Here is a 132500-nt window from a genome sequence, read left to right on the forward strand (position 1 = left end):
TTATTTGCCTTTTTATTTAATGATGCTATCTATCTATCTATCTATCTATCCATCTATCTATATTGAATTATATTAAATATGTTAAGTTTTTTTTTTTTATTCTTTCAGCCCCAATACAGTTATTGTATGGCTGATTTAAACACGTTATTACCTTTTTTAATTATTTATTCATGAATTATTAATATTTATCTAAGGGCCTTTTATCATTTTTAATGGTCTTTTATTAATGTATTTGCCTTTTTATTTTATGATGCTATCTATCTATCTATCTATCTATCTATATTGAATTATATTAAATATGTTAAGTATTTTTAAACAATTCTTTCAGAACCAATACAGTTATTTTATGGCTGATTTATACACGTTATTACCTTTTTTAATTAATTATTCATGAATTATTAATATTTATCTAAGGGCCTTTTATCATATTTAATGTTATTTTATTAATGTATTCGCCATTTTATATCATGATGCAATCCATCTATCTATCTATCTATCTATCTATCTATCTATCTATCTATCTATCCATCTATCCATCTATCTATCTATCTATCTATATTGAATTATATTAAATATTTAAAGTATTTTTAAACAATTCTTTCAGAACCAATACAGTTATTTTATGGCTGATTTAAACACGTTATTACCTTTTTTAATTAATTATTCATGAATTATTAATATTTATCTAAGGGCCTTTTATCATTTTTAATGGTCTTTTATTAATTTATTTGCCTTTTTATTTTATGATGCTATCTATCTATCTATCTATCTATCTATCTATCTATCTATCTATCTTAAATAATACAATATTTCTAAAGACAATGAAATATGCATACCCAGCGGACACTGCCATCCTCTCAAGTAGTTTTTTATCAGTATCATGCAGTATCATACTTCAAACGCCGCTTCGAAAAACTGTGTACTCCAAAACCTGCTCATTGTAGTCATTAACCATGACATCATCATTTTGATAAGAAAAAGATGAAAAAAACAGCACAAATTGTTTTATTCATATTTGTTCTGTAGCCATTAACCATGACATCATCATGTTGATAAGAAAACGATTTTAAAAAAACGACATCAGCGTGTAAAGGATATCACCACATGGGCTCAGGAACACATCAGAAAACCACTTTCAGTAGCCACAGTTGGTCGCCACATGTGTAAGTGCAAGTTAAAACTCTACTATGCAAAGCGAAAGCCATTTATCAACAACACCCAGAAACACTGCCGGTTTTGCTGGGCCCGAGCTCATCTAAGATGGACTCATGCAAAGTAGAAAAGTGTTCTGTGGTCTGACGAGTCCACATTTCAAATTGTTTTTGGAAACTGTGGACGTCGTGTCTTCCGGACCAAAAAAGGAAAACAACCATCTCAATTAGTGCTTTATCAGTATCACGCTGTATCATACTTCAAACTCCGCTTAAAAACTGTGCAATCCAAAAACCTGCTCATTGTAGCCATTAATCACGACATCCTCATTTTGATAAGAAAAAGATCATAAAAAACAGCACAAATTGTTGACACAGCTTTTGTTGTCGCTATCAATATGCAGGTGTACCTAATGTTGTGGCCAGTGGGAGTTGCAGTTGCGTTGCATTGAGAAACAGCGACACCCTCAGGCCACTTTTATAACTACAGTGGGCAAAAGAATACTGGAGTCAGCCTGAATTAGAATAATAAGAATAATTAGAATAATAATTAGAATAATAAGTGTACCTTCATGTGATAGTCATGGCGCCATGACAGACAAAAACCTGTGCCTAGTTTTAAGGTGGTTCTCAGGTTATGCCGTAATGTTGATGATAAACTAAGTATGAAAGGAAAACTATTCTTTTTTTTGGTAACACTTTAGTATGGGGAACATATTCACCATTAATTAGTTGCTTATTAACATGCAAACTAGTAACATATTGGCTCTTAATTAGTCATTATTAAGTAATCATTTATGCCTTATTCTGCATGGCCTTATTATACAACCAGTAAGTCATTAATTAAGAGTCTTCCCTCAATAACCTCACAATTATTGCTTATTAGTAACCCTAACCCTAATATGTTCCCCTCGTGTCCAAATAACTCTAAATTAAGTCTTTGTTACTTAGAATATGTTCTCCAGACTTAAGAGTTACCTTTTTGTTGTTGGTTTTTTTAAATAAATACACCTTTATTTATAACATGCAACATTTACATAGAAGCAAATAAATAATAATAATCAAAACAAGTACAGGTTCTCATGTTATGACGTAATGTTGATGATAAACTACCGTAAGTATGAAAGGAAAACTATATTTTTTTATGTTTTTTTTTTTTATAAACCTTTATTTATAATATGCAACATTTACATACAAGCAAAGAAATAATAATAATCAAAACAAGTACAGGTTGTCATTTTATGCCGCAATATTGATGATAAACTAAGTATGAAAGGAAAACTATACTTTTAATTTTTTTTTTATATAAACCTTTATTTATAATATGCAACATTTACAATGAAGCAAATACATAATAATAACCAAAACAAGTACAGGTTCTCATGTTATACCGTAATGTTGATGATAACCTAATTATGAAAGGAAAACTATATTTTTTAAGGTTTTTAAAAAAAAAATTTATAAACCTTTATTTATAATATGCAACATTTACATACAAACAAATAAATAATAACAATCAAAACAAGTACAGGTTCTCATGTTATACCATAATGTTTATGATAAACTAAGTATGAAAGGAAAACTATATTTTTTAATGTTTTTTTTTATATAAACCTTTATTTATAATATGCAACATTTACATACAAACAAAGAAATAATAATAATCAAAACAAGTACAGGTTCTCATGTTATACCATAATGTTGATGATAAACTAATTATGAAAGGAAAACTATACTTTTAAGGTTTTTTAATTTTTTTTATAAACCTTTATTTATAATATGCAACATTTACATACAAACAAATAAATAATAATAATCAAAACAAGTACAGGTTCTCATGTTATACCGTAATGTTGATGATAACCTAATTATGAAAGGAAAACTATATTTTTTAAGTTTAAAAAAAAAAAAATTATAAACCTTTATTTATAATATGCAACATTTACATACAAGCAAAGAAATAATAATAATCAAAACAAGTACAGGTTCTCATGTTATGCCACAATATTGATGATAACCTAATTATGAAAGGAAAACTATATTTTTTAAGGTTTTTAAAAAAAAATTATGAACCTTTATTTATAATATGCAACATTTACATACAAACAAATAAATAATAATAATCAAAACAAGTACAGGTTCTCATGTTAAACCGTAATGTTGATGATAAACTAATTATGAAAGGAAAACTATATTTTTTAAGGTTTTTAAAAAAAATAATTATAAACCTTTATTTATAATATGCAACATTTACATACAAGCAAAGAAATAATAATAATCAAAACAAGTACAGGTTCTCATGTTATGCCACAATATTGATGATAACCTAATTATGAAAGGAAAACTATATTTTTTAAGGTTTTTAAAAAAAATGTATAAACCTTTATTTATAATATGCAACATTTACATACAAGCAAATAAATAATAATAACCAAAACAAGTACAGGTTCTCATGTTATACCTTAATGTTGATGATAAACTAATTATGAAAGGAAAACTATATTTTTTTATGTTTTTTTTTTTTTTTACAAACCTTTATTTATAATTTCCAACATTTACATACAAGCAAAGAAATAATAATAATAAAAACAAGTACAGGTTCTCATGTTATGCCGTAATGTTGATGATAAACTAAGTATGAAAGGAAAACTATACTTTTAATTTTTTTTTTTATATATATATAAACCTTTATTTATAATATGCAACATTTACAATGAAGCAAAGAAATAATAATAATCAAAACAAGTACAGGTTCTCATGTTATGCCGTAATGTTGATGATAAACTAATTATGAAAGGAAAACTATATTTTTTAAAGTTTTAAAAAAAAAATTCTAAACCTTTATTTATAATATGCAACATTTACATACAAGCAAAGAAATAATAATAATCAAAATAAGTACAGGTTCTCATGTTATGCCGCAATATTGATGATAAACTAAGTATGAAAGGAAAACTATACTTTAAAAAATATATATATTTTATTTTTATTTTTTTTTATATAAACCTTTATTTATAATATGCCACATTTACATACAAGCAAAGAAATAATAATAATCAAAATAAGTACAGGTTCTCATGTTATGCCGCAATATTGATGATAAACTAAGTATGAAAGGAAAACTATACTTTAAAAAATATATATTTTTTATTTTTATTTTTTTTTATATAAACCTTTATTTATAATATGCCACATTTACATACAAGCAAAGAAATAATAATAATCAAAACAAGTACAGAAACAGTACAAAACAGCGCCAGGGGGTTGTAAACTCAATAAAGTAACTACAATAGAATGCAAAAATATATATATGTAGCAAAGTGTAACACAAGTTCTGTAAATAATCCAAATTTGGAGCACAGCATCATAGTTTTCACAGCTTTTTGCTTGTCAGAATTACAAAGTTCTAATTCTTTTTTTAAAGGCACAAAAAAACAGGTCGGGTATTGAGAAACTATATAAAACTTAGCCAATAGTATAATGAGGTTGCAAAGGTCAAATTTAGAGATGTCCGATAATATCGGCGGGCTGATATTATCGGCCGATAAATGCTTTAAAATGAAATATCGGAAATTATCGGTATCGTTTTTGGGTTTTTTATCGGTATCGTTTTTAAAAAAATATTTTTTATTTTTTATTAAATCAAACAAACAAAAGGGTTGTTTCTTTTGGTTATTAATATTCTGATTCATAAATTATACATCAATATATATTAATACGGGACGGCGTGGCGAAGTTGGTAGAGTGGCCGTGCCAGCAATCGGAGTGTTGCTGGTTACTGGGGTTCAATCCCCACCTTCTACCATCCTAGTCACGTCCATTGTGTCCTTGGGCAAGACACTTCACCCCTTGCTCCTGATGGCTGCTGGTTAGCGCCTTGCATGGCAGCTCCCGCCATCAGAATCAGAATCAGAATCAGCTTTATTGTCATTACGCAAGGTAACGAGATTGAGGCCATTCCATACAGTGCGATGTGTGCATGCTAGAAAAACAATGTGCAAATATATAAAAATATAAAAAATGTAGAAGTGCAATGAATATGGTGTGAAATGAATATATACATGAAAAAAACAAAAACAAAAACAGGGTGGTTGGTGGAATGGGTTATTGCACCGAAGAGAAGGCAGTTATGAGGGACAATGGGGCAGTCCGTTCAGGATGGTTATGGCCCTGGGGAAGAAGCTGTTTTGGTTTTAATGCACCTGTAGCGCTTCCCAGAGGGCAGGGGGTGAATGTGTGTGTGAATGGGTAAATGTGAAAATACTGTCAGAGCGCTTTGAGTACCTTGAAGGTAGAAAAGCGCTATATAAGTATAACCCGTTTATCATTTATCATTTATTTAATACAGTCTGCAAGGGATACAGTCCGTAAGCACACATGATTGTGCGTGCTGCTGGTCCACTAATAGTACTAACCTTTAACAGTTAATTTTACTCATTTGCATTAATTATTAGTTTCTATGTAACTGTTTTATATTGTTTTACTTTCTTTTTTATTCAAGAAAATGTTTTTAATTTATTTATCTTATTTTATTTTATTCTTTTTTTTTTTAAAGGACCTTATCTTCACCATACCTGGTTGTCCAAATTAGGCATAATAATGTGTTAATTCCACGACTGTATATATCGGTATCGGTTGATATCGGTATCGGTAATTAAGAGTTGGTCAATATCGGAATATCGGATATCGGCAAAAAAAAAAAGCCATTATCGGACATCCCGAGTAAAATTATTTTCCAATTTTTTTTTTCATACAGTGTAAATCTAAACGGTACATCTTTAAAACAAAGCACAAATTTGTCTTGAATATTGTCCCAAAAAAACACAACTATAAAAGACCCACGTTGGGACAAAAAAAGACTTGTGTTTTTTTTGTCCCAACGTGTTTTTTTTGTCCCAACGACGTTTTTCGTCGCCCAAACAGATTCTTTGGAAGTGATAAATGCCGAAGTTTTATTTACGGAGGCAATAATTGAGCATGCCACAAAAAGGTAATGACACCAATGTTATCTATTGGAATTGTTTAGTACTGTTATACTGTTAAACAGAGGTGTGGACTCGAGTCACATGACTTGGACTCGAGTCAGACTCGAGTCATGAATTTGATGACTTTAGACTCGACTTGACAAAATGTAAAAAGACTTGCAACTCGACTTAGACTTTAACATCAATGACTTGTGACTTCACTTGGACTTGAGCCTTTTGAATTGACATGACTTGACATGACTTGCTACTTTCCCCAAAACCCAACGCTTAAAAAGTTATTTGGGAGCGCCCCGTATTTTTCATTTTCTTCGTCTGTCTATCAGCGTGTTATTCCTGTCAGCTGGTGTGCTGTCAGTACAACAGCCAATCAAATTAGATCTACGTTGTTTTCATCACGCAGCATTCATCCAATCAAATTGCAGTACAACCACCGAACAAGTTGTCAAACAACGCAACAATTATGCCAAAGTTGGTTTCGTTCGGGTATAAAAACTACGACTTGGTCAACAAAAAACGAATTGCCGTATGGAAATCACGCAGTTCGAATATTACAGACGGAGACGCAACAACGTTCAACATTTGAAGTTGCACAAAGAAGGGTAAGTTTTGAATGTAAGATAACGTTTATTGGCTAAGTAACGTGACTTGTATTTGCTGTGTAGTTAAATCAGTGAGGCTGCAAACTCACTGCTAACGTTATAACCATAGACATCTTATAAGTAGACGCAGCATGGAGCGCTACTGCCTACTGGCGCAGACGAGGCGCGGGGCCGCCATCTTGGAGTGGTGATCCGCTCCACTCAGTGCAATTCATTTGGCAGGAACAATGAACTGTCAGCGCATTTAATTCATTTTACCTCACTGAATACCACTGATTTTCACCCCCCTTTTTTGTCATACGTGTAGCTATGATAACAGACACATGTTTTGGCGTGTTTTAGTATTCATAGTTTGCTTAACAGTAATATAATATTCTTATATGCTATAAGTGACCAGACGTCCGAGATCAAAACTGGGATTATAATCCTAGAGAAGGGGAAAAAACGGTAAACTATTTTTAAGTTGAAGAAACAATATGATTAGGTTATATATACATGCGTATATCCTACATAAACAATGTATGAATACATTAGATATCTATATATCTTAGGGACCAACAGACTGTATCTCTGTTGCTGCAGCAGCAGAGAGTTTATTCTGTCTTGACACTTTGTATTCATATTTTCTATTACATTCTTCCCTTAAATGATAATGTTTGCAGTGATTGTTTTATATGTATTATTTTATGTAAGTTGCTTTGGATAAAAGCGTCTGCCAAATACTTCAACATAAACACATATAAACACCTGAAAGTCTTAATATCAGCTAAAACCACCAATCTGTTTCACTGGATTCAGAATAAAACCAAATTCTGTTTTACCCAACAATGTTAGTATTTGAATATTGTTACTTGAAGACTTATTCCTGGTTACAATTATACTGTTAAGAAAGTATTGTCTTATACTTTGCCTAAAATGAGAATGCATCATAATCAGTGGCGGCTGGTGAATTTTGTTTTAGGTGGGGCTGAAAGTTTGTAAACCAAACCCCTGTAGGGGCGTCATCCTCCCCCAGAAGATTTATTTGTGATTTTCACATACAAATATTGAAGATCTTTGATCCTTCTCAACTCTGTGGTAATATTATTTTCATAAGATACAACCAATAGTACGTTAATGTTAAATCTTACTTGTGAAAAGTAATCCCCCGATTCCTATTTTCAACAGTCCGCTCATTTGAGCAGGAAAACGCTGAACACCATCTTTGTTTTCTACCTGTCAACTGTCAGTTTAGGCTGCTCGCCGGCTCCTCATCACCACTTCAAGATGGCGGCCAAATTGCTCACGTCACAGCAACCTGCGTCTACTTATAAGATGTCTATGGTTACAACGTCATTGCAAACACGGCAATCTGTTGCGTCCACTGCAGTTTGCTACCTTATTCATACTTTTTGTCAAGTGATTTTTTTTTAAGCAGGGTTGCATGAGGTATCTACACATAACGTTACGTTATACAATGTATCACACACAGTAATGTAACGTTAGTCAATGTATCACACACAGTAATGTAACGTTAGTCAATGTATCACACACAGTAACGTAACGTTAGTCAATGTATCACACACAGTAACATTACGTTAGTCAATGTATCACACACAGTAACGTAAAGTTAGACGGTGGTCAGCAGCACCGCGTATTTTAGCCACCTACAAAAAGACAAACATAGTCAAATAAAGGTCAGTTAAAATGTATACTATATTAAGAATATGTGTACATATTGCATAGGGTCCTGACATCTAAAAAGTACAACTCTGTTCATTGTTATGTTCATATATTTGTTATGTTTTTCATGTGTACGCACACATAAACACACATACAGTATGAGATGAGATCAATGAGATAAGGTAAGAACAGGATAGAAACTGCTGTGGAACTAGTTACAATGCAATATGCCATGGAAATACAATGTTAACACTTTTGTGCAAATAAGTACAGTTGCACTTGTTTTTTTCAAATGTATTTATTCTGTAAAGGAATGAGTTACATGTTTAAAATGACTGGTTAATAGTGCTATTTTGAAGTGCAATGTCAGCACTATCTTTTTCCCTGCAATTTCAAATGCACTTGTTTTAATAGATAAATACAGCATTTTAAATGGGTTGTACTTGTACTTGTATAGCGCTTTTCTACCTTCAAGGTACTCAAAGCGCTTTGACACTACTTCCACATTTACCCATTCACACACACATTCACACACTGATGGAGGGAGCTGCCATGCAAGGCGCTAACCAGCACCCATCAGGAGCAAGGGTGAAGTGTCTTGCTCAGGACACAACGGACATGACGAGGTTGGTACTAGGTGGGGATTGAACCAGTGACCCTCGGGTTGCGCACGGCCACTCTTCCACTGCGCCACGCCGTGCATACACAATCTGTGTAAATATATTAGTCTGTGGTTAAACGACTTGAAAGGACTCGAAACTCAAAATGCAGGACTTGGGACTTGACTTGAGACTTTCCAGTCTTGACTTTGGACTTGACTCGGACTTGCTCTGTCTTGACTCGGGACTTGACTCGGACTTGAGGGCAAAGACTTGAGACTTACTTGTGACTTGCAAAGCAATGACTTGGTCCCACCTCTGCTGTTAAAAGTGTTTATACTAATTATGCTTTCAAGTCCAAGTTGAAGAAATCTTGTTAAATGTTGACAGCATAACTACCAAAATACAGAAGTATGTCCTTAATATTTTTGCAGTGCTATTTCTGTTGAAAAGTTCAAATGATTACATTAGAGATGTGATGTGCCACTTTTCAAGTGTCTGATGGCTTAAATTAATTTTCATTAATTTTTCATATTTTGAATTCTTTTGAAAGGCTTACAAAAAAAACTACATTTGAATTGTAATTCCATGCTATTGACAGGACTATTAATTTTAATGAAGTTAGCTTACCATGTTTACAGTATGATAATTGTGATAGAAATGTGAATTTTAGGCACAGAATATTTTTTTACAATTGAACAAGGCAGTAGATTATACAAGCTTGGACAGAAAGTTAATAATGACACCAATTTTTTTTATTTTTATGGAATTGTTTAGTACTGTTTTACCATTTGTTTACTGTAAAAAGTGTTTATACTTTCAATTAACAAATTGAAGTCTTGTGAAAGGTTGACAGGATAACTGGCATTAACTGTCAAAATAATTTCAAACTATTGAATATTAAAGTTTGGTGATTTGGTAAAATTGCAAACAGCTAAAATGATGTACAAAGCAAACTATAACCTGCTACCAAAGAATGTACAACAATTCTTCTCAACTAAAGAGGAGAAATATAACCTTAGAGGAAAAAATAATTTAAAACATTTATATGCACACTTAAAACTTTTAGCATATCAGTATGTGGAATTAAATTATGGAATGGATTAAGTAAAGACGTTAAAAATTGTACTGATATGATCCAGTTTAAGAGGTTGTTCAAAATAATAGTGCTTACAGAGTACAAAAAAGAAGAATTATGAGAAATACTTTCAACCTTATTGAAAATAAGATATTCTTCATCTCAGTATGTTAATAATGACTGAATTAATTAATTAATTACATATTACAAAACTGTTGTATACTAATTCATAGATGTTATTTTATTATATAAAAAGGTTAGTAAATGATTCTATATATTTGTAAACGCTTTGAAGTGGGAAAGGGGTAGGATTAAATAAGCTTTGCTTCTTCCTACTCCTTTTCGGGCATGATGTCAAATGAAATGATATGAAATTGTGTGCTGTATTATGATGTAAGTGTGTTCGTGTTCGAAATAAACTAAAGAAAGAAAGAAAGAAAAAGTACAGGTTCTCATGTTATACCGTAATGTTGATGATAAACTAATTATGAAAGGAAAACTATATTTTTTAAGGTTTTGAATTTTTTTTTATAAACCTTTATTTATAATATGCAACATTTACATACAAGCAAATAAATAATAATAATCAAAACAAGTACAGGTTCTCATGTTATACCGTAATGTTGATGATAAACTAATTATGAAAGGAAAACTATATTTTTTAAGGTTTTTAAATTTTTTTTTATAAATCTTTATTTATAATATGCTACATTTACATACAAGCAAAGAAATAATAATAATCAAAACCAGTACAGGTTCTCATGTTATGCCGCAATATTGATGATAAACTAATTATGAAAGGAACAATATATTTTTTAAGATTTTTAAAAAATTGCTATAAACTTTTATTTATAATATGCAACATTTACATACAAGCAAATAAATAATAATAATCAAAACAAGTACAGGTTCTCATGTTATACCATAATGCTGATGATAAACTAATTATGAAAGGAAAACTCGGTTTTTAAAATTTTTTTATAAACCTTTATTCATAATATGCAACATTTACATACAAGCAAAGAAATAATAATAATCAAAATAAGTACAGGTTCTCATGTTATACCGTAATATTGATGATAAACTAAGTATGAAAGGAAAACTATACTTATTCTTTTTTTTTTTTTAAAGGACATTATCTTCACCATACCTGGTTGTTTAAATTAGGCATAATAATGTGTTAATGCCACGACTATATCGGTATCGGTTGATATCGGTATCGGTAATTAAAGAGTTGGACAATATCGGAATATCGGATATCGGCAAAAAAAAAAAAGCCATTATCGGACATCCCTAGTCAAATTATTTTCCAAATTTTTTTTTTCATACAGTGTACATCTAAATGTCACATATTTAAAACAAAGCACACATTCGTCTTGAATATTGTCCACAAAAAAAAATAACTATACTTCTGAAAAGTATCTCAGCAAACTTCCTCACTCGGCTCACCTCGGCATGGACCAGTCCGAGCACGAAGGCACCCGAGTCCGTCAGCCAATAGGAAGGCGCGCAGGATTTCGGCTCCATGCGCCATTTTAGCGCGTCCACCGCCATCCGCCAAGATGGTCTCCCTGCTTTGTCTCCGCTGACTGGAGTTGTTACGCTCATTCTCACACTTCTCTCCCTTTTTTTTTTTTTACCTCGCCGCCGTGTCCGACAGAGCTGGACCGCACTCGCCGTGGACAACCTCCCGTCTCTACCGTTTCGAGAAATGACGAGCACGAAGAGCAGGTACTGCTTTTTTTTTAAATGTGTTTACACATTGATTGGTGTTAGCAGGCTAGGCTAACTAGCTGCGCAGCCGGCAACGTTCGACTTTTTTTTTTTAATCTTTTTTTATTTTTATTAAACGATTCTTCCGGTATTCACGCGCGTGTCTCGGGATAATTTCCACGAGTGGGGTGTACTTAAACCGAATTAATGGAATGAACCCTATCTGCTTTGTGTGCTAAATAATTCCGCTATCACAGCGTCGGTGTAGTTGGAGCCGGTGAGTGGTTTAGAGCCCCGGTTCCTGCCGTGGCATCGGTGGAGGCAGAGAAGGCCCATTTTCCTCGGTGCATGCCCATGCATTGGCGCTGCCATGCACTACCGGTGGGCTGCAAGGTTGCTCCAGCAACACCGGATGGAGGGAATAAAGTGGCGCTGCATGCACCGGCGGTGACTACTGAACCTGTTGGGTAGTGTCAACTTGCCATCAAGTTGGTTTGTTTTCAAAACACGCGGAAATGAGAGTTAAAAAGGCACCAGTTGTGACACCGTGTTAACTAACCGTGGCCTTGTCCGTGCTAGTGGGACCCCAGCCATGGCCGGGAAGGGTGTAATTGACTAGTAAAGTTAAAGTACCAATGATAGTCACACAAACACACACACTAGGTGTGGTGAAATGTGTCCTCTGCATTTGACCCATCTAGGGCTGCAGCTAACGATTATTTTTCTATCGATTAATCTATAGATTATTTTTTTCGATTAATCGGTTAATCTATAGATTATTTTTTCGATTGATCTATAGATTATTTTTCCTTTTACCGATTTTTTTTTTAATTTAAAATGAAGAGGAAAAAATAAATGTAGGCCAGTTTTTTCAAAAGGCATGGCTTTTATTTACAAAAAAAAAACATTGACAACAACATGACAAAATATTCTGTAACAATGTAAACATTTAAAACTTTTAACATTTAACAAAATTAAAAGTAGCTTATTTGCTTTTTAATGTGCAAATATAAAAGTAAACATCCAGTGCAAATCTTAATATTCTGGAATAGTATAAGCATTTCAAAAGTAAAAGTATTGCTTATTTTGCTTTAAAATGTGCAAAAATAAAGATAAACATCCAATACAAAAAAGTGCAAAACGGAAATATTCTGTAACAAGTGTAAACATTTCAACAAAAGTAAAAGTATTGCTTATTTGCTAAAATGTGCAAAAATAAAGCTAAACATCCAATACAAAAAAGTGTACAGTGTAAACATTTCAACAAAAGTAAAAGTATTGCTTATTTTGCTTAATAACACAACAATGATAGTATGATTAAAGTGAAAGTTAATTGTTGGTTGCTTTACATAGTATATGTAACTGTTAATGTTGTAAAAGGTATTTGCACAACTAATTAACGTTAGCGTTTGTGACACGTCTTGTGCCGTGGGGTTCTTTCAGGACCGACAGACTGAACGCCAGACGGCTTTGCCAGGTTTACAATCTTTTAATTTTACACAAAGTCTTTTCTCTTCCAACTCTTTTCTCTTTCTTTCCTCGCTTTTCAGCTCCTCTTCCTCGCTCGCTCGTCGTCCCCTGTCTCTTGCGGCGTCGCTCCCGGCGCGCCCCGCCTCGCCGCTCGCTCGCCGCCGCCGCCTCTCCACAGCGTTAAAGAGGAGCGCGTCTTTGTAAACACTGAACAGGCACGCCAAACGCGCCTCTCAGAGCAAACGGTGCTTTAGTTTATGAATTTACAACGCAGATACAAATGACACATTCATGTTTTTGTGTAATAATGACAACGTATACGCACGCGGACGATTGACTTGTTGATGGTGATGGCAAGAACGCTGTCGGGGGTTTTCTTTTCAAATGTTCGTTCATAGCCGTTGTGCTGCTATGATAGGCCATTTCCGCTCGACACAGTGTGCATACAACAACATTATTAGGCCGTTTATTGAAATACTCCGACACTTTTGACGACTTTTGGCGTAATTTTTCCCCTCGCTCGTATCGTCTGCTTTGCGCTCCGCCATGACAGTAGTGTGACGTAAATATGCGACGCGCCGACGCACAAAAACGGCGTCGACATATTTACGTAACCGATGACGTCGACGCGACGTTTCAGCCTTAGACCCATCCCCTTGTTCACCCCCTGGGAGGTGAGGGGAGCAGTGAGCAGCAGTGGTGGCCACGCTCGGGAATCATTTTGGCGCTTTAACGCCCTATAGGGCAGGGCCGACATCCGGGCAACTGAGCTACATACGGGTTCTTCGAGCCATAGCAACCTGACTGGCGTTGAAAACAAACCGTCGCCATTACCGTATTTTCCGCACCATAAGCCGCCCTGGGTTATAAGCCGCGCCTTCAATGAACGGCATATTTCAAAACTTTGTCCACCTATAAGCCGCCCCGTGTTATAAGCCGCATCTAACTGCGCTAAAGGCAATGTAAAAAAAACAGTCAGATAGGTCAGTCAAACTTTAATAATATATTAAAAACCAGCGTTCTAACAACTCTGTTCACTCCCAAAATGTACGGTAATGTGCAAATGTGCAATCACAAACATAGTAAAATTCAAAATAGTGCAGAGCAATAGCAACATAATGTTGCTCGAACGTTAATGTCACAACACACAAAATAAACATAACGCTCACTTTCTGAAGTTATTCTTCATTCATAAATCCCTCGAATTCTTCTCCTTCGGTGTCCGAATTAAAAAGTTGGGCGAATACGGGATCCAAAATGGCCGGCTCCGTCTCGTCGAAGTCATTGCCTTCCGGAAAGCTCGGACCACAGTTGTGATCGAAATATCCGCCCAGGCATTTACGATCCACTGGCAGATGTTGGCGTATGTCGTCCGGCGCTGTCTCCCTGTCTTAGTGAAGGTGTGTTCGCCTTCGGTCATCCATTGTTCCCACGCCGTTCGCAGTCGTGCTTTAAATGCCCTGTTGACACCAATATCGAGCGGTTGGAGTTCTTTGGTTAATCCACCCGGAATGACGGCGAGTGTTGTATTTGTGTGCTTCACTTGTTTTTTGACACCATCTGTGATGTAAGTTTAAATTCTGCGTTGTACGCGTGTCGCTTAGTAGGAGCCATGTTGTGGTCTTTACAGATGTAAACACACAAATGAAATGAAACGCAATATCCGGGGACTCCTTCTTCTACGGGGGCGGGTGGTTGCTTACAGTAGAAGAAGAAGCGCTTCCTCTTCTATGGGGGCGGGTGCTTACCTTGGCGGTTGCTTACCATAGAAGAAGAAGCGCTTCCTCTTCTACGGGGAAAAAAGATGGCGGCTGTTTACCGTAGTTGCGAGACCGAAACTTTATGAAAATAAATATTTATATTAATCCATATATAAGGCGCACCGGGTTATAAGCCGCACTGTCAGCTTTTGTGAAAATTTGTGGTTTTTAGGTGCGGCTTATAGTGCGGAAAATACGGTACTCTAACCTGTCGACCTGCGCTGATTAAACCCGTCATTCTGCCTCCAAAATGCCAAAAAAACTGTGTTGTTTTTGGTTGTGCAAACCACAACTGGAAACAGGGAAAACAAAGGTCGTATTTTGTTCTGCCAAAGCGTGCTAAAAGCCAGAGACGAGACAAATGGCTCGCAGCTTTACACCGGGAAAACGAGGACGGTTCTCACCGGAGTCCCCCAAAATCCCGGGTCGTGTGTTCGGATCACTTCGTTTCTGGTAAATATAAGGAACAAAAATCCACCTTCTTAACCACAACTTGGCTATACCGTCCATGCTAATGTTGAACCCGTTGAATTTTTACTGAATAACGTTCGAAAGCTGAAGTTGTTGTTGTTGCACAACAATAACATACGGTATAAAGGCTATTTCCAGTAATTCAGCAAATAATAAATCATAATACTGAACTGAATTTGAATGAGCTCTCTACAGATATAATAAATATACAGATACTGGTAGCCACCGTGTCATCCTTATTATCATTTATCAACATACCTTGGGTGATTTAACCATTTTTATGTGATTTATTCGTTATATAACAACCGAAGCTAACAACCGACCTGGTGCGCTTGTGAGGTAGACATAAAAATGTCCAAATTGTGTAGGATTATCAGTCCACGCATCTCCTGGAAGGCGGTAAGGGCAGTCGTTTAATCCAACTACAGAACATTTTAACTCTTATCTTAACCTAGCCTCACTGGAAAGACTATTTACATAATCATACGCCATTTAGAACAGTTTAAAATGCCGTGAAACCTCGTTAAATGCCTTTTCTGTCAATGCTGTGTTCGCTGTGAGCTGGTTTGTTTTCAACGAATTCAATATGGCGACCGCGTTGCTAGGGGATTGGCAGGCGGAAGTGACGTAGGTCCGCCCTCGCCTATTCCAACCCTTGATGCGGAGTGCCAAGCAAGGAGGTAATGGGTCCCATTTTTATAGTCTTTGGTAGGGCTGTGCAATATGGCCTTTTTTTAATATCTCAATATTTTTAGGCCATATCGCAAAATATCGCTACGCCGGATAGTCGAACCTCGGATTCAGGAGGAACAGTGTGGTTTTCGTCCTGGTCGTGGAACTGTGGACCAGCTCTATACTCTTGGCAGGGTCCTTGAGGGTGCATGGGAGTTTGCCCAACCAGTCTACATGTGCTTTGTGGACTTGGAGAAGGCATTCGACCGTGTCCCTCGGGAAGTCCTGTGGGGAGTGCTCAGAGAGTATGGGGTATCGGACTGTCTGATTGTGGCTGTCCGCTCCCTGTACGATCAGTGTCAGAGCTTGGTCCGCATTGCCGGCAGTAAGTCGGACACGTTTCCAGTGAGGGTTGGACTCCGCCAAGGCTGCCCTTTGTCACCGATTCTGTTCATAACTTTTATGGACAGAATTTCTAGGCGCAGTCAAGGCGTTGAGGGGTTCTGGTTTGGTGGCTGCAGAATTAGGTCTCTGCTTTTTGCAGATGATGTGGTCCTGATGGCTTCATCTGGCCAGGATCTTCAGCTCTCACTGGATCGGTTCGCAGCCGAGTGTGAAGCGACTGGGATGAGAATCAGCACCTCCAAGTCCGAGTCCATGGTTCTCGCCCGGAAAAGGGTGGAGTGCCATCTCCGGGTTGGGGAGGAGACCCTGCCCCAAGTGGAGGAGTTCAAGTACCTAGGAGTCTTGTTCACGAGTGAGGGAAAAGTGGATCGTGAGATCGACAGGTGGATCGGTGCGGCATCTTCAGTAATGTGGACGCTGTATCGATCCGTTGTGGTGAAGAAGGAGCTGAGCCGGAAGGCAAAGCTCTCAATTTACCGGTCGATCTACGTTCCCATCCTCACCTATGGTCATGAGCTTTGGGTTATGACCGAAAGGACAAGATCACGGGTACAGGCGGCCGAAATGAGTTTCCTCCGCCGGGTGGCGGAGGAAACTCTCCCTTAGAGATAGGGTGAGAAGCTCTGTCATCCGGGGGGAGCTCAAAGTAAAGCCGCTGCTCCTCCACATCGAGAGGAGCCAGATGAGGTGGTTCGGGCATCTGGTCAGGATGCCACCCGAACGCCTCCCTCGGGAGGTGTTTAGGGCACGTCCAACCGGTAGGAGGCCACGGGGAAGACCCAGGACACGTTGGGAAGACTATGTCTCCTGGCTGGCCTGGGTACGCCTCGGGATCCCCCGGGAGGAGCTGGACGAAGTGGCTGGGGAGAGGAAAGTCTGGGCTTCCCTGATTAAGCTGCTGCCCCCGCGACCCGACCTCGGATAAGCGGAAGAAGATGGATGGATCGAAAACAAGATATATATCTCGATATTTTTGCCTTAGCCTTGAATGAACACTTGATGCATATAATCACAGCAGTATGATGATTCTATGTGTCTACATTAAAACATTCTTCTTCATACTGCATTAATATATGCTACTTTTAAACTTTCATGCAGAGAGGGAAATCACAACTAAGTCAATTTAGCAAAAGTGTATTTATTAAACAGTTATTAAGCAGTGGCACAAACATTCATGTCATTTTCAAAACAAAGTGCAAGATTGTCAGAGACATTTTAAAACAAGCTATTAGTGCACTTTTGTGCATGATGTCACTGACATGACATATCAAAACAACACTAAAATAAAGTGCACTTTTTGTACAGAACGCCACTACAATAGTTTAAAACATGATTTCACACAAGATATCTCAATAAGTGTCAAATAAAAATGAGCTGCATAATAGGAAATCAAATAGTGTTCGTCTTTCGCTATGTGGTCGGTTCCTGCGGACAATGATTGATTGAAACTTTTATTAGTAGATTGCACAGTACAGTACATATTCCGTACAATTGACCACTAAATGGTAACACCCCAATAAGTTTTTCAACTTGTTTAAGTCGGGGTCCACGTAACCAATTCATGGTAGTTAACTTTTTTTTTCCATACGGTGTTGATGTGGAAATGTTTGCTTCGGCATTTTGATGTTGTGGCACCGAACGGGGATGTTGACATGCGGAGTAAGCACTCTTCATTCTCTAGCAGGTGACTTTTCAAATGATGCTACATATTAGCAGTAATGCTACTTTTTGTAGAAACACTTTTGCCCCACACTTGACAAATTACGGTTGTCTTTTCGACATATTCCCACTTGAAGCCAAACTACCGCCAGACGATGGACCCCCCTGCTGTTTTTTTGGGGAATTAATTATTCCTTCATTTGTTACCAAATTCGCACCTTCTTTCTCTCGTATTACCACTAGCATCACAGCTAACGTAAGAGCCTGTAGTGTAATGCCAGCAGCTAAAAGCAACTGCGTGAGAACGCTTACTCGAGTATCACGATATAGTCATTTTCTATATCGCACAGAGACAAAACCGCGATATATCGCGCATATCGATATATCGCCCAGCCCTAGTGCCAAGCAGGGAGGTAATGGGTCCCATTTTTATAGTCTTTGGTACGTCTCGGCTGTGGTTTGAACTCATGGCGGACACTCTAACCCAGTGTTTTTCAACCACTGTGCCGTGGGAGATTATCTACCATATTTTTCGGACTATAAGTCGCCCCGGAGTATACGTCGCACCGGCCGAAAATGCACAATAAAGAAGGGAAAAAACATATCCCGTATTTTTCGGACTATAAGTCAGGTTTTTTTTGCGACTTATACTCAGGAGCAACGTTCCCTCTAAGGTACGCAATTGCGCACTACTCACGTGTCATCTGCGCACAGCAAATCTATGCCGCGCAAAAAATCAAATCCCGCTCTAAATAAAATAAACAAATCGTTTCTTTTGTATGATTTTGCAATGCAATTGTGAGTAACAGGAGACGAAAGGCGGCCACAACAGATAAAACAATGTTTGTCAACACTTAAATTATTGTAACGTCTGTGGAGACACTTAAAGGAGGACAGGAATTCCATCGGTCCCTTTATTTAGCAAAATTGTTTGTCGGCCATAACCACACCAAAACAATGTGTAAAATACTTTTATCTAGCAAAACTAATCATTGTCTACCGTACAAATCAAGCCAAAAGCAACTCTTTGTCATCACCTGCACCAACACATACACTATGGCAATTAGCCACTGGTGCGTTTATGGCCACACAAAAAGTTGGACAACTCCAACACTACACAAGAAGTGTAAATTTCAGGTGGTTTTACTATGACTCCTCAATCAGTGTGCTTATTCTACTGTCATTTGTTAAGAATGTTATTTTTTGGATATTAATCATGAAATGATGTTACAGGACTACATAATTGCTAATAAAAATATTTATTTGACGGACAGAAAGTTAATAAACACTTCATCCCATGCAACATGTGAATGTTTTAAGGGGAACTAAATGTGATCTCTGAAAGGGGTACACAATCTTTCCAAAGCAGGACCCCCACCCAGGCATAAAATACTATAGTGCATAGCTGATTAAAAAAAAAAAACAATATCTAAGTGGGCCAAATCACATATATTAGAAAATAATCTCTTGAAATTGACTAGTCACTTGATTATAATAATAATAAGACATTTAAATTGTTATGTCAGGTTTGAGACAAATGTGTTGCTGGTATGACCACAGTGTGCACGTCTGTATCCCACTGAATACTCAGGGAATTTGTGCGTTTGCTCACACACATGAAGAATTAGAGGGAACATTGCTCATGAGCGACTTGTGTGAAATTATTAACACATTACCGTAAAATATCAAATAATATTATTTAGCTCATTAACGTAAGAGACTAGACGTATAAGATTTCATGGGATTTAGCGATTTGGAGTGACAGATTGTTCGGTAAACGTATAGCATGTTCTATATGTTATAGTTATTTGAATGACTCTTACCATAATATGTTACGTTAACATACCAGTTGGTTATTTATGCCTCATATAACATACACTTATTCAGCCTGTTGTTCACTATTCTTTATTTATTTTAAATTGCCTTTCAAATGTCTATTCTTGGTGTTGGCTTTTATCAAATAAATTTTCCCCAAAAATGCAACTTATACTCCAGTGTGACTTATGTTTTTTTCCTTCTTTATTTTGCATTATCGGCCGGTGCGACTTATACTCCGAAAAATGCGGTATTTGGGTAAAAAATGTTTTTTGCAAACCAGTAATTATATTCCACAAATAATGTGCCATTGTTGAGTGTCTGTACTGTCTGGAGATTGTCAGACTTACCACGTTATACTCTTCCATATCAGCAGGTGTCAGCCGGGAGCTAATTGCTTTGTAGATGTCGGAAACAGCGGGAGGCAGCGTGCAGGTAAAAAGTGTCTAATGCTTAAACCAAAAATAAACAAAAAGTGAGTGCCCCTAAGAAAAGGCATTGACGCTTAGGGAAGGCTTTGCAGAACGAAACTAAAACTGAACTGGCTACAAAGTAAACAAAAACAGAACGCTGGACGACAGCAAAGACTTACTGTGGAGCAAAGACAGCGTCCACAAAGTGCATCCGAACATGACATGACAATCAATGTCAACATGAAAGTTTAAAATGAGCATATATTAATGCAGTATGAACAAGAATGTTTTAATGTAGACACATAGAATCATCATACTGCTGTGATTATATGCATCAAGTGTTCATTCAAGGTTAAGGCAAAATATCGAGATATATATCGTGTATCGTGACATGGCCTAAAAATATCGAGATATTAAAAAAAGGCCGTATCGCCCAGCCCTAGTTGCAACTTATTTATTTTTGGCTTCCTCCCGGTCAGCTTCCTTTGTTTTCACTTTATCGAAGTGCGCATACAAGTGACGTTGAGGCCACATTGGAGCCTGTGCGCGTTTACACTGGAGTCTGATAAAGATCACATTTTACTTGCAGTGTAAACAGCCAGCTGGAAAAATTCAGATCTCAAAAAATCCAATTTGGGCCACTTTGGCCTGCAGTGTAAAACGTAGTCACTGTCAGTGAGGTCGCAGTTCAACAGTTAATTATAGTGGTTGTAGTTAGCTGTGGTGTAGCAAATAATCATAGCATCATGTTTTTCCAATGAAAAGTAATAATTACAAAATTAGTAGATCCACTACATATTTGATAGTGTAATTGAAAACTAAAAAAATAGCTTTGTAAAGGCAGATATTTGATTTTGCATTGGAACTCTAGGTTGGTGCAGCCCTGGTTAGCACATCAACCTTGCAGTCAGGAGGTCCAATGTCTGTTGCCACTGCTTTAAGTGGAGTTTGCTTGTTTACTCCCAGAACCCAAAGTCGTGACTAAATTGTCCATAGAGGTTTATCTATATGTGCCCTGCCATAGACTGGTGGCTTGTCAATGTTTTACCCGTCCTACTGCCAACTGGGATACTGACCCTAATTAGGGATGTCCCGATCCGATATTTGGATCGGATCGGCCGCCGATATTTGCAAAAAATGCGTATCGGCAAGGCATGGGAAAATGCCGATCCAGTTTAAAAAAAACTCCGGTCCGTGTTTTCCAACGCACCGATTTAAATAATACATTCCACTTTTCTGCTGCTCCCTGATTTCTGTTCCGCATTTTCCAGCACACCTTCAACACATCCACAGGTCTGTGGATTCTCACGCAGTTGCTTTTAGCTGCTGGCATTACACGACAGGCTCTTCTCACTCTTTCCTGTGTCTCCCTCTTACGGACAGCGAGTGCACCTTCTTACACACGTCACATACTGTCACGTCAAACGTCACATACGTATACGCCCTCTCCCAGCAGAGACGTAGCAGCATGGCTAACGTTAGCTGTGATGCTAGCGCAGCCGCTAAGGTGCGCGCCTGCTCAAGCGTCCTCTGCGCACGGCAAATCCATGCCACGCACAAAATCAAAAAAAAAAAAATAAGCGCAAAACAATTTTCGACACACGGACACGACAGAGAAAACAGTTTTCGTCATCATTGTTCAAATATTGTAACGTCTGTCGAGACGCTTATCTCCATTCGGTGCCACACGTCCACACCATCAAAATGCCGAGGCAAACATTTCCACATCAACACCGTATGAAAAAAATAGTGATTTTTTTTTAGTTGTGATTTCCCTCTCTGCATGAAAGTTTAAAAGTAGCATATATTAATGCTGTATGAAGAAGAATGTTTTAATGTAGACACATAGAATCATCATACTGCTGTGATTATATGCATCAAGTGTTCATTCAAGGCTAAGGCAAAATATCGAGATATATATCGTGTATCGCAATATGGCCTTAAAATGTCGCAATATTAAAAAAAGGCCATATCGCCCAGCCCTAGTTCAATGATGCCATTTCTGTTTGTCATGTATAATTTTGTCTATTTTGTGTTTATCCTTGAATAAACAGGTCAGCTTTTTGTTACCAACCATTGTGTATTATTCAAACTCCCCTAATTCAGCTGACTAGTTGTTATCAAGAGTACTAAAACCCTTTTCAACATGATTCTGACAACTAAGTAGGCTAAATAACTTTAAACTTTAATACATGCTCGGATAGGCCAGTATCGGTCGGTATCGGATCGGAAGTGCAAAAACAATATCCGTATCGGATCGGAAGTGCAAAAACCTGGATCGGGACTTCCCTAACCCTAATGCTAAAATGTTTCTTTAAATGTTTTGTTCTAATTAAAAAAACAATGACAACATTGTCTCGGTATGACGTCCCTTGGTCTTATTTTATACCTACTTTAGCCGTACTGTCAGTATGAAAAGTTTGTTTATATTTTAACGGAAATATATACGAAGGCATCTTTTCATTTTGGACTCTTTCTTCAGGTAAAATGAGTCTGCCTGTTCCTGAATCCAGCCCAGACCAAATGGCAGAAAATACAGAGGAGGTAAGTCTACCATTTTTTTGTTGTCCATTAGGCGCGTGTGTGTGTGTTTGTGTGCGTGCGTACGTGCACATAATAGGATAGCTGTTGCTGTTCATTCCGTCCATTCCTTGATGAGCAATTTAGAAAAATTGCACCGTCGATGCCTACCTGTTTGTGTTCTTTTCCCTTGCAGCCCAGCAGCTCAGCAGAGACAACAAATCCATCATATTCTCATAAGAAGTGAGCACTTTATTTCTATACTTTCCACTCTCATTTGAATATTATCCAACCAACTCTTCTTTCATACACTTCATATTCTGTGCTTCCATATTATAGAAAGGCCAGTACAGTAGCTAAGCACACTGGAAAGAATAACTCGGACACCTCAGACAGTGAATCCGAAGGGGCGGCTTCTGACAGTCCTTCAGACAGCCATGCAGGCAACACATCCAAAGGTTATTTCTCATTGTAATATCTGAATGCTATTGCTGCATTCAATGCTGATATTGTTGTGATATTTTATTGTGGTCTTGCCCAAAGGTACTCTGGTGCTGCGGCCTGCAGGGAGTGAAAATAAAGGAACTGTGAAGTTCAGAGTGGATTACAAGCAGAAACCTACAGGTGATTTTTAGGGAATTGTTGCACATGTTTATATTAGGGATAGACAATTAATACAATTTTGATTTCGATTTTGGTTTCTCACAATCATAAAAATATAATTGGAAAAAAAAAAAGATAGATGGGCTGCGCAAAATGCATGCAAATTCCTGCGCTTGTAACGGTAAAAACAGACGAGTGGAAAAAAGATTGCGTCTACTCGAAGTTTGGGATCTCACCATTGTTACTACTTTTAATTTGACAGAGCGCTAGTTTGCCTTATCAGTAATCACTAAATAAATACAAAAGGCCATATGATTTCCACATCAACTACGGGCCGAATCACAGAATTGGCCAATAAAACAGAATCAGCTGGTAAAAGCAGAATATCTCAGAGATTCACGGAAAAGAAGTAACACTTGTTCGGCGGAAAAATTTTGTCCTGGACTGCTCATTTAAAAACACTCAACTGCCCTGTCCCGAACTAAACAATGTGGAGACAACCACTTAAAAGGCAGACTAAATCACCTATAAAGCTAGCGAGAACAATCCATACACCCACAACGCATCTCATCGGATTGGGTTGTTGTGAGCGATACCATCGATGAAAGACAGTGTTAATCAACTACCGTATTTTCCGCACCATAAGGCGCCCTGGGTTATAAGCCGCGCCTTCAATGAACGGCATATTTCAAAACTTTGTCCACCTATAAGCCGCCCCGTGTTGTAAGCCGCATCTAACTGCGCTAAAGGAATGTCAAAAAAACAGTCAGATAGGTCAGTCAAACTTTAATAATATATTAAAAACCAGCGTTCTAACAACTCTGTTCACTCCCAAAATGTACGCAAATGTGCAATCACAAACATACGTATATCAACATGGACAGAGCTGCGTGAAAAAAGCCACCCGGCCTCTTCGCGTAAACTTAAACTTACCTTAACCACTCGCTCATCTTTTCTTCATCCATCCCTTCGAGTTAGCTTTTATGATGACGCCGGCTGGAAAGGTCTCTTTTGGCAAGGTCTTCCTTTTGAATATCACCATGGGTGGAAGTTTCTGGCCATTAGCATGGCAAGCTAGAACCACAGTGAAGGATGACTTCTCATTCCCTGTGGTGCGAATATTCACCGTACGTGCTCCCGTTGTATCCACAGTGCGGTTCACAGGAATATCAGTTGCTGTGAAATAGTAATCCGTGTGCGGATGGAGAGATTGCGTCTTTTCATGAACCGGATACCTGTCGCTTAGTAGGAGCCATTTTGTGGTCTTTACAGATGTAAACACACAAAGGAAATGAAACGTACGGTGATATCCGCGCGCTTTTTCTTCTTCTACGCGGGCGGGTGGTTGCTTACAGTAGAAGAAGAAGCGCTTCCTGTTCTATGGGGGCGGGTGCTTACCTTGGCGGTTGCTTGCGTAGAAGAAGAAGCGCTTCCTGTTCTACCGGGAAAAAAGATGGCGGCTGTTTACCGAAGTTGCGAGACCGAAACTTTATGAAAATGAATCTTAATATTTATCCATATATAAAGCGCACCGGGTTATAAGGCGCACTGTCAGCTTTTGAGAAAATTTGTGGTTTTTAGGTGCGCCTTATAGTGCGGAAAATACGGTACATAATAAAGAGGGCCCCATTTTCAAAAGCCCAAGGGGCTTGGAATGTGAATGTTTTGTCAGAAAGTTCCTCCGCAGGTTATATCCATTTGAGATTGCGTTTACTTAATTGCAAAGTAAACACATCGGCTTTCACACTGCAATGTCAAAAAATTCATTGTTTGCCCTCACCACCCATTTCCAGGTTGTGCAGTTAGTTAACAGCATGAAGAAACAGAAGCTCCAGAAGTCTTGTTGGATTGATGTTTCTTCATTTGAATTATTTTCCTTCCTCAATTTTAATTTTTTTCACACTTCTTTATTAATTTGGGCTTGTAGGACTGAAAAAATATATACATACAATAAACATTATGTAATAATGTCCATTGTGTATTTTACATAAATAAAATGGAAGGTTTAGTGTTAATACATTCACACAATATACTACATGTGTGAATGTGAGTGTGAATGGTGTCTATTTGTGTTGGCCCTGCGATGAGGTGGCGACTTGTCCAGGGTGTACCCCGCCTTCCCCCCGAATGCAGCTGAGATAAGCTCCAGCGACCCCGAAAGGGACGGTACAAAGTGTGTGTGTGTGTGTCAGTGTCACAAATAAATCTAAGATGTAGTGTTATTGCCCTCTTCTGGTCGAATTTAGCTTTGTAAGTATTTGCTCGCCAGAGAGTTAACAAATTTTGAAAAAGTAGCATGACCACAAATACCAAAGCCATCACAAAGTCAGCAATTTCAATTAAAAAAAAATTAAATCTCCATGCACAATATCTACTTTAAAGTTTTGACCAAGTTTCGGGATGATGCTTATACGTATGAATCTCTAGCGTTGTTGCTGGTCTGGAACAGTGTGTCCGCCACTTAAAATGTCTGACAGAAATCAACGACTCAAGGCAGAACATTCATACTTTATTCTCCAATTTCTGTTAAAAGTCAGATTTTCGCAATTCATTTAGATTTTTTCAGGGTCGATAGAGTGCCATTTTTTGCTTAGTCTTCTTCTACTCACCCGACTGCTGCTTCATTGTGACACATTTGCCTCAGTGTTGCCCCCTGCGGGGTGGCAGAGTGCTGCAATTAGTCGTGAGTCACACGAGTTTGAATGGTTTTATCAAGCCTATTTGGGTGATGTTCGGCTGGCCAAATGAAAAGCTTTGGCAGGCGGGATGTGGCCCACGGGTCGCCAGTTGAACAGGCCTGGCATAAGAACTTGTTTTTTTTGGTTGGTTTTTTTTGCATCTGTGATATGGGAACATATAAAGCAGAGGCATGATGTCACGCGTCCATAGGAGTCCGCTGCCATATGGGTACTGTTCCGCAGCCATTCCGCATCCAGTGGAAATTTGGTGTTTCAGTATAGCTAAATCTAAATTAATAAATCTTTTTTTTTAGTTAGCACATGCCAAAAACATTAAGATGTATTTAAATGCAGATTGCTAAATTATAGCCACTGAATGGTTGGCTTGGTTTATGCTTTATGCTTCTTAATCCGATTGGTCAACTAACCGTTAAGATAACAGATGACTAGTCGCAGCCCTGCTGCAAAGTAGTAAGAATCCAGCGTCACTTTAAGCATTGGTACTTGCTATGGACATTAGTTACACTTGTGTGACAAGTGAAAATATTAAAGTGACTTGTGTGAGTTGCAGTCCTTGAAGTAATACCATTTTTTTTAGTTTTGTATGTTTTACTTTTACTTAATTGAGCATGCAACTGATTATTTCTTTTTCGATTATTTCTTATGGGAGAAAAATGAAAATTCTCCAAAAATGTGTCGCCCGGGGCAGATTCTGTTTGACTTTAGAGGTTTCACTGTTGATGTTGTGAACCAAAGCATGTTCTGAGTAAAGCAAGTCATATCTGATTGTGTTGCTTACAGATGATACCCTGCAAAAGAAGATCAACTGCACAGCTTGTGGAAAGCAAGTGAACCAGTTTCAGCGCAGCTCTGTATACGAGCACCCTGCTCTTAAAGTGCTTATTTGCAAGGTAAATCCTTTGCACGTATTTCAAACATTTTCTTACAGATTACACCACAGTATCCACAGCATGCATGATCTTGCCTTTCTCTAGTCATGCTACAATTATTACACCAGTGATGACATCAGTAGAGACTCTGATGGGATGGACGAGCAGTGCAGGTAAGACAAATCCACTTAGCTCCAGCAATGTAGGACTTTTTTTGCATCAGTTCAAGCCTTTCCTCCCCAGGTGGTGTGCTGAGGGCGGCAAGCTCATCTGCTGCGACTACTGCAGCAACGCTTTCTGCAAGAAGTGCATCCTGCGAAACCTGGGAAGAAGAGAGTTGTCATCCATCACTGACGAGAACTCTAAATGGCACTGCTACGTGTGCAAGGAAGAACCCCTCCAGGACCTGGCGTCTAAGTGCCACAACATCATTGCAAAGATCGACCACGAGAAAAGCAAGCAAAAAAAACACAGCAAGAGCGAGGAACGTGACAAGAAACACAAGAGCCGTGTGGTCAAAGACCACAAGGCGGTTGTTAATGGGAAGGAACATGCCGGCGACTCAGGGACTTTAACTTTCTCTTACAGAAGACTGCAGATTCCCAAAGAACTTTTAAAGAGAACAAAAAAACTGGTTGAAACCACAACTGGTTTGAACAATACATTCATCCAGTTTATACAGCACGCTGCTACGAAGCATGATGATAAGTCTGTCAGGTACAGGCAATTGAAAGCATTCAAGGCAGTACTTGCTGATTTGAAAAAAGCCCACACTGATTTGGAGATGGCTCTGGAACCTGAGTTCAAAAGTATGGAGTTACAAAATGGTGACAAAGGGCAGCAACAAGTCAGAAAAAGGATGAATGCCGCACAGCCTGTTGTGGCTGAGGTGGATGAGGACGAGGCAGATGCACCTGAGGTGGATGAGGACGAGGCAGATGCACCTGAGGTGGATGAGGACGAGGCAGATGCAGCTGAGGTGGACGAGGCAGATGCAGCTGAGGTGGACGAGGCAGATGCAGCTGAGGTGGACGAGGCAGATGCAGCTGAGGTGGACGAGGCAGATGCACCTGAGGTGGACGAGGCAGATGCAGCTGAGGTGGACGAGGCAGATGCAGCTGAGGTGGACGAGGCAGATGCAGCTGAGGTGGACGAGGCAGATGCACCCGCGGAGGACGAGGCAGATGCAGATGATGCAGCTGAGGAGTCCGATGAGATGCAAGATCTGAATAAGAAGCCAGTAGTGGAACACAGTAAACCTCATAAAGAGCAGCAGAAGAAACGCACCAAGAATCTGGAGAAAGCACATGATAAAAAACAGCATGTTGACCGAAAAGAAAAAAAAGGCAAGAAGGTGGAACATACACAACCAGATGAACCAGTTAATAAAAATAGCCAAACTGCAGACTTGACCAAAAATACATTAAAAACAGAAGACGAAGAGATGCCCCTCGATCACGACATTATGTCGGTCCCTCCTTCAGTCCCAGAGGAGCTTTTTCAGATGGTGGAGAGTCTGGCCGATCCATCGCTGCGTACAAAGACTGATTCCAGTTTGGTCGCAGACACTGATGCAAAGTCAAACGGAACCGTGGCGCGTTCCCATCGCTCTCGACCAAAAGTGAAGAACCTCATTGTCAAACTGACCCCAGTACCAGTTGTGACGACAAGCCGGTCCAAAAACAAAGAACGAGAGGAAGAAGACGGTATTTCTGATGCAGAAGATGAACCGGCCAGCCCGCCCCCAGGACAAAACTCCTGTAGAGAAAAGACCACTCCCCTGAGGAAGCAGTCCGAAAATAAGAGTCAAGAAGACTCCTCTGAGGAAGAGCAGGAGTCTGACAAAGAAAGTGGGGGCAAGTCTGACTCTTCTAAGAAACCCAGCAGATCCAAGAAAGGTGATCAGAAGCAGAGCAGTACTTTGTCGGCAGGCAAGGAAGAAGACTCCGACTCAGATGAGGTTCCTGACATATTGCTACAAAAAGTGGCACAATGCAAGAGCAGTGATGAGGAGAAAGAAAGTGCCAGTTCAAAAAAAACCGCAGACAAAACATCCAAACGCAAGAGGAAGTCCGAAGGATCTGATTCAGACGTAGAAAGTCAAGACAAAAAGCTTTCCAAGAAGAAAAAAGCGAAAGCTTCGAACTCTTCCGACTCGGATCAAGACAAAGCCAGCTCTGGAAGGAGACGGTCGAGTCGTGTGACGAAACAAGTTAAAGCAAAGAAAGAAGAGAAATCCGAGAAGATGGCTTCTGCCAAGAAAAGATCTTACGAGAAGAAACGCAAAGGAAGAAGTTCCAAAGTGACCCCCAAGCTGCAGTTGTCCTCCAGCGAAGAAGATGATGAAGAGCAGCAGGCTGACGAGGACTCAGGAGAGGACACCGATCAGCAGAAGATCAAACCTCTGGTGGAGGACAGTGTGCTGCAAGGGGGTGGAAACTTCCATCAGTCATCAGGTAAAAAGTTTATAAAACAAAATAAGTCAGTCAAACTAATAATGAGCAATGACTTCTAAATGTGTACATTGTTGTCAAGGAGATGAAATGCCTGGCAAAGAAGAAGCCTCTCAAATGGAGGATGATTACGACGATGACCCTGAGAACAGGTACTAGCATCCCACTCTACACTACCACAGCTGCCAGTTATTAACGATTCTGCAGGAGACCCCTGGAAATTGCCCTTGTCTACCATCATCGAGGGTTGCGCTTTATAGACTCTATACAATATAAATGATACAAATTTGTCCGACGATAGAGCTTTTAATGCTATTGCTCTATCGTGATAATACATGTTGATGAGACATTCTAGCTGTGTCCCAGAAATCAACAAGCAAACCAAAGTGTCCTCACAGAAATGTAGCATTATTGCTTGTGGCTTACATTTCTTCATGTTGCAAAGCCATTCGGTGTTGGTGCTAGGAATTTTCAAATTAGGGTCCCAAGGACCCCATCAAGTCATAAAAATGCGGTCCCACAGTAAATTTATGGGGTCCCACTTTTTTGTAACCGTTTTGAAAACAAATGATAGATGTATGCATTATCCTGTTATATCTCATATTCTATATTGTGTTTTGGAAAAAGGTTGTCATAAACGTTACTTAATTCATTTAAAAAATAATACAAAAGAAAACACATTTTTATGCATATGTAAATGTATTCAGTTATAAACATTCATTCACTTTCTTCTTTCCTTCATGGATCTATGGATCTAAACTTTACAGCTGCCGGTATTTTTTTCTATACTTTCATTTAATAAATTGTAGGTGTATTTATTTCAGTATAAAAGTGTAAAGTTTTTTGCTTCGGTCATGAAATTATGATAATCGTGTGCCAGGGCATACATGCATATGACAAATTTAATTGATTATTCTCACCTGTATGTAGATCATCAGTCGTTTAAAAACCGCCGCATCTACACTTTCATGGCACAGAATGCCATAAAGCTTTGAATTTTGCAAGTTAGTTTCAATGTAATTTAATACAGTGGCACTCAATACCTATAGCATTACATCTCTGGCTTCGTGATGGCCATAAGCTGTGTTCCCCTTTAAGAATGGCAATATGTGGGGTGAGTGACGTGTGTAAGGAGAGGGAGCGCTAGCATGTTCAGGAGTTTTAATAGCATGGTGGATGTCCGGTTGGCTTTGTGGAAAACATAAATAAAGAGTTGTAAAAAATCGACGGCCTCGTCATTCCCACCAAAGAGCAGAACTGTAGGTATCCACTGCCGGGTAAAGTGGAGGGTGTTACCCTACTCCCGACAATGTATCGGCCCTGGAGGGAACGTCTCCCCTGCGCTCCTCGACCACGGTCTGGCAGCCGAAAAGCAGGAAAGGTGTAACATGATGTTTCTTGGTGCCTGGTGAGGCTGGATCTTTGAAAATCAGTGCTCCCGGTCGTAAAGGTGTTCTTTTTATTAGCCCGTTTACATGGCGTGCAAAACATCTTTCCATCTTCATAAGTGAGCCATTTGCTGAAAAGTGGCTCATGAAGCCATTTTTCATTGAAGCTTCGCTTCTTGGGTTTATTGTTCGCCATGGCGAAAACTAACACGCGGGAGTCCTAATACCGGAAATCCAGTATTTGTGATTGATAAAACGTTCGGCATATCAAAATTTAAGAAATTGTCCCGGAAAGTGCATTACTTTGAAGTCGACCAATAAAAAGGCAATTAACGGGGACGGAAATTTGACTTGGCAAATATAAACAAAACAAAACACCAGCGGAAAGCGATAATCGATAAATAAACAAGTTAGCCGCAGTTTTGACCCGCAGAAGGCAGGGTCGATAAAATAAAAAAAAATCTGCGTCCCGGGGACGCGCGGACTTCCGGAAATGCGCATCCTTCCAACACTGCCACTTCCAAGTCAGCTATCCACTTCTTCATAGCGGCAAATATACTGCGTTTCTGACAAGTATTATCCATGGAGCACGAGGAATAGATCATTAATGAGCTAACCGAAAGCGAGCGCTATTGAATTTAAAAAAAGGTGGGCAAATTGATCCGATATCGACAGTAATGATAGCAAGTATATAATATCATGTCGATACTACAGAGGTTTGATTGATATTTTTTTACATCATAAATATATTTTGTTGTTTACAAACTCAGGAAATAAGTCTCTGAACACACCAAAGGATTTAAATCAGAGCCAGTTGTGGGTAATAATTTCAATATTTATTTTATATGTTACACCACCCGCTCGCGTTTGTCTAATTCTAATTCTGATCACAAATGTAAAGTCTCAGTATCTTTATTGGTATGACCAATACTGCTCCTAGAAGTACTTGCTACCTAAAATTATTATATCAAACAACAAAAGAATAAGTGCCTATTACATTTTAACAAAAGTGTAGATAGAAACATGTTATGACAGAAAGTAACTAAATACTAACAGTAAATTAGTAAGAATAATAATAGTTTTGACAAAATACTAACAGAAATGATGCAATGTTACAGCGTACTTCGGAACCTTTGTAACCTATTTTGAAATGCTTCTATTATCATTTATATACCAAAAATATTTTGTGAGGAACCTTTGTAACCTATTTTGAAAGGCTTCTATTATCATTTATATACCAAAAATATTTGGTGATACACAGTATATAGCGTTATTGCAAAAGGCTGCAATATATATTGCAATAAAAATGTTATCCCACATGGCCGAACCCTACTGACACCTCAACTGAAGGTAAATCTTCCAGATTGTAATGTTTGTTAGTGGATATAAAATCCTTACACTTTTGCCATAACATTGAGGACGATGAGCTGGTTGATCATCTTTTTTTAAATCCATATAAAAACCCACTCACCGGCTGTCATGCGCATTTATCATACCGGTAAGCCTGAAAAAGCTAAAAGAGCTGACTTTTGTTGTGCATTATATCGCCTCTGTTAATTAATGTAGTGGTATATTAGATGCACAATAACATTTACATGATCTTTTTAATAATCTCACGCTTACACAGAGCCCAGAAGAAACATCATGAATATTTCTTAATCGCACAAAATGGAACCAACCTATTATGTTCTGTTGTTAAATAGGGTTTAAAAAAAAAGAAGACAATCAATCCCTCCTGGATTTCGCAGGCTTTTTTTGTGACTATGGGTGCGGTGGAGTCATGGGCTATATGACCTCATCATATAATTTACATAATATGCGATGATAGATAGGTAGGTAGTAGAGATGCGCGGATAGGCAATTATTTAATCCGCAACCGCATCAGAAAGTCGTCAACCATCCGCAATCCACCCGATCTAACATTTGATCAGAACCGCATCCGCCCGCGCACCCGCCCGTTGTTATATATCTAATATAGACGATGCAAGGCATTAGTGAGGTTATAAAGCTTTTGCCTGTTAAAGAAAGGAGACTGATCCAATGCAGTACAGACATTCGCGTGCCACGCTGTCACGACCCAGACGCACACCAGTGCGCAATCATATGGGAGCCGCGCTGAGCGCACCTCCAAGCGCGTCTCGCTGCCGGCGACGGCCGGGTATATGGGCCCGACGCTCCAGCGCCATCCATTTTCAGGGCTAGTTGATTCGGCAGGTGGGTTGTTACACACTCCTTAGCGGGTTCCAACTTCCATGGCCACCGTCCTAGCTGCTGTCTATATCAACCAGGGTGAGCCCCACCCCTTTCGTGAGCGCACTGCGCGCGGAGTGACCCCTGTTACGCGCCCCCGGCCACGGGGGTGGCGGGCAGGTAAGCTGCTTACCTGCTGCGCGTGACGCCGGCCGCGGCGAAGGCGGACGAGGCGGGGTGTCGGTGCGGTGGGCGCGGTGGTGACCCTGGACGTGCGTCGGGCCCTTCTCGCAGATCGCCTCAGCTACGGCTCCCGGTGGGGCCCTCTCGGGGGAAGGGGCCTCGGTCCCGGACCCCGGCGAGGCGTCCCTTCTCCGCTCCGTAAAAGTGTCCATCTCTTTTTTTTTTTTTTCTTCTGTTGTGGCATATGCTGCAGCTGGTGCCTGCTCGTTTTTCGTATGTGGGTAACAACATTTAACTATGTATATATATTTCCCAATTGGTTTAACTGCCACCCGCCTGAATCTATTTAAAATCTAATTTTTTTTTATTTCAACCACCCGACCCGCGGATAAAATCTAATTGTTTTTAATTTCATCCGCCCGATCCGCGGATACTCCGCGGTTGTGCCCGCAAACCGCGCATCTCTAGTAGGTAGGTAGGTAGATACTTTATTGATCCCCTGTAGAGGAAATTCAAGTGTCCAGTAGCAGAAAAATGCATCCATCCATATCATCCATCCATTTTCTACCGCTTGTCCTTATCGGTGTTGCGGGGGGGGTGCTGGAGTCTCTCTCAGCTGTATTCGGGCGGAAGGTGGGGTACACCCTGGACAAGTCGCCACCTCATCGCAGGGCAAAATACACAATTCTCAAATTTACCAACAATGGCAATTAAGTGCAATATAGCCCTAGTATTAACATATATATTTTCTTACATCGTTTTGATGTATTTTTTAATTGCTGCTTCTTATTGTACAATCTGCTTTGAAATTTGTTTTTGAGTTTCTAGAAACTTTTCCAATCCTTAAAGGACTAGAAATTAATCTAGCATCTTTTTATGGAGTTATTGTAGATTGCAGACGCTTTACTTCTTTCCTTCGATGTTCGCAACGAACAGTGTGAGCTGCATCGAACCTGACGTCACACTTGTTTCGCGCTGCTGCTCCAAATGCATTTTCTCTCCTTAATAGCCGCCACTGTACTCTTAATATTTGCACACTATATTCACATTTTGTAAATCGCTGTCCGCAGGTATATTTTGAATATATTAAAGTATGTCCACATAGCAGATGTGCTGCCTCTGCACTATACAATCCAGTGTGCATTGCTTATGTTATCTCAACATCCGGATTTGGCAGTGCTGTTTCAAAGGGTTTTTTTCGGCGACCAAATTTTCGGTGCATCACTTGTCAGTAGTTTGCAAATAATAGGCTATATACATTCGCACATGCATTATATTACTTTAATTTGTTTTCATGTTAAAAAAAAAATACATGTTTGGGGGAAACTCTTTTTAAGGCATTTTTTAAATCCGGAACATTAATTACAACTCCTTGTGATTTATTTTTATTTTTCATCAATGTTTTAAGGTTTTTTTTTGTTTTTTTTTGCCCCAACCTCATTAAGCACAGGATTCAACATATCTAACCAAAACTGCTTTGTTTCTTGACTTAAACGTTTTTGAACATTGACAATCATTTTTATCAGTCTCAGGGTTCAGTATCAGGATCTCATGGGCCTTTTTTGAGATGCCTAAATTTGCAGAAATTCTTACCCAAAACTGTAATGGAAAGTGCAGTGTTTTCTTAGATGTTGGTGGCAATAAAATTGCAGGAGAAAGTGACCGTTGAAAGTTGCAATTCATCGTTGTGAATGTGATTTTCCCTCTGTAATTATAACATGGGAATACAAACAAAAAGAGTGAGAAAACCATCTGACCAACATGCCACACAAACAAGTGCAAAATAGGCTTTATTTAGCCTCAGCGTACATGTGTATTAATGGAAGGAAAATACTAAAAAGGAGGCTCTGGAGGCCGGTCTGCTGCTATAAAGCGCTACTAGCCGTCCATAACCCCGAAGAGGAATTAAGCAGTGGTGGTGAGGGGCATTGGATGGGGGTGGGGTGTGTGTTTGTATATATGCCCATTGTCTTTGGGTGAAGTGTAAATGTTCATAAGCCCAGAGTCGTTCTGCATGCAATGCAAGCAAAGTTCAACTGCCAGGTGTCGTTGAGGAGAGGAGTAGGGAGGGAGGTCAAAAAGCGTCCATCTTTGAAATTCCTCAGGGGATGATTACAGAACAGCCTGTTCTTGTCTCAAGGCCATTCGGGGGAGTCAAATCGTAGATAAGGATTTTTGTTTTTTCTCGAACAGGCACTAACAATGACTTGTCTGTTCTATTCGTCCATGCTAGCTCTCATATCCAAACCTTTCTTTATAGCAAGCTTCTCCATGATGTGATCCATCTTGCGATTCAGTTCAGAAATCGCCACAGTCTGTGTTCCCACAGCCCGGCCCAATCCGTCCATTGCGACGAACAGCCTTTGGGCTCCTTAAGTGGCTGCCATCGTCTTACGAATTTTACGATACACCAGAGCAATGCCCAACCCAATCAGCAGGTGCCCCGCGATCATGGTTCCAAATAGGTAGATGTCTTCCACATCCTCGATGGAAAGGACTGAGAGGCACATGATTCTCCATTTGTCCCAGGAATCTCTCACGTACCCCGCAGCAATGGTTCCCCAGAACCTCTTTTCCGCGTCGAAAAGATTGTCAATAGAGTCGAGAGTCCAGCTAATCAATGCCATGTCTGATGATTAGATTTGGAGGACAGCGCAAAGAAAGAGGCTTCCAAAAAAGTTTAGACAAGACAAAAAAAGAGAGAGCAAGCCAGGAAAAGACGAGAGGCACAAAAATGCGACCGCTCCTCACCAGAGGCAAGACAGAAAGGTGGATGATTGGCCGAAATTGTGAGGATTGGCCAAAGTTGCGAGGCCGCGTGTCCTGTAGCTGTTTTTTGTATGTATAATCTCATGTTTGTTTTTCTTTTCCTCTCTCTCTATTCCTTGTCTTTAAGAATCGCAAAGAAAATGCTTCTTGCTCAGATCAAGTCAAACCTTTCTTCCGGAGCAGAAAGTTCTGCCTCTGAGAGTGAAGAAGAGGAGGAGGGTAAAGGGAAATTATCCAAAAGAGTAAAAAAAGAAGAAGATGACCGAGAAGGTAGAACGCACTTAACACTTGTTATTTTTTGACGGTGCACATTCTGTGATTTATTTTCTTATTGTTCGGCAGATGAAGATACCGAAGACTCAGGCTCTGATATAGAGGTGAAGAAGCGTGGGCACCGCCACAAGTTGCTTCGTCACAAACTCTCACTTAGTGAAGCCGAGTCAGGTGATGACGACGAAGCCAGTGAAGGGAAGACCAAGAAGGCGGGCAAGAAGAAGGACAAGGAAAAGAAGAAAGGTACATTGTCAAATGATGTCCTATACTTGAGAGTTCGGTATGTGCCTTCTGTGTATAACTTTTGTCTTTTGTCTGGCAGTGGACAGCGATGACTCTGCTGATTCAGACTTCCAGAAGTCTGCATCTAGTGACGAGTCAGGAGAGTCAGAGGAGTCAGAGGAGTCAGGGGAGTCAGGGATAAGCGAAGAAATCAGCGAATCTGAAGATGACGGGAAACGTCGAAGGACCAGGTAAGTACCGTAGTTTTCCGGATTATAGAGCGCACCATTATATAAGCCGCACCCACTAAATTTTAAGGGGAATTTTTTTCCATATATTAGCCGCACAGGACCATAAGCTGCAGATATATACAATGCGAAATGAGTTATTTGCACAAGAACGATTCTGTAAATTATTTCCATTCTTTTATGGTTTCCAAATGGTGCCTGTAACAGGGTAGTAAAACGGTTGATCAAACAAAACAGAAGTCATCATGGACCCACTAGCTGACGAAGCTAGCTCTCCAATCAGTTAAACAGACTCAATAACTCCATGGTGACATCATAATGAATTTACTGAGGAATTTGTCAAACTGAAACGATACAAAAATAATGCCCTTTTAAGTTAACAATACTAACACAGACACTCTTAAACATGCTATCATATTAGCTAATGCTAACAATACTCGCTTGATTACATTATGAAAGCACATACAAATATGCATTAAAACACTTCTACAGACATCACACATGGGACGGTTTCTAAAGTATAAACTGTTTTTGTTGTATTGCAAAACTTACAAACGTTGCTTGGAGTGATAAATGAAGAATCCATACAAGCATAAACGCTATGGACGACTAGAAGACAGAACGACCCTTGTACTTCCGGGTAAAAGCACTAAATAGAAGGACACTACAGCACTTGCAGTGAGGAAACTTGTCCAAAAGATGGCGTCATAGCACAAACATAACACATCTTTACATTTGCTTGTTTTTTGAAAACTATTTGCGTTATCGCCGTCAGCGAAGAAAAATCTATAAGTTAGCCACACTGTTTTATAAGCCGCAAGGTTCAAAGTAGGGATGTCCCGATCCAGGTTTTTGCACTTCCGATCCGATCCCGATATTGTTTTTGCACTTCCGATCCGATACCGATACTGACCGATAATGGCCTATCCGAGCATGTATTAAAGTTTAAAGTTATTTAGCCTACTTAGTTGTCAGAATCATGTTGAAAATGGTTTTAGTACTCTTGATAACAACTAGCCAGCTGAATTAGGGGAGTTTGAATAATACACAATGGTTGGTAACAAGAAACTGACCTGTTTATTCAAGGATAAACACAAAATAGACACAATTATACATGACAAACAGAAATGGCATCATTGAACTAGGGCTGGGCGATATGGCCTTTTTTTAATATTGCGATATTTTAAGGCCATATTGCGATACACGATATATATCTCGATATTTTGCCTTAGCCTTAAATGAACACTTGATGCATATAATCACATCAGTATAATGATTCTGTGTGTTTTGATTGATTGATTGAGACTTTTATTAGTAGGTTGCACAGTGAAGTACATATTCCGTACAATTGACCACTAAATGGTAACACTCGGCCGAATAAGTTGGTTCATGATACAGATATATACTATCAGATATATACTATCATCATAATACAGTCATCACACAAGATAATCACATTGAATTATTTACATTATTTATAATCCAGGGTGTGGAGGGGGGCGCAAGATGTAAGTGTCAAAAAGACAACTAAAAGAGTTTGATATGAGAATAAATCTAAAGTTAAAATATAGGGTAGAAATGCACCCATTTGCAGAAAATGTAGTCTTGATTTTCAAAATTTTCTTTCAGGGCTTGCATGTCTACATTAAAACATTCTTCTTCATACTGCATTAATATATGCTACTTTTAAACTTTCATGCAGAACTAAAAAAAATCACTATTTTTTTCATACGGTGTTGACGTGGAAATGTTTGCCTCGGCATTTTGATGGTGTGGACGTGTGCCACCGAATGGAGATAAGCGTCTCGACAGACCTTACAATATTTGAACAATGATGACGAAAACTGTTTTCTCTGTCGTATCCGTGTGTCGAAAATTGTTATGCGCTTATTTTTTTATTTGATTTTGTGCGTGGCATAGATTTGCCGTGCGCAGAGGACGCTTGAGCAGGCGCGCTAGCATCACAGCTAACGTTAGCCATGCTGCTAGCTCGCTCTCTGCTGGGAGAGGGCGTATACGTATATGACGTATGACGTGACAGTATGTGACGTGTGTAAGAAGGTGCGCTCGCTGTCTGTAAGAGGGAGACACAGAAAAGAGTGAGAAGAGCCTGTCGTGTAATGCCAGCAGCTAAAAGCAACTGCGTTAGAATCCACAGACCTGCGGATGTGCTGAAGGTGTGCTGGAAAATGCGAAACGGAGCTTAGGGAACAGCAGAAAAGTGGAATGTATTATTTAAATCGGTGCGTTGGAAAACACGGACCAGAGTTTTTTTTTAAACTGGATCTGGATCGGCATTTTCCCATGCCTTGCCGATACGCATTTTTTTGCGAATATTGGCAGCCGATCCGATCCAAATATCGGATCGGGACATCCCTAGTTCAAAGTGTATGAAAAAAGTAGCGGCTTATAGTACGGAATTTCCGGTAGATGCAATGATATAGACTTGTTACTTTGACTCAAATTCTGTGTGTGTCTATAGATCGTCGAAGAAGAAGAAGGACAATGAGAAGCAAAGAGGTTCAAAAAAGAAGAAGAAGAGGCGCCGCATTAAAGTACAGGATTCTTCCAGCAATGAGAAGGTATTTTAAATATAAAAATATATATGGCCTAGTTTTAGTCCTCCTGAAGAGTGCAAAATGTCCTTGTTTGATTGCAAGGTGGTGGAAGTGGACTTGGTTAACTATAGCTAGTCCAGCCACGCATGACACCTAAATTATATTTTGAATTTATCCCTGGAGTGTGAATGATTACTGAGGGTACACATTACTCCTAGAACTAGTAGGCTACTGATCAAAGCTGGCAGAGTATTTTTTTTCTTTTTGCCCCCTAAGGGCTGAAGATCTGAGAGCTTAACTTTATGTTCATTTCCACAGAGTGGAGAGGAAGATGACGATGACCCAGATGGCGAGGACCGCAAAGGCCGCAAAAAGATCCGCAAAATTCTAAAGGATGACAAGCTCCGGACAGAGACGCGAGATGCTCTCAAAGAGGAAGAGGACAGGCGGAAGCGTATTTCCGAAAGAGAGGAGCTGAGGAAGAAACTCAGAGAGGTACAACAAATGGAAGTGTCTGGATTTTTTAAATGTATTTCATGGCTTCAAATTCAGTACTTTTTTTTTTTTTTTTTTTTTTTTTTTTTTTTTACAGTTTGCCACCACAATAATGCTGCATTCTATTTAATATTTAAGACCTTTTCTAAGGATTTGGTTGATGAGAGGTCGATTTTAACTCTTTTATACACAAGTATAATATTCTGGAAGGAGAAGAACATTTTAACCATGTCTGCTGGTTGTCTGAAGATAAATGCATTACCTGTAAAATCATTGTTGGCTTATTTTTTATTTATTTTTTAAATAACATGATTTTCTATTGTTTCTGTTCAGACAATTGTGGTAGAAGAGGCTTCCCAGATGGTCTGTCCCATCACCACAAAGCTGGTTCTGGATGAAAACGAAGAGACCAAGGAGCCAATGGTGCAGGTGCACAGAAACCTTGTGACCAAGCTCAAACCTCACCAGGTTGACGGTAAGACAAGACAGCAGGATTGCTTAGCTTTTTTTTTTGGTGAAAGGGAAAATGTAATTGTTTCATTGCACTACTAACATTCTTGATGTGCTACTAAATGGAAAAATGTTGCAGGTCAGGAATTTTTGTATTACAATGTATTGTAAAATATAGACCTAATAATATTTACCCTGTCAATATCTACTCTGTATTTGTCTTTAATTTGTTAATTTCTTCTGTTGTTATTATTTTTTAGCTTCCTTGTGTTCTCTCCTAAACAAAACACGGTCATGTCGTCTGCAAATGATACTGACTTTAAGTAATTTGTAACTTTACAAATGTTGTTTATATAGAGATTGAACAATTTGGTCCCAGTATTGATCCCTGGGATGTGCCGCAAGATATCTCTAGCGCTGTTGACAAATTCTCACCTATCTTCACGTATTGTTTCCTGTTGGTTAAGAAGCTTCTGACCCAGTTCAAGACCAATCCTCTGATTTCATACTGATCTAATTTGTTAAGATATTATGATTAATTGTGTCAAATGCTGTCGTGAAATCCATAAACACTGTCATCTATTGCATTGGTAATTGCCTCTGTTATAGTAGTGGACGTCTATATGTCACCGACCTCTCCTTTCCCCCTATAATATTTTCAGGGACCTTTGGCATTTAAAGTGCCTTCTTACTCGCATGTATTTTTAGTAGATAGAGGAAACAATGTAAAAGTGCTTTATCGCCTCAAAATTATATCACACTATTTTTGGGAAATAGCCAATAATGATTAAGAGCCCTATTCTCCTGTTTGTGCTTAAGTGTTTTTTCTTTCCAGGCTTGAAATTACACATGTTGATCTTATTTGTACTCTCCGATACAGCCTGCGGACACGGCTACTCTGCAGGGATCGGGCAAAAGTGTGCAAGTCTGGAATAAAGGCGTGCTCATCATTTAAAACATACTGGCAATTAACGATGACGCTCACTTGCCGTTGACGTAAACCTACTACAATGGTTGCAAGCGGGTCAGGCTTTTGCGTATGTACTACAGTGCAAAGGAGAGCTCTCCTTCATTTGTTGTCAAACTTTCAACGAATCGACAATCAGCAGCCTTCTACTTTTGCCATCGCAACAAACTATTGCCATTCCTAAACAAACCCTTTGCTTGTGTTTACTAATCCAACACTGCACGTCATCCACTTTTCCTGTTTCCTTTGTTTGGTCACTGCAATAATAGTGGGGTCATATTTAGGGATGTCCCGATCCGATATTTGGATCGGATCGGCTGCCGATATTTGCCAAAAATTGCGTATCGGCAAGGCATGGGAAAATGCCGATCCAGATCCAGTTTAAAAAAAACTCCGGTCCGTGTTTTCCAACGCACCTATTTAAATAATACATTCCACTTTTCTGCTGCTCCGTAATTTCCGTTCCGCATTTTCCAGCACACCTTCAACACATCCACAATTCTCACGCAGTTGCTTTTAGCTGCTGGCATTACACGACAGGCTCTTCTCACTCTTTCCTGTGTCTCCCTCTCACAGACAGCGAGCGCACCTTCTTACACACGTCACATACTGTCACGTCATACGTCACATACTGTCACGTCATACGTCACATACGTATACGTCCTCTCCCAGCAGAGAGCGAGGTAGCGGCATTGCTAACGTTAGCTGTGATGCTAGCGCAGCCGCTAAGGTGCGCGCCTGCTCAAGCGTCCTCTGCGCACGGCAAATCTATGCCACGCACAAAATCAAATAAAAAAATAAGCGCATAACAATTTTCGACACACGGACACGACAGAGACAACAGTTTTCGTCATCATTGTTCAAATATTGTGACGTCTGTCGAGACGCTTATCTCCATTCGGTGCCACACGTCCACACCATCAATTTCCACATCAACACCGTATGAAAAAATTAGTGATTTTTTTAGTTGTGATTTCCTTCTCTGCATGAAAGTTTAAAAGTAGCATATATTAATGCAGTATGAAGAAGAATGTTTTAATGTAGATATGCAATCCTTGAAAGGACATTTTGAAAATCAAGACTACATTTCCTGCAAATGGGTGCATTTCTACCCTATATTTTAACTTTAGATTTATTCTCATATCAAACTCTTTTGGCTGTCTTTTTGACACTTACATCCGGCGCCCCCCCCCACACCCTGGATTATAAATAATGTAAATAATTCAATGTGATTATCTTGTGTGATGACTGTATTATGATGATAGTATATATCTGATAGTATATATCTGTATCATGAATCAATTTAAGTGGACCCCGACTTAAACAAGTTGAAAAACTTATTGGGGTGTTACCATTTAGTGGTCAATTGTACGGAATATGTACTTGCAGCACAGTGGCAGAGGGGTTAGTGCATCTGCCTCACAATACGAAGGTCCTGAGTATTCTTGGGTTCAATCCCAGGCTCGGGATCTTTCTGTGTGGAGTTTGCATGTTCTCCCCGTGACTGCGTGGGTTCCCTCCGGGTACTCCGGCTTCCTCCCACCTCCAAAAACATGCACCTGGGGATAGGTTGATTGGCAACACTAAATTGGCCCTAGTGTGTGAATGTGAGTGTGAATGTTGTCTGTCTATCTGTGTTGGCCCTGCGATGAGGTGGCGACTTGTCCAGGGTGTACCCCGCCTTCCGCCCGATTGTAGCTGAGATAGGCTCCAGCGCCCCCCGCGACCCCAAAAGGGAATAAGCGGTAGAAAATGGATGGGATGGATGTACTTCACTGTGCAACCTACTAATAAAAGTCTCAATCAATCAATCAAAACACATAGAATCATCATACTGCTGTGATTATATGCATCAAGTGTTCATTCAAGGCTAAGGCAAAATATCGAGATATATATCGTGTATCGCAATATGGCCTTAAAATATCGCAATATTAAAAAAAGGCCATATCGCCCAGCCCTAGTTCAATGATGCCATTTCTGTTTGTCATGTATCATTTTGTCTATTTTGTGTTTATCCTTGAATAAACAGGTCAGTTTCTTGTTACCAACCATTGTGTATTATTCAAACTCCCCTAATTCAGCTGGCTAGTTGTTATCAAGAGTACTAAAACCCTTTTCAACATGATTCTGACAACTAAGTAGGCTAAATAACTTTAAACTTTAATACATGCTCGGATAGGCCAGTATCGGTCAGTATCTGTATCGGATCGGAAATGCAAAAACAATATCGGTATCGGATCGGAAGTGCAAAAACCTGCATCGGGACATCCCTAGTCATATTATTCAAACCAACTTTTCTTACCTATTAGTACTTTATTTTGTGTATTTTGCATCCTCATAAGTGCCGGAAATGTGACATAAAACTATGGAGACATGGCGAAGGTGTTAATAAAATAATCTTACGTTCTTAGACTTAGACAAACATTATTGATCCACAAAGGGAATTATTCTGGGTTTCTGGGTCGCTCCTGAAGAGGAACCCTGGCGTTAAAGAGGGGTACCGCTTCTCGCCCCTCAAGATGGAGATGTTCTTCAAAGACGACGCCAACAACTTGCTCCAAAGGAGTCGTTTGAATTTGAGACTTTAGTGAAGTATTTTGCTCTTCCAAACTTGCTCCAAAGGATTCGTTTGAATTTGAGACTTTAGTGAAGTATTTTGCTTTAGTTACCGTATTTTCCGCACCATAAGCCGCCCTGGGTTATAAGCCGTGCCTTCAATGAACGGCATATTTCAAAACTTTGTCCACCTATAAGCCGCCCCGTGTTATAAGCCGCATCTAACTGCGCTAAAGGAATGTCAAAAAAACAGTCAGATAGGTCAGTCAAACTTTAATAATATATTAAAAACCAGCGTGATGTGGGCGCGCATGGAGTCGTATATCAACATGGACGGAGCTGCGTGAAAAAAGCCACCCAGCCTCTTCGCGTAAACTTACCTTAACCACTCGCTCATCTTTTCTTCATCCATCCATCCCTTCGAGTTAGCTTTTATGATGACGCCGGCTGGAAAGGTCTCTTTTGGCAAGGTCTTCCTTTTGAATATCACCATGGGTGGAAGTTTCTGGCCATTAGCATGGCAAGCTAGAACCACAGTGAAGGATGACTTCTCATTCCCTGTGGTGCGAATATTCACCGTACGTGCTCCCGTTGTATCCACAGTGCGGTTCACAGGAATATCAAAAGTCAGTGGAACCTCGTCCATGTTGATAATGTTCTCTGGCCGGATCTTTTTTTCAGCTATCTTGTTTTTACAATATGCACGGAAAGTAGCCAGCTTTTCTTGAAAGTCTTTAGGCAGTTGCTGTGAAATAGTAGTCCGTGTGCGGATGGAGAGATTGCGTCTTTTCATGAACCGGAAACCTGTCGCTTAGTAGGAGCCATTTTGTGGTCTTTACAGATGTAAACACACAAAGGAAATGAAACGTAATATCCGCGCGCTTCTTTTTCTTCTACGGGGGCGGGTGGTTGCTTACAGTAGAAGAAGAAGCGCTTCCTCTTCTATGGGGGCGGGTGCTTACCTTGGCGGTTGCTTGCGTAGAAGAAGAAGCACTTCCTCTTCTACGGGGAAAAAAGATGGCGGCTGTTTACCGTAGTTGCGAGACCGAAACTTTATGAAAATGAATCTTAATATTAATCCATATATAAAGCGCACCGGGTTATAAGCCGCACTGTCAGCTTTTGAGTAAATTTGTGGTTTTTAGGTGCGGCTAATAGTGCGGAAAATACGGTACGTCAGCACATATCTCCACATATGGTAAAGGTTTACCTGAAGAGGTTTGCGTGATTCTGCCATTTTTATTCAGTTGAAGTCAATAAGTTCCTTATTTGGCCCCTACATGCATAAAATCCTGCGCTGTCGCATATGCTGTAGTTCTAATGTATCTGTCTGTAGACTCGATATGGAAGCGCTAAAAAACTACAACATGGCTGACGGGGTGGAGACACTGTTGAAGGGGGCTTGGAGGAGTGCTTCAGCACGTAAATAAGACCGCCCACAAAATGGCACATACTGAAGATGCAGTCAGAAAGCGGCTCATATCGTAAATATTTGAATCGTATCGGAAGTGGAAAAGTTGTATCGTGAGTCGAGACAACCGTCATTTTAACCAAAAGGTTATCTTTTAAAATGTAATGAAATCAATATAACTGACTCCCCCTTTGAGGACAGGATGATTTGAAAGATGACTCTGTAATATCAAGTCAGTCATAGCACAGCTCATGTACTGTAGCGTTGCATGCGGTCTGCAGCTCAGGTTATCAGATGTTTGTCCTTCTAATTCTGTGGTTGGGCTGACACTGATTCTGTGGAATTTGAGCTGACATTTGTATGAATTAAATTATGTTATTGTATAATACATTTCACTACTTGGCAGCAACCAACCGAAAGTGCAGTTTATTAGCCTGTAGTTTGTTGGCTAAATTGCCTCAAGGGAAAATTGAATAGAAATGGAATTTTAATGTACAGTCTCAGACTCTGTTGCCATAACCAACTTGTATTAATTTTTTTGTTATGTTTCAGGAGTGCAGTTCATGTGGGACTGCTGCTGTGAGTCTGTTAAGAAAATTGAGAAGTCTGTTGGCTCTGGCTGCATTCTTGCACATTGTATGGGTCTTGGAAAAACACTGCAGGTGAGTCAAAGTGAGCGGCTGTCAATGAGATTGCCCATCTTTACAATGTGTTAAAAGCAGAATACAAATGTCACACTATTGAGCGTGATTAACAGGATAATCTGTGCCTATCAACTCTAACTGCAGTTTTATTTTTTCCCTGTAGGTGGTGACGTTCCTTCATACTTTGATCCTTTGTGAGAAGCTCAACTTCTCAACAGCCCTGGTGGTTTGTCCCCTAAACACAGTTCTTAATTGGGTCAACGAGTTTGAGAAATGGCAGGCGGGAATGAAAGATGATGAGTGTTTGGAGGTAATCACTTGCTTTGGCAGCTGTTCATTGCCAATCTTATTTTTGGAGGATTACCCATTGATCCATGGTGTATTAAACAGGTGACAGAGCTGGCCACAGTAAAGAGGCCACAGGAGCGAGGGGTCGCCCTCCAGCAATGGCAAGATATGGGGGGTGTTTTGATCATTGGCTACGAGATGTACCGAAACCTGACACAGGGTAGGAACATCAAAAGCAAGAAGCTAAAGGAAACATTCCAGAAAACTCTGGTTGACCCAGGTATGGTGAAGTTTCTAAACTAACATACAATTACAAAAAGTCAATAGATAAATACACTGTACCCAGTAGCAGATACGTTTAATTGATTTTATATATTGTCTTCCTAGGGGAAATTAATGACTAGTTTTTTCTTTTATTATTTTTTTGGATGTTTTCTACATCTTTATTTTATAACAATTTTAGCTCAGGTTATTTAACTAATCAAGTTATAGCTTTATAGATTTGACATACACTTTAATCCAGGAGGCTAATACATGGTTCTAATAGTTAATAATAATAATAATAATAACTGGGATTTATATAGCGCTTTTCTAAGTACCCAAAGTCGCTTTACATGTAGAACCCATCATTCATTCACACCTGGTGGTGGTAAGCTACTTTCATAGCCACAGCTGCCCTGGGGTAGACTGACGGAAGCGTGTCATAGTTGTGTCTCGAATCCCGATAACAGCTTTTTCACTTCCTATCGGATACCAATATTGGAGCCTTGAGTGTTGGCCGATACTGATGTTAATAGAGTACAATATCAGCAGGAATCATTGTACATCCTTTGTAGTGTGTAATATTAAACAAGGTGTGATCAATTAGTCAGAAAACTATCGTAGGCATGGAAAACACTAACCTTATGATGGACATATGCTTATCAAATTGTGTGTTGATTTGTATTTGGTATCTCGTGGTCACAATTGTATTAAGTAAGTTAAATGATCCAGACACATTTGTTACGGGATACTTTCTAATACATTTCTGCTCTTTAGACTTTGTTAGTGATATGTAACTATAATTATTTTATTGTATAGCCTACCATAGTTAACTTTTTAAATGACTTCACTAAAATACAAGAAAAGACCAACCTTGTGTGTTTATTGGAGGACATTTAGATGTTAACTGGCTGCCCAGCTTTGCACAAGTAATCACGCTGCTTACATCAGAGTTTATATTGTAGATTTTAGATGCAAGACGATATACGTAGATTGTTTTTTTGCTGATCTTGGATTCGGTCATACCTGGTTCTAATAAAACAATTTGGGGGCCATTCATTCATGTCATTTAAAAAAAATATATTGTAAAGGCATACAGCTCCCTGCTTTCCCAACTCTGATCAGATTTTCTTTGCTTTCCACTCTACTTTTCCTCCAGGTCCAGATTTGGTGATCTGTGACGAAGGTCATATCCTAAAGAATGAGGCGTCTGCCGTGTCCAAAGCTATGAACTCCATTACAACAAGGAGGAGGATTGTGCTGACTGGAACACCTCTTCAAAATAACCTTATTGAATGTAATCCAGGCTACTGTTGGATCCGTTTTTGAAAGCCGAGCTTTTCTGACTCCCTCGTCCCTTTCTATCAGACCACTGCATGGTGAACTTCATCAAAGAGAACCTGCTTGGGTCAGTTAAAGAGTTCCGCAATCGTTTCATCAACCCCATCCAGAACGGACAGTGTGCTGACTCCACAATGCAAGATGTGCGCATCATGAAGAAGAGGGCTCATATCCTGTATGAGATGCTGGCTGGCTGTGTTCAGGTAACGCGTTCACTTCTCTTCTCTTTTTTTGGTTAGAATCTTATTTTTTGTTAAAAAATATTTTTTTTCTGATTTTTCAGAGGAAAGATTACACTGCGCTCACCAAGTTCCTGCCTCCCAAGCATGAGTATGTGTTGTCTATCAGAGTTACTCCAATCCAGTGTAAACTCTACAGATACTACCTGGAGCACTTCACTGGTGAGAATGTTCTTCTCTTCTCTGATTTCCAGTACACTCTCGCCTTTTTCACACAGCGCTCCCACAAATAATATTCATCTGAGCCTTAACAGAACATCCGGCAACATCCTACGTCTGCTTTTTACACAAAAGTATTGCACGTGGGATATTGGCGTGTAAGCGTTTACACAGTGACGCAGGATCCCAGAATGAGTAGGACAGTGTATGGTGTGATGCACAAAACCCCAAACCAGTGAAGTTGGCACAGAATACAGTGATTTGCAAATCCTTTTCAACTTATATTCAATTAAATAGTCTGTAAAGACAAGATATTTAATGTTCGAACTGAGAAACGTTATTCTTTTTTGCAAATAATCATTAACTTAGAATTTAATGGCAGCAACACATTGCAAAAAAGTTTGGCACAGAGGCATTTTTTCCATTGTGTTACATGGCCTTTCCTTTTAACAACACTCAGTAAACGTTTGGGAACTGAGGAGACCAATTTTTGAAGCTTTTCAGGTGGAATTATTTCCCATTCTTGCTTGATGTACAGCTTAAGTCCGGGGTCTTCATTGTCGTATTTTATGCTTCATAATGCGCCACACATTTTCAATGGGAGACAGGTCTGGACTACAGGCTGGCCAGTCTAGTACCCGCACTCTTTTACTATGAAGCCACGCTGTTGTAACACGTGCAGAATGTGGCATGGCATTGTCTTGCTGAAAGAAGCAGGGGCGTCCATGAAAAAGACGTTGCTTGGATAGCAATATATGTTGCTCCAAAACCTGTATGTACCTTTCAGCATTAATGGTGCCTTCACAGATGTGTAAGTTACCCATGCCTTGGGCACTAATACACCCCCATACCATCACACATGCTGGCTTTTCAACTTGGACTATAACAGTCCGGATGGTTGTTTTCCTCTTTGTTCCAGAGGACACGACGTCCACAGTGTCCAAAAACAATTTGAAATGTGGACTCGTCAGACCACAGAACACTTTTCCACTTAGTATCAGTCTATTGTAGATGTGCTCGGGCCCAGGGAAGCGGGCGGCGTTTCTGGGTGTTAATAAATGGCTTTCGCTTTGCATAGAGTTTTAACTTGCACTTACATATGTAGCAACAAACTGTAGTTACTGACAGTGGTTTTCTGAAGTTTTCCTGAGCCTATGTGGTGATATCCTGTACACACTGATGTTGGTTTTTAATGCAGTACCGCCTGAGGGATCCAAGGTCACGGGCATTGCTGCTTACGTGCAGTGATTTGTCCAGATTCTCTGAACCTTTTGATGATATTACGGACCGTAGATGGTGAAATCCCTAAATTCCTTGCAATAGCTCGTTGAGAAATGTTGTTCTTAAACTGTTCAACAATTTGCTAACGCATTTGTTGACAAAGTGGTGACCCTCGCCCCGTTCTTGTTTGTGAATGACTGTGCATTTCATGGAATCTACTTTTATACCCAATCACGGCACCCACCTGGTTCACCTGTGGGATGTTCCAAATAAGTGTTTGATGAGGATTCCTCATTTTTCTCAGTCTTTTTTGCCACTTGTGCCTGCTTTTTTGAAACATGTTGCAGGCATCAAATTCCAAATGAGCTAATATTTGCAGAAAATAACAGAGTTTACCAGTTCGAACGTTAAATATCTTGTCTTTGCAGTCTATTCAATTGAATATATGTTGAAATAGATTTGCATTTCACTTTATTCTGTTTTTATTTACGATTTACACAGCGTGCCAACTTCACAGGTTTTGGTATTTGTATAAAATACTGAGGATGTAAATCATTCAGCAAATTCAGTTTGATTCTGATTCTTGCCGTGACTATTCGATTTAAAATCCATTCTCGATTAAAACGATTCACAGTCAATACTCCTGGTAATTCAGAAAAAATCTACAATCTAAAAATAGTCAGGAGTCTCAAGACATAACACAGATTATAAACGTTTGCCAGTTTTAATTATTAAAAAGGAATATGGGATTTTACAGTTAAATTATTTTTCTTAACTGGAAAAAATGCATTTCCCCCATTCCGGTGTTTAAAAATATTTTCCTAAGAGAGCCATAGTAAGGAACTGAATAAAAGCAGGCATTACTTTAAAAACTGGTTATGTTCAAGAAAATATAGGATTAAAAAGATCAATAAGTTATTGTAAATTTGTAAATACACAGATGCTGTGGTCACAACTGTTGGAAAATGCAAGCTTTTGTACCTTTCTTATTTAGCTGAACTCAATTAAATGCAAAGCATTAAAGATTTCAGCATGTGAAAAATATTCAAAAAATTGTGTGACTTGAAATATATAATATCAGTTATTGTTGCAGACTCATACAGATCAATACACACACGGATGCACATATGATATTGCAAACAAGACAGGAAATGCCTCAATATTTCTTAGTCCCAAAAGTGTATTTCAGTGTATTTACATGAGCATTGCTAAATAGACAATCGTTCTATATACTCTAGCCCAGTCTGATTTTGCGATCCTACCGTTTGAACAGGTTTTTGGCACCACACGATCGCTATGCTTTAAGTTTGCACATAAATCTCATACCAGAATTAAGGGAAAACTTGAACAAATATAAGTATAGCAAGTATGAAATGTATGCAACCAGCGATTAAGTAATAACTCCATTAAATATGTCATTTTAAGTCTTACTTACAATCTCATTTTATTGACAACCTGGTCTAGTGAAGATAAGGTCCTTTAAAAAAAAAAAAAAAAAAAAAAAAAAAAAGGTTAAATAAAAATAATAATACTTTTTCTTGAATACAAAAGAAAGTAAAACAATATAAAAACAATTACATAAAAAATAGTAATTAATGAAAATGTTAGTGGACCAGCAGCACACACAATCATATGTGCTTCAAGGACTGTATTGATATACAGGTAAAAGCCAGTAAATTAGAATATTTTGAAAAACTTGATTTCTTTCAGTAATTGCATTCAAAAGGTGTAACTTGTACATTATATTTATTCATTGCACACAGACTGATGCATTCAAATGTTTATTTCATTTAATTTTGATGATTTGAAGTGGCAACAAATGAAAATCCAAAATTCCGTGTGTCACAAAATTAGAATATTACTTAAGGCTAATACAAAAAAGGGATTTTTAGAAATGTTGGCCAACTGAAAAGTATGAAAATGAAAAATATGAGCATGTACAATACTCAATACTTGGTTGGAGCTCCTTTTGCCTCAATTACTGCGTTAATGCGGCGTGGCATGGAGTCGATGAGTTTCTGGCACTGCTCAGGTGTTATGAGAGCCCAGGTTGCTCTGATAGTGGCCTTCAACTCTTCTGCGTTTTTGGGTCTGGCATTCTGCATCTTCCTTTTCACAATACCCCACAGATTTTCTATGGGGCTAAGGTCAGGGGAGTTGGCGGGCCAATTTAGAACAGAAATACCATGGTCCGTAAACCAGGCACGGGTAGATTTTGCGCTGTGTGCAGGCGCCAAGTCCTGTTGGAACTTGAAATCTCCATCTCCATAGAGCAGGTCAGCAGCAGGAAGCATGAAGTGCTCTAAAACTTGCTGGTAGACGGCTGCGTTGACCCTGGATCTCAGGAAACAGAGTGGACCGACACCAGCAGATGACATGGCACCCCAAACCATCACTGATGGTGGAAACTTTACACTAGACTTCAGGCAACGTGGATCCTGTGCCTCTCCTGTCTTCCTCCAGACTCTGGGACCTCAATTTCCAAAGGAAATGCAAAATTTGCATGGTTGGGTGATGGTTTGGGGTGCCATGTCATCTGCTGGTATCGGTCCACTCTGTTTCCTGAGATCCAGGGTCAACGCAGCAGTCTACCAGCAAGTTTTAAAGCACTTCATGCTTCCTGCTGCTGACCTGCTCTATGGAGATGGAGATTTCAAGTTCCAACAGGACTTGGCGCCTGCACACAGCGCAAAATCTACCCGTGCCTGGTTTACGGACCATGGTATTTCTGTTCTAAATTGGCCCGCCAACTCCCCTGACCTTAGCCCCATAGAAAATCTGTGGGGTATTGTGAAAAGGAAGATGCAGAATGCCAGACCCAAAAACGCAGAAGAGTTGAAGGCCACTATCAGAGCAACCTGGGCTCTCATAACACCTGAGCAGTGCCAGAAACTCATCGACTCCATGCCACGCCGCATTAACGCAGTAATTGAGGCAAAAGGAGCTCCAACCAAGTATTGAGTATTGTACATGCTCATATTTTTCATTTTCATACTTTTCAGTTGGCCAACATTTCTAAAAATCCCTTTTTTGTATTAGCCTTAAGTAATCTAATTTTGTGACACACGGAATTTTGGATTTTCATTTGTTGCCACTTCAAATCATCAAAATTAAATGAAATAAACATTTGAATGCATCAGTCTGTGTGCAATGAATAAATATAATGTACAAGTTACACCTTTTGAATGCAATTACTGAAATAAATCAAGTTTTTCAAAATATTCTAATTTACTGGCTTTTACCTGTATATTGATATATAATGTAGGAACCACAATATTAATAACAGAAAGAAACAACCCTTTTGTGTGAATGAGTGGGGATGGGGGAGGGAGGTTTTTTGGGTTGGTGCACTAATTGTAAGTGTATCTTGTTTTTTTTTTATGTTGATTTAATAAAAATAAAAAAAAGTCTTACCTACAAAATTGTAGAATACAATATTTGTTTCTCCTCCATGATGAAACATTAGCAACATCTAAAGCGAGCTAACGTTAGCTGCAATAGCTGACTTTTCCCCTTGTTGCTGGAACTATACAATACGGAGGCCTTTACCTAACAAACAGGCTTAAAAAACATGTTTTCTTAATAGATGGTTGAACATTTTAGATTGATTCCGAATCTTAATACATAATAATGAGTCAAATATTTTTCCGGCACTCCTAGAAAATACTGCAATTGTCAGATAAGTCTTGGTTCGACCAGCCTGTGTGAAAAGGGCTGCTGATGTAGTTGGGTGTTATTTGCGGCATAACCTCTAGGGGCTGCTATGATGGAATATAAACTCACCCGGAGAAAAAACTAAAGCGCACTAAAGATTGCACTGGTGACATGCTTAACCTTAGACAAGGCTGAATCATTTTACAACTTTTGTTTGTTTCACAGTGCTCCCTTTACCCAGTGACTGTTTTTATTTATTTATAACTGCATAGCTTTTCATCTACTACTTCGCTTTTCTGTTCCGCTTTAAGTCGTTTAGTAGACTTTCCTCTCAGAATGTGGCACTGTGTATGTGTCTGTGTGTGTGCGTGTGTAAGAGTGGCAGCTGGCAAAGTGCCGCAGGCAGGGTTTAAGCACAGTTTCCCACGTCTCCCTAATGAAGAGCTCTGGGAGTAGGGTCAGGGGGAGGCGGGTGAAGGGAGTAGATGTGGGGGCATAGAGGAAAGAGAAAGATGTGTAGGTGGTTAGGGGGTACCTGAGATTCTGTACAAATCATGAAAACAAATGCAGGAGTGACAGGGTGGGTGGTATGTGGCAATGTGCTTTGATTAGCCACTGCAATGCTGATATTGTGACTCTGCAGTGTGTTTACCCCCCAGACAACCAGTTAGTCAGTCTGCAAGGGGTGAACGTTTCTTCCCTTAGTGCTGCTTACAAAAAGCCTCCTGTAACTCTTAACCTGTTGCAGCCACCACACTTGCACATTGAACACTATTTTTCTCAAGCCATTGTGCCTCTGAAGCGTTCTTGGCCTTAAAAAAGTAGCGTAATCAGGAAAATGTGTACCAAATTCGGTACTTTACTAGCTACAGACCGAATTCTGTCGGTACTACAGAGGACCGATTCATGGTACCATATTGCGAGATACCTTTTGTTGCACGTGACGTTGTGTCGACAGGCGTCTTTGTAGCAGACTGCTTCTAGGTAATGTTGCAATTGTTTATGCCAACAAAGCACACATGCCTGATAGAAAGTGCTTAAAAGTAACGGTGTATTGAAGTTGGAAGTCTGATCTGGGAGTTACCTCAAGGCCAAGCGTTCCAGTTACGAGTTCGGAAATCAAGATGGACACATCCAAGAAAGTTATTCACGCACTTTCCGTATCTGAATATAATATAATAATGAAAATGATAATTTCTGGTCAAATATGCGCTCCTTCTGCAACCTTCAAACACGGATGAAGAGGAAACCCAAAGATGCCATTGCTAGTGACGTAATACGCATATACCACATGAAAAAAGTAATGTACACTACAGAAACATTACCATATACTGTTTATACGTCAAACAATACATTGTATACGGCTGATTTAGTGTCATAAAAACTAGTCAGAAGTGCTAATAACAGCTTTCACAGAAGCTATTATTATTGTTTCCAAAGGGAAAAAGCGGTAGAAAATGGATGGATTACCCTCATAGCCGCCATCTTTGAAGCCAACTCGGGGGTGGTGATAATGCTCGGACTTTCCGAGTTGGAAATTCGACCTCAAGGGGCGTTCCAGTTGAAACTTCCGACGAGGAACTTGGAAATTCTGACTTCCCAGTACAAATGGGAATGTACTGTAAGGCTCCACTTTTCACAATGTGCTAGCTTAATGCTAAATTACATTGGCTATGCATATACATGCAACTGATCAACTTTAGCATTTTTACACTTCCAAATTTGATAACGAAAACTACGACTAAGATGAACAAAAGACAAGGCTGGCACATTAAACTTAATTGCAAAGACTACTTCCTGACTACGGCAAACCACAGAGGACAAACTGAAATACATGCATACTGACAAATGAGACTAAGAAGTGCAAGAAAACAAGATATAACAACTAGGCAGCACAGTTATTAGCTACGTGTCAAATACATACCTGCCAACTACTCCGGTTTTCCCGTAATTAGTACGGTTTTCATCAACCTATTCCGGGTTACGGTTGCAGTGATAAAAAATACGGTTTTTCATTAATTAAAAAAAAAAAAAATTTTTGAAAGTTTTATTCACGAAATCGCGTAACAACAATGACAATCGACACTGCTTCCCGTAACTTCCTATCGAGCCATTCCGAATGCCACGCGCGAGGCTATTTATAGCACCGCTGCCAAGCACGAGGCACCGTTTGTTTCCAAACGAGCGAACGATCATGGAATCAGCCGGAGAAAAATCGCAAACGAGCCTTAAACCGAAAAGAAAACTGCAGTCATTCCGTGAAGAATATTCAAAAGCCTATCCGGGAATAATTATCCGTTCCAAAAAGGGTGAAAACTACGCGAATTGCACCTTGTGCAGACAAGATTTTTCGATCGGACACGGAGGAATTAGCGATGTAAAAGACCACGTTGGGACAAAAAAACACAAGTCTAATGCCGTTGCTAATGCCGTTGCCGTTGGATTTTAGCCACAAAAAGGTAATGACACCAATGTTATCTATTGGAATTGTTTAGTACTGTTATACTGTTAAAAGTGTTTATACTATTTATGCTTTCAAGTCCAAGTTGAAGAAATCTTGTTAAATGTTGACAGCATAACTACCAAAATACAGAAGTATGTCCTTAATATTTTTGCAGTGCTATTTCTGTTGACAAGTTAAAATGATTACATTAGAGATGTGATGTGCCACTTTTCAAGTGTCTGATGGCTTCAATTAATTTTCATTAATTTTTCATATTTTGAATTCTTTTGAAAGGCTTACAAAAAAACTACATTTGAATTGTAATTCCATGCTATTGACAGGACTATTAATTTTAATGAAGTTAGCTTACCATGTTTACAGTATGATAATTGTGATAGAAATGTGAATTTTAGGCACAGAATATTTTTTACAATTGAACAAGGCAGTAGATTATACAAGCTTGGACAGAAAGTTAATAATGACACCAATTTTTTTTTAATGGAATTGTTTAGTACTGTTTTACCATTTGTTTACTGTAAAAAGTGTTTATACTTTCAATGAACAAATTGAAGTCTTGTGAAATGTTGACAGGATAACTGGCATTAACTGTCAAAATAATTTCAAACTATTGAAGTTAGCTTACAGAATAAACATGTCAATCAACCCATATGATTTTTGCTGTAATATTTTTGTTTTGAAAAGTTACTGTGACTGATAGAAAAGTGATGGTTTTAGCAACATTTTAACCTGTCTGAATGCAATCAATCATTTTGCGTCGGGGGGCGAAGCCTGAACCCCCCACCAGGACTTTGTCCTGGACCTACCGGGGCCTGCGGCCCCTGGACCCTGGCTACTAGGTTTTTCTGATTTCAAAAGTTGGCAGGTATGCAAATAAAAAAGCTGTTATTTTTAAGAAAATTATGATTTATTACCACATGAACAGACACAAAAGTACCAATAACTGGTTCTGTTGAGTACCAGTATTGATTCCCAGCTACTGGAAATTGGTACTGTATTAGTTCAAATTTGAAAGATACCCATCCCGATTCACGTTAAGATTTGTCTTCATGTTGGACTGTGATGATTTTATGTATGTATAAAAAGAAGAAGCTCCTGTCCAACACACATTCAAGCTTCTGGAATCTCTCCCTCATGTTGCAGGTGTGGGGAAAGCTCCGGAGGGGGGCCGGGGCCGCGCAGGGACCAAACTCTTCCAGGATTTCCAGATGCTCAGCAGAATTTGGACCCATCCCTGGTGCCTTCAGCTGGATTACATCAGTAAAGAAAACAGGGTAGGAATGGGAAAATGAGATGTAACATCGCTAAACACAACGTGAGAACTTGGAAAATAATTTAGAATACAGAAGATCTCATGATCCATTATTCTAGGAAATGAAAGATGATTTAGAACAGAAGAAAACAAAAATGGCACCTTTGCTCATCACATGGTTCATTATTGGTTCTGCTGCACAGCATCCAGCTGTCAACATTTGGTCCACCACATATTTTAGCCTGACGGGCCTTTTCTTTTTTGCAGGGTTTCTTTGACGAGGACAGTATGGAGGAATTCATCGCTTCAGAAACTGACGAATCCTCCATGAGTCTGAGTTCAGAAGATGAAAAGAAAAAAAAGTAAATACTCCAATTCCCTGTGTTGAGTATTTATAAAGCAAGAGACACATTGACATCCCCCCGCCCCGCAGCCCCCCTTTTCTTCCATCTGTTACTCTCGCTGACCCTGTGTCCTCCACTGTCCCTCCTTAATAGGAAAAAGAAGAAAGGCAAGGGGGGATCTGATGACTCTGATAGCGATGATGTGGAAGTCATCAAGGAGTGGAACAGCAGCTCTCGAGGCAAGAATGGAGAGGGGCGAAACAGGCCAGAGCCGGTAGAGGAAGGTAAGTTTGAAGCCTTTGCATGTTCCGACTGATTGTAATCGAGCTTGACAACCAAACGTTGTCAAAATGTGATGATGAACATTGAGTGGTCACACATTACCAGATGTGGGTTTTATAGTTTGTAGGCCCCATAACCATGTAGAAGATGGTGTGCATATTGTTCCCCGTAAACAATACTTCAAATAACCTTTCATTTAGTTATTGAATAAAAACAACTTTTACAAATGTGCATGCAAACGCATGATTGTGTTGTTAATTTGGCAAAAGCTGGGTTTGTTAGAGCCCGTTGTTGTGACTGTGTACAGGTTTGACGCTAATTTGTGTGTCTGTGTTGCAAAGAACGTCAACCGTCTGGCTCCGCACCAGGGAGCCCCACTGCTGACTGGCACAAGGAGTTTGTCACCGAGGCCGACGCTGAAATCCTGGCACACTCTGGGAAATTGATGGTCCTCTTTGAGATTCTGCGCATGGCAGAGGAAGTGGACGATAAAGTGTAAGTGTGTCAGCGCTCCCAGCGTATCTGCACACATCTCTCCGCATTGTGCCGTTTGTATGTAGCTGGTTTGTAGAGTAATTGAATAGCGTTTGGAAAAAAGTAAAGTGACACCGAGGAATCTTTGCCTGTCTACAGGTTGGTGTTCAGTCAGTCTCTTATCTCTTTGGACCTGATAGAGGATTTCCTGGAGCTGTCTTGCAGAGCTGCAGATGAAAAGAAGGTCTCACCATACAAAGGTGGGCTTTGTACTTTGGTCCCACATTTCTTTTTTTACTTGTGAGGCCGTTAATTATTTCACTGAATGATCCTTTATTTACCTGTGATCAGCTTCCGACTGAATGTTCTGCTTTGTAATGCTGCTCTTAGTTTTGTAATGTGGTAAAACTAACCAAGCACCAATTTAATTAATGTATGCCATTTACTGATTTATGGAGCTTTTATTGAGCTTCGTTGCCTGTCCCGAAATGTATCTTAATAGTTTTACACCAGACTCTTTGAACCGACCAACTGTGTGTGATACCAAAAATGCTAACATTTTCTTTCGGGTAGTATTTTCCATGCTGAGATGCAAGCTTCCCTGAAGCCAGCCCACGTGCAACATGTATTTTCTTGTACACACTTGTGTGCTTATTGGCCTTAAATGTGCACACGCATACAGGCTGCCACCGGTGTAAGGTCATGTTCCTAATTAAATTTCAGCAGCTGTTCTTACTTTCATTTTTAAAAATGATTAGACCTTGACTTTTTATTCCACCAAAAATGTTTGCTCAAGGGTTCCTAATTTGTAATGAAAAGATCACAGTGCTGTAATTGGAAACATACTCAACTGTTGCTTATGAAGGCTAGTAAGGGGGGTGGCCACATCGAAGGTTACATTCAGCGAGCCTCCCGCCGCCATAACCACCTATCTGCTAATGCCCATACCGGGTCGTCTTTGACAAGAAACGGCCTAGTTGATGCTGACATGTGTTGTTGAAGGATCTTCTGCAGGTTTTCTTAACGGTCATATGTCTCATAAGGTGAAGGCAAGTGGTACAGGAATATTGACTACTATCGTCTGGACGGCTCCACCAATGCCACCACCAGGAAGAAGTGGGCAGAAGACTTCAATGACCCCGCCAACCCAAGGTAATTTATTGATTCATATCTGATACTCATGATAGTCTTCAATCTACAATTCTTTTGCACTATTTTATCTATTCCAGGGGTCGTTTGTTCCTCATTTCGACACGAGCTGGCTCCCTTGGCATCAACCTGGTGGGGGCCAACCGGGTCGTCATATTTGACGCCTCTTGGAATCCTTCATACGACATTCAGAGTATATTCAGGGTGTATCGCTTTGGCCAACTGAAGACCGTGTTTGTCTACAGGTTCCTGGCGCAGGTGATTTAGCCAACTAATATACATCACTCAACTTGTGCCAAGCAAATGGCACAATCCTATAACTTCTTAGCACCCTGTAACTCACATGAATATCTTTCCTGGATTGATATTTTTTGTTGTCAGGGCACAATGGAAGACAAGATTTATGACCGGCAGGTGACCAAACAGTCTCTGTCATTCCGTGTGGTGGACCAGCAGCAGATTGAAAGGCACTTTACCATGAATGAGCTTTCAGAGCTCTATACCTTTGAGCCGGATATGTTGGACGATCCCTCAGAAAAGAAGAGCAAGAAAGCTACGCCGATGCTCCCCAAGGTAACCTTTCACTTTCATGTACGTCACCCTCAGGTGGCAAAACAATTCAGTAAATAAAAGCAGGCATAAGTCAGGCTTATAATTGGTCTTTCTATAGTGTTCTTTATTCGATACCCAAAAGCAAATTTAGTCTGAAACCCATTAGTAACTGTGTTCTTTCTTCCAACCTGTTGGTATTTATTCAAAATTATTCTTACGTAAGTAAGTTATGTGCCTATTTTTGGGGGTATATTATTGATGATCTTCAGGATGCACACCAGTGTGAGAAATGACAGAAGAACAAAGTGTGGCCATGGTAAAATATTGTATTTAACCGTTAGTAAACGCATTTACGTTCCTCGAACACTTGATCAACATAATTGATGCATAGGATATTTGTATAATATAGCATAAAAATGTCTTCACAGATTAAATTCCACAGATGTTGTTGTTAATCACATGTATTTTATGCATTTGTTTATATTAAGGTAATAACATACTTGCACCCCCATTAGTTGTCGTGATTTTTTCTGACCTTTTTGCAAAGATGTGAATTTGGATCATGTGATTTTTTTTTTTTTTTCTTCCCCCCACCCACTTTAATGTTGTTGTTATTTAGGCCCCCTGGGGTTAAATGAGAGAACACAGCGCTTACATGGGCCATCCAAACTCACGCAGCTGCACGCATCTGTTTACTGCTATTTACTAAATAGTCTCCTCTTTGCAGTTCTCCTATAAACCTGCACTTTTTTCTTCATTCCTCACAATCATTTACTTCGTTGTTGATCTCACTAGTTTTTCACGTTCTTTTTTTTTTTTTTGGAGTCCCAGGGTTGGTTCACTTTTGTTGTCGTGTTAAGCAGCATTTAGTTTTGATTTGGCCAACGTTTCATTGCACAATTCTGTAAACGACGTGCATAAGGAAAATACTGTTTACTCGAACCTTCACACCGGGCCATCTGTTGTCCATTTACATGATCTAAAGCACCAGCATGCCCTCCATAAGTATAAAGTTCAGGTAGCAGCCCTGAATCAGTTGACCCTCAAGCTGAAATCACTGTCTAAGCTTTTGTAGCTTTTTACAAGTAAGTGGGTCACTTTTAAAAGTTATGCATTGCACAGATGTGTTTAGTGAGCCATGTCATAGACATAAATGACTTTTAGTGAGCTACCAGCATTTGTTTTACAGTATTATGGACAAAGGCTGATCTTGTACAGGGGGTTAACTATGATGATGATGACGACGGCAGCTGAGCTGCAGTATAATGGAAGGAATTCTCTGTCTGGATTCATGTGAAGATGAGTCAGAAACCCTCTCTTACTTTGAGCCAACTGCCTTCTGCACAGACGAGGAATAGCTAAAGTCCTTTGTTGGTCTTTTTACTGCAAAGTGCTGTCTACCCGGGCAGAGAAATTTGCCAAAAAATAATCAACTGTCCAGTGCCACTGAGTGTTATCCATTGTATTAATGCACCTTGCTTATCTAGCCTTATGGCTTTAGTTCCTTCTCTGCAGATGTCCCCCATCCATTATAGAGCTACACCATATTGTCCCCGGTGATCTTTGCAGCCATCTGTTATGCTGACTAACCTCTCTACCTCTAAATGTTCAAAGCGAGCCCAGTAAAGTTGTTTTTCTTATCCACCCTCTGGCCTCCCCCTGCCTGATGAAGGGTCATTATTTAAACCCCTCTCTTAAAGATGTCTCTGTGCTCTTCAGAGAAACTAATTGAAGACAAAAGAGGCAGGCGCACTTCCCCTTAATGACAAAGAAGGCCTTGCATCCCAGACATGAGGTTTTGACTTCCCACCCACCCTTCCAGACACAACCTATTTCCTGTTCATCACGCTCGTCCATAGAGCATGCATCCACTTGCAGAGCAGGCCGCCCGCACGGCTTGTTGTGCAGCTCTGCAGGTTTCCTTCAACTGCTGGTCAAAGCTGCAGCCTGTGCATGTACATTGTGGCTTGTGTTCTCTGCGGGGGTGACTGCACCAGTGGTCATTAGACCCAGGCACATACACTGGAAAGGCCGTAGGGAGGCTGCATTGGAATTTAAGTATAGACAAGAACAAACTGGAGCAATAAGCCAAACACTCGACTCATTAGTGGTATGAAATCATTTTGACCTTTGGTGCAAAATACATCCCTTAAGTCTTTCAGTACATAATTTATCCCCAATGTGATTTTTACTCAGTTTCAGAAAATATTTTCTATTTAATATACAGTAATTTTTCATCTCGTAAGTATTCAAAAATAGTGATTTTTACTCAGTTCCAGAAAATATTTTCAATTGAATACACAGTAATTTCTCAGCTCGCAAGTATTCAAAAATAATGTTTGAGCTTGATTTATTGCTGTTGAAAAAGTCCCTAATCAGCTTAGCTTTTTCACTAGTAGCACCTTTGCTACTAAATGGAAAAACATTAGTAGCACAGAATTGTTTTTGTATCACAGAACATTTTTTGTAGCAATTTTTGTAATGTCTTAAATATCACAGTTTCATTAACAGTCAAACAAGGTACACGTGCACTTATACATACAAACACAATACCATCATAAGGCTTACTGTAACACTTAAACGTATGGTTTGGGCAAGGACTAGATCATTGTATCGTTTATTATTTGTGTTAGACCACAGCTATCAGTTATAGTCTGGAGCGCCATGCACAATGGTGGGGTATTCATATGGATATTAAAATCCCCAATTCTAATTATATTATCTGCGTGCATCGCTAGATCAGCAACAAGCTCTGAACCATCACTGATAGTCTGAATAGGGCCTCGGGGAGGGCGATATATAACAGCCAGATGGAGAGGTAGCAGTGTGACAGACCTCATGGTAAGCACCTCAAATGATGTATATCTATTACTTAGGTTAGGGCTAAGGTTAAGGGTTTCATTGGATATTAGTGTGACCCCTCCACCCCTTTTAAGGGGACGACAATATGTGCACTCGTATAGTTAGGAGGTGCATCGTTAAGTGGAAAATATTCGTCTGGTTTTAGCCAAGTCTCACAGAGACCAATGAGGTTAAGATTGTTGTCTCTAACGACCTCATTAAATAATAGCGCATTGGGAGGCAATAATCAGATGTTTAAAACGCCCATATTATAGAGGCATTAATAATTGCAATGATTACAAATGAATAATATTACATCTATTTCGCTTGGTGCGCCTTAGATAATTTCGATCACATCTAGGAATTGATATGGTGGGGATCTAGAGATTATTTGCTTGGTGCTGCAATAGATTTAGTGCTTCATAATTTTCCACCTCAGTAGAATGCATGTTCACCTCTGGCACAGTCACTACAGAAAAAACATGTGAGTCATGTATTCTACGACAAATGCTATGTGTGCAGGAATTTTCCAGCCTGGCCCTGGTTAGTTCTAGCTTAACAGGCGCTCTAGTTGCATGTGTCCGAGCTTGCTTTAGTGTAGTCAGCCAAGTGTGACTCAAACCGTAATCTATGTTACTAGATAGTAATGACCCTGGTTAGGGGGAAGGCTATCAGCCTTCAGCAAGCTCGGTTTGCCCCAGAAAGAGGGCCAATTATCAATAAACGTTAGTCCCTGTTCTCTACAAAAACTAGTCAGCCACGTGTTAAGCGAGACTAATCTGCTATACCTCTCATCATTGCCTCTCGCAGTCAGGGGGTCCGAGACAGGTACGGCGTGGCGCAGTGGAAGAATGGCCGTGCGCGACCCGAGGGTCCCTGGTTCAATCCCCACCTCTTACCAACCTCGTCATGTCCGTTGTGTCCTGAGCAAGACACTTCACCCTTGCTCCTGATGGGTGCTGGTTAGCGCCTTGCATGGCAGCTCCCTCCATCAGTGTGTGAATGTGTGTGTGAATGGGTAAATGTGGAAGTAGTGTCAAAGCGCTTTGAGTACCTTGAAGGTAGAAAAGCGCTATACAAGTACAACCCATTTATCATTTATCATTTATTACTCAATGACGAGACGTCTTTCTAGCGAGATTACAAATCCCAACTAGGTTCTTCTTTGTAATCTCTGACTGTCTCATCCTAGTGCCATTGGAGCGGACGTGTACAACTATGTTCGCGTAGCTGGTGGTACGATTAGCCTGTTCTACGTGTTTACTAGGCCTGTTGCGAGTCAGCTCCCTAAGATTAGCTTCAATGTACCGGGAATACACTTAATTATCGCTGGTTTACTAAACTGTATGTTCCGGGTGATTGAGTCCCCTATGACTAAGGTGGGGTATCCGGTAGACTGGGGTGTGGGACTAGCCAAAGGGCTCTGTATCTATTACGCGTCTCAACTGGTTCACCGTGGCTTGTAGGCCGCTTGGGGCTGCTACAAACTGTGCTAGTCAGCTCGCTACAGCTAACGCTAATAAACGCGTCCTCGGCGCCTAAAGTTACCAAATTACTCTGCTCTAACTGGCGGACACGGCCCTCTAGTAGAGCCAACCTATCCATGAGTAAGGTGCATAAAGAACAGGAAGCCATACTCGCCTTGTTTCTTCCACCGAGTCAGGTTCTTGCTGCCTTCAGAGCACAGTAGCTTCGGACCGGGACTAGCTTAGCTCTGCTACCTTAGCAACTAGCTAACTGAAAGTGAGGCGGTGAAACAGAGAGTGGGTGCTTTGTAAGTTTAAAAAGACTACTAAATTTGTTGAAGGATTAAAGAAAGCTGTAAAGCAATTAGAAGAAGCACACAGATAGAAAGATGGCACTTAGCTTTGAACGGCAAAACAGGGGCGGCGAGCAGACTTCCGTACATAACGTCAGTCGAGTAAGAAAAGACAAATACCAAACACTTAAGGTTGAATTAATAAGGGGGAACTTTTTCTACTCTTTTTCAACATTCAATAAATGTTCAACAAAAGTACGGTAACCAACATTTAAAAAAATATAATTACCTGCTGTTTGTTTTTCAACATAAAAATAATACAATACTAATATCAAAAATCAAGTGCGACCAACAACTCTTCCGGTTGAATAAACAGTAGGTTTTCCTGAGAAATTAATAGCAACCAAATCTTTTCAGGATAAATGAGCAGTGGTTTTACCTGCTACTACTCTCATTTTAATAAACAGCTACAATGGCCAAGAAAAGGCACAACAATCGCAAACGTATACTTGCCAACCCTCCCGGATTTTCCGGGAGACTCCCGAAATTCAGCGCCTCTCCCGAAAACCTCCCGGGACAAATTTTCTCCCGAAATTCAGGCGGAGCTGGAGGCCACGCCCCCTCCAGCTCCATGCGGACCTGAGTGACGTGTTGACAGCCTGTTCTCACGTCCGCTTTCCCACAATATAAACAGCTAATGATCGAGGGCGAGTTCTTGATTTCTTATGTGGGTTTATTGTTAGGCAGTTTCATTAACGTCCTCCCAGCGCGGTAACAACCCACAACAGCAGTCAAGTTTTCGTCTACCGTAAAGCAGTTCGTCTGCCGTAAACAGCAATGTTGTGACACTTTTAAACAGGACAATACTGCCATCTACTGTACATGCATATGTGGCCCACCCATAATGTGTCACATTTTTGTGTTGATTTACGGTATTTATTTTATTTTGTGGTTTCAATTCGTTTTTGGAGCTGTCATTACACATTTATCAGTATTCACATTGGTCAGTAGGGGGCAGTAGGGCGTTTCTTCCCAATTGAATGCTATCACCTGTAGACCGGAAGTGTCTGGTCATTCTGATGAGCGCGACCAGTCTGTGAACAATTGAAACGTCCTGTGTGCTTTTTCCTCCTGTATAACAGGTTAGTTTTGGTGAATCAACTCACTGAATAATATCCATGTGATCTTTATAAGTTTAAGTACACATTCTGATGGTGGAGCCTAACTCTAAAGTGTTTGTGAGTTGTAGTTTGTATTTGTGAAAGAATCCAGTGCACAGCTGCAGTAATCAATACAAAAAGGTGACGTGAGTACGCAATGTTTATATTGGAACTTCTGATCCTAATTCAGACTCCCAAATTAGAGCTCCCGCTTTTTTATTGATTTTATAATGTATATTTGTATAATTTGTGTGTGTTCTGAAATAGTGACAGAGAATAGAACAAGGATGGACAATTCAACCCTTAACTCAACAATGAGTAGATGAGTGTTATGTGTGTGTATATGTGTAAATAAATGAACACTGAAATTCAAGTATTTCTTTTATTTATTTATATATATATATATATATATATATATATATATATGTATATATGTATATATATGTATATATGTATATGTATGTATATATGTATATATATGTATGTATATATATGTATGTATATATGTATATATATGTGTGTATATATATATATATATATATATATATATATATATATATATATATATATATATATATATATATATAGCTAGAATTCACTGAAAGTCAAGTATTTCTTATATATATATATATCTTAACCACGCCCCCACCTCCCGAAATCTGAGGTCTCAAGGTTGGCAAGTATGCGCAAACGCCATAACACAACCATATAAAGCCACATCAACATCTTTCAGCTATAGCACGAGTGGAAAAGCCACAACAATAAGCCAAAACACACCATAAAGACGCAACGTAAGTGACTGCGGACAAAGTTTGGTCAATGCACCAGATAGCTGAGGTGGAAGGTTGAAAACTGTGTAATGAACAAAGTTGCAAAAGTAAGTGAAGTGTGACCACTCTTACAGTCAGAAATAACTTTTTTTTAAATGTATTCCTTTTTTAATAACCGTAATATACTATGTTCACGACACTGTTTTTAACCTTCCGCCTCAGCCACTTCGTCGGTCGGGAACATTTTGTCCGCTGTCACTTCTTTGATGGTTTAAAGTTGTGTTGTGCCTTTATGTTATTGTGTTGTGGCATTTGATTTTTGTTGTGGCCTTTACAATCGTGCTGTAGCTGAAAGTTGTTGTGTTGTGGTTTTATGTTATTGTCTTGTGGCGTATGCATTTGTTGTGACATTTCTCGGTCACCATCGGTATCCACCATTGTATGTTTTTATGACTGATGACTGATGGCGCGTGGCGATTACTCCGATGGGCAGACAGGCTTCTGCACTCTTCTGCCCTTTAGATTACCTCTCAAGGAACTCTAAAAAACGTTAATCCTTTTTGCGATTTTACTTATTCGTACAGCCGAAGACAACACAAGCAAAGGGCAATTTTTCTTCGAGAAAGGCTAAATGGTGCCTGGAACCCTTTGAGAACAGAGATAGCTTGACCACCGCGCATATTTAATAGGCGGGATGTGAGCCGCACGTGATGTCAGTAAAATCCAAGCAATAGAATTGAATGGGTTAAAAAAAATGTTGGTGAAAAATACCAAACCATGTAATTATAACAAAAAACACAGTTTGATATTAAGTGGGACAATTAGACACGGTTTTCCTCCTTTGTGTCATTGTTGATGTTAATTGTACTCTGATGACTCCTGGTAGCCAACTTTGAAACTTTTACTGGTACAAATAGTCTCCGCAGGAAATCCATCGCAAGCCCGGCCAAAAGTCTGGACATTTCAAACTCAAAAATTTCTATCCTCAATCTTTGTTAAGAGTTGTTTCATTTTTAGGTGGATATCTCGCAATTGTTTCCGATGTGAAAATGTGTAATACAACACCAGATAACCAATAGTTATCCAACAATGCAGACAGTGGTACACGCAGCTGTCTTAAACATTGAAGCGCCATAGCCATAACAAAAAATGTCTTGCTATTTTCTTCCAAGGCTAAATTGTTGTGCAGAAAACTCCATAGAGAGATGATAGAGCCAAGCTTCCATAAAACAAGATTTTTTTTTAGTTGAAGGTTTATGAATTGGCCACTGATCTATTGGCGATCTTACATTTTTTTTGTTGCCGTCCGTAAAATGTTGTCTCCATTTTCATGTAGCAATACGACAATTGCATTTCAAAGGAAGAAAAACAGTTTATCCATCCTGGACCACAGATTGTCAATACATTGTACCATTACATGACTATAAGACAAAGACAGAAAAACACTGTGGATGGTGTAAATTCAATGTGGTCCTAAAAGCTGTCTTGGGCTCCTCATGTTGGGCAGTGCTCCCAGTTTTAAGTGTGTTTCCGCAGAGAAACTAGTTGAGTGTGTGTGGTGTCTTTGGGTGTGTGTGACTCGTATGCAGCTGTGGGTGAGGGAGTTTTGACTGGCTGTGTTTAGGTATGACAAATCTTGCATTCCTCTTGCTGTTGGAATCTTGTCTTTGACCCCTGCTGTTAACGCACCTGTGCATTTTAAGTTGCCACATCAAACTCTGATTCAAATTATAGAGCAACCTCAAAGGTTGACCACTGGAGGTGTAACTGTATTGTAGATACCGAGCTATTTCGATTTCAATGTCTTCACAATAATACCGTGATGGTTGACGGTATCAAACAAAAATTGGTGTGTAGTTTTTTCCGGCGCTTTAGTAAACTACATTTCCCTCTGCACAGCGTGGGGCCGCCAAGGTGGGGGCATGGAACGTTGTAAGCAGGAATTAAAGTGTGTTTGTAGTCGAAGAGAGGAATTGTTTCTTTGGACATTTCCTAAAAAATGGTATCAATGTAACCATAACTATTTATGTTGCTAACAAACGGACAAACAAACCCTGGCGAAAACATAACCTCTTTGGTAATAAAGTCTGCGTTCTGCAAAGCAATACTTTCGTCTCGAGCGTTTCCAAGGCGACACAGAGTCAGCTGGTCACATCGCATCGCACAAAAACATTGTTCAACGCGGGAAATATAAGGAAACTAAAAAAAATCCTCAATCTATCCATTTATTTTTCCACCGCTTGTTTCTCTCGATGTCGCGGGGGGGCTGGAGCCTACCCAGCTGCACTTGGGCGGAAGCCAGTGAAGCCAATCATCAGTTTGTGAGGTATTTACATTATTAAAAGTTATATTGTTAGATAGGGCTGGGCGGTGTACCAGTATTATAGTTACGCAATTTGTTATTCTTATAGCCTGACCTGTGCATATTTCCGTACCTGACAGTTTCGGCTACAACTGATGCCTTTCTCGGAGGTTGTCACGTGATGCGAGGAAGGCAACAGTTGTAGCCGAAACCGTCCGGTACGGAAATAAACACACAGGTCTGGCTATAAGAATAACAAATTGTATAACTATTTTAGTTAATACCGGTATATATTTGAGACAATACCATCATATCAGTATCTTTGCTTTTTTCTGTACCTGACGGGTGAAACACAGGGCATCCTCTTTGGCTCACCCCAGCCCCTTTATCACTAATCTTCATCTGTTTGTTGTTCACTTCTGTTGGCGACTTAGCACAGCGGCTAGCAATGGCTACTCTCTGCTACTCTCTTGGTGTGTCAAATGTTTAGCTACAACTCCGTTTAAAAGTGCCTCTCCCATAGCCCGTGCGGACTAAGCTACAGTAGTATAACGGCTGGGTGGCTGAAAAGTAGTTCTAAACTTAAAGCTGGGGTTCTTAAATCTTGTCACCAGGCAGAATTCAAAATTCGAACTGTAAATCCCACCCCCACCACTCTGCTTTGCTCTCACCTCGGTGATCGTCCCTCCCAGTGTCCTCTTCCTCTCTAGAAGTGCACGAAATTGCATAGGTTGTTGACAGTCTGGAATTGCATCCAAGGATCCCTGAGTTCGTATTTTGTTGCAGAAAATAAATGTCACAGGTACGTTTTTGTTTTTTGTTTTTTACTCTGAAATACTCATTTATGTTGCTAAGCTGGTATATTGCCATATACCAGTGCTTCTCAAATATTTTCTGTTACGCCCCCCCTCGGAAGAAGAAAATATTTCGTGCCCCCCGCCCCACTCTCCACCATGATTAAAAAATAGTATATTTTGTCGATAAATTTGTTATGACCATACCTCTGCATAACATTGTAAGCTTATCAAAAATAAAGGAAACAATACACAAGTCTTTCCTCGTCCCCCACCGTGGTTACAGTGAAGCCAAGTGCGACATACGCTCATCATATTCTGGTACAGCGAAAAAAAGCATGTTCCCCGATCTTTTCTTGTACAATGTCGGCAAACTTCGGAGCACTTCCATCAATTCAGCATTTGATCCTCACCTGGAAGAACCGTTAAAAGAACCGCTAGACGAAATGGCAAGTGATTCCAAGGAATTGATACACTGGGCTCAGAACCGGTTTTTGATTCTAATCCATACCTGTCTAGAAGGAAAACAGCCACTTGCGCATCCAAAGTTAGTCCCAAGACTGGCCCGCATATGAATATGCTGGACCAGTATTTGAGTTTTGGCTCTTGTTTTTTTTTTTTTTTTGGACGTACAGCATCTTTCTTCCTCTGATTTTCGCTTTTTGGGGGTTTTAGCAGTATATGCTGTAACAGCAAGCGCAGGTATTGCGATCTTTTCGACATACCCATATCTAAACGTATCTAAACACATTACTATCTGAGCAACTAAGATATTCAATTGTGCTCATTTAACCTACAAGCTGTGCTCTCTTATTACAGGGTGATCAATATACAGGTAAAAGCCAGTAAATTAGAATATTTTGAAAAACTTGATTTATTTCAGTAATTGCATTCAAAAGGTGTAACTTGTACATTATATTTATTCATTGCACACAGACTGATGCATTCAAATGTTTATTTCATTGAATTTTGATGATTTGAAGTGGCAACAAATGAAAATCCAAAATTCCGTGTGTCACAAAATTAGAATATTACTTAAGGCTAATACAAAAAAGGGATTTTTAGAAATGTTGGCCAACTGAAAAGTATGAAAATGAAAAATATGAGCATGTACAATACTCAATACTTGGTTGGAGCTCCTTTTGCCTCAATTACTGCGTTAATGCGGCATGGCATGGAGTCGATGAGTTTCTGGCACTGCTCAGGTGTTATGAGAGCCCAGGTTGCTCTGATAGTGGCCTTCAACTCTTCTGCGTTTTTGGGTCTGGCATTCTGCATCTTCCTTTTCACAATACCCCACAGATTTTCTATGGGGCTAAGGTCAGGGGAGTAGGCGGGCCAATTTAGAACAGAAATACCATGATCTGTAAACCAGGCACGGGTAGATTTTGCGCTGTGTGCAGGCGCCAAGTCCTGTTGGAACTTGAAATCTCCATCTCCATAGAGCAGGTCAGCAGCAGGAAGCATGAAGTGCTCTAAAATTTGCTGGTAGACTGCTGCGTTGACCCTGGATCTCAGGAAACAGAGTGGACCGACACCAGCAGATGACATGGCACCCCAAACCATCACCCAACCATGCACATTTTGCATTTCCTTTGGAAATCGAGGTCCCAGAGTCTGGAGGAAGACAGGAGAGGCACAGGATCCACGTTGCCTGAAGTATAGTGTAAAGTTTCCACCATCAGTGATGGTTTGGGGTGCCATGCCGCATTAACGCAGTAATTGAGGCAAAAGGAGCTCCAACCAAGTATTGAGTATTGTACATGCTCATATTTTTCATTTTCATACTTTTCAGTTGGCCAACATTTCTAAAAATCCCTTTTTTGTATTAGCCTTAAGTAATATTCAAATTTTGTGACACACGGAATTTTGGATTTTCATTTGTTGCCACTTCAAATCATCAAAATTAAATGAAATAAACATTTGAATGCATCAGTCTGTGTGCAATGAATAAATATAATGTACAAGTTACACCTTTTGAATGCAATTACTGAAATAAATCAAGTTTTTCAAAATATTCTAATTTACTGGCTTTTACCTGTATATACTCAAAGGAATAAGTGTTCAATGACTGCTGAACAAAGTACAACGCCATAAAGCCCGCCAAAACGCTTCTCAGGGAATGAGAAATATCGCCTAAAATGCATTAATAAATTACGTTTTTTTCGATAACTAAAATATTTACCGGTAACTGTATTACGAACCGTGTAGAATTTTACCGCGGTTTATGAATATACCGTTTACCGTTACATCCCTAATATATATATATATATATATAGATATAGATATAGATATATATAATTTTTTTTTTAATTTTTTTTTTTTTTTTTATAAAGGCTCCCATTCAATTATGAGCAAGGAATTTCAATGTTTAATTGATTTGCTGCTCCCCCCTCCCCAAACAATGTCATCTTACTACTGAACATGCCAGAATTCCTTCTTGCCATATGCGCATTAAGTGGGTTCATTTACATCCTTTCTGCCCACCCAGTGGCTCATGTTTTTTTTTTTTTTTGCTCTCCTGCACTAACGCGATAGGCTTTACCATGCAGGTCCATCAGGATGCAAATAGACCAGTTCAGGTTACAGACAATGATTAGCGCCAGGTCACCAAAGAATGGGAGACGGACCAGACCACCCTAAAGCCATTGCTGATGGGAATTCCGAGTGTATCACAGCATGCACTTAGTTCCAGGGGGAGCATCGGTACTGTCATTTGACCTCCAGCGCTGGTGACCATTTAGCTGGAAAACGTGGAAAAGTGCTGCTTGTTCCAGCAGTCCACAATAAAGCAATCCAGCAAGGCCTTTCCCTGGCCCAGGTTGGTGGCCTGAGTAGATCTTACCATGTGAATTATGTGTGTATACAAGCTTGTCTGCTTGTCTTACATCTCTAATTTGAGAGATCCAGTTTCACTGTGTCTGGCCCACTGTTTATTTTCTCTCTTATTCTGTACAGATTTGCAATCACTGTCTCCTTTCATCCCACTTTGTGTCTGCTTTATCTTGCCCACTCCTTTGCGCACGTGACATCTATGATTAATTTGCTTTGCAACTTCACACTCACTGTCAAGAGTTCAGAGGTAGATTGATTTTGTGTGGGTTGCGCTGGTGGGTAAGGGGCGGGAGGTAGAGGTGCAGAGTGGATCTCCTCTGTGCACTGGTTTGTGAAGCTGTAAATGTTGCAACATTGGTATGACGTCTCCAGTTTGCTGAATTGTACATCAATATTAAAGCTAAGCCGGCACCAAGAAAAGCAAACCCGCCGCAGCGTTTGTTTGTTGAGAAGAGTCTGGTGCTGCGGTTTAATTTTAGTCAGGTATTGTCCTAAATAAAAATGTCAGTGAAACGCAAGTCCATTTTTTATTTATTTTACCTACACCAATATCAAATGCTACGTCTACTTCTGCAAAACATGCGGCAGTAGTCAAACTAGTACCCTCAGCTCAATGCAACATGGCGAGCCACCATGATCTGTAAAACAGGCCTGTCAAATTGCAGGTGTCAATACAGATTAGCGACGTTCCCATCATGGTTTTATGATGCCAATCATAAATGAGTGAGATCGTCCGATTCCGATCACATGTATTAACTGTTTTTTTTATGTTTTAAATACACTGCAATTAGTATTAGTGTACCCTCTAGTCCAGACTCTTCATGAATCTTTTTATTTCCTAGTTGGTTTCTTTTTGCTGCAACACAGCTCTATCTAGACATCTTAAAGTTTACTCAGCACATATTTATTTTTGTTGTACTTGTGGTGTTCAAAGCCAGTTTAACAGCTGGCTTAACAACTAGCCTGCCACCTTATCTGCGCCTTCTTGTTCTTACTTGATGTGTAACATGTTAAGCATGGTCCTCAAGTGCTAATGATACTACTAAGAAATATAGTTTTTATTTGCCGCAACACAGAGTGATGGTTATTAAAGGGGAACATTATCACAATTTCAGAATGGTTAAAACCATTAAAAATCAGTTCCCAGTGGCTTATTATATTTTTCGAAGTTTTTTTCAAAATTTTACCCATCACGCAATATCCCTAAAAAAGCTTCAAAGTGCCTGATTTTAACCATCGTTATATACACCCGTCCATTTTCCTGTGACGTCACATAGTGAAGCCAATACAAACAAACATGGCGGAAAGAACAGCAAGCTATAGCGACATTAGCTCGGATTCAGACTCGGATTTCAGCGGCTTAAGCGATTCAACAGATTACGCATGTATTGAAACGGATGGTTGTAGTGTGGAGGCAGGTAGCGAAAACCAAATTGAAGAAGAAACTGAAGCTATTGAGCCATATCGGTTTGAACCGTATGCAAGCGAAAACGACACGACAGCCAGCGACACGGGAGAAAGTGAGGACGAATTCGGCGATCGCCTTCTAACCAACGATTGGTATGTGTTTGTTTGGCATTAAAGGAAACTAACAACTATGAACTAGGTTTACAGCATATGAAATACATTTGGCAACAACATGTACTTTGAGAGTGCAGACAGCCCAATTTTCATCAATTAATATATTCTGTAGACATACCCTCATCCGCGCTCTTTTCCTGAAAGCTGATCTGTCCAGTTTTGGAGTTGATGTCAGCAGGCCAGGGAAGCTAGGGTCGATATTCTTCTCTTGATCATCTTCGGTGGCATAAGGGACGGTGTGAGCCAAGACATCCAGGGGGTTTAGCTCGCTCGTCTGCGGGAACAAACTGCCGCCCTTGCTTGCCGTGCTACCGAGGTCCTTTGTCCCTGAATTGCTCACACACTCCGGCAGATTCAATGGGGGTCTAGCGGCAGATTTCTTTGACTTTATCATTGGAAATGCATCTGCTTTGAGTGTCGCAGGATATCCACACATTCTTGCCATCTCTGTTGTAGCATAGCTTTCGTCGGTAAAGTGTACGGAACAAACGTCCAATTTCTTGCCACTTTCGCATCTTTGGGCCACTGGTGCAACTTGAATCCGTCCCTGTTCGTGTTGTTACACCCTCCGAACACACACCGACGAGGCATGATGTCTCCAAGGTACGGAAAACAGTCGAAAAAACGGAAAATAACAGAGCTGATTTGACTCTGTGTTTGAGAAAATGGCGGATTGCTTCCCGATGTGACGTCACGTTGTGACGTCATCGCTCTGAGAGCGAATATTAGAAAGGCGTTTAATTCGCCAAAATTCACCCATTTAGAGTTTGGAAATCAGTTAAAAAAATATATGGTCTTTTTTCTGCAACATCAAGGTATATATTGACGCTTACATAGGTCTGGTGATAATGTTCCCCTTTAACTGAAGTGAGGCTTCGCGCTTTGTATAGACATACACTGCTAGCTTAGAGCTGCCTCCTGTCAGCGACAAAAATTAATAACTAGAGCTAAATTTGTATTTTTAATACTAACAACCTCTGGGACCCTATTACAGCAAGTAGATTGCCGACCTGTATTCTACCCAACATAATAAATAATCATAATTAAAATTCCCGATTTCAATTTTTATAAAAAATAATCTCGTAGACCTGGTGAACACTGAGGGATTTCTTTTAAGACTGTTGAAGTCTACCTACAGGAGAACAACGCCACTGCTTTCTGCTAATGACTTAAAAATGATCTTTTGTCTCCCCACTGTTGCAGGATCCGATCCTGGCGGAGCTGCTGCAAAGCCACAAGGACCAGATTGCATTCTATCACGAACATGACTCCCTGTTGGATCACAAGGAGGAAGAGGCCCTAAGCGAGGAGGATCGCAAAGCAGCCTGGGCTGAGTACGAAGCAGAGAAGAAGGTAACCATGATGTTTACCACAGCACATATATTAACACATTTACCAGCAAGAATAGGCAAAAGTAGATAAAACCTTTGCTTGCCATAGAAATACTATATCAAGTATTAGAGCTGCAGTTAAAACATGTCACTGTCTGTACTCGCAAAAAGCAATTTCCACATTTTCTGAACTATAGAGCGCATCAGCCGCACCCACTAAATTTTTGGGAAAAAATGTTTCTATACATTAGGCGCACTCATACTTGCCAGCCCTCCCGATTTTCCCGGGAGACTCCCAAATTTCAGTGCCCCTCCCGAAAATCTCCCAGGGCAACCATTCTCCCGAATTTCTCCCGATTTCCACCCGGACAACAATATTGGGGGCGTGCCTTTAGCGTCCTCTCTCACCTGAAAAGGAGACTATTATATATGTCTCCGTTATTCGTAGGTTTATCTCTAACCCATAAAGTAGGCAGGCACAGAGCTATTTCTCAGCGTGTGTTTATTCCAGCCGGCACGTTAATACACTGACACACAACGTCCGGATTCCCATCATGCATTGCTTCAAAACTACGGCAAGTAGTAATGTCCAAAAACATAACAGAGACGAAGCAGAAGAATGAAGAGACATGGCGACGACGACTAAGAAGAAGTACGCTTGCAAGTTCCAAAATGATTGGAAAAAATCATTTCAGTTCATCCAGGACAGCTCGAAGGGGAAGGGGTATTTTTTTATATATATATATATATATATATATATATATGGCCCTGCGATGAGGTGGCGACTTGTCCAGGGTGTACCCTGCCTTCCGCCCGATTGTAGCTGAGATAGGCTCCAGCGACCCCGAAGGGAATAAGCGGTAGAAAATGGATGGATATATATATATATATATATATATATATATATATATTGTATTTTTCAGAGTACAAGTCGCACCGGAGTATAAGTCGCACCTGCCGAAAATGCATAATAAAGAAGGGGAAAAAACGTATATAAGTCGCACTGGAGCCCGGCCAAACTATGAAAAAAAACTGCGACTTATAGTCTGAAAAATACGGTATATATATATATATATATATATATACACAGGTAAAAGCCAGTAAATTAGAATATTTTGAAAAACTTGATTTATTTCAGTAATTGCATTCAAAAGGTGTAACTTGTACATTATATTTATTCATTGCGCACAGACTGATGCATTCAAATGTTTATTTCATTTAATTTTGATGATTTGAAGTGGCAACAAATGAAAATCCAAAATTCCGTGTGTCACAAAATTAGAATATTACTTAAGGCTAATACAAAAGAGGGATTTTTAGAAATGTTGGCCAACTGAAAAGTATGAAAATGAAAAATATGAGCATGTACAATACTCAATACTTGGTTGGAGCTCCTTTTGCCTCAATTACTGCGTTAATGCGGCGTGGCATGGAGTCGATGAGTTTCTGGCACTGCTCAGGTGTTATGAGAGCCCAGGTTGCTCTGATAGTGGCCTTCAACTCTTCTGCGTTTTTGGGTCTGGCATTCTGCATCTTCCTTTTCACAATACCCCACAGATTTTTTATGGGGCTAAGGTCAGGGGAGTTGGCGGGCCAATTTAGAACAGAAATACCATGGTCCGTAAACCAGGCACGGGTAGATTTTGCGCTGTGTGCAGGCGCCAAGTCCTGTTGGAACTTGAAATCTCCATCTCCATAGAGCAGGTCAGCAGCAGGAAACATGAAGTGCTCTAAAACTTGCTGGTAGACGGCTGCGTTGACCCTGGATCTCAGGAAACAGAGTGGACCGACACCAGCAGATGACATGGAACCCCAAACCATCACTGATGGTGGAAACTTTACACTAGACTTCAGGCAACGTGGATCCTGTGCCTCTCCTGTCTTCCTCCAGACTCTGGGACCTCGATTTCCAAAGGAAATGCAAAATTTGCATGGTTGGGTGATGGTTTGGGGTGCCATGTCATCTGCTGGTGTCGGTCCACTCTGTTTCCTGAGATCCAGGGTCAACGCAGCCGTCTACCAGCAAGTTTTAGAGCACTTCATGCTTCCTGCTGCTGACCTGCTCTATGGAGATGGAGATTTCAAGTTCCAACAGGACTTGGCGCCTGCACACAGCGCAAAATCTACCCGTGCCTGGTTTACGGACCATGGTATTTCTGTTCTAAATTGGCCCGCCAACTCCCCTGACCTTAGCCCCATAGAAAATCTGTGGGGTATTGTGAAAAGGAAGATGCAGAATGCCAGACCCAAAAACGCAGAAGAGTTGAAGGCCACTATCAGAGCAACCTGGGCTCTCATAACACCTGAGCAGTGCCAGAAACTCATCGACTCCATGCCACGCCGCATTAACGCAGTAATTGAGGCAAAAGGAGCTCCAACCAAGTATTGAGTATTGTACATGCTCATATTTTTCATTTTCATACTTTTCAGTTGGCCAACATTTCTAAAAATCCCTTTTTTGTATTAGCCTTAAGTAATATTCTAATTTTGTGACACACGGAATTTTGGATTTTCATTTGTTGCCACTTCAAATCATCAAAATTAAATGAAATAAACATTTGAATGCATCAGTCTGTGTGCAATGAATAAATATAATGTACAAGTTACACCTTTTGAATGCAATTACTGAAATAAATCAAGTTTTTCAAAATATTCTAATTTACTGGCTTTTACGTGTGTGTGTGTGTGTGTGTGTGTGTGTGTGTGTGTGTGTGTGTGTGTGTGTGTGTGTGTGTGTGTGTGTGTGTGTGTGTGTGTGTGTGTGTGTGTGTGTGTGTGTGTGTGTGTGTGTGTGTGTGTGTGTGTGTGTGTGTGTGTGTGTGTGTGTGTGTGTGTGTGTGTGTGTGTGTGTGTGTGTGTGTGTGTGTGTGTGTGTGTGTGTGTGTGTGTGTGTGTGTCCCCCGAATTCGGAGGTCTCAAGGTTGGCAAGTATGGGCGCACTGGACTATAAGTCGCAGATATATACGCTGTGAAATTAGTTATTTACGCAGAAATATTTTGTAAATTGTTATTTACAAACTGCCAGTAACAACGTCTGATCAAACACAACAGAAGTCATCGTTGAAGTGAAGTTCCGGAAGCTAGCTCTACAATCCGCTAAACAGACTCAATAACTTCTCAGTGATGTTTTTGTGACGCAATACAAAAAAAGAATGCCATTGTATGTGAATAACACTAACACAGAGACTCTATTATATTAACTAATGCGGACAACGCTAGTATCATTATATTACGATAGCACGGGCAGACATACATGAAAGCACTTCACAGACTTCACACATGGAACGGTTTAGCAAGTATGAATTGTTTTAGTCAAATTATGAAACTTACAAATGCTGCCTGGATTGATGAATGAAGAATCCTTTCAAGCAGAAACGCTATGGACAGGGTTACTTTCGGTTTAACCTCTAAAGGCCTTAGTGGCCACATGCGTGGACAGCACCTTTTAGCTCTTATTTCCACAATTGTGTACACTACTGAATTCGGGTCTTATGCCGACATAAGAACACTTACTGTATTTTTCGGACTATAAGTCAGTTTTTTTCATAGTTTGGCCGGGGGTGCGACTTATACTCAGGAGCGACTTATGTGTGAAATTATTAACACATTACCGTAAAATATCAAATAATATTATTTAGCTCATTCACTTAAAAGACTAGACGTATAAGATTTCATGGGATTTAGCGATTAGGAGTGACAGATTGTATAGCATGTTCTATATGTTATAGTTATTTGAATGACTCTTACCATAATATGTTACGTTAACATACCAGTTGCTTATTTATGCCTCATATAACGTACACTTATTCAGCCTGTTGTTCACTATTCTTTATTTATTTTAAATTGCCTTTCAAATGTCTATTCTTGGTGTTGGCTTTTATCAAATACATTTCCCCAAAAAATGCGACTTATACTCCCGTGCGACTTATGTTTTTTTCCTTCTTTATTATGCATTTTCGGTAGGTGCGACTTATACTCCGAAAAATACGGTATACTGCTATTTGGTGGTGTCAGAAGAGTATAACATACAATGGAATTTGGGGAAAAAAAGTGTAAAAATAAAAAATGTGCATGTCACTACACATGAAGTACACGTTTGTGTACTTATGGACTAAGTACATCATATTAAAAGATTATTTTTAGTTTTTATTCTAATTAGGGTCCAATAAGCCCAAATAGCAAAGAGAAAGGAAAAAAAGCATGTAAACAACAGCTTGGGCCTTAAGAGGTTAAGGCAAAACAGGAAGTCATTTTTTTAACTCGCAGCACCTGCATTGACCGAACTGGTCCAAAAGATGGCGCTATAGCACAAACAACACAATTTCAGTCTTCTGCTCGGGTAAATATTGAACACAACACACTATGGAAATTAGCGAAAAAAATGCATAAATTAGGTACATCCTTTTATAAGACGCAGGGTTCAAAGTGTTGGAAAAAAGTAGCGGCTTATAGTCCCGGAATTTACGGTACTCTGAATAAGTTAAATTTGAGGATTTTTTAAATATGAATTACAGGGTATTTTGTGCATATGTTCAGCTGAATATCCATCCATCCATTTTCTACCGCTTGTCCCTATATTCGAACCTTTTGCTAGGAGACCATATATACCAAGCTACAGTTCCATCCCATTTACATGCTTAAGCATTAAAGCAGCCTGTCTCATGTTCACATATTCTTTTAAGGTCGGCCCTTGTACCGTCTCTCTATTTCCCTGATGTCTGTCTTTTTGTAGTTCAAATCAAAGGGTCATTAGTGTGTTTATTTGGGAGACTGGTGTGAAGGGTTGATCGTGCAAGCAAGCGGGAGTCAGTCTCCCCTCTCCTCGCGTAATCCTAGATTCTAATTCACCCTAATGATTATTTTTCCAACACACTCTACCTCCTCTGCCCCCTGTGTGCCGTAAGCGGCTTTTCCCTGAGCTCATCTGCTTGTCAGGAGAACACAGGGGTTTCCACTCGCAAGGGAAAAACAATGGCCCTGAGGTCCACTGCCAGTATTTGATTGCATTTGCATCGTTGTGATGTGTCCTGCAAATACTTTGTCAAGTACAGCAGAGAACAAAATGCACCCATTTAATTTGTTTTAATTAGCCGCTTACATCATCCAGCAGATATAAAATTCTATATTGATATTGCTGAATAGACGATATGACTGTTTATTTCTGACAGTCGAAATATATTGACATGCATACTTAGGGCGAAGGATTCTCTGTCTTTGTAGCGCGATATCCTGTTTTCTCACAGCAATATGCGCAACTGCCAGTTTGCACACACTTCTCAGACATACTATAAATAAAGATGCATAATGGCGCCTGCACAGCAGTGGTCAGTGGCCTTGAAAAATCGCACTGCTTGTGCTGAATGATTGTATTTGCATCTTCTCCTCCCAGAACTGTGGGATTTATGATGATCAGCGTATATTCTGCATATTCATGAAGACAGACATGCTAAATGAATTGCGTTCCTTATTTTGTGCACGTTTTTAGTACCGTATTCTTCGGATTATAAATTGCTCGGGGTATAAGTCGCACCGGCTGAAAATGCACAATAAAGAAGGAAAAAAACATAAGTCGCACTGGAGTATAAGTCCCATTTTTGGGGGAAATGTATTTGATAAAACCCAACACCAAGAATAGACATTTGAAAGGCAATTTAAAATAAATAAAGAATAGTGAACAACAGGCTGAATAAGTGTACGTTATATGAGGCATAAATAACCAACTGGTATGTTAACGTAACATATTATGGTTAGAGTCATTCAAATAACTATAACACAGGGGTGCTCACACTTTTTCTGCAGGCGAGCTACTTTTCAATTGATCAAGTCGTGGGGATCTACCTCATTCATATACCGTATTTTCCGCACCATAAGGCGCCCTGGGTTATAAGCCGCGCCTTCAATGAACGGCATATTTCAAAACTTTGTCCACCTATAAGCCGCCCCGTGTTGTAAGCCGCATCTAACTGCGCTAAAGGAATGTCAAAAAAACAGTCATATAGGTCAGTCAAACTTTAATAATATATTAAAACCAGCGTGATGTGGGCGCGCATGGAATCGTATATCAACATGGACGAAGCTGCGTGAAAAAAGCCACCCGGCCTCTTCGCGTAAACTTAAACTTCCCTTAACCACTCGCTCATCTTTTCTTCATCCATCCCTTCGAGTTAGCTTTTATGATGACGCCGGCTGGAAAGGTCTCTTTTGGCAAGGTCTTCCTTTTGAATATCACCATGGGTGGAAGTTTCTGGCCATTAGCATGGCAAGCTAGAACCACAGTGAAGGATGACTTCCCATTCCCTGTGGTGCGAATATTCACCGTACGTGCTCCCGTTGTATCCACAGTGCGGTTCACAGGAATATCAGTTGCTGTGAAATAGTAATCCGTGTGCGGATGGAGAGATTGCGTCTTTTCATGAACCGGATCCCTGTCGCTTTGTAGGAGCCATTTTGTGGTCTTTACAGATGTAAACGCACAAAGGAAATGATAATATCCGCGCGCTTTTTCTTCTTCTACGCGGGCGGGTGGTTGCTTACAGTAGAAGAAGAAGCGCTTCCTGTTCTATGGGGGCGGGTGCTTACCTTGGCGGTTGCTTGCGTAGAAGAAGAAGCGCTTCCTGTTCTACCGGGAAAAAAGATGGCGGCTGTTTACCGAAGTTGCGAGACCGAAACTTTATGAAAATGAATCTTAATATTTATCCATATATAAAGCGCACCGGGTTATAAGGCGCACTGTCAGCTTTTGAGAAAATTTGTGGTTTTTAGGTCCGCCTTATAGTGCGGAAAATACGGTATATATAATTTATATTTACTTATTTATGAAATATATGTTTTTGTTAACAAGTTAAAGGTGTTTAATGATAATGCAAGCATCTTTAACACATAGTTAATATTGTTAAAAAAGGTGTTTAATGATAATACAAGTATGTTTAATACATATAGTTAATATTGTTAACAAGTTAAAGGTGTTTAAAGATAATGCAAGCATGTTTAACACATATAGTTAATATTGTTAACAAGTTAAAGGTGTTTAATGATAATACAAGCATGTTTAACACATAGTTAATATTGTTAATAAATTAAAGGTGTTTAATGATAATACAAGAATGTTTAATACATATAGTTAATATTGTTAACAACTTAAAGGTGTTTAAAGATAATACAAGCATGTTTAACACATATAGTTAATATTGTTAATAAGTTAAAGGTGTTTAAAGATAATACAAGCATGTTTAACACATATAGATTCCTTTCTTTCATGAAGACAAGAATATAAGTTGGTGTATTACCTGATTCTGATGACTTGCATTGATTGGAATCAGACAGTGGTGCTGATAACGTCCGCATTTTCGAATGGAGGAGAAAAAAAGTCCTCCTTTCTGTCCAATACCACATGAAAGTGGTTGGTTTTTGGCATCTTATTTGTCCAGCTTCCGTACTCCTTTGTATACACTTTACAAGAAATATATTGTCGGCAAACTCCGTAGCTTGCTAGCTTGTGCACGCCAGCTTTCTGAGACTCTTATTTTGTTAGCGCAACTGTGCAGTCGGTCTTTGGAGTTTCGACGACAGGTACGGCGCCAGAGTCTGTTGAAATAAAGTGTTTCTCGCCTTCCAGTCGGTAATTTTAATGAGCTGGCAGCAGCCAGCGTCATCTCAGAAGACCCTCGGGTGCCGTGAATGTCAATCAAATGACGAAAGTGACGTCATAGTGAAGATTTATGATCGCTCATTTTTAGGACTATTTTTTTTAATGCCTGGCTGGTGATCGACTGACACACCCTCCGAGATCGACCGGTAGCTCGCGATCGACGTAATGAGCACCCCTGCTATAACATATAGAACATGCTATACGTTTACCGTTCCTCGAGCTGTGGCCACCTAGCTTTTAGCCAGCGATTAGCTTTTTTTAGTTTTCTTCATTTCAGTAAGAGTAGCCTCTGCTTTTCGCCAGTGCCTTACAAGTTTCTCGCTTAATCCAAACTTTCTTTCTGCTGCTCGATTGCCGTTTTCTGCTGCATATTTCACTACTTCCAGCTTGTAACCTGCAGTATATGATTTCCTTTTCGGTGCCATTTTTGTTCAGCCCTTCTCAGTTTTTATAAGTTACCGCCAATGTTGAAATGATCAATTTTCATAGGTACGGAAGTAGTAGCAGGTAGCATCTTTTTTTTCACAATGCACTTCTGCCATGACCCGCCCCCGCCAAACTTTTATTGGTTGACGTGTGTGTGTGACGATTGCTGATATACGCCTAGTCTCTTATAGGGATGTCCCGATCCGATATTTGGATCGGATCGGCTGCCGATATTTGCCAAAAATTGCGTATCAGCAAGGCATGGGAAAATGCCGATCCAGATCCAGTTTTAAAAAAAAATCCGGTCCGTGTTTTCCAACGCACATATTTAAAGAATACATTCCACTTTTCTGCTGCTCCGTAATTTCCGTTCCGCATTTTCCAGCACACCTTCAACACATCCACAATTCTCACGCAGTTGCTTTTAGCTGCTGGCATTACACGACAGGCTCTTCTCACTCTTTCCTGTGTCTCCCTCTCACAGACAGCGAGCGCACCTTCTTACACACGTCACATACTGTCACGTCATACGTAACATACTGTCACGTCATACGTCACATACTGTCACGTCAAACGTCACATACTGTCACGTCAAACGTCACATACGTATACGTCCTCTCCCAGCAGAGAGCGAGGTAGCGGCATGGCTAACGTTAGCTGTGATGCTAGCGCAGCCGCTAAGGTGCGCGCCTGCTCAAGCGTCCTCTGCGCACGGCAAATCTATGCCACGCACAAAATCAAATAAAAAATAAGCGCATAACAATTTTCGACACACGGACACGACAGAGAAAACAGTTTTCGTCATCCTTGTTCAAATATTGTGACGTCTGTCGAGACGCTTATCTCCATTCGGTGCCACACGTCCAGACTCCACACCATCAAAATTTCCACATCAACACCGTATGAAAAAATTAGTTATCTATTTAGTTGTGATTTCCTTCTCTGCATGAAAGTTTAAAAGTAGCATATATTAATGCAGTATGAAGAAGAATGTTTTAATGTAGACATGCAAGCCTTGAAAGAACATTTTGAAAATCAAGACTACATTTCCTGCAAATGGGTGCATTCCTACCCTATATTTTAACTTTAGATTTATTCTCATATCAAACTCTTTTGGCTGTCTTTTTGACATCAGGCGCCCCCTTCCACACCCTGGATTATAAATAATGTAAATAATTCAATGTGATTATCTTGTGTGATGACTGTATTATGATGATAGTATATATCTGATAGTATATATCTGTATCATGAATCAATTTAAGTGGACCCGACTTAAACAAGTTACCAGTAAATGTTACCATTTAGTGGTCAATTGTACGGAATATGTACTTCACTGTGCAACCTACTAATAAAAGTCTCAATCAATCAATCAAAACACATAGAATCATCATACTGCTGTGATTATATGCATCAAGTGTTCATTCAAGGCTAAGGCAAAATATCGAGATATATATTGTGTATCGCAATATGGCCTTAAAATATCGCAATATTAAAAAAAGGCCATATCGCCCAGCCCTAGTTCAATAATGTCATGTATAATTTTGTCTATTTTGTGTTTATCCTTGAATAAACAGGTCAGTTTCTTGTTACCAACCATTGTGTATTATTCAAAGTCCCCTAATTCAGCTGGCTAGTTGTTATCAAGAGTACTAAAACCCTTTTCAACATGATTCTGACAACTAAGTAGGCTAAATAACTTTAAACTTTAATACATGCTCGGATAGGCCAGTATCGGTCAGTATCGGTATCGGTCAGTATCGGTATCGGATCGGAAATGCAAAAACAATATCGGTATCGGATCGGAAGTTCAAAAACCTGGATCGGGACATCCCTAGTCTCTTACGTGAATTAGATAAATAATATTATTTGATATTTTACGGTAATGTGTTAATTTCACACATAAATCGCTCCAGAGTATAAGTCGCGGGCAAACTATGAAAAAAAACTGCGATTTATAATCCGAAAAATACGGTAGTTTAGCTTTGCATGCGCTTTCAAGTTTACGTGTTAGTCCACGCAAACTTTTAGTAGTTTAAGCACTTTGTCTTTTAGTATGTTGCCACAATATGTATATGTTCTGTTCCAAGGCTGTGTTTTTTTTTTTTTTTTTTTTTTTTTTTTTTTTTTTTTTTACTGTTTAGGCTCGCACACCTGTCTCTGACCAGGTCTGTAGAACCCCACTGCCTCCTACCCCCAACACCCACATACACATGCGCGCACACACACCGGATGGCCAGATTACAGGCCACAAGTAAACCATCTGCAGCAGAGTTTCAATTACACACAGTCATCGACATCCTGCTGGCCTTTACTGGGACTGTATACCTCAGATCTCACACACACACACACACATACACACGCTTATGTTTTCAGGGGGTTTTTTTTCTCAAAAAGTACTGGTGACTAAGTCATGGTGATTGCAATGCCACACATTCTTTGGTCGTCCATCAAATCAAATGCGGTGGTGCCTTTTCTGTTTCAGGGTCTGACCATGAGGACTAACTATCAGACACACCCCCAAATGGGCACCTCCTCCGTTTTCTCCCACTACAACATGGCGGCTTTGGCCACCATGACCAACCAGCAGCTGGAGGTAAGTAATGAGCTCCACATGCCCTTCTCTTTCCCCCCCTCCTCTATTTCCCCCCACGGCATGTCGCACCGCATTCCTTCGTCCCCGCTGCTAATTGTGACAACAGTCATGTAGCTGGCCAACCCCGCTCGGCCCTGTGGACCCCCACTTGTCACATCGTAATGCCTTATGTCTGGGGCTGCGGATATTTATATGTGCTGGCACATCGGACAAAAGTTGGTGGAAGATCAGTGGTGGGGAGCAGATGGGTAAAATATTTAGGCTGGTTTCAATTATTCTAATTATAGTGTGATATACAAATAAAGTTCACTCACTGATGACGTGATGTTATGAGGCCCAATCATCATAACACGCAATATTGCTTTCAACATTTTCATGTCTCTTTCCCAAACACCTCCTCAAATGATTACATTAGACCGTAAGTTGGTCTTAAAATAATGCTGACATATTATTCATCTGCAATCATTTGCCATACTCAAAACAATTTGAATATTGTGCAAAATTTGTTTATACCAGCAATTAGATTCACAAGCTGAAACTAATGACATGTAGCTTGTAACATGCAACTCAAGATATTTCAAGACTTATTTTTGATATAATGTTGGTGATGATGCCCTTGTCTACAAAAACCTCGAATTTAAAATTTCAGAACATTTTGGGTTTTCCAAAACTGTAAACCACGATGATCAAAATTATAACAAATAATATTTTGTTTTTTATGTAATACATTTACATACCTGCCAACTACTCCGGTTTTCCCGTAATTAGTACGGTTTTCATCAACCTATTCCGGGTTACGGTTGCAGTGATAAAAAATACGGTTTTTCATTAATTAAAAAAAAATATTTAAAAAAAAGTTTTATTCACGAAATCGCATAACAACAATGACAATCGACACTGCTTCCCGTAACTTCCTATCGAGCCATTCCGAATGCCATGCGCGAGGCTATTTATAGCACCGCTGCCAAGCTTTAGGCACCAGTTGCCATTGTTTCCAAACCAGCGAACGATCATGGAATCAGCCGGAGAAAAATCGCAAACGAGTCTTAAACCGAAAAGAAAACTGCAGTCATTCCGTGAAGAATATTCAAAAGCCTATCCGGGAATAATTATCCGTTCCAAAAAGGGTGAAAACTACGCGAATTGCACCTTGTGCAGACAAGATTTTTCGATCGGACACGGAGGAATTAGCGATGTAAAAGACCACGTTGGGACAAAAAAACACAAGTCTAATGCCGTTGCTAGCGATACAAGTGGAAAACTTTCAACGTTTTTCGGATTTTAGCCACAAAAAGGTAATGACACCAATGTTATCTATTGGAATTGTTTAGTACTGTTATACTGTTAAAAGTGTTTATACTATTTATGCTTTCAAGTCCAAGTTGAAGAAATCTTGTTAAATGTTGACAGCATAACTACCAAAATACAGAAGTATGTCCTCAATATTTTTGCAGTGCTATTTCTGTTGAAAAGTTCAAATGATTACATTAGAGATGTGATGTGCCACTTTTCAAGTGTCTGATGGCTTAAATTAATTTTCATTAATTTTTCATATTTTGAATTCTTTTGAAAGGCTTACAAAAAAACTACATTTGAATTGTAATTCCATGCTATTGACAGGACTATTCATTTTAATGAAGTTAGCTTACCATGTTTGCAGTATGATAATTGTGATAGAAATGTGAATTTTAGGCACAGAATATTTTTTACAATTGAACAAGGCAGTAGATTATACAAGCTTGGACAGAAAGTTAATAATGACACCAATTTTTTTTTATATGGAATTGTTTAGTACTGTTTTACCATTTGTTTACTGTAAAAAGTGTTTATACTGTTTATACTTTCAATTAACAAATTGAAGTCTTGTGAAAGGTTGACAGGATAACTGGCATTAACTGTCAAAATAATTTCAAACTATTGAAGTTAGCTTACAGAATAAACATGTCAATCAACCCATATGATTTTTGCTGTAATATTTTTGTTTTAAAAAGTCACTGTGACTGATAGAAAAGTGATGGTTTTAGCAACATTTTAACCTGTCTGGCTGCTAATAATCATTTTGCGTTGGGGGGCGAAGCCTGAACCCCCCCACCAGGACTTTGTCCTGGACCTACCCTGGCTACTAGGTTTTTCTGATTTCAAAAGTTGGCAGGTATGCATTTATATCACATAGTAGTTTCACATTTGAAGTTGAAATGCTGAAATAAATGGACTTTTACATGATCTTTTAAGTTTGTGAGTTTCACCTGTATGTCGTCCAGTAAAATGTATCACCTTACCAAGTGACTAACATGGTTTGTGCAAAATAAGACAAACACTGCAATGTAAAGTGCAAACTATGACACTGGACTAATACAATTAGGGAACATATAAACTGGGTAGTATTTTTTTCTCAGCTTCTTATAATTGGTTTCCTTTTACGGAGCATAGATTTTTGCCTTTACCATCTAGATTAGGTTTTAAAATGTTTTATTTGTTGTTTGTTTTCAAGCTATTGTTCTTCTGGCACCTCTGACAGGGTGTAGTGAATAATAGCCCACTGATGTGTGAAGTAGTATCTGACGCGTTGCTTGAGGGGCGTCATTAAATGCAACTTTGTAGTGTTGCACTTTACATCTTCCGGCCAAGTACAGAAGGAGTTATTGTTATCAATGCAGTGAGTTCAGACCATTGCAAGGAAAAGGAAACAAGTTATTTTTTAACAGTGTGCAGTAAATATAAAAATGACTGAGACTGAATGATACAGTAAATCTTATGGACTTTAACAACCAAATGAGTTCATAAGCACTTTAGAGCTCAATAATCCGACGTGGTTTTGTCGCTATGAACAACGCTTGATGACATTAATTATTTGAATCTATGTTATTCACACAATCCAAAGTATCCAACGGTCCTCCGTGCACATGCCTGAACCAATCCCATCCTTGCATTTAGTGGTGAGCTCGGGGCGCCTCTACCGCTCACGACGCAAGTGAGTTAAGTCGGTTGTTTCAACTGTTCTTCTGTCTTCATTTGTGGACAGGAGCTTATCAACCAAGGGCGACAGAAGGTCATCGAAGCAACAAATGCATTGAAGAATTTACAGCGAGACTCACTGGAGGACACTATCAGCCAAATAGTAAGTGCAGCTTTGATTCGCTTCCTCCTTCATTTCCACCCTTTACACAATGTTAATAAATCACTAGAACAAGACATGATCAAAGTCCAGTGGTACCTCGGTTTTTTTGTCACACTTTGAGTATGATTTAGTTTTAGCTGACAATATTTTACCAAAACTGTCAAGGGTTTTACAGTGCCTCAGTTTTAGTATTATTAAACACGCATAGATGCAGTACAGCTGCTAAATGAGTAAATAAAGTTGTAGCGTACAATTATAGTCCAATCCAAGTCAACAATAGCCTTAGAGCAGACCTGGGCAAATTAAGGCCCCAGGGGCTGCATGCGGCCTGTTAAGCTTTTCAATCTGGCCCGCCGGACATTCCCAAATAATGTCTTTAGATCTTTAAGATGGAAAAATCTACGTCACAGCAGCTCAAACAAGGCACCAAGCAGTGTGGGTGTGGAGCGTTTCCACAGAGTGTTTCCAGAGCGGCCAGCCTGAAATGCGGGTGTCAGGGACAGCCGCGGAAGGAGATTTGTACAACAAAGTTATAAAGCTTAGTGATATATCAGATTGTAGGTGGGGTTTTTTTTACCCTTTGCATTCATATTTCGCTGTGTTTGTTGCGTTTCGCTTGATTGTAATTAGCGATGTCCGATAATGGCTTTTTTGCCGATATTGTCCAACTCTTAATTACCGATTCGGATATCAACCCATACCGATATATACAGTCGTGGAATTAACACATTAGTATGCCTAATTTTGTTGTTATGCCCCGCTGGATGTATTAAACAATGTAACAAGGTTTTCCAAAATAAATCAACTCAAGTTATGGAAAAAAATGCCAAAATGGCACTGCCATATTTATTATTGAAGTCACAAAGTGCATTATTTTTTTTAACATGCCTCAAAACAGCAGCTTGGAATTTGGGACATGCTCTCCCTGAGAGAGCATGCGAAGGTTGAGTTGGGGGGAGTAGCGGGGGTTGTATATTGTAGCGTCCCGGAAGAGTTAGTGCTGCATGGGGTTCTGGGTATTTGTTCTGTTGTGTTTATGTTGTGTTACGTTGCGGATGTTCTCCCGAAATGTGTTTGTCATTCTTGTTTGGTGTGGGTTCACAGTGTGGCGCATATTTGTAACAGTGTTAAAGTTGTTTATACGGCCACCCTCAGTGTGACCTGTATGGTTGTCGACCAAGTATGATGCATTCGCTTGTGTGTGTGATATGCCGTAGATATTATGTGACTGGGCCGGCACGCAAAGGAGCTCTGTACTTCTCCCTACGTCCGTGTACATAGCGGTGTTTTAAAAAGTCATACATTTTACTTTTTAAAACCGATAAAATAACTTTTGAAACCGATACCGATCATTTCTGATATTACATTTTAAAGCTTTCCTAATCGTAATTGTCGATCGAGAGGGGGTGTGACGTTCATATGTTGTCAATTTTCAGTGTTTTATTGTTCATAGTTAATACTGTAAATCCCACATTCTTTACTTTCATGTACATTCTGGGTGTCTCGTTCAGTTAAAAAAAATTAAATTCCATTCCGTTTTTAATGCGGTCTGTCATAACTTTTTTAGCATTCAACCAGGTTTTGTATTAGTGTTCCTAAAAATCAGATATACTGGCCTAAGACACATTTGTTTATCTATATTTGACCCCCCCGAGGCAAAATATTTGCCCAGGGCTGCCTTAGAGTCTGTGTTCCGAAGTGTCACTGAACGCACCACACTGCAAGTCTAGCCAAACAATCAAGGGTAGTAGTATGGCGCCTACCAGCTGTTCTTCTTAGTTTTGTAGAGAGCCTGGTCTTGCACCCGTGCTAGGAGAGCTACAAACACTGCTTGTGGTCCTACACTTACAATGCACCTAATGCACTCAGATTGCTTTGAATATAATTGTCATTTGCTGATGTAAAGGTAGGAAGGGTGCTGGATTGTTAGACCTCCACATAAGGCTGCAGAGTCATGACAGTGTGACGTGTTGTTGTCAAGCTGTCTCACACATGCCTGTGATTGCATTGTACAAAAAAAAAGTTGCGATCACACAGCTGTTGTCCATGTGTTCTCGAATCTAACACGAGTGCCAGCACTTTGATAAAGAAGGTGAAAAACACTATTAAATCAAGACAGAAGTCGGAGCAAAGTACGTAGGTGATCTTTCCTTCGTTGCCGCTCATTGCCCTCAAGATTCTTCAGTAAAGTGATGTTGAATGTTCATTTATCCGAATTACCGTATTTTCCGCACCATAAGGCGCCCTGGGTTATAAGCCGTGCCTTCAATGAACGGCATATTTCAAAACTTTGTCCACCATAAGCCGCCCCGTGTTGTAAGCCGCATCTAACTGCGCTAAAGGAATGTCAAAAAAACAGTCAAATAGGTCAGTCAAACTTTAATAATATATTAAAACCAGCGTGATGTGGGCGCGCATGGAATCGTATATCAACATGGACGAAGCTGCGTGAAAAAAGCCACCCGGCCTCTTCGCGTAAACTTAAACTTCCCTTAACCACTCGCTCATCTTTTCTTCATCCATCCCTTCGAGTTAGCTTTTATGATGACGCCGGCTGGAAAGGTCTCTTTTGGCAAGGTCTTCCTTTTGAATATCACCATGGGTGGAAGTTTCTGGCCATTAGCATGGCAAGCTAGAACCACAGTGAAGGATGACTTCTCATTCCCTGTGGTGCGAATATTCACCGTACGTGCTCCCGTTGTATCCACAGTGCGGTTCACAGGAATATCAGTTGCTGTGAAATAGTAGTCCGTGTGCGGATGGAGAGATTGCGTCTTTTCATGAACCGGATCCCTGTCGCTTTGTAGGAGCCATTTTGTGGTCTTTACAGATATAAACACACAAAAGGAAATGATAATATCCGCGCGCTTTTTCTTCTTCTACGCGGGCGGGTGGTTGCTTACAGTAGAAGAAGAAGCGCTTCTTGTTCTATGGGGGCGGGTGCTTACCTTGGCGGTTGCTTGCGTAGAAGAAGAAGCGCTTCCTGTTCTACCGGGAAAAAAGATGGCGGCTGTTTACCGAAGTTGCGAGACCGAAACTTTATGAAAATGAATCTTAATATTTATCCATATATAAAGCGCACCGGGTTATAAGGCGCACTGTCAGCTTTTGAGAAAATTTGTGGTTTTTAGGTGCGCCTTATAGTGCGGAAAATACGGTATTTGTTATTTTTATGCATTTTGCATTGCTTTCTGCAATGCTTTTTGTGTTAACTTCTTAGTGTGTCTGGATTGGATGAATTGGATATATATTATACCCAATGGGAAAAATTGTTTTGGTTTTCATACGATAGTTTTTAGCTTTGGATTGGATTAATAATAAAAACCGAGGTACCAGTAATGATGTTTAACTTTATTTTTTTACCACTAACCTGTAAATTTCCCCCCTACAGTGGAAAGAGAACCCAGCTCTTACTGAAGGGCAGGTCCAGTCTTTGGCCATGGGTCGAATGGCCACAGTTGAGATGGAGGGGAAACGCAGAGAAAATGTTTACAGAGAAACTCTCACCATGCAGCAGTCGGTAAGATCGCTAATCTTCTGTCACCTAAAGCCTATTTTGGCCAATCAGAAGAACAGAGAGCTGCAGTTTCATAAATACGCTACAGCTGGTATTTATGGAAAGTAGGAATGTCATATTATTCAATTAACCCCTAATTGAGTAAAAATGAATGATAATGTGTAATATATGTATATGCAGTCTCTCATTAGATGTCAGAAACAGAAGGTCATAACACATACTTGCCAACCCTCCCGGATTTTCCGGGAGACTCCCGAAATTCAGCGCCTCTCCCGAAAACCTCCCGGGACAAATTCTCTTCCGAAAATCTCCCGAAATTCAGGCGGAGCTGGAGGCCACGCCCCCTCCAGCTCCATGCGGACCTGAGTGACGTGTCGACAGCCTGTTCTCACGTCCGCTTTCCCACAATATAAACAGCGTGCCTGCCCAATTACGTTATAACTGTAGAATGATCGAGGGCGAGTTCTTGGTTTCTTATGTGGGTTTATTGTTAGGCAGTTTCATTAACGTCCTCCCACCGCGGTAACACACAACAACAGCAGTCACGTTTTCGTCTACCGTAAAGTAGTTCGTCTGCTGTAAACAGCAATGTTGTGACACTCTTAAACAGGACAATACTGCCATCTACTGTACATGCATATGTGACATTAACATCTAGGGCTTTTAGAGAGTGCAGTGCACAACTGCGCACACAACAAGGAGACGAAACAGAATGCATCATCAGAGAGGTTGTTCAGCATGGTTAGAAAAATAGTGACAGAGAATAGAACAAGGATGGACAATTCAACCCTTAGCTCAACAATGAGTAGATGAGTGTTATGTGTGTGTATATGTGTAAATAAATGAACACTGAAATTCAAGTATTTCTCTTATATATATATGTATATATATATATATATATATATATATATATGTATATGTATATGTGTATATATATATATATATATATATATATATATATATATATAGCTAGAATTCACTGAAAGTCAAGTATTTCTTATATATATATATATATATATATATATATGAAATACTTGACTTGGTGAATTCTAGCTGTAAATATACTCCTCCCCTCTTAACCACGCCCCAACCACGCCCCTCCCCCCCACCTCCCGAAATCGGAGGTCTCAAGGTTGGCAAGTAAAACTAAAAGGACAAACCATCAATTGATTAAGGTCCCCAAATGTAGTCATATTTAAAGGCCTACTGAAACCCACTACTACCGACCACGCAGTCTGATAGTTAATATATCAATGATGAAATCTTAACATTGCAACACATGCCAATACGGCCGGGTTAACTTATAAAGTGCAATTTTAAATTTCCCGGGAAACTTCCTGTTGAAAACGTCTAGGTATGATGACGTTTGCGCGTGACGTCGATGGTTGAAACGGAAGTATTCGGTCACCATTGTATCCAATACAAACAGCTCTGTTTACTTCGCAAAATTCCACAGTATTCTGGACATCTGTGTTGGTGAATCTTTTGCAATTTGTTTAATGAACAATGGAGACTGCAAAGAAGAAACCTGTAGGTGCGATCGGTGTATTAGCGTCTGGCTACAGCAACACAACCAGGAGGACTTTGAGTTGGCTAGCAGACGCTATCTGACGCTAGCCGCCGACCGCACCGATGATCGGGTGAAGTCCTTCGTCGCGCCGTCGATCGCTGGAACGCAGGTGAGCACCGGTGTTGATGAGCAGATGAGAGCTGGCGTAGGTGGAGAGCTAATGTTTTTATCATAGCTCTGTCGAGTCCCGTAGCTAAGTTAGCTTCAATGGCGTCGTTAGCAACAGCATTGCTAGGCTTTGTCAGGCGGTACATCATTAACCGTGTGGTTACAGGTCCAGAGTTTGGTAGTATTGTTGATCTTAATTCTGTCTATCCTTCCAGTCAGAGGCTTATTTCTTTTGTTTCTATCTGCATTTAAGCACGATGCTATCACGTTAGCTCCGAAGCTAAAGTGCTTCACCGATGTATTGTTGTGGAGATAAAAGTCACTGTGAATGTCCATTTCGCGTTCTCGACCTTCATTTTCAAGAGGATATAGTATCCGAGGTGGTTTAAAATACAAATCCGTGATCCACAATAGAAAAAGGAGAGAGTGTGGAATCCAATGAGCCCTTGTACCTAAGTTACGGTCAGAGCGAAAAAAGATACGTCCTGCACTGCACTCTAGTCCTTCACTCTCTCGTTCCTCATCCACGAATCTTTCATCCTGGCTCAAATTAATGGGTTAATCGTCGCTTTCTCGGTCCCAATCGCTCTCGCTGCTGGTGTAAACAATGGGGAAATGTGAGGACACTTTCAACTTGTGATGTCACGCTACTTCCGGGCTTCTTTTTTTTATCAGCGACCAAAAGTTGCGAACTTTATCATCGTTGTTCTATACTAAATCCTTTCAACAAAAATATGGCAATATCGCGAAATGATCAAGTATGACACATAGAATGGATCTGCTATCCCTGTTTAAATAAAAAAATGTCATTTCAGTAGGCCTTTAAAGGGAAACTGCACTTCTTTATTTTATTTTGCTCATCGTTATGAGAGACAAGACAACAGACATTTTGGAGGGTTTTTTGCATTCTAATTTGTACCAATGCAGCTACCGTATTTTTCAGAGTATAAGTCGCACTAGACGAAAATGCATAATAAAGAAGAGAAAAAACATAAGTCGCTCCTGAGTATAAGTCGGCCAAACTATGAAAAAAACTGCGACTTATAGTCCGAAAAATACGGTATATATCATTTTTTTTAAACAGCTTGGTCTTCAGAATCCTACCGTGAAAAAAAAAAAAGGTGTACCATTTTTACATTTACAGTAATAGACTGTGAAAACAGCAACCTTATTTTTTATGCAAAAAAAAAAAAAATCTGGCAGCTCAATCACCAGAATTTTACAGTAAAATAGAGTGTGAACATTTTACTGTAAATTTTATAGTAAAATTCTGCCATTTTTTTGACTGCAAAATCCACAGGTTTTTTTTTCTTACAGTGTAGGTAAAATATACATTTACTAATGAAATGCACAGGTAATGGTGCGGCTAATCCTTATACATGTACCGTATTTTTCGGACTATAAGTCGCTCCGGAGTGTAAGTCGCACCGGCCGAAAATGCATAATAAAGAAGGAAAAAAAACATAAGTCACATTTTTTGGGGAAATTTATTTGATAAAATCCAACACCAAGAATAGACATTTGAAAGGCAATTTAAAATAAATAAAGAATAGTGAACAACAGGCTGAATAAGTGTACGTTATATGAGGCATAAATAACCAACTGGTATGTTAACGTAACATATTATGGTAAGAGTCATTCAAATAACTATAACATATAGAACATGCTATATCATACCTGCCAACTACTCCGGTTTTCCCGTAATTAGTACGGTTTTCATCAACCTATTCCGGGTTACGGTTGCAGTGATAAAAAATACGGTTTTTCATTAATTAAAAAAAAATATTTTTTTAAAATGCGCGAGGCTATTTATAGCACCGCTGCCAAGCACGAGGCACCTGTTGCCCATTGTTTCCAAACGAGCGAACGATCATGGAATCAGCCGGAGAAAAATCGAAAAGAAAACTGCAGTCATTCCGTGAAGAATATTCAAAAGCCTATCCGGGAATAATTATCCGTTCCAAAAAGGGTGAAAACTATGCGAATTGCACCTTGTGCAGACAAGATTTTTCGATCGGACACGGAGGAATTAGCGATGTAAAAGACCACGTTGGGACAAAAAAACACAAGTCTAATGCCGTTGCTAGCGATACAAGTGGAAAACTTTCAATGTTTTTCGGATTTTAGCCACAAAAAGGTAATGACACCAATGTTATCTATTGGAATTGTTTAGTACTGTTATACTGTTAAAAGTGTTTATACTATTTATGCTTTCAAGTCCAAGTTGAAGAAATCTTGTTAAATGTTGACAGCATAACTACCAAAATACAGAAGTATGTCCTTAATATTTTTGCAGTGCTATTTCTGTTGAAAAGTTCAAATGATTACATTCGAGATGTGATGTGCCACTTTTCAAGTGTCTGATGGCTTCAATTAATTTTCATTCATTTTTCATATTTTGAATTCTTTTGAAAGGCTTACAAAAAAACTACCGTATTTTCCGCACCATAAGCCGCCCCGGGTTATTAGCCGCACCTTCAATGAATGGCATATTTCAAAACTTTGTCCACCTATAAGCCGCCCCGGACTATAAGCCGCGCCTACGCTGCGCTAAAGGGAATGTCAAAAAAACAGTCAGATAGGTCAGTCAAACTTTAATAATATATTAAAAACCAGCGTTCTAACAACTCTGTCCCAAAATGTACGCAAATGTGCAATCACAAACATAGTAAAATTCAAAATAGTGCAGAGCAATAGCAACATAATGTTGCTCGAACGTTAATGTCACAACACACAAAATAAACATAGCGCTCACTTTCTGAAGTTATTCTTCATTCGTAAATCCTTCGAATTCTTCGTCTTCGGTGTCCGAATTGAAAAGTTGAGCAAATGTGGGATCCAAAATGGTCTCGTCTCGTCGAAGTCATCGGAGTCAGTGTCACTGTTGTCCAGCAGTTCTGTGAATCCTGCCTTCCGGAAAGCTCGGACCACAGTTGTGACCGAAATATCTGCCCAGGCATTTACGATCCACTGGCAGATGTTGGCGTCGTCTGGCGCTGTCTCCCTGTCTTAGTGAAGGTGTGTTCGCCTTCTGTCATCCACTGTTCCCACGCAGTTAGCAGTCTAGCTTCGAATGCCCTGTTGACACCAATATGTAGCGGCTGGAGGTCTTTTGTCAATCCACCCGGAATGACGGCGAGTATTGAATTAAGCGCGTAAGCGTGTCTCTTAATGTGATGTTATGAGCTAGCAAATATAACAACTACACTACCCAGCATGCAACGATAGTGACGAGCATGCGCGGTAGCCCTGAGAAGCGTTGTTGTATGCTGGCAGTTAGAATGTGGTTATGAGCACGCTGTGAGTAAACGTTGAGAACTCAGTTAACACGCCTCGTCTGCATTATTTATAATTAGACAGACAACACACTTAATAGGAGCCATTTTGGGGTCTTTACATAAACACACAAATGGAAATGAAACGTCACATATCCCAGCATGCACCGCGCTTCTTCTTCTTCCGGGGGCGGGTGGTTGCTTACAGTAGAAGAAGAAGCGCTTCCTGTTCTATGGGGGCGGGTGCTTACCTTGGCGGTTGCTTGCGTAGAAGAAGAAGCGCTTCCTGTTCTACCGGGAAAAAAGATGGCGGCTGTTTACCGAAGTTGCGAGACCGAAACTTTATGAAAATGAATCTTAATATTTATCCATATATAAAGCGCACCGGGTTAAAAGCCGCACTGTCAGCTTTTGAGTAAATTTGTGGTTTTTAGGTGCGGCTAATAGTGCGGAAAATACGGTACATTTGAATTGTAATTCCATGCTATTGACAGGACTATTCATTTTAATGAAGTTAGCTTACCATGTTTACAGTATGATAATTGTGATAGAAATGTGAATTTTAGGCACAGAATATTTTTTACAATTGAACAAGGCAGTAGATTATACAAGCTTGGACAGAAAGTTAATAATGACACCAAGTTTTTTTTTTTTTATGGAATTGTTTAGTACTGTTTTACCATTTGTTTACTGTAAAAAGTGTTTATACTTTCAATGAACAAATTGAAGTCTTGTGAAAGGTTGACAGGATAACTGGCATTAACTGTCAAAATCATTTCAAACTATTGAAGTTAGCTTACAGAATAAACATGTCAATCAACCCATATGATTTTTGCTGTAATATTTTTGTTTTGAAAAGTCACTGTGACTGATAGAAAAGTGATGGTTTTAGCAACATTTTAACCTGTCTGAATGCAATCAATCATTTTGCGTCGGGGGGCGAAGCCCTGAACCGTCCACCAGGACTTTGTCCTGGACCTACCGGGGCCTGCGGCCCCTGGACCCAGGCTACTAGGTTTTTCTGATTTCAAAAGTTGGCAGGTATGTTCATCTGACTGACTGCTGTTTGGTTCTGTCCTCACAGCTGATGATGTACGTCCAGAAGGTGATCAACAACAGAAAGGTCCACGAGCAGCAGCTGGCCATGGCCAACCAGACCAACCTCCTCAACATGGCCCTGCAGAACGGCATGCTGGGAGGCAACAGGCTCAGCCAAATGGACCTGCTGGGTCTTTACCAGCAGCTGCACGGCGTGAACCCCCACGCCGCCATGGGCAAGAATCCCGGGCCCTCCAAGGGCCTGTAGGCCACCACCACTCTCTCTGTCAAGGCGCCACCAACAAGCGGACCCTCGCTCTTGCTGACCGAAGCAGCACGAGACCTCAAGAAGAAAGCGGGGGTTCGACTCGCCCGCTTTCCGTCGGGAGTTTCAGTTCTGTCGCCCACTGGCAGCCGGTGCAACTTCCTGTATAAAAGACTGTTTAAAAAGGGGTCTATTAGGAAAGTCAACGTGAATAAAAATGTATATACAGCCTTAATGTTATTCAACTTCTATATCTTCATTTTTCATGTATTTAAATTTGGTTTAGTTAAGCAATGCTTGAAAGTGTTGCAGTGTTTTCTCCCTAAAAGAGGGTTTTAAACATGTTAAAGCAGTTTTTATACACTTTTAAAACCCTCCTCAACCCAAGTGGGACCAGTGTGGATGGCGACAAAGGAGTTTTCCGGTAGATTCCTCCACCAATCGCGTGCTAGCTAGTCTGGCATCTTCTGGGAAATGGAAGGAGAAACAAATGGCACGTCCATTTAAAAAAAAAAAAACAGAAGAATGATGGCCTTATAAGAGTTTGCTGAAACGTGACATTTCTTTTTTTTTATTAGGCTTTTCATTGTAGTTCATATTAACACATGGCTGGTATTGGAATGTTTGTGTCGTTCAAAACTGCCTGCTGGTCCCCGTGACCTTTTTTTTCTTTATTTCATTTTGCGTAACGTCATTCTCACTGTTCCCGTGATGTCTAGCATAGCTCTGTGCGTCCTGTTCTTTATGTTCCACTGGTGTCCGTCCCACGCCCCCAGTGGGCGGGTGGGTCGGTGACTGGGTCTCACAAAGCACCAGCTCATGTTCCAGGGGCCCAAAAATCCAGTTTGGAGGTCGGATGTGGTCGTGGTCCGCGACTGTGCTTTGTGACGCCGCGGTTTCACCTTGTTGGGACTGCGTGGTTCTAATCCGGTTTTTAAAAGTCCTCCACCTGCAGAAGCCTGTCGTCACTACAGGACTCTCGTGTTTGCACAAGATGTATTTCATATACGTGTAGTTTTGGCCCTCTTCAGAATGTTCTTATGTTAGCAAATACACCACAATTTGCCATGACTTTAATCTGCTACTATCTTGTAAGGTATTTAATATAACATTTAATAAAGTGACCAAAAGGATGAGCTACTCCTGTCTTTGACTTTGTGAAATTGCTTTTCTGATTCATTTCCACACATTTGATTAAAGAAACTGTGTTAGATTAATTCATACTTGCCAACCCTCCCGAATTTTCCGGGAGACTCCCGAAATTCAGCGCCTCTCCCGAAAACCTCCCGGGACAAATATTCTCCCGAAAATCTCCCGATTTTCAGCCTGGAGCTGGAGACCACGCCCCCTCCAGCTCCATGCGGACCTGAGTGAGGACAGCCTTGACAGGAGGACAACAGGGTGGCAAGAAATAAATCATCCAGACTAGAGATAAATTGTATTATGTTTATTTTACCTAAAAATAAATATATTTGTTAATTTAAAAAAAAAAAACCTACATTATTTGTTACTATATTTTGCTAAAAACATCAAAATTAATTTTATTTTTATTTGTATTTTTTCTGACTTATTACATCCAGCCATAGAATTATACATTCAAATAAACATATTTGAAATAATTAATTATAAATTATCATAATAATTCATTTAAAATGACCATATTTAATTATTAAAATAATTGCTTGTTTATCAACAACTTTAGCATTTTATTCATTACATTTTGAAGCTCTCAAAAGCCAAGTTATGTTATATTCCTTAATATTTATTTATGCAAGTTTGAAGTATCTATCTAAACACTGTTTTGTTTGCATATTTTCAGGATATATATATATATATATTGGTGGACGCCGGCGGTGAGGGATGCCGTCAGGCTGAAGAAGGAGTCCTATCGGGTTCTTTTGACTCATGGGACTCCTGAGGCAGCAGACAGGTACCGACAGGCCAAGCGGTGTGCGGCTTCAGCGGTCGCGGAGGCAAAAACTCGGACATGGGAGGAGTTCGGGGAGGCCATGGAAAAAGACTTCCGGACGGCTTCGAAGCAATTCTGGACCACCATCCGCCGCCTCAGGAAGGGGAAGCAGTGCAGTGTCAACACCGTGTATGGTGGGGATGGTGTTCTGCTGACCTCGACTGCGGATGTTGTGGATCGGTGGAGAGAATACTTCGAAGACCTCCTCAATCCTACCAGCACGTCTTCCTATGAGGAAGCAGTGCCTGGGGAATCTGTGGTGGGCTCTCCTATTTCTGGGGCTGAGGTTGCCGAGGTAGTTAAAAAGCTCCTCGGTGGCAAGGCCCCGGGGGTGGATGAGATCCGCCCGGAGTTCCTTAAGGCTCTGGATGCTGTGGGGCTGTCTTGGTTGACAAGACTCTGCAACATCGCGTGGACATCGGGGGCGGTACCTCTGGATTGGCAGACCGGGGTGGTGGTTCCTCTCTTTAAGAAGGGGAACCGGAGGGTGTGCTCCAACTATCGTGGGATCACACTCCTCAGCCTTCCCGGTAAGGTCTATTCAGGTGTACTGGAGAGGAGGCTACGCCGGATAGTCGAACCTCGGATTCAGGAGGAACAGTGTGGTTTTCGTCCTGGTCGTGGAACTGTGGACCAGCTCTATACTCTCGGCAGGGTCCTTGAGGGTGCATGGGAGTTTGCCCAACCAGTCTACATGTGCTTTGTGGACTTGGAGAAGGCATTCGACCGTGTCCCTCGGGAAGTCCTGTGGGGAGTGCTCAGAGAGTATGGGGTAACGGACTGTCTTATTGTGGCAGTTCGCTCCCTGTATGATCAGTGTCAGAGCTTGGTCCGCATTGCCAGCAGTAAGTCGGACACGTTTCCAGTGAGGGTTGGACTCCGCCAAGGCTGCCCTTTGTCACCCATTCTGTTCATAACTTTTATGGACAGAATTTCTAGGCGCAGTCAAGGCGTTGAGGGGATCTGGTTTGGTGGCTGCAGGATTAGGTCACTGCTATTTGCAGATGATGTGGTCCTGATGGCTTCATCTGGCCAAGATCTTCAGCTCTCACTGGATCGGTTCGCAGCCGAGTGTGAAGCGACTGGGATGGGAATCAGCACCTCCGAGTCCATGGTTCTCTCCCGGAAAAGGGTGGAGTGCCATCTCCGGGTTGGGGAGGAAATCTTGCCCCAAGTGGAGGAGTTCAAGTACCTCGGAGTCTTGTTCACGAGTGGGGGAAGAGTGGATCGTGAGATCGACAGGCGGATCGGTGCGGCGTCTTCAGTAATGCGGACGCTGTATCGATCCGTTGTGGTGAAGAAGGAGCTGAGCCGGAAGGCAAAGCTCTCAATTTACCGGTCGATCTACGTTCCCATCCTCACCTATGGTCATGAGCTTTGGGTCATGACCGAAAGGACAAGATCACGGGTACAAGCGGCCGAAATGAGTTTCCTCCGCCGAGTGGCGGGGCTCTCCCTTAGAGATAGGGTGAGAAGCTCTGCCATCCGGGGGGAGCTCAAAGTAAAGCCGCTGCTCCTCCACATCGAGAGGAGCCAGATGAGGTGGTTCGGGCATCTGGTCAGGATGCCACCCGAACACCTCCCTAGGAAGGTGTTTCGGGCACGTCCGACCGGTAGGAGGCCACGGGGAAGACCCAGGACACGTTGGGAAGACTATGTCTCCCGGCTGGCCTGGGAACGCCTCGGGATCCCCCGGGAGGAGCTGGACGAAGTGGCTGGGGAGAGGGAAGTCTGGGCTTCCCTGCTTAAGCTGCTGCTCCCGCGACCCGACCTCGGATAAGCGGAAGAAGATGGATGGATGGATGGATATATATATATATATATATATATATATATTTTATATATATATATATATATATATATATATATATATGAAATACTTGACTTGGTAAATTCTAATTGTCAATATACTCCTCCCCTCTTAACCACGCCCCCAACCACGCCCTGCCCCACCCCCGACCACGCCCCCACCCCCCACCTCCCGAAATCGGAGGTCTCAATGTTGGCAAGTATGGATTAATTGATTACGGATTGTGTCGATCAAGGACTTTTTGTGTGTAAGAAGGATTGTTATGTAACCAATTAAATGACTAAATATGAATGAATCGGCTAGATCAGGGGTCGGCAACCCGCGGCTCTAGAGCCGCATGTCTTTAGCGCCGCCCTAGTGGCTCTCTGGAGCTTTTTCAAAAATGTATGAAAAATGGAAAAAGATGAGGGGAATTCTTTTGTTTGTTTGTTTTAATATGGTTTCTGTAGGAGGACAAACATGACGCAAACCTTCCTAATTGTTACAAAGCACACTGTTTATATTAAACATGCTTCACTGATTCGAGTATTTGGCGAGCGCCGTTTTGTCCTATTAATATTGGCGGTCCTTGAACTCACCTTAGTTTGTTTACATGTATAACTTTCTCCGACTTTCTAGGACGTGTTTTATGCCACTTCTTTTGTCCACCAATTTTGTAATGTTGTGCGTGAATCCACAAAGGTGAGTTTTGTTGATGTTATTGACTTGTGTGGAGTGCTAATCAGACATATTTGGTCACTGCTTGACTGCAAGCTAATCGATGCTAACATGCTATTTAGGCTAGCTATATGTACATATTGCATCATTATGCCTCATTTGTAGCTATATTTGAGCTCATTTAGTTTCCTTTAAGTCATCTTAATTCAATTTGTAGCTCATGACACACTATCTGTATGTTATATGGCTTTTAATTTTTTGCGGCTCAAGACAGATTTGTTTTTGTATTTTTGGTCCAATATGGCTCTTTCAACATTTTGGGTTGCCGACTCCTGGACTAGATGGAGCAATAAATATTGCATTGAATTGAAACAATAGTTTAGTGCAGGGGTGTCAAACTCATTTTAGATGTGGGGCCCAAACGGAGAAAAATCTACTCCCAAGTGGGCCGGAGGGGTAAAATCACTGCACGATAACTTAAAAATAAAGACAACTTCAAATTGTTTTCTTTGTTTAAAAATAGACAAGCACATTCTGAAAAAGTACAAATCGTGTGTTTTTTTTACAATTACCTGTTGCGGTTAATAGTATATAAACTTTATTTGTCGTTATGTATACTTTCTGAATAAATGATGAGATACTGTTGATCAGTCAACTCATTGGTGTTCATTTTCAATATATCGAGATAAAAAAAATAGTATCAAATTCTAATTACAGTATAATTGTGTTAGATGTAAATATAAACGGAATACAATGATTTGCTAATCCTTTTCAACCCATATTCAATTGAGTGCACTACAAAGACAACATATTTGATGTTCAAACTCATAAACTTTATTTTTTTTTGCAAATAATAATTAACTTAGAATTTCATGGCTGCAACACGTGCCAAAGTAGTTAGGAAAGGGCATGTTCACCACTGTGTTACATGGCCTTTTCTTTTAACAACACTCAATACACGATTGGGAACTGAGGAAACTAATTGTTGAAGCTTTGAAAGTGGAATTCTTTCCCATTCTTGTTTTATGTAGAACTTCAGTCGTTCAACAGTCCGGGGTCTCCGCTGTCGTATTTTACGCTTCATAATGCGCCACACATTTTCGATGGGAGACAGGTCTGGACTGCAGGCGGGCCAGGAAAGTACCCGCACTCTTTTTTTTACGAAGCCACGCTGTTGTAACACGTGCTGAATGTGGCTTGGCATTGTCTTGCTGAAATAAGCAGGGGCGTCCATGAAAAAGATGGCGCTTAGATGGAAGTTCCAAAACCTGTATGTACCTTTCAGCATTAATGGTGCCTTCACAGATGTGTAAGTTACCCATGCCTTGGGCACTAATGCACCCCCATACCATCACAGATGCTGGCTTTTCAACTTTGCGTCGATAACAGTCTGGATGGTTCGCTTCCCCTTTGGTCCGGATGACACGATGTCGAATATTTCCAAAAACAATTTGAAATGTGGACTCGTCAGACCACAGAACACTTTTCCACTTTGCATGAGTCCATCTTAGATGATCTCGGGCCCAGAGAAGCCGGCGGCGTTTCTGGATGTTGTTGATAAATGGCTTTCGCTTTGCATAGTAGAGCTTTAACTTGCACTTACAGATGTAGCGACCAACTGTATTTAGTGACAGTGGTTTTCTGAAGTGTTCTTGAGCCCATGTGGTGATATCCTTTAGAGATTGATGTCGGTTTTTGATACAGTGCCGTCTGAGGGATCGAAGGTCACGGTCATTCAATGTTGGCTTCCGGCCAGTCACGGGGAGTGACTTTTCCAGATTCTCTGAACCTTTTGATGATATTATGGAGCGTAGATGTTGAAATCCCTAAATTTCTTGCAATTGCACTTTGAGAAACGTTGTTCTTAAACTGTTTGACTATTTGCTCACGCAGTTGTGGACAAAGGGGTGTACCTCGCCCCATCCTTTCTTGGGATGATCCAAATAAGTGTTTGATGAGCATTCCTCAACTTTATCAGTATTTATTGCCACCTTTCCCAACTACTTTGTCACGTGTTGCTGGCATCAAATTCTAAGTTAATTATTATTTGCCAAAAAAAAAAAATGTTTATGAGTTTGAACATCAAATATGTTGTCTTTGTAGCATATTCAACTGAATATGGGTTGAAAATGATTTGCAAATCATTGTATTCCGTTTATATTTACATCTAACACAATTTCCCAACTCATATGGAAACGAGGTTTGTAAAACCTCTGCCTTGTTTTTTATGAATACTTAGGCTTACTACGCTACTGCATTTTACTGCCGTTCACTACGGTGGTAGTTGGAGAGCCAAGTGTTTTCTGAGGTGGGACTCGGTGGAAAAAGTTTGAGGTTACTGTTACAACATCGTTAATAAAGTCATTTTTGCATCAAAGGAGACTTTTAAACATACTTGCCAACCTTGAGACCTCCGATTTCGGGAGGTGGGGGGTGGGGGGGCGTGGTCGGGGGTGGGGCGGGGCGTGGTTAAGAGGGGAGGAGTATATTGACAGCTAGAATTCACCAAGTCAAGTATTTAATACGTATATATATATATATATATATATATATATATACATCCTGAAAATATGCAAACAAAACTGTGTTTAGATAATTGATACTTCAAACTTGCATAAATAAATATTAAGGAATATAATATAACTTGGCTTCTGAGAGCTTCAAAATGTAATGAATAAAATGCTAAAGTTGTTGATAAACAAGCAATTATTTTAATAATTAAATATGGTCATTTTAAATGAATTATTATGATAATTTAAAATTAATTATCTCAAATATGTTTATTTTAATGTATAATTCTATGGCTGGATGTAATAAGGAGTCAGAAAAAATACAAATAAAAATACAATTAATTTGGAAGTTTTTAGCAAAATATAGTAAAAATGTATTTAGTTATTTAAAAAAAAATATATATATATATTTATTTTTAGGTAAGATAAACATAATAATACAATTTGTCTCTAGTCTGGATGATTTAGTTCTTGTCACCCCATACTTGCCAACCCTCCCGGATTTTCCGGGAGACTCCCGAAATTCAGCGCCTCTCCCGAAAACCTCCCGGGACAAATTTTCTCCCGAAAATCTCCCGAAATTCAGGCGGAGCTGGAAGCCACGCCCCCTCCAGCTCCATGCGGACCTGAGTGACGTCAGGTGCGCAACACCACGTAAATCTTTGGCCAACCAAAAAGTAACCCCAGTACGCTATAGCCAACATTCACCAGGAGATGGCAACAGACAAACATAGATCACTCTATTACATTATTCCCCTTTTAGAAATGTATAGAAGTTACTCAAAATAAATAAACAACCCAACCAAAAAATGCAGCAGCTCAATTAAAAAACTGTACTTAAGCCACATTCTTTTTTTTTTTTTGGTACTGAACTCTTAACCCTCATTTGTAAAAAAAATAACATGCTTATTATACAAACAGTATTTGTACACCTTTAACACAGATTGTTATACTGTCTTCAGAGATTCTGTTTTTTTGGTGGTACTCGAAACCTTTCTGGGTACCTGCGAAAGGGTGTTCAGCATGGTTAGAAAAATAGTGACAGAGAATAGAACAAGGATGGACAATTCAACCCTTAACTCAACAATGAGTAGATGAGTGTTATGTGTGTGTATATGTGTAAATAAATGAACACTGAAATTCAAGTATTTCTTTTATTTATATATATATATATTAGAGATGCGCGGTTTGCGGGCACAACCGCGGAGTCCGCGGATTAACCGCGGATCGGGCGGATGAAATTAAAAAAAATTAGATTTTATCCGCGGGTCGGGTCGGGCGGTTGAAATAAAAAAAAAAAAAGATTTTAAATAGATTCAGGCGGGTGGCAGTTAAACCAATTGGGAAATATATATACATAGTTAAATGTTGTTACCCACATACGAAAAACGAGCAGGCACCTGCAGCATATGCCACAACAGAAGAAGAAAAAAAGAAGAGATGGACACTTTTACGGAGCGGAGAAGGGACGCCTCGCCGGGGTCCGGGACCGAGGCCCCTTCCCCCGAGAGGGCCCCACCGGGAGCCGTAGCTGAGGCGATCCGCGAGAAGGGCCCGACGCACGTCCAGGGTCACCACCGCGCCCACCGCACCGACACCCCGCCTCGTCCGCCTTCGCCGCGGCCGGCGTCACGCGCAGCAGGTAAGCAGCTTACCTGCCCGCCACCCCCGTGGCCGGGGGCTCGTAACAGGGGTCACTCCGCGCGCTCCGCCCGCGCAGCTTACCTGCCCGACACCCCTGTTGCCGGGGGCGCGTAACAGGGGTCACTCCGCGCGCAGTGCGCTCACGAAAGGGGTGGGGCTCACCCTGGTTGATATAGACAGCAGGACGGTGGCCATGGACGTCGGAACCCGCTAAGGAGTGTGTAACAACCCACCTGCCGAATCAACTAGCCCTGAAAATGGATGGCGCTGGAGCGTTGGGCCCATACCCGGCCGTCGCCGGCAGCGAGACGCGCTTGGAGGTACGCTCAGCGCGGCTCCCATATGATTGCGCCCTGGTGTGCGTCTGGGCCGTGACAGCGTGGCACGCGAATGTCTGTGCTGCATTGGATCAGTCTCCTTTCTTTAACAGGCAAAAGCTTTATAACCTCACTAATGCCTTGCATCGTCTATATTAGATATATAACAACGGGCGGGTGCGGGCGGATGTGGTTCTGATTAAATGTTAGAAACGGGTGGATGGCGGATGGTTGACGACTTTCTGATGCGGTTGCGGATGAAATAATTGTCTATCCGCGCATCTCTAATATATATATATATATATATATATAGCTAGAATTCACTGAAAGTCAAGTATTTCTTATATATATATATATGAAATACTTGACTTGGTGAATTCTAGCTGTAAATATACTCCTCCCCTCTTAGCCCCGCCCCCAACCACGCCCCCGCCCCACCCCGATCAGAGGTCTCAAGGTTGACAAGTATGCTGTCACCCTGTTGTCCTCCCGTCGTGAAAAAAGGCTGTCCTCACTCAGGTCCTCATGGAGCTGGAGGAGGCGTGGCCTCCAGCTCCGGCTGAAAATCGGGAGATTTTCGGGAGAATATTTGTCCCGGGAGGTTTTCGGGAGAGGCGCTGAATTTCGGGAGTCTCCCGGAAAATTCGGGAGGGTTGGCAAGTATGCTTAAGGGACCTTATTCAAGAAATAGTCCCGTCCCTCCTTTTTGTTCTTTTATCTATTTCCCTTCTTCTCTTTGTATTGTTTTCATTCCTGCGTCTGCCAGGGTTTTTTTTCCCGCCTCCGCGTCTGTGACTTTTCCGTCTCCTGTCCTCCCAAGCGGAGGGGGCGTGGGGGTGTCCCTCGCCGCTCCCCACTCAGAGATATGCGCCGCCAACGGAGGACCGTTACTAATATTGCAGATGTTGAAATGTTGATCCCGTCCACTTGGGAGCCCCCACATTAGCGGCGCTCCAGGTTTGCGGCACATCCCCGGGCAGCCAGCAGCTGTCTCTGTCCATTGTGGAGGCCCCCGGGTGCAGACGGCACTATAGTTGAGTCTGTGGGCCCCAACAGGCGACCACTGGCTAAATCCACACTGATGTGTAAAGCCAATTAGGAGCTGGGATCCAGTTGCATGAGGAATCTGATTTAGTACGGTGGATGAGGCCGACTTAGACTGTACTGTTGAGCTCTGTGCACGTTACTTGCTGAAGGCTTTATGGCGGCAAATTAGCCTGGGAGTCGTCGATGTGTTCTTTTCTGGGAAACTAGATCTGCTGCAAAATTCTTTGTCAATACTTTGTCCACCAGTGACGTGCGGTGAGGTTGATGGCTGGTGAGGCACTGACTTCATCACAGTCACATTTACAAACATATGAACCCTAAAGAGTATCTTATTCACCATTTGATTGGCAGCAGTTAACGGGTTATGTTTAAAAGCTCATACCAGCATTCTTCCCTGCTTGGCACTCAGCATCAAGGCTTGGAATTGGGGGTTAAATCACCAAAAATGATTCCCGGGCGCGGCGCCGCTGCTGCCCACTGCTCCCCTCACCTCCCAGGGGGTGATCAAGGGGATGGGTCAAATGCAGAGGACTAATTTCACCACACCTAGTGTGTGTGTGACAATAATTGCTACGTTAACTTAACTTTAACTTTACACATACAAACTGTAGCACACAAAAAAGCACATTTAATAAAAAAAAAAAACGTTATTATGGTCTTACCTTTACTTATAAATGAAGTCCATGCGCCGCAACTAAAGCCCTCACTTCAACTTTCCACGTGCAAGATTGAATCTATTTAAAAAAGTGTAACCGAGGGTTTATAAATGTCGCCTATACTGTATGAAACTACAAAATAACAAACACGGAGGCTCCAGTTTACGCGAGGACCACTTTATTTACCTTCTTTCAAAAACCTCCGCAACGTGACATCACTTCCGCTCTTAGCGCCTTCAAAATAAGAGCTCAAGGCATATACTGTATAACAGCGCATAACAGGAACTTAACATCACAGAGGAAAGCCCATGAAAATAGGTTACAAAAGTTATATAATAAGAAGCCAAAAAGTGCAAAAACAATAATGTTCGTGTTGGAGGGGTTGTGAATTAGATACACCTGCAGTCTGCAGGTGTACGTAATGTTGTGGCCCTGCAGTCATTCACAACTCCTCCAACATGAACATTATTGTTTTTGCACTTTTTGGCTTCTTATTAAATAACTTTTTTAAATAGATTCAATCTTGCACGTGGAAAGTTTAAGTGTGGGCTTTAGTTGATATAACAATTCTACGGCGGGGGTGCAGGAGGCGGGGCTACTGGAGCCTCAGCCAGTGCGTCTTTTGCAGCCGTTTTATGATCGCTCAGCACAAGAAATACTTTACACACATACAGTTGTTGACAAAATACACTGTACATTATATACCTCAGCTAACTAAACTATGGAAATGTATAATATAATTCATATAGCAATACGGTCTCACTGCACAGCAGGCCAGCAGTTAGCCGAGTCCATCTATGTTGAGGCACTGAGTGACGTGCCTCAACTGGCTGCTGTTCACCGCACCGTCTCTTCTCAGTATTTGAACGGCAAATGTGAAAATTCAGCGATTTTGAATAAAAATAATCTAAAACTGGTGAAGTTAAATGGAAAATAACTTTATAGTATAATCACTGCATACATATAACAATTGAATTAAATTTTTTTCTTTTTACATTTTTTTTCTTTCCATGATGGCAGGTGAGGCCCCGCCTCACCTGCCTCTAGTGACTGCACGTCACTGTTGTCCACCTAATCTAGAAATTGCCATGGAGTTTAATTCACGACAGTAAATCACAGCAGTCCCCAGATTACATGCACAAACCTTTTTTGAAAAGAGTAAAAAAAAAAACCCACCACAAATCTCTGAATGTTTATGTTTAATGTAGGGATACGGAGTCCCTAAAGGGACATGGGGGGAAAACATTTTTTTAATAATTCATTTATTATTATTTTTTTTTTTTTTAGACATGTATCTCATGAGACAGTGACGTGCAGTCAGGGGAGGCAGGTGAGGCGGGGCCTCTCCTGCCATCATGGAAAGAAAAAAAGAAAAAATAAATAATTAAATTGTTATATGTATCCAGTGATTATACTATAAAGTTATTTTCCATATTTTTATTCAAAATCGCTGAATTTTCACATTTGCCGTTCAAATACTGAGAAGAGACACCAGCCAGTTGAGCCTCACCATGGATTGCGCAATGACTCGGCTAACTGCTGGCCTGCTGTGCAGTGAGACCGTATTGCTATATGAACTATATTATACATTTCCATAGTTTAGTTAGCTAAGGTATATAATGTACAGTGTATTTTGTCAACAACTGTATGTGTGTAAAGTATTTCTTGTGCCGAGCAATCATAAAATTGCTGCAAAGACGCACTGTGTGAGGCTCGCAGTAATCCCGCCTCCTGGTGGTAGAAGGCGCTAGTGATCCCAGAGATCATTCTTGCGACTACTCGGCTGCAGAAGAAGTGACAACAGGCAGCAACAGTTAGCAGCGATCCTTTATTTTTTCCTCTCGCTTGCACTTTTAACATGGAGGATTACATATCTAAAATAAAACAGTTTTCTAAACTGGACTTTCAATGGAAGTAGGAGGTAATAATTAAAGGAAGATCTCCATCGAGACAGAGAGACTTTTAAAACTGAAGAAAGATAAGGAAGACTTCTATAAACAAGTTATCGATGCTATTGTTCAAAATGAGCGGCGCATGGACTTCTTTTATAAGTAAAGGTAAGACCATAATAACGTTTTTTTGTGTTCTACAGTTTGTATGTGTAAAGTTAAAGATAAGTTAAAGTAGCAATGATTGTCACACACACACTAGGTGTGGTGAAATTCGTCCTCTGCATTTGACCCATCACCTTGATCACCCCCTGGGAGGTGAGGGGAGCAGTGGGCAGCAGCGGCGCCGCGCCCGGGAATCATTTTTGGTGATTTAACCCCCAATTCCAAGCCTTGATGCTGAGTGCCAAGCAGGGAAGAATGCTGGTATGAGCTTTTAAACATAACCCGTTAACTGCTGCCAATCAAATGGTGAATAAGATACTCTTTAGGGTTCATATGTTTGTAAATCTGACTGTGATGAAGTCAGTGCCTCACCAGCCATCAACCTCACCGCACGTCACTGTCATGAGAAAGTTTCTCATGCGCATGAGATACATGTCTAAAAAAATAAAAATAAAATAAAAAATTATTAAATTTTTTTATTTTTTTATTTTTTTTTTTTACAACTTTATAAAAAGTTTCTCGGGCGCATGAGATACATGTCTAAAAAAATAAAAAAATTATAACAATTTTTTTTTTTTTTTTTACAACTTTATAAAAAGTTTCTCCTGCGCATGAGATACATGTCTAAACAAATAAAAATAAAATAAAAAATTATAAACATTTTTTTTTTTTTTACAACTTTATAAAAAGTTTCTCGGGCGCATGAGATACATGTCTAAAAAAATAAAAATAAAATAAAAAATTATAAAAAATTTTTTTTTTTTTTTTTTACAACTTTATCAAAAGTTTCTCGTGCGCATGAGATACATGTCTAAAAAAATAAAAAAATTATAACAATTTTTTTTTTTTTTTTACAACTTTATAAAAAGTTTCTCCTGCGCATGAGATACATGTCTAAACAAATAAAAATAAAATAAAAAATTATAAACATTTTTTTTTTTTTTACAACTTTATAAAAAGTTTCTCGGGCGCATGAGATACATGTCTAAAAAAATAAAAATAAAATAAAAAATTATAAATTTTTTTTTTTTTTTTTTTTACAACTTTATAAAAAGTTTCTCCTGCGCATGAGATACATGTCTAAACAAATAAAAATAAAATAAAAAATTATAAATTTTTTTTTTTTTTTTTTTTACAACTTTATAAAAAGTTTCTCCTGCGCATGAGATACATGTCTAAACAAATAAAAATAAAATAAAAAATTATAAACATTTTTTTTTTTTTTACAACTTTATAAAAAGTTTCTCGGGCGCATGAGATGCATGTCTAAAAAAATAAAAATAAAATAAAAAATTATAAATTTTTTTTTTTTTTTTTACAACTTTATAAAAAGTTTCTCCTGCGCATGAGATACATGTCTAAACAAATAAAAATAAAATAAAAAATTATAATTTTTTTTTTTTTTTTACAACTTTATAAAAAGTTTCTCGGGCGCATGAGATACATGTCTAAACAAATAAAAATAAAATAAAAAATTATAAACATTTTTTTTTTTTTACAACTTTATAAAAAGTTTCTCGTGCGCATGAGATACATGTCTAAAAAAATAAAAAAATTATAACAATTTTTTTTTTTTTTTTACAACTTTATAAAAAGTTTCTCCTGCGCATGAGATACCTGTCTAAACAAATAAAAATAAAATAAAAAATTATAAACATTTTTTTTTTTTTTACAACTTTATAAAAAGTTTCTCGGGCGCATGAGATACATGTCTAAAAAAATAAAAATAAAATAAAAAATTATAAATTTTTTTTTTTTTTTTTTTACAACTTTATAAAAAGTTTCTCGTGCGCATGAGATACATGTCTAAAAAAATAAAAAAATTATAACAATTTTTTTTTTTTTTTTTACAACTTTATAAAAAGTTTCTCCTGCGCATGAGATACATGTCTAAACAAATAAAAATAAAATAAAAAATTATAAACATTTTTTTTTTTTTTACAACTTTATAAAAAGTTTCTCGGGCGCATGAGATACATGTCTAAACAAATAAAAATAAAATAAAAAATTATAAACATTTTTTTTTTTTTACAACTTTATAAAAAGTTTCTCGTGCGCATGAGATACATGTCTAAAAAAATAAAAAAATTATAACAATTTTTTTTTTTTTTACAACTTTATAAAAAGTTTCTCCTGCGCATGAGATACATGTCTAAACAAATAAAAATAAAATAAAAAATTATAAACATTTTTTTTTTTTTTACAACTTTATAAAAAGTTTCTCGGGCGCATGAGATACATGTCTAAACAAATAAAAATAAAATAAAAAATTATAAAAATTTTTTTTTTTTTTACAACTTTATAAAAAGTTTCTCGTGCGCATGAGATACATGTCTAAAAAATAAAAAAATTATAACAATTTTTTTTTTTTTTTTTACAACTTTATAAAAAGTTTCTCCTGCGCATGAGATACATGTCTAAACAAATAAAAATAAAATAAAAAATTATAAACTTTTTTTTTTTTTTTTACAACTTTATAAAAAGTTTCTCGGGCGCATGAGATACATGTCTAAAAAAATAAAAATAAAATAAAAAATTATAAAAATTTTTTTTTTTTTTTTTTACAACTTTATAAAAAGTTTCTCGTGCGCATGAGATACATGTCTAAACAAATAAAAATAAAATAAAAAATTATAAACATTTTTTTTTTTTTTACAACTTTATAAAAAGTTTCTCGGGCGCATGAGATGCATGTCTAAAAAAATAAAAATAAAATAAAAAATTATAAAAAAATTTTTTTTTTTTTTTTTACAACTTTATAAAAAGTTTCTCGGGCGCATGAGATACATGTCTAAAAAAATAAAAAAATTATAACAATTTTTTTTTTTTTTTTACAACTTTATAAAAAGTTTCTCCTGCGCATGAGATACATGTCTAAACAAATAAAAATAAAATTAAAAATTATAAACATTTTTTTTTTTTTTACAACTTTATAAAAAGTTTCTCGGGCGCATGAGATACATGTCTAAAAAAATAAAAATAAAATAAAAAATTATAAAATTTTTTTTTTTTTTTTTTACAACTTTATAAAAAGTTTCTCGTGCGCATGAGATACATGTCTAAAAAAATTAAAAAATTATAACAATTTTTTTTTTTTTTTTTACAACTTTATAAAAAGTTTCTCCTGCGCATGAGATACATGTCTAAACAAATAAAAATAAAATAAAAAATTATAAACATTTTTTTTTTTTTTACAACTTTATAAAAAGTTTCTCGGGCGCATGAGATACATGTCTAAACAAATAAAAATAAAATAAAAAATTATAAACATTTTTTTTTTTTTTACAACTTTATAAAAAGTTTCTCGTGCGCATGAGATACATGTCTAAACAAATAAAAATAAAATAAAAAATTATAAACATTTTTTTTTTTTTTACAACTTTATAAAAAGTTTCTCGGGCGCATGAGATGCATGTCTAAAAAAATAAAAATAAAATAAAAAATTATAAAAAATTGTTTTTTTTTTTTTTACAACTTTATAAAAAGTTTCTCGGGCGCATGAGATACATGTCTAAAAAAATAAAAAAATTATAACAATTTTTTTTTTTATTTTACAACTTTATAAAAAGTTTCTCCTGCGCATGAGATACATGTCTAAACAAATAAAAATAAAATAAAAAATTATAAACATTTTTTTTTTTTTTACAACTTTATAAAAAGTTTCTCGGGCGCATGAGATACATGTCTAAAAAAATAAAAATAAAATAAAAAATTATAAAAAATTTTTTTTTTTTTTTTACAACTTTATAAAAAGTTTCTCGTGCGCATGAGATACATGTCTAAAAAAATAAAAAAATTATAACAATTTTTTTTTTTTTTTTTACAACTTTATAAAAAGTTTCTCCTGCGCATGAGATACATGTCTAAACAAATAAAAATAAAATAAAAAATTATAAACATTTTTTTTTTTTTTACAACTTTATAAAAAGTTTCTCGTGCGCATGAGATACATGTCTAAAAAAATAAAAAAATTATAACAATTTTTTTTTTTTTTACAACTTTATAAAAAGTTTCTCCTGCGCATGAGATACATGTCTAAACAAATAAAAATAAAATAAAAAATTATAAACATTTTTTTTTTTTTTACAACTTTATAAAAAGTTTCTCGGGCGCATGAGATACATGTCTAAACAAATAAAAATAAAATAAAAAATTATAAACATTTTTTTTTTTTACAACTTTATAAAAAGTTTCTCGTGCGCATGAGATACATGTCTAAAAAAATAAAAAAATTATAACAATTTTTTTTTTTTTTTTTTACAACTTTATAAAAAGTTTCTCCTGCGCATGAGATACATGTCTAAACAAATAAAAATAAAATAAAAAATTATAAACATTTTTTTTTTTTTTTACAACTTTATAAAAAGTTTCTCGGGCGCATGAGATACATGTCTAAAAAAATAAAAATAAAATAAATAATTATAAATTTTTTTTTTTTTTTTTTTTTACAACTTTATAAAAAGTTTCTCGTGCGCATGAGATACATGTCTAAACAAATTTAAAAAAAAAAAAAAATTATAAACATTTTTTTTTTTTTTACAACTTTATAAAAAGTTTCTCGGGCGCATGAGATGCATGTCTAAAAAAATTAAAATAAAATAAAAAATTATAAAAATTATTATTTTTTTTTTTACAACTTTATAAAAAGTTTCTCGGGCGCATGAGATACATGTCTAAAAAAATAAAAAAATTATAACAATTTTTTTTTTTTTTTTACAACTTTATAAAAAGTTTCTCCTGCGCATGAGATACATGTCTAAACAAATAAAAATAAAATAAAAAATTATAAACATTTTTTTTTTTTTTACAACTTTATAAAAAGTTTCTCGGGCGCATGAGATACATGTCTAAAAAAATAAAAATAAAATAAAAAATTATAAAAATTTTTTTTTTTTTTTTTACAACTTTATAAAAAGTTTCTCGTGCGCATGAGATACATGTCTAAAAAAATAAAAAAATTATAACAATTTTTTTTTTTTTTTTTACAACTTTATAAAAAGTTTCTCCTGCGCATGAGATACATGTCTAAACAAATAAAAATAAAATAAAAAATTATAAACATTTTAATTTTTTTACAACTTTATAAAAAGTTTCTCGGGCGCATGAGATACATGTCTAAACAAATAAAAATAAAATAAAAAATTATAAACATTTTTTTTTTTTTTACAACTTTATAAAAAGTTTCTCGTGCGCATGAGATACATGTCTAAAAAAATAAAAAAATTATAACAATTTTTTTTTTTTTTTTACAACTTTATAAAAAGTTTCTCCTGCGCATGAGATACCTGTCTAAACAAATAAAAATAAAATAAAAAATTATAAACATTTTTTTTTTTTTTACAACTTTATAAAAAGTTTCTCGGGCGCATGAGATACATGTCTAAAAAAATAAAAATAAAATAAAAAATTATAAATTTTTTTTTTTTTTTTTTTACAACTTTATAAAAAGTTTCTCGTGCGCATGAGATACATGTCTAAAAAAATAAAAAAATTATAACAATTTTTTTTTTTTTTTACAACTTTATAAAAAGTTTCTCCTGCGCATGAGATACATGTCTAAACAAATAAAAATAAAATATAAAATTATAAACATTTTTTTTTTTTTTACAACTTTATAAAAAGTTTCTCGGGCGCATGAGATACATGTCTAAAAAAATAAAAATAAAATAAATAATTATAAATTTTTTTTTTTTTTTTTTTTACAACTTTATAAAAAGTTTCTCGTGCGCATGAGATACATGTCTAAACAAATTAAAAAAAAAAAAAAAATTATAAACATTTTTTTTTTTTTTACAACTTTATAAAAAGTTTCTCGGGCGCATGAGATGCATGTCTAAAAAAATTAAAATAAAATAAAAAATTATAAAAAATTTTTTTTTTTTTTTTTTACAACTTTATAAAAAGTTTCTCGGGCGCATGAGATACATGTCTAAAAAAATAAAAAAATTATAACAATTTTTTTTTTTTTTTTACAACTTTATAAAAAGTTTCTCCTGCGCATGAGATACATGTCTAAACAAATAAAAATAAAATAAAAAATTATAAACATTTTTTTTTTTTTACAACTTTATAAAAAGTTTCTCGGGCGCATGAGATACATGTCTAAAAAAATAAAAATAAAATAAAAAATTATAAAAATTTTTTTTTTTTTTTTTACAACTTTATAAAAAGTTTCTCGTGCGCATGAGATACATGTCTAAAAAAATAAAAAAATTATAACAATTTTATTTATTTTTTTTACAACTTTATAAAAAGTTTCTCCTGCGCATGAGATACATGTCTAAACAAATAAAAATAAAATAAAAAATTATAAACATTTTTATTTTTTTTACAACTTTATAAAAAGTTTCTCGGGCGCATGAGATACATGTCTAAACAAATAAAAATAAAATAAAAAATTATAAACATTTTTTTTTTTTTTACAACTTTATAAAAAGTTTCTCGTGCGCATGAGATACATGTCTAAAAAAATAAAAAAATTATAACAATTTTTTTTTTTTTTTTACAACTTTATAAAAAGTTTCTCGTGCGCATGAGATACATGTCTAAAAAAATAAAAAAATTATAACAATTTTTTTTTTTTTTTTACAACTTTATAAAAAGTTTCTCGTGCGCATGAGATACATGTCTAAAAAAATAAAAATAAAATAAAAAATTATGACATTTTTTTTTTTTTTTTTACAACTTTATAAAAAGTTTCTCGTGTGCACGAGATACATGTCTAAAAAAATAAAAAAATTATAACAATTTTTTTTTTTTTTTACAACTTTATAAAAAGTTTCTCCTGCGCATGAGATACCTGTCTAAACAAATAAAAATAAAATAAAAAATTATAAACATTTTTTTTTTTTTTACAACTTTATAAAAAGTTTCTCGGGCGCATGAGATACATGTCTAAAAAAATAAAAATAAAATAAAAAATTATAAATTTTTTTTTTTTTTTTTTTACAACTTTATAAAAAGTTTCTCGTGCGCATGAGATACATGTCTAAAAAAATAAAAAAATTATAACAATTTTTTTTTTTTTTTTTACAACTTTATAAAAAGTTTCTCCTGCGCATGAGATACATGTCTAAACAAATAAAAATAAAATAAAAAATTATAAACATTTTTATTTTTTTTACAACTTTATAAAAAGTTTCTCGGGCGCATGAGATACATGTCTAAACAAATAAAAATAAAATAAAAAATTATAAACATTTTTTTTTTTTTTACAACTTTATAAAAAGTTTCTCGTGCGCATGAGATACATGTCTAAAAAAATAAAAAAATTATAACAATTTTTTTTTTTTTTACAACTTTATAAAAAGTTTCTCCTGCGCATGAGATACATGTCTAAACAAATAAAAATAAAATAAAAAATTATAAACATTTTTTTTTTTTTTACAACTTTATAAAAAGTTTCTCGGGCGCATGAGATACATGTCTAAACAAATAAAAATAAAATAAAAAATTATAAACATTTTTTTTTTTTTACAACTTTATAAAAAGTTTCTCGTGCGCATGAGATACATGTCTAAAAAAATAAAAAAATTATAACAATTTTTTTTTTTTTTACAACTTTATAAAAAGTTTCTCCTGCGCATGAGATACATGTCTAAACAAATAAAAATAAAATAAAAAATTATAAACATTTTTTTTTTTTACAACTTTATAAAAAGTTTCTCGTGTGCACGAGATACATGTCTAAAAAAATAAAAAAATTATAACAATTTTTTTTTTTTTTTACAACTTTATAAAAAGTTTCTCCTGCGCATGAGATACATGTCTAAACAAATAAAAATAAAATAAAAAATTATAAACATTTTTATTTTTTTTACAACTTTATAAAAAGTTTCTCGGGCGCATGAGATACATGTCTAAACAAATAAAAATAAAATAAAAAATTATAAACATTTTTTTTTTTTTTACAACTTTATAAAAAGTTTCTCGTGCGCATGAGATACATGTCTAAAAAAATAAAAAAATTATAACAATTTTTTTTTTTTTTTTACAACTTTATAAAAAGTTTCTCCTGCGCATGAGATACCTGTCTAAACAAATAAAAAAAAAAAAAAAAATTATAAACATTTTTTTTTTTTTTACAACTTTATAAAAAGTTTCTCGGGCGCATGAGATACATGTCTAAAAAAATAAAAATAAAATAAAAAATTATAAATTTTTTTTTTTTTTTTTTTACAACTTTATAAAAAGTTTCTCGTGCGCATGAGATACATGTCTAAAAAAATAAAAAAATTATAACAATTTTTTTTTTTTTTTACAACTTTATAAAAAGTTTCTCCTGCGCATGAGATACATGTCTAAACAAATAAAAATAAAATATAAAATTATAAACATTTTTTTTTTTTTTACAACTTTATAAAAAGTTTCTCGGGCGCATGAGATACATGTCTAAACAAATAAAAATAAAATAAAAAATTATAAACATTTTTTTTTTTTTTACAACTTTATAAAAAGTTTCTTGTGCGCATGAGATACATGTCTAAAAAAATAAAAAAATTATAACAATTTTTTTTTTTTTTACAACTTTATAAAAAGTTTCTCCTGCGCATGAGATACATGTCTAAACAAATAAAAATAAAATAAAAAATTATAAACATTTTTTTTTTTTTTACAACTTTATAAAAAGTTTCTCGGGCGCATGAGATACATGTCTAAACAAATAAAAATAAAATAAAAAATTATAAACATTTTTTTTTTTTTACAACTTTATAAAAAGTTTCTCGTGCGCATGAGATACATGTCTAAAAAAATAAAAAAATTATAACAATTTTTTTTTTTTTTACAACTTTATAAAAAGTTTCTCCTGCGCATGAGATACATGTCTAAACAAATAAAAATAAAATAAAAAATTATAAACATTTTTTTTTTTTACAACTTTATAAAAAGTTTCTCGTGCGCATGAGATACATGTCTAAAAAAATAAAAATAAAATAAAAAATTATGACATTTTTTTTTTTTTTTTTACAACTTTATAAAAAGTTTCTCGTGTGCACGAGATACATGTCTAAAAAAATAAAAAAATTATAACAATTTTTTTTTTTTTTTACAACTTTATAAAAAGTTTCTCCTGCGCATGAGATACATGTCTAAACAAATAAAAATAAAATAAAAAATTATAAACATTTTTTTTTTTTTTACAACTTTATAAAAAGTTTCTCCTGCGCATGAGATACATGTCTAAACAAATAAAAATAAAATAAAAAATTATAAACATTTTTTTTTTTTACAACTTTATAAAAAGTTTCTCGTGCGCATGAGATACATGTCTAAAAAAATAAAAATAAAATAAAAAATTATGACATTTTTTTTTTTTTTTTTACAACTTTATAAAAAGTTTCTCGTGTGCACGAGATACATGTCTAAAAAAATAAAAAAATTATAACAATTTTTTTTTTTTTTTACAACTTTATAAAAAGTTTCTCCTGCGCATGAGATACATGTCTAAACAAATAAAAATAAAATAAAAAATTATAAACATTTTTTTTTTTTTTACAACTTTATAAAAAGTTTCTCGGGCGCATGAGATACATGTCTAAACAAATAAAAATAAAATAAAAAATTATAAACATTTTTTTTTTTTTACAACTTTATAAAAAGTTTCTCGTGCGCATGAGATACATGTCTAAAAAAATAAAAAAATTATAACAATTTTTTTTTTTTTTACAACTTTATAAAAAGTTTCTCCTGCGCATGAGATACATGTCTAAACAAATAAAAATAAAATAAAAAATTATAAACATTTTTTTTTTTTTTACAACTTTATAAAAAGTTTCTCGGGCGCATGAGATACATGTCTAAACAAATAAAAATAAAATAAAAAATTATAAACATTTTTTTTTTTTTACAACTTTATAAAAAGTTTCTCGTGCGCATGAGATACATGTCTAAAAAAATAAAAAAATTATAACAATTTTTTTTTTTTTTACAACTTTATAAAAAGTTTCTCCTGCGCATGAGATACATGTCTAAACAAATAAAAATAAAATAAAAAATTATAAACATTTTTTTTTTTTTACAACTTTATAAAAAGTTTCTCGTGCGCATGAGATACATGTCTAAAAAAATAAAAATAAAATAAAAAATTATGACATTTTTTTTTTTTTTTTTACAACTTTATAAAAAGTTTCTCGTGTGCACGAGATACATGTCTAAAAATTATTTTTTTTTAAATTATAAAAAAAAATATTTCCCCTATGTCCCTTTAGGGGCTACGTAGGGATCAAACGTGGAAACTCTTGTGTCTATATGGTTCTCAAACTTCTTTTCACCAAGTACCGCTGCAGAAAACATTTGGCTCTCCAACTACAACCATTATGGCCAACATTAAAATACAGGAGCGTAGTAGGCCTAAATATACATTAAAAACAAGGGAGAGGTTTTATTCAACAAGTATATTACTGTATTTTTCGGAGTATAAGTCGCTCCGGAGTATAAGTCGCACCGGCCGAAAAAATGCACAAAGAAGGACAAAAACATATATAAGTCGCACTGGAGTATAAGTCGCATTTTTGGGGAAATGTATTTGATAAAAGCCAACACCAAGAATAGACATTTGAAAGGCAATTTAAAATAAATAAAGAATAGTGAACAACAGGCTGAATAAGTGTACGTTATATGAGGCATAAATAACCAACTGGTATGTTAACGTAACATATTATGGTAAGAGTCATTCAAATAACTATAACATATAGAACATGCTATACAATCTGTCACTCCTAATCGCTAAATCCCATGAAATCTTATACGTCTAGTCTCTTACGTGAATGAGCTAAATAATATTATTTGATATTTTATGCTAATGTGTTAATAATTTCACACATAAGTCGCTCCTGAGTATAAGTCGCACACCCGACTATACTATTCCAAACTATGGAAAAAACTGCGACTTATAGTCCGAAAAATACGGTAATCATGCAGTTTAAGTAGCATCTTGATATGCCACACTTGTGAGGTGGGATGGATTATCTTGGCAAAGAAGAAATGCTCACTAACACAGATTTAGACATATTTGTGAACAATATTTGAGAGGAATAAATCTTTTGTGCTTAACATTTTAGATCTTTGAGTTCAACACATGAAAAATGGCAGCAAAAGCAAAAGTGTTGCGTTTACATTTTTGTTCAGTTGTACTTAAAGGGGAACATTATCACCAGACCTATGTAAGCGTCAATATATACCTTGATGTTGCAGAAAAAAGACCATATATTTTTTTAACCGATTTCCAAACTCTAAATGGGTGAATTTTGGCGAATTAAACGCCTTTCTATTATTCGCTCTCTTGTGGCGTCACATCGGGAAGCAATCCGCCATTTTCTCAAACACCGAGTCAAATCAGCTCTGTTATTTTCCGTTTTTTCCACTGTTTTCCGTACCTTGGAGACATCATGCCTCGTCGGTGTGTTGTCGGAGGGTGTAACAACACCAACAGGGACGGATTCAAGTTGCACCAGTGGCCCAAAGATGCCAAAGTGGCAAGAAATTGGACGTTTGTTCCGCACACTTTACCCACGAAAGCTATGCTACGACAGAGATGGCAAGAATGTGTGGATAGCCTGCGACACTCAAAGCAGATGCATTTCCAACCATAAAGTCAAAGAAATCTGCCGCCAGACCCCCATTGAATCTGCCGGAGTGTGTGAGCAATTCAGGGACAAAGGACCTCGGTAGCACGGCAAGCAATGGCGGCAGTTTGTTCCCGCAGACGAGCGAGCTAAACCCCCTGGATGTCTTGGCTCACACCGTCCCTTATGCCACCGAAGATGATCAAGAGAAGAATATCGACCCTAGCTTCCCTGGCCTGCTGACATCAACTCCAAAACTGGACAGATCAGCTTTCAGGAAAAGAGCGCAGATGAGGGTATGTCTACGGAATATATTAATTGATGAAAATTGGGCTGTCTGCACTCTCAAAGTGCATGTTGTTGCCAAATGTATTTCATATGCTGTAAACCTAGTTCATAGTTGTTAGTTTCCTTTAATGCCAAACAAACACATACCAATCGTTGGTTAGAAGGCGATCGCCGAATTCGTCCTCGCTTTCTCCCGTGTCGCTGGCTGTCGTGTCGTTTTCGTCTGTTTCGCTTGCATACGGTTCAAACCGATATGGCTCAATAGCTTCAGTTTCTTCTTCAATTTGGTTTTCGCTACCTGCCTCCACACTACAACCATCCGTTTCAATACATGCGTAATCTGTTGAATCGCTTAAGCCGCTGAAATCCGAGTCTGAATCCGAGCTAATGTCGCTATAGCTTGCTGTTCTATGCGCCATGTTTGTTTGAGTTGGCATCACTATGTGACGTCACAGGAAAATGGACGGGTGTATATAACGATGGTTAAAATCAGGCACTTTGAAGCTTTTTTTAGGGATATTGCGTGATGGGTAAAATTTGGAAAAAAACTTCGAAAAATAAAATAAGCCACTGGGAACTGATTTTTAATGGTTTTAACCCTTCTGAAATTGTGATAATGTTCGCCTTTAAGATACCAAGAAATGCATTTTATTTTTATATTTATTATTAGCTTAGGGGAGTGGCTCCACACTGTGTATGCGCTTCAAATTATCTGCTGAGATTTAAAATGTTATTTCCAGAAATGTCCTTAGTTTTGAAAGCTATTTACTTCTTTTTAGTTATTGATTAATCTTTATTTTTTTGTATTGTAACATGAATAATTATATTTTGTCTATTCTATTCTATTCTATGTTAACATTTAAAAAATAACTATCAAATAAGATACAGTATTTTGGTTTTCACCCACCCCAAATGTTGTTTAAAGATTCTGCAACATCTCGAGGATGCTTAATTCAAGAATTGCAAGTTGAATCATGCTTGATTTCAGAATAAAATACCTATTTATAGCTCAAAAGTCCTGCTAATTTTATTTAAATTGTATTTATTTTTCAAATAAAATCATCTGTCCATGCAACCAATGTTTTTAGTATTTCTTTTCTAAAATTTTGTCTTTTTATCTTATTTTCCCATAATTCTTTAAGAAAATTGCCCGATACTGATCGTTCAGCAAATCCCTTTTCTTAATTTTCCATTGCTGAAGTTATTCATCACGTATTCGTCAATGCATTTTGGTAAAAACATTCTAGCGGTTTCCTGCAAATTTGACAGCGACAAGCGAACGAACACAAAATGTAGCGTTCTCGCTCGCGGCTACTGTCCTTCCACAGTGCAAAGCCACTTCTAAGTCAATAGTCCTCACCTCAATGACAGCACGTAAACTGTTTCTTACAAGTAGCATTATCACTGGAGGACATGGAACAGCTAAACATACTACACTACACACCATAGGAAGACATGCTAACCAGTAAACTAGAGCTCTTGAATGTAAACAAAGGTAGACGGATCAGTACAAACATTGACCATATTGATACCAAGTACAAACCCTGTTTCCATATGAGTTGGGAAATTGTGTTAGATGTAAATATAAACGGAATACAATGATTTGCAAATCCTTTTCAACCCATATTCAGTTGAATATGCTACAAAGACAACATATTTGATGTTCAAACTCATAAACTTTATTTTTTTTTTGCAAATAATAATTAACTTAGAATTTCATGGCTGCAACACGTGCCAAAGTAGTTGGGAAAGGGCATGTTGGGAAAGGCTTCTCAGGATGGAATTCTTTCCCATTCTTGCTTGATGTACAGCTTAAGTTGTTCAACAGTCCGGGGGTCTCCGTTGTGCTATTTTAGGCTTCATAATGCGCCACTCTGGACTACAGGCAGGCCAGTCTAGTACCCGCACTCTTTTACTATGAAGCCACGTTGATGTATCACGTGGCTTGGCATTGTCTTGCTGAAATAAGCAGGGGCGTCCATGGTAACGTTGCTTGGATGTCAACATATGTTGCTCCAAAACCTGTATGTACCTTTCAGCATTAATGGCACCTTCACAGATGTTTAATTTACCCATGTCTTGGGCACTAATACACCCCCATACCATCACAGATGCTGGCTTTTCAAATTTGCGCCTATAACAATCCGGATGGTTCTTTTCCTCTTTGGTCCGGAGGACACGACGTCCACAGTTTCCAAAAACAATTTGAAATGTGGACTCGTCAGACCACAGAACACTTTTCCACTTTGTATCAGTCCATCTTAGATGAGCTCAGGCCCAGCGAAGCCGACGGCGTTTCTGGGTGTTGTTGATAAACGGTTTTCGCCTTGCATAGGAGAGTTTTAACTTGCACTTACAGATGTAGCGACCAACTGTAGTTACTGACAGTGGGTTTCTGAAGTGTTCCTGAGCCTATGTGGTGATATCCTTTACACACTGATGTCGCTTGTTGATGCAGTACAGCCTGAGGGATGGAAGGTCACGGGCTTAGCTGCTTACGTGCAGTGATTTCTCCAGATTCTCTGAACCCTTTGATGATATTACGGAGCGTAGATGGTGAAATCCCTAAATTCCTTGTAATAGCTGGTTGAGAAAGGTTTTTTCTTAAACTGTTCAACAATTTGCTCACGCATTTGTTGACAAAGTGGTGACCCTCGCCCCATCCTTGTTTGTGAATGACTGAGCATTTCATGGAATCTACTTTTATACCCAATCATGGCACCCACCTGTTCCCAATTAGCCTGCACACCTGTGGGATGTTCCAAATAAGTGTTTGATGAGCATTTCTCAACTTTATCAGTATTTATTGCCACCTTTCCCAACTTCTTTGTCACGTGTTGCTGGCATCAAATTCTAAAGTTAATGATTATTTGCAAAAAAAAAAAAAGTTTATCAGTTTGAACATCAAATATGTTGTCTTTGTAGCATATTCAACTGAATATGGGTTGAAAAGGATTTGCAAATCATTGTATTCCATTTATATTTACATCTAACACAATTTCCCAACTCATATGGAAACGGGGTTTGTAATTAAAGACTACCTTAGTTCTGTTTCAGCACCCCTGGGTTTGTGCGTTCTTCGTTGCCGTGGGTGCTGATTAGTTTCACCTGCCTCTGATCAGTGTTCGGGACGCTCACCTGCTCCCGGGCACTAATCAGAGAGCTACTTATAGATATATATATATATATCTACATCCTGAAAATATGCAAACAAAACTGTGTTTAGATAATTGATACTTCAAACTTACATAAATAAATATTAAGGAATATAACATAACTTGGCTTCTGAGAGTTTCAAAATGTAATGAATAAAATGCTAAAGTTGTTGATAAATAAGCAATTATTTTAATAATTAAATATGGTCATTTTAAATGAATTATTATGATAATTTAAAATTAATTATTTCAAATATGTTTATTTTAATGTATAATTCTATGGCTGGATGTAATAAGGAGTCAGAAAAAATACAAATAAAAATACAATTAATTTGGATGTTTTTAGCAAAATATAGTAAAAATGTGATTAGTTTTTTTTTTTTTTTTTAATTAATGAATATATTTATTTTTAGGTAAGATAAACATAATAATAAAATGTATCTCTAGTCTGGATGATTTCGTTCTTGTCTCCCTGTTGTCCTCCCGAAAAAAGGCTGTCCTCACTCAGGTCCGCATGGAGCTGGAGGGGGCGTGGCCTCCAGCTCCGGCTGAAAATCGGGAGATTTTCGGGAGAATACTTGTCCCGGGAGGTTTTCGGGAGAGGCGCTGAATTTCGGGAGTCTCCTGGAAAATTCGGGAGGGTTGGCAAGTATGGGTGATAATGTTCCCCTTTAAAGTGCTAAGCTTTTGCTGTTAGCTCTTTCCTTAGCTTTCCGTGCACACTTTTTCTGTATTTTAGTATTTTTCCTGATTTATGAAAAACAAATCATCCTCCTACCTGCACGCTGCCTCCGGGGGTTCCGTCTGCATCCTGGGAAAACCATCAACATGCGACCCCGCCGTGACAGCCCCCCTCTCTAATCCTTGCTTTATGAAAAAGCCCAAAACGTATATAGTCTGATACGTTTGACGCTCATCCACACGACATCTCCAGACACAGGAACAGGTGCGATATTTCATTTCCAAAAAGAAGAAATGCACATACATTCTACATGTGGCTTTAATCGCTACATCCAATTTGGATGCAGGCAACAAATAGTCTCACTACACATCTCCACATAACAGGACCATTTTATTTTTCTGTTTTTTTTTATTTATTATTCCATGTTGTTTTTCTAAAAAACAAAAAAACAAAAAAAAAACCCAAGATGGTGTAATTTCAGTAGAATCTACGGCCCCGAATAATTTCAAGTTCCTTACAAAATAAAGTCTTTGCAATAAATAAATATATATATTTCTATTTATACTTTATATGTAGAAAATAAATATATTGTACATCTCATAAATAGGATCACCCACTCAGCTGCTTGCTGTCTTTGTCTCTAATAACGCTCCGAACATCACACATCCATCTTCTGTACAATAGAGATGCGCGGTTTGCGGACACAACCGCGGAGTCTGCGGGTTATCCGCGGGTCGGGCGGTTGAAATAAAAAAAAAAAAAGATTTTATCCGCGGGCATACCTGCCAACTACTCCGGTTTTCCCGTAATTAGTACGGTTTTCATCAACCTATTCCGGGTTACGGTTGCAGTGATAAAAAATACGGTTTTTCATTAATTAAAAAATTTTTTTTTTTTTAAATGCGCGAGGCTATTTATAGCACCGCTGCCAAGCACGAGGCACCAGTTGCCATTGTTTCCAAACGAGCGAACGATCATGGAATCAGCCGGAGAAAAATCGCAAACGAGTCTTAAACCGAAAAGAAAACTGCAGTCATTCCGTGAAGAATATTCAAAAGCCTATCCGGGAATAATTATCCCTTCCAAAAAGGGTGAAAACTACGCGAATTGCACCTTGTGCAGACAAGATTTTTCGATCGGACACGGAGGAATTAGCGATGTAAAAGACCACGTTGGGACAAAAAAACACAAGTCTAATGCCGTTGCTAGCGATACAAGTGGAAAACTTTCAACGTTTTTTGGATTTTAGCCACAAAAAGGTAATGACACCAATGTTATCTATTGGAATTGTTTAGTACTGTTATACTGTTAAAAGTGTTTATACTATTTATGCTTTCAAGTCCAAGTTGAAGAAATCTTGTTAAATGTTGACAGCATAACTACCAAAATACAGAAGTATGTCCTTAATATTTTTGCAGTGCTATTTCTGTTGAAAAGTTCAAATGATTACATTAGAGATGTGATGTGCCACTTTTCAAGTGTCTGATGGCTTAAATTAGTATTCATTAATTTTTCATATTTTGAATTCTTTTGAAAGGCTTACAAAAAACTACATTTGAATTGTAATTCCATGCTATTGACAGGACTATTAATTTTAATGAAGTTAGCTTACCATGTTTACAGTATGATAATTGTGATAGAAATGTGAATTTTAGGCACAGAATATTTTTTACAATTGAACAAGGCAGTAGATTATACAAGCTTGGACAGAAAGTTAATAATGACACCAATTTTTTTTTTATTGAATTGTTTAGTACTGTTTTACCATTTACTGTAAAAAGTGTTTATACTGTTTATACTTTCAATTAACAAATTGAAGTCTTGTGAAAGGTTGACAGGATAACTGGCATTAACTGTCAAAATAATTTCAAACTATTGAAGTTAGTTTACAGAATAAACATGTCAATCAACCCATATGATTTTTGCTGTAATATTTTTGTTTTGAAAAGTCACTGTGACTGATAGAAAAGTGATGGTTTTAGCAACATTTTAACCTGTCTGAATGCAATCAATCATTTTGCGTCGGGGGGCGAAGCCTGAACCCCCCACCAGGACTTTGTCCTGGACCTACCGGGGCCTGCGGCCCCTGGACCCTGGCTACTAGGTTTTTCTGATTTCAAAAGTTGGCAGGTATGTGCCCGCCATCCCCGTTGCCGGGGGCGCGTAACAGGGGTCACTCCGCGCGCAGTGCGCTCACGAAAGGGGTGGGGCTCACCCTGGTGAGCCGAGTGGGCCACTTTTGGTAAGCAGAACTGGCCGCTGCGAGATGAACCGAACGCCGGGTTAAGGCGCCCGATGCCGACGCTCATCAGACCCCAGAAAATGTGTTGGTTGATATAGACAGCAGGACGGTGGCCATGGAAGTCGGAACCTGCTAAGGAGTGTGTAATGGGGCGGCATGGCGTAGTGGGTAGAGCAACCGTGCCAGAAACCTGAGGGTTGCAGGTTCGCTCCCCGCCTCTTACCATCCAAAAATCGCTGCCGTTGTGTCCTTGGGCGGGACACTTCACCCTTTGCCCCCGGTGCCACTCACACCAGTGAATTGAATGATGAATGATAGGTGGTGGTCGGAGGGGCCGTTGGCGCAAATTGCAGCCACGCTTCCGTCAGTCTACCCCAGGGCAGCTGTGGCTATGAAAGTAGCTTACCACCACCATGTGTGAATGAATGACTTTGGGTACTTAGAAAAGCGCTATGTAAATCCCAGGTATTATTATTATTATTAACAACCCACCTGCCGAATCAACTAGCCCTGAAAATGGATGGCGCTGGAGCGTCGGGCCCATACCCGGCCGACGCCGGCAGCGAGAGCCGCGAGGGCTAGGCCGCGACGAGTAGGATGGCCGCCGCGGTGCGTGCTGAAGCCTCGGGCGCGAGCCCGGGTGGAGCCGCCGCCGCGGGTGCGAGGGACATCGCACCTCCACGCGGCTCCCAGATGATTGCGCACTGGTGTGTGTCTGGGCCGTGACAGCGTGACACGCATTTAATGTCTCTGCTACATTGGATCAGTCTCCTTTTTTTAACAGGCAAAAGCTTTATAACCTAACTAATGCCTTGCATCGTCTATATTAGATATATAACAACGGCCGGGTGCGGTTTTGATTAAATGTTAGTTCGGGTGGATGCGGATGGTTGACGACTTTTGTGATGCGGTTGCGGATGAAATAATTGCCTATCCGCGCATCTCTACTGTACAAGCACGGTTGGAGAAGTGCTTTTTGCATTCGCTGCCTCTTAAAATCTCATTTTAAAAGCCATGAATGTGATTTCTAGGAAGCTGGGTTGTGCAGTTAAGTGCTCTCAAATCATTTTTTGTAAGGACATTTCCAGACAATCTTCAGTACCTGACTATCTCAGACAGTCACAGGAATGCCGCTCCCTCCCTTTTACGTCCATGTGGGAATGTGCCTCCTCCTCCGTGAACTGTGTGTAGTGCTTCTGTCCGTCATGTATGGAAGGAACCCTTCCGTGTCTTTAGTGGTCTCAAAAAAGGCAACCGGTTATTGCTTGGAGGGGGGAAGACGTGGCACCAGATTCCAGCGTCCTCAGTGGTTTTTAGTTCGCTGCAGATGCAAGACATGTTTACATCAGTGCTTGGTAGCGAGCCGAGGCGGTGACCTCAGTGGAGCGTTGACGGTAAACAGTTTTGTAGCAAACATCCCCCCTGCGGTCGTCTCTCCTTGTAAATCCGAGCTCTGGTCACCTGTACTGGAAGAGGTCCCTGTACGCCTGAGGGATCTTCTCGATCTCCACCGGCCGGGGTAAGAAGTGGGTCAGTTTTTGGTGCTTTTTAGTCCTGTTGCCCTCCCTGGGCGAGCCGTCTTTGTTCAAGGCCACGTAGTACAAGCGGCCCGTGTCGTTGTGCTTGTACAAGGTGGAAGCGTACGTGTTGTACCAGTTCTCCTCAAACTGCTCCCGGAACACGCACTCCGCCGTCAGCTTCCTCTGCCGGGAGAAAGACACATAGCTTGTTTGAATCACTTTGAAATGATCTGTTTTTTATTGATTTATGTTATGTCAAACTAGGGACGTGCCACCGTTATGAAAAAGTACAAACCCCGTTTCCATATGAGTTGGGAAAGTGTGTTAGATGTAAATATAAACGGAATACAATGATTTGAAAATCCTTTTCAAGCCATATTCAGTTGAATATGCTACAAAGACAACATATTTGATGTTCAAACTTTTTTGCAAATAATCATTAACTTTAGAATTTGATGGCAGCAACACGTGACAAAGAAGTTGGGAAAGGTGGCAATAAATACTGATAAAGTTGAGGAATGCTCATCAAACACTTATTTGGAACATCCCACAGGTGTGCAGGCTAATTGGGAACAGGTGGGTGCCATGATTGGGTATAAAAGTAGATTCCATGAAATGCTCAGTCATTCACAAACAAGGATGGGGGCGAGGGTCACCACTTTGTCAACAAATGCGTGAGCAAATTGTTGAACAGTTTAAGAAAAACCTTTCTCAAGCAGCTATTGCAAGGAATTTAGGGATTTCACCATCTACGGTCCGTAATATCATCAAAGGGTTTAGAGAATCTGGAGAAATCACTGCACGTAAGCAGCTAAGCCCGTGACCTTCCATCCCTCAGGCTGTACTGCATCAACAAGCGACATCAGTGTGTAAAGGATATCACCACATGGGCTCAGGAACACTTCAGAAACCCACTGTCAGTAACTACAGTTGGTCGCTACATCTGTAAGTGCAAGTCAAAACTCTCCTATGCAAGGCGAAAACCGTTTATCAACAACACCCAGACACGCCGTCGGCTTCGCTGGGTCTGAGCTCATCTAAGATGGACTGATACAAAGTGGAAAAGTGTTCTGTGGTCTGACGAGTCCACATTTCAAATTGTTTTTGGAAACTGTGGACGTCGTGTCCTCCGGACCAAAGAGGAAAAGAACCATCCGGATTGTTATAGGCACAAAGTTGAAAAGCCAGCATCTGTGATGGTATGGGGGTGTATTAGTGCCCAAGACATGGGTAACTTACTCATCTGTGAAGGCGCCATTAATGCTGAAAGGTACATACAGGTTTTGGAGCAACATATGTTGCCATCCAAGCAACGTTACCATGGACGCCCCTGCTTATTTCAGCAAGACAATGCCAAGCCACGTGTTACATCAACGTGGCTTCATAGTAAAAGAGTGCGGGTACTAGACTGGCCTGCCTGTAGTCCAGACATTGAAAATGTGTGTTGCATTATGAAGCCTAAAATAGCACAACGGAGACCCCCGGACTGTTGAACAACTTAAGCTGTACATCAAGCAAGAATGGGAAAGAATTCCACCTGAGAAGCTTCAAAAATGTGTCTCCTCAGTTCCCAAACGTTTACTGAGTGTTGTTAAAAGGAAAGGCCATGTAACACAGTGGTGAACATGCCCTTTCCCAACTACTTTGTCACGTGTTGCAGCCATGAAATTCTAAATTAATTATTATTTGCAAAAAAAAAGAAAAGTTTATGAGTTTGAACATCAAATATGTTGTCTTTGTAGTGCATTCAATTGAATATGGGTTGAAAAGGATTTGCAAATCATTGTATTCCGTTTATATTTACATCTAACACAATTTCCCAACTCA

General features: G+C 38.8%; 2 protein-coding genes across 3 annotated transcripts in view; one reads left to right on the forward strand and one right to left on the reverse strand.

The window, feature by feature from the left end:
• Positions 1 to 11607: 11607 nt before the first annotated feature.
• atrx (ATRX chromatin remodeler) lies at positions 11608 to 99698 on the forward strand. Of its 2 annotated transcripts, XM_061927926.2 has the most exons (35): positions 11608 to 11805; positions 20413 to 20474; positions 22935 to 22996; positions 23169 to 23215; positions 23312 to 23430; positions 23516 to 23596; positions 27055 to 27164; positions 27249 to 27316; positions 27387 to 29599; positions 29679 to 29748; positions 36254 to 36396; positions 36469 to 36642; positions 36722 to 36872; positions 39352 to 39451; positions 39746 to 39922; positions 40256 to 40397; positions 45859 to 45968; positions 46114 to 46260; positions 46341 to 46518; positions 47659 to 47796; positions 47868 to 48043; positions 48124 to 48241; positions 56718 to 56848; positions 57094 to 57188; positions 57324 to 57454; positions 57794 to 57947; positions 58086 to 58186; positions 58970 to 59078; positions 59156 to 59333; positions 59457 to 59648; positions 74873 to 75022; positions 85557 to 85667; positions 88690 to 88785; positions 92177 to 92305; positions 98340 to 99698. In XM_061927926.2, exons 1-35 carry the CDS (start codon positions 11786 to 11788, stop codon positions 98559 to 98561), a joined length of 6405 nt encoding a protein of 2134 aa, XP_061783910.2. In that variant the 5' UTR covers positions 11608 to 11785; the 3' UTR covers positions 98562 to 99698. The 2 variants fall into 2 exon arrangements, with proteins under 2 accessions (XP_061783910.2, XP_061783911.2); XM_061927927.2 differs by lacking the exon at positions 20413 to 20474 and having other exon boundaries at positions 11609 to 11805.
• A 30382-nt stretch (positions 99699 to 130080) lies between these two features.
• fgf16 (fibroblast growth factor 16) overlaps positions 130081 to 132500 on the reverse strand; it is a 61286-nt gene continuing 58866 nt past the window's right edge. The window contains exon 3 of the mRNA XM_061927823.2: positions 130081 to 130856. Coding sequence (XP_061783807.2) covers positions 130611 to 130856 — 246 coding nt within the window. The 3' untranslated portion in view covers positions 130081 to 130610. The remainder of the gene's footprint in view (positions 130857 to 132500) is intronic.

This window comes from Nerophis lumbriciformis, linkage group LG35 (genome assembly GCF_033978685.3).
Source record: "Nerophis lumbriciformis linkage group LG35, RoL_Nlum_v2.1, whole genome shotgun sequence".
In the NCBI taxonomy this organism is placed as follows: domain Eukaryota; kingdom Metazoa; phylum Chordata; class Actinopteri; order Syngnathiformes; family Syngnathidae; genus Nerophis; species Nerophis lumbriciformis.

Bases quoted from the DNA above. Each gene is read 5' to 3' on its own strand.
- atrx (XM_061927926.2), top strand. From the start codon at position 11,786: ATGACGAGCACGAAGAGCAG. The intron at 11,806-20,412 runs GTACTGCTTTTT...CTTCCATATCAG, and splicing joins ATGACGAGCACGAAGAGCAG to CAGGTGTCAGCCGGGAGCTA. The intron at 46,519-47,658 runs GTATGGTGAAGT...CTTTTCCTCCAG, and splicing joins GAAAACTCTGGTTGACCCAG to GTCCAGATTTGGTGATCTGT.